Source organism: Myotis myotis, unplaced genomic scaffold (assembly GCF_014108235.1).
Source record: "Myotis myotis isolate mMyoMyo1 unplaced genomic scaffold, mMyoMyo1.p scaffold_m19_p_4, whole genome shotgun sequence".
NCBI lineage: Eukaryota > Metazoa > Chordata > Mammalia > Chiroptera > Vespertilionidae > Myotis > Myotis myotis.
In genome coordinates, this window is record NW_023416346.1 from 12,855,265 (window position 1) to 12,980,899 (window position 125,635).

The 125,635-nt window shown below is 42.0% G+C and overlaps 1 protein-coding gene across 1 annotated transcript; it reads left to right on the top strand.

The window, feature by feature from the left end:
- Positions 1 to 54,836: 54,836 nt before the first annotated feature.
- On the top strand, positions 54,837 to 97,840 carry XKR3 (XK related 3). Its single transcript, XM_036305639.1, has 3 exons — positions 54,837 to 55,168; positions 73,501 to 73,754; positions 97,167 to 97,840. The coding sequence occupies exons 1-3, from the start codon at positions 54,837 to 54,839 to the stop codon at positions 97,838 to 97,840; spliced, it is 1,260 nt and encodes a 419-aa protein (XP_036161532.1).
- The last annotated feature ends 27,795 nt before the right edge of the window (positions 97,841 to 125,635 follow it).

Consider the following 125,635-nt stretch of genomic DNA (forward strand, 5'->3'; position numbering starts at 1 on the left):
GGAAGGGTGCTGAATGAAAACAGTAAATAGTCCTCCTGTCTTATACTTTGGCCCATGGTCCAAACATCTTCCTTTAAGTGTTGGTGCATACTCTTTCATATGAAAAGATGATTTCTTTTCAAATTTTATACTAAGAGGAGTACAACTGTCTCCTCTCCCTTTAAAGATGTGTACAGGGCCCTGACCAGTTTGGCTCAGTGGATGGAGCATCGCCCTGCAGACTGAAGGGTCCGGGTTCGATTCTGGTCAGGGGCATGTACCTTGGTTGCGGGCACATCCCCAGTAGGGGGTGTGCAGGAGGCAGCTGATCGATGTTTCTCTGTCATCGATGTTTCTAACTCTCTATCCCTCTCCTTTCCTCTCTGTAAAAAACCAATAAAATATTTTAAAAAAAGATGTGTACAGGTAGGTGGATAGATCCATGATGGATGGTTGCATGGATAGACAGATAGATGATAAGTAGATAGATGATAGAGAGAATACTATGTAAATATCCTCTTTTGCACACCAGGCACAGTGCGTTAAACCCAGAACATTGAACAACACCAAACTAACATTTCAAATAACCCCAAAGCCTTAGAGGGCTTGGATACGAAAATACTTCCAAAGTGTTAATTTATAATGAAATCAAACTTGCCTGCAGAGAGAGAATACACAGAAGAAAACAGAAGGGGGGCAGGATAAATAGCAACTCCACAATCTCTAACTTCATAGTGAATTTCAGACCATCAGGAAATAAAGTTATGAAATGGACTAGCTTCCATTTTTCAGGTCCTGGTATAACTTTTGTTCCATGTTATCTGCTCTTTGACTGAGCAATCAAAGAAGCGGATGTCATAGAGCTTTCATCTCTCCAATCAGCAGCCATGATTTTCAGGAGAATTACTTAGAAGGTCTAGTCATTCACTCCCTTCCCCAGTGAGGGCTGCAACCACTTGTGAGGGAAAAAGGAAAGAAAACAGTGCTTTGAAGATGTTGTGTCCAAATGAGGGCACTTTTCTTGAGAAGAGCCCAGCACCTCTCCTCAGGCAGAAATTCTCTCATCTTCACCTCAATGCCGCCCTCCCCCCCCCCCCCGCCCCGTTATTAGCTGTTTAGTGGAGCTGCTTTGAAGCTGTAGGGTTTGTGATTCTAATTGTCCCCAAAACATGTATTTCCATAAAAGGATGAGCTGGCAGTTCCCTTACTTATTACAAAGCACACTTTATAAAATACGTTATGAAGAAAACATATTCTTGCCTTTTTTGCACCTCTCCATTGCCAGATGAATTGGCATAAACTTTCATACACATTTCCTTTAAGCTTTTAAGATTTCATGGGACTTGCAGTCATCATACAGATATTGTCATGGGAAACTGAGGTATGACCAAGCAGAAAAAAGGGGTTGAGTTTCAAATCATATTTAAATTTCCAAGGACTCATTAAGCTGCATTGTTTCACTTCTTTAACCATTGTTTATATATACTTTTAATTAAAATTTTATTTTGAGATAAATAAAGATTCACAGTTGGCTGTAAGAAATCATTATAACAGTAATAATAATAATAAAGATTTCATTGGGGCTTGAATTCCAGTTGTAGACTGGTTGGTGAAAATTGATACATTTGAACTGTTTTTCATATGTGGTTCACTAGTTTCATAAATGCCTAGGAGGCACTCCTACCTGGAGATCTGGGCTGGTCTTCTGCATATTTAAATAGCAAATATTACAAACTGAAAAATCATGAACTGTCCTCAGTTTTCTCAAAGGAATAACAAAAATTAGACTTCTTTCTCACCTGCAAATGATCAGCTCTGACTCTAAATACACATACTCCTCCCAATTTCCAAGCTCTGCCTCCCAATTTTTCCTTAACAAACAAGCAGGAACTCACCTCTAGAGCCATCTACTCAGAGAAAGAGGAGCATGAGCATTTGAGCAAAGGACTACACAAAGTTTCCCATCAGCGCCTTATTGTAAGACTGGAGTGAATTCTCTCCCATTCCTTTGGCAAACTCTGGTGGCTCCTCCCATCCAGTGGACCAGCTTACTTTCAAAGATGCTGTTATCCCTCCCGTCCCTATTACCTGCTACGGTGAGACCTCCCGTGTCCTCTATAACTAGTGAACTCGCACACAGCGTTAGGGTAAAGAAGTCAGGGCAGCCTTTACCACAAGTGAGACCTCCATAATTACAAACAGCCGGAGAGTGAATGAGGTGTGTATGTCAGAACCTAATGATTTCCCTGTGTTGTGCATAAGGAGAAAGAGGAGCCCTTGTTCACAGGGTAAGTCATTGCATTGTACTCATCACAACAACATTGAACATAGGCCAGGAGCTTGCTCCCCACGGAGAAAGACTACCGAGTCGAGTCTAGTCAACAAGGGTATGCTATGTATTCAGCACAAAGACTGAGGCAGACCTTCATGTATTGGCATTGAAAAAGTTAAGACCAAACTCTGACTACAGACCAATTCAGTACAAGTTATATGCTTTACATCAATTGCAACTCACATGGGGAGAGATGCTGTCCTCTTTATCTTAGAGAATTGATATACAGGCAAATACAAAAAAAAGTCTCCAATGGTCAATAGAAATGTCACGATGCGGTTCCATCCAAAAGAGAAGAGGAATGAGGATGGAAGTGGGTGCTGAAGGTAGATGTTATTTTTCAAATTGTGTTGCAGAATATTCCAGGAAGGACAGTTTACAAGTAACATATGCACCAAAATTGTACCTTACAGAGAGTCTAAGGGGATAGGAAATGAAATACTGGATGCAAGTGAACCAAAAGAAAGCAAGTGTAGCAAAATGGCAACATACATACCATTGTATAAAATGCAACCAGAATATATTTGAAATGTCTTGAGGTATATTTTATATGATCAAAAGAAATATTCATCATTAAAATTTATGTACCTCTCCACACAGGAGATATTCAACTATAGCAGTCCAATCAGAGAGGGAAGGGTTGCAGAATGTGCCAAGGAATAATAGCCAACAATTTCCCAAGGTAAAGAAATACTTCAAATGGTAAATTTCATGTTCCCAACCACGAGCTTAACTCATTCTCTCTCTCTCTCACTCCCCCCCCCTCTCTCACACACACACACACACACACACACACACACGCACGTCCACACAGAAATACTTGCACACAGCTATGCAAACATTCATAGGCTCTTCATAGTAAAACTTCCAGAAACCAAAGTGAAATGCAAGACCTTAAAAGCAAAGAGAGAAAAACCAAGATTATATTACACTAGAGGCCTGGTGCATGGATTCCTGCACTGGTGGGGTCCCTCAGTATGTCCTGCGGGGATCAGGCCATGGCCAGCAGCAGGGAGGAGCCCAAGCTCGGGCCTGGCGCTGCACTGCTCCCTCCCGCCCATCTTTGCCTCACTTCTACTGCCACAGGCTCGCTCCCAGGCAGTCCTGATAGGGAGAGGCTGGTGCCACTAGTGGCATCAGCTGTGAGCCTGGTGTCTGTCACCAGACCATCAGCTGAGCTGCGCTCCTACTGTGGGAATGCATTGACCAACAGGTGGCAGCTCCTGTGTTGAGCATCTGCCCCCTGGTGGTCAGTGCTCGCTATAGTGACCAGTCGAATGGTTGAATGGTCAGTCGACCGGTCACTTAGGATTTTATATAGAGAGATGATATTAGGCAGGGTCTTCTTATTATTTTCATTAGGGAGAGCTTGAAAGAATACGTTGGAACCCAGGAGAACCAAAGAAAGAGGGGGCAATGAGACACTAAGAAGAGTGCCATGGCAGGAGGAGTGGGCACATGTAGCTCTGGAAAAGCCAGGGGAAGAGGTGGTGGTTCGGAGAACTCATGACCTGAGAGGAAGAGACCTCAGAGCTTGAGCTTGGACCTCTAAGAAAGGGGTGCTGCCCAGCTCTATGCGGTTTCTCAAAGAGGTCACGGGAGGGATGCAGGAAACACCAGACCCATCCTGGTGATGATGGGGAAAAGCGATGAGCTCCAGCCACAGCGCCAGGATCTGAGAGGGGCCACCCTCGCCCTCAACCTGGGACTCCGCTGTCTTAGGAGAGGGTTCACCAGTCTGCTGGTGCTGGTCCCCACTGAAATCAAATGTCCCTGGCCTGTAATATGAAGGGTCATTACTGGGCGTCCCTGAGAGGAGCAGGTAGGTACAGCCAGTTGGTCACATCCAGACCCTCTGTGGCCCTCTGGAGACCCCACTGGCCAAACCTCACAGGCAGTCAGAGGGCAGAGGGGAAATGGAATTGGCACAGCTCGGTTTCAGCACCGTACAGCAGCGTATAAGACTCAGTGGGAAGACAGAGACATCCTTAACCTACAACCTGCGTCTTCTTCTTTTTTTAATTTTATAATCAAAATTTTGCAGATGCAATGTGCAGAGTTGGAGCACAGGTGTGTGTGTGTGTGTGTGAGAGAGAGAGAGAGAGAGAGAAGGGAGGGGGTCCAAGCATTTTGGTTTATGCTGGGGAGTAAGTGATAAGAAATCTAGATGATGGGTTTGGGAAGAGCAAGAGGACTCACTGCTTCTTCTTAAGGCACATCCCTGACAAGGAATACAAGGGCACATCCTACCAATGCTGTGCTTTTCTTTAGAAACGCAAATAAACGTATACAAACTGTTATATCAGCATCATTCACTTTGAAACACACAGCCAAAAAACCCAAAGCCTCCAAGAAGGAACTTGTATTTATGCTTATATAATAAAGAAGGAGCCATTTACAGATTTGAATTCTATTTACCTAACTGCAATTAATGGTGTGATAACAGGAAATTTGACTTATAGAGAACATGCCTCTCAGTTTGTGTGTGTGAGTGACTGAGGGTGAGTACAAGATCATCCCCCAGTTACACAAAGTTATTCAGATCTTCCAATCCTACCCATTTGTCTCATTTGCAGACTTCAGCTCTCCTCTCTCATATCATTCACATAATAGTTTTTTACTATAAGTAGGTGTAAATGAATAAGCTTACATCTTTAAGGGTTCATGTGACAATCATTACACACAGAGGGGTAAAATGAGAAATACTTGGGGATCTCTGCTTTCAAGAACTCAGGTGACAGTACCCTCAGGCATCAGGTGTCACCTAGGACACTGAAGGGGAATGAGGTATGACAGGTTATTCAATCACCTTAGCCCACAACAAGCGGAGCTGCCATTCTCCCGTACAAAACAGGGGGGATTAGAGCACTTAATGCCCCACTAAAGACCATACACTGGCAACACAGACACACACACACACACACACAAACTCACATTGATTGCAGACACCGACTTATCTCGATGTTTCTACAGTTACTCCATCTCTCCAGTCTGTAAATATCCTCGTTAAACGGTTCTGCCGGGAGAAAAGAATGGCTTACCCCAGTTGCCACGGAAACCAGAATGTGATCGTAACCGTTTTCCCGATGTTGGCTTTCTGTGGAAACCAGGAACTACTAATACATCCACAGATGCCGAGCTTTGATCTTGTTCCCAGTCAATTACATCCCAACCAATCCAATGAATGAATGAATAAAGCAGTAAATAAATAAATAAATAAATAAATAAATAAATAAATAAATAAATTAATATAGAGACAATACCTGACGTTCTCGTGGAAGAAGCTTTACGGGACACTGGTGTTTTCACCAATGGGTGTTGGATAAAATAACATAAAAGGATAAAAGCTTCTGGCCTCCCTTGAGACACACAAATACACAAACACACACACACACACGCACTCCCACACGCACTCCCACATACACACACACACACACAAAATCACATACACTACCCCACGCACTGGCACGCACGCACGCACGCACGCACGCACGTACGTACGCCAGCACGCACGCACGCACGCACGTGCGATCGCACGCACTCACGCATGCACGCACGCACGTGCAATCGCACGCATGCGCGCACGCACGTGCGAACGCATGTGCGCACGCGCGCACGCGAGCACGCACGCACGCATGCGCGCACGTGCCCCGTGCACGTGCCCACGTGCACGCAATTAGGTCCCAGGTCCTGTGGACTTCCTTTCAACCTGTCAGGACACAGGCGGCTCTGTGCGTTTGTGCAGGTTAGCGCCAAGGAATCTTGGTCAATTTAAAATGACCCGGGGAAGAGCCAAACGTGAGAGGATCAAGCACCTGGAAGTCAGAGGGAGGCAAACCAGGAACTCGGGCTGTGGCAGGACCAAGGTACCCTGGGTGGACCCTCAGACAGACAGATATTGTCAGCGGTGTCAGGACACCATGGTTCCTGAGGAGCTTTTGACCTAGGACGATAGGGACTTGGGGATGAACCTCTGCCCTTTGCAATCTGTGCTGTGTGTACTGCTGTAACCACACTGCCCATGGATGGATGCTGAAAGGCAGGCTCCTAATGTCAGGGCAGAGGGCACACACTTCCTCTCTCATAGTCCTTTGCAGTAGTCTGTGTTTTGGGCAAATCACTTAATAGCCTTTCTGCTCTCAAAGGGCTGCTTAAATGTCCTCAAAGGGCATTAGACCCCAGCAGTGCCCGTTGGTCATTCTGGGGAGTCTGGGGAGTGGTCCATAAGAACAAGTTGGGGGACCAGTGAGATCTTCCTTTCCCTGCTGTGCATCAGAGAATCAGAACTGCTCCGTTCCCTCCCATGGAAACAACAGGTTGTAAGCGGTGGGAGGAAGAAGCAGGTAAGAACGTCCCGACCTTCCCTATTCAGGCAGACAGTAAATAGATTTGCACAAATGTAAAACCAAGCCACACTTTTGCCAATTAAAAAATGATTACTAAACTTATTGGGGTGATTTTGGTTAATGAAATGATATAGGTTTCAAGTATGCAGTTCTATAATACATCACTATGTGTTGTATTGTGTGTTCACACCCAAACTCATGTCTCCTTCCCTCATCATTTATCTGTCATTTAACCTCTTCTGACTCCCCCACCACACTCCTTTCCCTCTTGTAATCACTATACTGTTTTTTAAAAATATATATTTTATTGATTTTTTACAGAGAGGAAGGGAGAGGGATAGAGAGTTAGAAACATCGATGAGAGAGAAACATTGATCAGCTGCCTCCTGCACACCTCCTACTGGGGATGTGCCCGAAACCAAAGTACATGCCCTTGGCCAGAATTGAACTGGGACCTTTCAGTCTGCAGGCCGACGCTCTATCCACTGAGCCAAACCGGTTAGGGCCACTATACTGTTGTTTGTGTATATGAGGTTGGTTGGTTTTTGTTGTTTTTTTTTTGTTTTGTTTTTTTTGTTTTTTGCTTAATCCCTTCCCCCTTTTCACCCAGCCCCTAAACCCCTTCTCCTCTGACAGCTGTCAGTCTGTTCTCTGCATCTATGAGTCTGTTTCTATTTTGTTTGTTACTTCATTTTGTTAATTAGATTCTACCTATAAGTGAAATCATATGGTAGTTGTCTTTTCTGACTGGCTTATTTCACTTAGCATAACACCCTCTAGGTCCAAAAATGTTATCGTAAAAGGTAAGATTTCCTTCTTTGTTACAGCTGAGTAGTATACATTGTGTAAATGTACAACCACTTTTTTCATTAATCCTCACCTGAGGATATTTTTCCATTGATTTTTTAGAGAGAGCGGGAGGGGGAGAGATACACAGAGAGAAGCATTGATGTGAGAGAGACACATTGATTGGATGCCTCCTGCTAGCGACCGGACTAGGGCCAGATATCTAGCCTATGACCAAGGTACGTGTCCTTGGGACCCTTCAGTCTACACACCAGTGCTCTATCCTCTGAGCCAAATCTGCTAGGGAAACCACAGCTTTTTTTATCCACTTCTCTACTGATGGGCACTTGGTCTGCTTCCAAATCTTGGCTATTGTAAATAAACATAGGGGTGCATATATTCTCTTCAACTAGTGTGGCAGGTTTCTTCAGATATATTCCCAGAAGTGAAATGGCTGGGTCGTAAGGCAATTCCATTTTTAATTTTTTGAAGAAACTCCATACTGTTTTTCCCAGTGGCTGCATCAGTCTGCATCCTCACCAATACTTGTTGTTTGTTGATGACAGCCATTCTGACAGGTGTGAGGTGATATCTCGTGGTTATAATTTGCATCTTTCTGATGATGAGTGCCATTGAGCATTTTTTCATGTTTATTGGGCATCTGTACGTCCTCTTTGGGGATGTGTCTACTCAAGTCCTTTGCCCATTTATTAAAATCAAAACCACACTTGGAATATTTTTTTAAATTTCAAAAATAGAGTGATTTTTTTCATGAAGCTTATTTATATGTAAGCAACAATGGGCTTAATATTTTTAATGAATGCATGAAAATTAAAAGGTTAGTTTTTTCCAAACACTTGACTATTATATTACATTGAAACTCTATATTTATAGAGTTGAAATTGTTCTGAATTGAAGCACACATTGTAAAATTAACCATTGTAAAGTATTCCATTCAGTGGCATTAAGTAAATTCACAGTATTGTGAAACCATCACATCTGTCATCTTACAAAACACTTTGCCACGTCCTGAAGGAAATTTCATAGCCAGTAGGAAGTCAGTCACTCCTCATTCCTCCTGCCCCCAGCCCCTAGGCAACCACTAAACAACTTTCTATCTTTATGGATTGGCTTATTCCAAACACTTCATATATATTGAATCATACATTATGTGACCTTTGGTGTTGGGCTTCTTTTACTTAGAATAATGACTTCAAAGTTCATCTTCATCATAACACTCCTTCTTATGGCTGCATAATATTCCATTGCATGGACAGTCCGTGTTATGTGTACGCACTTGTCAGTCCGTGGGCATTTGGGTTGCTTTCACCTTTGGCTGTTTTGACTTGTGCTACTATGAACATACACTTTCATGTATTTTAAATGCTTGATTTTATTTGGGGGGTATCTCTAGGAGTGGAATTACTGCGTCATATACTTATTATATATTTAAACTTGTGAGGACCGCCAAACCATTTTCAACAGTCACTGTACCATTTAAAAATCCTACCAACAATGTATATTTTTTTTTATTTCCTTGCTTTCCCCAAATACTTGTTATTTTCCTTTTCCTAAGTTTTAGACATCCTAATGGATATTACAGCTATTACTCTAGTTTTGATTTTCTTTTGCTAAGGAATACTGATATATCATCATGTGATTGTTGGTCATTTGTGTATCCTCATTCAGGTCATCTACTGATCTGTATGGTTGGTCTTTTCTCTTTTTTTTGGAGTTGTAAGGGCTTTTCTCTCTTCTGGATACTAGACTCTCACTAGAAGTATAATTCGCCAATGTTCTCTCACATGATGGAGGATATCTTTTTTTCTCTCTTGATAGACGTTTAATGCAAAAAGATGTTCATTTTGATGGAACCATTTATCTATTGTTTTCCTTTGTTGCTTTTGCTTTGGATCTAATATTTAAGAAATCAGTGCCAAATCCAAGATCATGAAGGTTTACTCATATGTTTTCATCCGAGAGTTTTATAATGTTAGCTCTTATATTTGCATGGTGGGTCCATTATGAGTGAGTGACTTTTTGTATATGGCGTACCTTATGTGTCCAACTTTATTTACTTGCATGCAGATACAGTTGTCCTAGGGCAGTGATGACGAACCTATGACACGCGTGTCAGAGGTGACACACAAACTCATTTTTTTGGTTGATTTTTCTTTGTTAAATGGTATTTAAATATATAAAATAAATATCAAAAATATAAATCTTTGTTTTTCTATGGTTGCAAATATCAAAACATTTCTTTATGTGACACGGCACCAGAGTTAAGTTAGGGTTTTTCAAAATGCTGGCATGCCAAGCTCAAAAGGTTCGCCATCACCGCCCTAGGGCCATTTGTTGAAGAGACTATGTGTGCCCCCATTGAATGGTCATCATCAGTTGTCCCTCACCCAATTCACTGCTGTGCTTCCAAGAGCCAGTGAAATGCTGAGCATTACGTATAAGGAAGAGAATTAGAAGTCAAATATAAGCCATTGGCTTAGGGATAACGTCACTTGAGGATGTAGGCAGTATAAAAATGTGATCAGACTTTTAAAAATAATGACGCTTTGCTTCCAAATCTTAGATGAAAGAAGTAAAATCTGTAAACCAAAAAAGATTACAGAGCTGGCCCAATGTTCAGGCAGGTACAAAAAAAGTGAACTATTTTATAAAAAACAATGTAGGTGGAAGAGAGAGAGAGGGAGGGTGAAAGTAAATAAGATCCCCCCACAGCAAAATTGTATAGCAAGTCTACCTAGTGAAATGAAGCGTGGATTCATTCCCTTTATAAATTTTATATTGTTAAAAATTTACAGGGAATACTTATTATTTTTATAAATAGAATAAAAACTTGAAAATGGAATGTACATTAACTAGGAGTGCTCCATATCAAATTATTTTTGGAAAGTGGAGTGCTCTTTATTAGGTAACTTCAGGAAGGATAACCTGAAAATTAATTAAAGTTTCCTTGGCACTACTGTAAGAAATGAGAACATGGTGTAATCCTTTATAGGTTGATGTCATTTGATACCTGTGTTTTCATGTAGTTGGATCAGAAGGAATCCATTTGATTTCCCCTTAAAAGTTCAATACAGACAAGTTTAATGTGGGTATTAGAAAAGTTAAAAGGTGTTATAACTCAGTCTTTGTTATTCATGGAGCAAATACGCCATTAATGTCCTTTGTTCCTATATCTTGTTTTGCAGATGTTGAATAGTTTCAGAACCAGCATGGTTCTGAAACTGCATTTGCAAAACAAAGGCAATGGTGTGAGGAAGCCACCAGATGGCGATGTTGAGCTGCCATTGTTAAGGTCAGCCAGGCCATCCTTGACACAGGCAGTGGGGCTAGAAGCAACCAGGAGGATTTATTGAAAATACAGATTCCAGGGTCCACCGAAGAATCATTTGGGTAGGCCTGGGATAGAGCCAAGGAACCTGGATTTTAACACTCCCTTCCCGTGATTCTGATGTAGAGGGCCCCATGTCCCCCACACTTTGAGAAACTGACATAAATGTTAATTGAAACCATAGGCCTATATGGGAACATTTAGGGACAGGGTATAAATTGAGGCAAGAACTGAGTAAAACCGAGTCCTGAGGAACACCATCACGTGAGGGCTCATTTGAGGAGAAAGAGCTGGCAGTAGCAATGAGAAGTTGTCACAATGGAAGAGGACAGCAGGAGAGAACTCGCAGTTATGAAAGCCCAAGGAAGGTGGAGGGAGTGAAAGAGCAAAGGAGAGAGAGTGCTCAAACAGGCTTCACACAGTGGTTCCCTTTTATTCAAATATCTGTCATCTTTGATTGTTTTCTGGAGAAATATTCCCTCAAAGAATGAGAATGGCCTGTGACATTTGACATAATCTAAATAACTCTTCTTTTGCAATAATTGTTATATTGTCCATCCAAAAGCCACGCTTATTAATTAATGTTATTGCTGGGGTCCAGCCCCAGCGGTCCAGGAGTTCCCAAAGGTGTGGACGGAATCGGCGAAGAATGTTTTACATGGAGATAGCGTTCAGAACTCTCTAGCTCTCTTTAGTCTCCGTGGATCTTCCTGTACCTGGCTGAGGCCACAAAGAAAGATCCCCAGGCAATCTGAGCCTTGATTTGTATAGTCAGAGGTAAACAAGGTAGTGGTTACCAAAGTTACACTGTTCTTGTGAGTTTCACTTGTTTTTGTTCTTGTTGCACTTCCCTCAGCCCATTAGCTTCCCAGGTAAGATCTAGGGAGCGTCATAAGGTCAAGCCTAATTTTGCTAAGAGGACTGTGCCCTCTAAGCTGGGACTTGTTTGTGACTTTGCCAACAGGTCAGTCCGAGGCTTAACCCTATATTGGCTCCCCACATGTTATATTGAATCCTAATGATTTAAATATAAATTCTCTTTCCTTTGAAATATGTAGGAAATAGTTCGCATTCCATGTTTGATACTTAGGAAATTATATACCGGTGGCTCAAAAAGTGGTCATAATAAAAGCAAGACAGAATTATTACAATATAATTATGGTTATCAACAATAATGCAATTACACTATAATTAGTATTTGAGTGCTTGCTTTATACTATTGAGCGCCTATAAGAGATCTTATTATTTCACTTAATCTCATCCAAATTTTATGAGACAAATGCTATTATTATTATGCCTTTAAGAGAGTAACAAAGTCACTGAGGTTTAGAAGAGTCAAGAAATTAGCTCAGCCCTAGCCGGTTTGGCTCAGTGGATAGAGCATCAGCCTGCAGACTGAAGGGTCCCGGGTTCAATTCTAGTCAAGGGCACATGCCAGGGTTGTGGGTTTGGTCCCCAGTAGGGCGTGTGCAGGAGGAAGCCCACCAATGATTCTCTCTCATCATTGATGTTTCTATCTCTCTCTCCCTGTTCCTTCCTCTCTGAAATCAATAAAAATGTATCCTAAAAAAAATAAAAAAAAAGAAGTTAACTCAATGTCTCAGAATTCATAAGGGCCAAAGCATCACCTCATTTCGTGCTGGATTTTTAGTTTATGCTTAGAGCATTTTTGTGAGTTTCTCCTTAAAACAACCCAATATAGTCAAGTTTTTATTAATTTTGGAAAGGTGTAGATGGCAGGGGCTCCTAGCTCTCCACCTAAAATTCTCGTTCTGCTCTTCTTCCTGGATCCCTATTGAGGTTCCATTCCCAGGTTTGCTGGCTGTTAGGTGTGACCATGGGACTGAGATCTGGGCAATGGGATGTCAGTGGAAAGGATGTGTGCCTCTGCTAAGCCGAGCTCATAAGATCCTCGTGGTGGGTGCACATCCCTGTGCTTGACCCCTTTGAGCTAACTGCAAAGGAGGCCACCTACAGGGAAATGGGCAGGAGCCCCACGGTGAAGGTGGCAGAGTTCCCAACAGCCTGAGGCCCTTGTGCAAGTGCATGGAAAAAGCCCACAGGAGGACCTTTTTGATCTCCCAGTAATGTTCCAGGAGAAATAAATGCTTTTCAGTCATTGACAAGTTTGGGTTCAAATGTTACAAGAGTAACTGTTTACCATAACTAAGGCAAGTTGGGTAAAATAAGTTATGCACTGCTCTATCATCATGAACTGCATGTGACTGCACTTTGAATAGTGGCTTAGACAAATGGGGGTTCCTTTATTCCAGGTGCCATGCAGGAAGAACAGACAATTCAGGGCTGTTACTACAGCTCAAGGAGAACCAGGTTCTTCTCTCTCCTTGCCCTCCATCCTACAATGTGGCTTCTGTCTCCAAGGTCAGAAGCACCTGTATTCCTGGCAGGATAAGGGGAAAGGGCAAAGGGAGAAGCCAGCTGCATCTGGACAATTCAAGAAGGCCTCCTGGAAATGCTTCCAGAGTCACCTGGGACATGTGGCATGGCCAGCGAGGGGGGGACCAGGTCATGCTCCCACCTCTAGATGCAATGGGGTCAATGTTCTGGTAGTCAGTACTAAAGGATGAAGGATAGAAGGGTTCTGTAGCATCAGGACCTGCCAAAGCCTTTACCTTACAAATCACCTTTGTAAAGTCTCCAAACCCTTGTGGGAGGGAGCTTGTCACCCTGCTCCCCTGCCAGACTTAAAGAAGCAGACTGCTCCTGAAAATTCGCAGGCACGCGCCTTTACCGTTGGTGAACTGCTGATCTATTCTCTATGGAGGGTGGCCTCTTTGTCTTTTCATCTGGCCTGGTCGGCATGAAGCTTCCATGGGTTTATTGTTTCACAACTATTAGGTGCGTCCCAAAACGTCAAAGACAGTACCTCTTTCAATTAATTTATTTTGAAATTTACATGGAAAATGACAACTTTGTAAAGGACTTCCAGGCCTACAGTCACATTCCACAAAGCATTTTCTGTATATTTGCAGATGCAAACACTACTAGGGACCATGTATCACAGCTGAAGCCTCAGCTTATTTCAGAGGAACAAAGGTAGACAGAACAGTGACAGGTGAGGGTCTGTGGAGAGCAATGGATCAAAATACCAAAGGTCTAGTCCTCGCACTACAGTGAAACTCTGTGGGTGTGGGTAACCAGTTGTACTCTTTGATGCCCAGTCTCTTAAATTATAAAGTGGGGTTATATGAATTACTCTCCCAGAGGGTTATCAAGATAAGTGAATGAATCATGGGTTTGTATACTTTCAAGGGACAAAAATGCTTACAGAAGTGTGCTTTTTATTTATTTACTAGAGGCCCAGTGCACGAAATTCATGCACGGGTAGGGTCCCTAGGCCTGGCTGGTGATCACAGCCAATCTGTGGGGCAACCAGAGGGGCAATCGGGGGGCCCCTGCTGGCACCCGTCTTGGCCAGCCTGGCACCGCCTGCTCACTGGCCCCGCCCCCCACTACCATCACTGGTCACCTCCCTCTGCAGGGCAACCAGCGGGGTGATGGGGGCCCCCACTGACACCTGCTGTGGCTGGCCTGGGGCCTGCAGGATGGGGGAAGCTCCCGCGTTGAGCATCTGTCCCCTGGTGGTCAGTGCGTATCATAGCGACCGGTTCTGGCAGTCATTCCGTCATTTGGTCGATTTGCATATTAGGCTTTTATTATGTAGGATGGGTGAATGGTGATCAATTGAATGATTCATTCTGAAGCTGCTTGGTAGAATTATTCAGATTTCCAGCATGGTAGAAGCAAGGCAAAATATTAGTCTCATTAGCATGCGGAGCAATTGGATGACATTGTAGTGAGAGGAGAAAGGCCACAAAAGTCACAGTGGGAGGCAAAGGAAGAAGTGCCAACCAGGACTAAATAAGAAGTCAGCTGAGCTTGTCCAAAGGCCCAGGGGCACAAAACAGCAATGTTCTGCTTGTGTAAGAAGCTCAGGATGGGGAGGACAAGAGGGGAGGGAAACAAGATAAGAAGCTCAGGGTCCTCGTAGGTAGTGCAGACCCCCTTGTGGAAACTGAGAAATCACTGAAGGACCTTAGGCTAATATCTGAGGATGCAAATGTAGTCAGATGTGACTTGGAATCTTCATTCTATTACAAGCTGTCGTTTAGGCACAGGATAAAGAAACTGACTGATGGGATAAGGTAGAGAAGGAGAATCAGGGACAGACTCCTGGTAGAACTGATAGTGGGGAAAGTGTACACCAAGCATGTCAAGGCCCATGGGCAATGGCTCACAATGAATAGTTTTGTGGCCCAGCCAATATAAAGGTATGTGAGAAACATTTTAATAAATATTTTGTAACTTAATTTTTACAATATCCTGTTATACATAATTAGTAATAACAAATTATAGTGTTCGCTAATGACTATACTATAGTCATGTTGCATTCATTTCCCCTTACGTGCCTTACACACAGGCACACCTTTTGTTTCCACTAATACTAGCAGCGAATATTTTAGCAGCCGATTGCCACATCATTAGTCTTGTACTGACTTGTTTGGTGTGCACAACAGGAAATATTTCGCTTTTGGAGAACAAGAAAAATAGGTTTATTGTGTGACCGTGGTACAATGAATTTTCCACGGGAAAAAAAAAGCAATGGCATCTCTACTGGATAGCAACCACACAAATCCAGTCTATGTGAACAGAGACTTAAAAATTCAAAATGACACCTTAAAACAGGGGAAAACTTTTATGGCCTGAGGGTTAAGGTGATTTTTATTTTTAAGGGCCAAAGAGGCAAGAAATAAAAAATAGATAAGTTGGACTACATCAAAATATAATACTTTGGATATCATAGACCATGATGAGCGTAGAGAATAGGCAACACATGGAATGGAAGAAAATAGTTACAAATAATATATTTGATGAGAAATGGAAATCCTGCACATAGAAAGAGCTCCCACAACTCAACCCCTACCATTGCCACAACCACCACCAGCAACAACAACACAACAACGACAACAGCTGGAAAACCTGATTAAACACTGAATGGCCATTTCTCCAGAGAGAGTATATGTAAGACCAATAAGCACATGAAAAGATGCTCAGGGAAATGCACTTCAAAACCACAGTGAGATGCCGCTTCACATTCATGAGGCACCTGTAATTATTTAAAAACCAGGTGAAAAGGAGTTGGCATGCATGTTGAGAAGGTGGAACTTTGGTGCATTGCCAGTGGATGTGTAACGTGGTGCTGTTGTTATGGAAGACAGCATGCAGTTACTCCAATGTTGAAAAGATAGTTAACCTACGACCCAGCAACTCCACTTTGGGGCATATGCATAGAAGTGAAAGGAGAGTTAAACAGATACTTGTACACCGGTGTACACACAGTGTTATTCAAAACACATAGAAGGTAGAAGCAGCCTAAGTGTCCATCAACAAAGGAATGGGGAAAAAAGTGGTATATACCTACAATGAATTTTTTTCAATTAGAGTTAAAATTAAAAATTATTTTATATTAGTTTCAGGTGTACAGCATAGTGATTAGACGCTTATGTGACATGCCAGACAATCCCCCTCCCCATCATTCTAATACCCACCTGGCACCGTACATAGTTATTACAATGTTATGGACTATGTTCCCTATGCTGTGATTTACATCCCCTTGACTATACTGCAATCACCGATTTGTACTGCTTAATCCCTTCAGCTTTTTCACTCAGTTTTCAACACCCTCCCATCTGGAAACCATCAGTTTGCTCTCTGTTAGATATGAGTCTGTTTCTGTTTTGTTTGTTCATTTTATTTGTTCTTTAGATTCCACATGTAAATGAAATCTTATGGCCTTTGCCTTTCTCTGTCTGACATTTGTCACTTAGCATAATACCCTTACGGTCCATCCATGTTGTCACAAATGATAATATGTCATTCAGATGGATTGTTTTTTGCCCTTAATATGGAACAAAATTCTGACACTGCTACCAGATAGATGAATCCTGAAGATATTATGCTCAGTGAAATATGCTAGTGATGCATAGGCACTCCATCTTGCTGCCATAATCTCTATTCTGTAAAAATAACTGCTGTTTGAAATTTTAACCCTGCTAATTTGGTTTCTGTAAACGCTCACTTGCTTGAATAATAGGGAAAATAAGTTCAACCATTTGACCTTGTAAGCCGCTCTGTTGCCATTTCTAGCTATTCTCATGCCTGGTATTTGTTAGTTATCTGAAATGTACTATGCTCAATGTTACAAGCTGCCTGCAAAAATAACCTACATAGAGCTCTTTGTAAAGTTTGCAAAAGGTCTGGAAAAACCCTTATTTGAGAGACAAAGGGACTGGGGGGTATAAAGGGAAAAGTTCTTCCATGCTGTTTTGCTCAGATTTGGGAGATTACTCTGCTGAGACCACTAGTGTAATAAAGGCTCCTAATTACTACTTAATCTGGCGTATCAAGGCGTCTTACGTCACCTCGCTGATTTACAATATAACATTTGGAGGCCCCAGCAAGATAGTGCTTACCAGCACTCGGTCTCAGACGCCTAGGGCGGATGGCCTCCCCCGGCCTGACTGCCAGTCCCGGAGAATCTCTAGGGCAGCGGTTCTGAACCTGTGGGTCGCGACCCCTTTGGCGGTCGAACGACCCTTTCACAGGGGTTGCCTAAGACCATCCTGCATATCAGATATTTACATTACGATTCATAACAGTAGCAACATTACAGTTATGAAGTAGCAATGAAAATAATTTTATGGTTGGGTCACAACATGAGGAACTGTATTTAAAGGGCCAAAAGGTTGAGAACCACTGCTCTAGGGGATGGCGCCACCTGAAGAAGTTCCAGGGCCCCAGAGATGTTTCTCAGAGGCCTTGACAGCTGGACAGAGACACCTGATATGCCCCTCCATCATTTCAGAGTCATCAAAAAACGCACCAGGGGGTAAGTGAATTTGATTAAATGAATTCGAGTTCACTTCCTTGCTTGTTTGCTTGCTTGTGTGACCGGTCATTTTATTACCAGGGAGAAGGACTGGATGCAGTGTACCTATTCTGGTGGATTCTCACCGAGACATCGTATTCACCCACAGGAAGGTGCTTTTCCCTGCCCCCCCCCCGTCCCCCCTAACGTGTTCCCTTAGGAAGGTGTGTTTCCCTCACATGGAGAAGGATTCCTGCACAGGAAGGTGCGTTTCCCCTACAGAAATGTGCATTTCCTCTACATAATGATGATTTCCCCCATAGGAAGAAGGGTTCCCCCAGAAATAGAAGGGTTCTCCCACAGAAAGGTACATTTCCCCAATAGGAAGATGTGTTCCCCCACAGGAAGGTGTGTTTTCCCCAAAGGAAAAAGTATACCCCCACAGGAAGAAGGATTCCTGCACAGGAAGGTGGGTTTTCCCACAGGAAGAAGTGTTTCCCCATAAGAAGGTGCATTTTCCCCACAGGACAATGCATTTCCTACATGGGAAGATGCGTTACCCCACAGGAAGATGTGTTTCCCCACAGGAAAGTGTGTTTCCCCACAGGAAGATGTGTTTTTCCCACAGGAAGGGTTCCCCCACAGGAAGGTGCATATCCCCCACAAGGAGATGCATTTCCCCCATAGGAAGAAGGGTTCTCCCTCAAGAAGATGCATTCACTCACAGGAAGGTTCTTTTCCCTTTCTCCCTCCCCAAGATGTGTTCCCTTGTAGGAAGGTGCATTTCCCCCACAAGGAGGACTCCTGCACAGGATGGTGCGTTTCCCCCACAGAAATGTGCAGTTCCTCTACAGGAAGATGATTTCCCCCATAGGAAGAAGGGTTCCCCACAAGTAAAAGGGTCCTCCCACAGGAACATGCATTTTCCCCACAGGAAGTTTTATTCCCTGCAGGAAGTTGCCTTTCCCCGCGGGAAGGTTCATTTCCCACACAGAAAGGTGCCTTTCCCTCACATGAAGGTGTGTTTTCCCCAAAGGCAAAAAGTGTACCCCCACAGGCAGAAGGATTCCTGCACAGAAAGGTGGGTTTTCCAAACAAAAAGAAGGATTCCCGCACAGGAAGGTGCATTTCCTGCATTGGAAGATATGTTCCCTCATAGGATCCTGCGTTTCCCCCATAGGAAGGTGGGTTTCCCCAAAGTTTGGTGCGTTTCCTCCACAGGAAGAAGGGTTCCCCCACAGGAAGGTGAATTTCCACCACAGTAAGATGCCTTTCCCCCACAGGAAAGTGTGTTTTCCCCAAAGGAAAAAGTGTACACTCACAGGAAGAAGGATTCTTGCACAGGAAGGTGGGCTTTCCCCACAGAAGAAGTGTTTCCCCACAGGAAGGTGCAATTCTACCACAGGACAGTGAGGGCTATGGGATGTGGTGGGTCACACCTGGTCAGGTGTAGGTGAGGGCTGTGGGCTGGAGTTGGCCACACCTGGACAAGTGCCAGTGAGGGCTCTGGGATGGGGTGGGCCACACCTCTGGTAGGTGTCAGCAAGTACTCTGGGATGGGCCACAATATGACAGATGCCAGCCAGGGCATTGGGATTGGGAGTGCCACACCTGGGAAGGTGCCAATGAGGGCTCTGGGGCGTGGTTGGCCACAAATGGCAGTTGCTGGCGAGGGCTCTGGGATGGGATGGGCCACACCTGGGTAGGTGACAGCGAGGGGTCTAGGATGGGAGTGGAAACACCTGGGTAGGTGCCAGCTAGGGCTCTGGGTTGGGGGTGAGCCACACCTGAGTAAGTGCCAGTGAGGGGTATGGGATGTGGTGAGATACACCTGGGTAGTATGGGTGTGGGCTATGGGATGTGGTGGGCCACACATGGGCAGGTGTAGGGGAGGGCTATGGGCCGGAGTAGGCCACACCTGGACAGGTAACAGTGAGGGCTCTGGGATGGGGTGGGCCACAACTAGGTAGGTGCCAGCTAGGGCATTGGGATGGGATGGGCCACACATGGGAAGGTGTGGGTGAGGGATCTGGGATGAGATGGGCCACAACTGGGTAAGTGCTGGTGAGGGCGCTGTGATGGGTGTGGGCCACACCTGGGTAAGTGCGGGTGAGAGGTATGGGATGTGGTGAGATACACCTGGGTAGGTGTGGGCGAGGGCTATGGGAGGGGGGTGGGCCACTCCTGTGTAAGTGCTGGTGAGGGCTCTGGGTTGGGGGTGGGCCACAGCTGGGTAGGTGCCGCAGAGAGCTCTGGGATGAAATGAACCACACCTGGGTAGGTGCAGCTTAGAGCTCTGGGATGGGATGGGCCACACCTAGGTAGGTGCCAACGAGGGCAATGGAATAAGATGGGCCACACCAGGGAAGGTGCCAGTGAGGGCTCTGGGATGAGATGGGCTACACGTGGGTAGGTGCCAGCGAGGGCTCTGGATGGGGGTGGAAACACTTGGGTAGGTGCCAGCTAGGACTCTGGGATGGGGGTGGGCCATGCCTGAGTAAGTGCCGGTGAGGGCTATGGGATGTGGTGGGTCACACCTGGGCAGGTGTAGGTGAGGGCTATGGGCTGGAGTAGGCCACACCTGGATAGGTAACAGTGAGGGCTCTGGGATGGGGTGGGCCATACCTGAGTAGGTACGGAGTAGGCTCTGAGTTGGGATGGACCACACCTAGGTAGGTGCAAAGAAGGCTCTGGGATGTTATGCGCTACACCTGGGTAGGTGCCAACGAGTGCTCTGGGATGAGATGGGCTACATTAGGGTAGGGTCTGGCAAGGGCTCTGAAATGGGACTGGGCTACACCTGGGTAGGTGCCAGTGAGGGCTATGGAATGGGGGTGGATAAACCTGGGATGGGTGTGGGCCACAAATGAGTAAGTGCCGGTGAGGGGTATAGGATGTGGTGAGAAATATATGGCTGGGTGCAGGTGAGGGCTACGGGATGGGGGTGGGCCAGACCTGGTTGTTGCTGGCAAGGGATCTGGGATAGGATGGGCCACTACTCGTGGGAAGGTGCGGGTGAGGGATATGGGGTGTGGTGTGCCACACCTGAGTAAGTGCCGGTGAGGGGTATGGGATGTGGTGAGATATACCTGAGTAGGTGTGGGTCAGGGCTATTGGATGTGGTGGGTCACACCTGCACAGCTGTATATGAGGGCTATGAGCTGAAGTTGGCCACGCCTGGACAGGTGCCAGTGAGGGCTCTGGGATTGGGGTGGGTCACAGATAGGTAGGTGCTGGTGAGGGCTCTGTGATGGGTGTGGGCCACACCTGAGTCAGTGCCAGTAAAAGGTAAGGGATGTGGTGAGATACACCTGGGTAGGTGCCGGCGAAGACTCTGGGATGAGGGTGGGCACACCTGGGTAGGTGTGTGTAAGGGTTATGGGATGTGGTTGGTCACACCTAGGCAGTTGTAGGTGAGGGTTATGGGCTAGAGTTGGCCACACTTGGGCAGGTGCCAAGTGAAGGCTCTGGCATGGGGTGGGCCACACCTCTGGTAGGTGCCAGCAAATGCTCTGGGATGAGATGGACCACACTGTGTAGGTGCCAGCGAGGGCTCTGGGATGGGGGCTGGCCATACCTGGGTAAGTGCCGGTGATGGGTATGGGATGTGGTAAGCTACACCTGGGCAGGTGCGGGTGAGGGCTATGGGATGTGGTGGGTTACGCCTGGGCAGGTGTAGGGGAGGGTTATTGGCTGGAGCTGGCCACACCTGGACAGCTGCCAGTGAGGGCTCTGGGATTGGGGTGCCACATCTCTGGTAGGTTCCAGCAAGTGCTCTATGATGTGATAGGCCACAACTGGGCAGGTGCCAGTGACAGTATTGGTTTGGGATGGGCCACATCTGGGAAGGTGCTGGTGAGGGCTCTGCAGCATGGTTGGCCACAACTAGGCAGTTGCCAGTGAGGGCTCTGGGATGAGGTGTTCCATACCTCCTAGGTTCTGGTGAGCTCTTTGGGAATGGGGTGGGGCACATCTGGGTAGGTGCTATTGAGGGCTCTCTGATGAGATGGACCACACCTGGGTAGGTGCAGCTGAGGGATCTGGGGTTGGGGTGGGCCACACCTGGGCAGATGCTGGTGAGGGCTTTGGGATGGGGGAGGGCCACACCTGTGTAGGTGCTTGTGAGGACTCTCAGATGAGATGGGCCACACCTGGGTAGGTGCTGGTTAGGGGTATGGGATGTGGTGAGCTACACCTGGGTAGGTGCGAGTGCAAGCTATGGGATGTGGTTGGTCACACCTGGGCAGGTATAGTTGGGGGTATTGGGATGTTGTGGTCCACACTGGGCAGGTGTAGGTGAGGGCTATGAGATGTGGTGGGCCATATCTGGGCAGGTGCTGGTGAGGGATTTGGGATGTGGTGGGCCACACCTGGGCAGGTGTTGGTGAGGGCATAGGGATGTTGTGGGCCACACCTGGGCAGGTGCAGCAAGGGCTTTGGGATGTGTTCGGCCACTCCTGCGTAGGTGCCAGTGATGTCGTGGTTCTTGGGTCTGTGCTCAACGGCTGAGCCACACTAGACTGGTTAAAATGATCAATTTCATCTGTGCATTTTGCCTCATTGCCGAAAAACAAAACAAACAAGAAAACAAACAAACAAAAACACAGGTAAAAACAAAAACATTACAGAGCACCCATGATGATTTCAAAATGTGTCCCCTCAACTGGAATTATAACATCAACTGGGGAGAGGAAGATTCCTGACTCTCACTGTGTTTTTGTTTGTTTTGTTTTGTTTTGCTCTGTTTTAGTTGCAGCAGAGGAGAACGTGTCTCCTATTATAAACATGAAACTAGACCCAAGGAAAAAGATGTTGACCTGGAATTACCCGAGAACTGTGATGAGCAAGAATGCAAGATAGACTCTCCACCCAACTCTTCCACCAGGCAATGCCCACAGGTTCGTGCTCAATGGTTTTGCTCTGTGTAAATCTTTAATTTCTCTGTGAAACGCCGTTTTAGATCCCCACTCTTACTGCTGTTGCTGAATAGAAAAAAAATAACAGCTAGGCCAGTGGTGCTCAGTGGTTGCGCATAGACGTATGAACCAAGAGGTCACTGTTCAATTCCTAGTCAGGGCACATACCTGGGTTGTGACCTCGATCCCCGGGGTAGGGAGGAGGGGTGGGAGGGGTGTGCAGGAGGCAGCCAATTGGTGATTCTCTCTCATCATTGATGTTTCTATCTCTTTCTCCTCTCTGAAATCAATAAAAAATATTTAGAAAAAGAGAAGAAAACATTTCCTCCATCCCCTTAGGTTCAATGATAGGGGCCTGCAAATTAAACTGACAAAAGAGAGGTTAATGGGAAAACAAGTATACCGTTGTGTTCATAGGTTTAATTTTGACACACACAAAGCTTCACAGAGAAGTGAACAAACTAAAGAAGGGACTAGACGAAGGAGAGTATTTAAGTGCCATTTTAAGAAAAGACAAGAAATGGTGGAGAAGGGGGCTAGATGAAGAAAAGGGGGATTTTGACTTTGGGGACTGATAATTTGGTGGATATAACACAGGCACCAAGATGTCACCACATGGCCCTGGCTGGTTTGGCTCAGTGGATAGAGTGTTGGCCTGTGGACTGAAGGGTCCCAGGTTCGTTTCCGGTCAAGGCATGTTGCCTGGGTTGTGGGCTTGATCCCCAGTAGGGGGTGTGCAGGAAGCAGCTGGTCCATGATTCTTTCTCACCATTGATGTTTCTATTTCTCTCTCCCTTTCTCTTCTCTCTGAAATCAATAAAAATATTTTTTTTTTAAAAAGAAGTTGTCACCACATGGACTCCCTCCCACCTGTGGTCAGTTGTGAGTAGGCTAATGAATCAGGTCATTTCTTATATATATCCTATCTAATAAAAGAGAAACATGGTAATTAGCCATACAACCGCTACCCTTCCCATTGGCTAATCAGGGCGATATGCAAATTAACTGCCAACAAAGATGGCGGTTAATTTGCATACGTAGCCACAATGCTGGGAGGCAAAAGGGGAAGGACTGAAGAATGGTGATCGGCAACCCAGGTGGCAGGCAAGAGCTGGGGGGTGGGCAAAGGCCTCCTTCAGCCGGTGATCGCCATCAGAAAGCTGGTTGGGGTTGCTGGCTGGCCTGCACCGAGCGATTGCCATGGCGATCGGAGGGCGGGAGGGCCGGGGCGCAGGCCAGGCCGCAACACCGGACTCCCTCCCAGAGCTGGCGGCTGGCCTGCGGTCTAGAGATTGCCATGGTGATCGGAGGGCGGAGGGCCCAGGAGCAGGCCAGGCAGCAACCCCGGTCCCCCTCGGGGTGGGGTTGTCGGCTGGCCTGCACCCAGCGATCGCCATGGCGATCCGAGGGCGGGAGGGCCTGTGCCCCGTGATTGGAGGGCCAGAGGGCCGGGGTGCAGGCCAGGGGGCAACCCCAGACTCCCGGGACAGGCGGCTGGCCTGTGGCCCCAAGATCGCCATGGTGATCAGAGGGCGGGAGGGCCAGGGAGCAGGCCAGGCGGCAACCCCAACCCCCCAGAAACCGCCTGCCCGCGCCTCTGTGCGGCAGCAGAAGCCGACAGCCCAAGCCCGTGTGCAGCCTCTGAAGCCGTCTGCCCACAGCACGTGCAGCCACAGAAGCCGCCTGCCACCTCCTGTGACCTGATCCGGTCCTGGGTTGCAGGCCCGTGCCCGTGTGCGGCTGCAGAAGCCACCAGCCCGTGCCCGTGTGCAGCCGCAGAAGCTGCCTGCCTGCCGCATCCCACTATCATCCACTGAGTTATGAGGCCAGAGAGCAAGGAGAACTTCCACCCCTGAGTCAAAGTGGGGAGCGGAGGACACGGCCTCCCCTACTAAAGTCGCCAAAGGACAGGACCTAACCTAAGCCACATCCTCTGAGACAGCCGGGCAGGCACCACTGACCCTCTCTGCAGGCCAGGCCCCCCTCCCACTTCCCCTGTCCCTGCACAGCTCCCATAGCTCCGCACTGGCTGAGTCAGGCACAACAGGTTTGCAGCCACAGGGGCGATTTAGCAGCTAATGAAAAATGCGAGAGCGAACAAATGAAGCAGCTACTGCAGTGGGGAAAAGACGTTCATCAAATTCGTTGTCGCTGAGAAACTGAGGCAGCCAGCACAGGCCCCTGCACAGGATGAGGCTTCTGCTTCTAAAGAAACGTCCTGGGGTTAGAGGTGAGGGGGTGCTGCCTTTCCCATCTCAGAGCTCTAGGTGGAGTCTGTGCTCCCCCTTCTGGTATTCTTAACACCCAGAGACCCCTCCCCAGTCCAGGCAGGAATGTTCCACGCTGACCGCCTCCAGAAAGCAGAGAACAAAGAGGCACTTCTTGACTTCAAGCCTCTAAACCAGTGGTTCTCAACCTTGGCTGCACATTAGAATCACCTGGGAATCTTTTTAAAATCCTGATTTCTGGGCCTCATCCTCTGGAAATTCTGTTTCTTTGTTATGGGGTAGAGCCACATTAGTAACAAAGAAACAGAATTTCCAGAGGATGAGGCCAAGAAATCAGGATTTTTAAAAGATTCCCAGGTGATTCTAATGTGCAGCCAAGGTTGAGAACCACTGCTCTAAACAGACTTGACCACTGCGGGCAAAGACCTGCAGCTGAGAGGGGGCAGGTTCTGGGTGTCGAGGTCCAGAGCTTGGAAGACCTCCTGGGGGAGCAGTGGATCTGGAAGCCTGTGTGCTGGGTCAGAGACACGCCTGCCTCCCACCCTCCCCTGCCCTGCACATAGACGTGCCAGGACTGGGGTGAGGAGGAGAAGGAGAACTAGAGGAAAGGAACACTGAGTGTTTGTTGGCGGCCATGTAAAAAGGACTGACCCTCCCCTCCCGCTGACTCACTCCCTAAGGCAGCAGGAGACAGAGGGTCTGAGAGCAGCCACACAGCATTGTGGCTGTGACCAAGGCACCAGGATGGTGTCCATGCAACGGGGCTGAGGAGGTGTCAGAGGACCTCACCCCAGAAAACCCAATAGCTCTTTGTGTGAGAGAGAGAAGGTGGCAAGGAGGGAGGGAGAGAGCAAATTGGACTCAAGAGGCCTCAAGGCCCAGATGAGAATATACCAGGGATCAGCATGGACTTGAGCTCTGAGGTGAGGGTCAAGGGCAGCTGGGTGGGGCCCAGCCCAGACAGAAGACTGAGTGAGGTCCAGATGTTCTTGACCCTGCTCAGTTCTTTGGCACCTCTGCCTGAGATATAAACTGTCTGACATGGAAGTACAACTCCAGAGAAGGGGGTGGGGAACCTAAGTTAAATAATATTTTGTTTTTGTTTTTTCACTTGGCAGAATGGGGGCTGAAGTTGAAGTTAGGTTTGGTTACTAAACAATAAAGAAAGCAACATTTCTTGCACACCCGACTGTGTGGTCTGAGTTTGCTGCTGCCTATAAACTGAGAAAAAGTTGTAAAATGAAGTACTAATCTCTAGGGTTTAGGTCAGACCGAGGAGTAGTGCCACTCAGCCAGAAGCTGGCTCATGGCTGGCCAGTGCAGTGATGGTGGCAGGAGCTTCTCCCACCTCCGTGGCAGCGCTAAGAATGTCCAACTAACAGTTTAGGCCCGACCCTTGGGGACCTAAGCCTTTAGTCGGACATCCCCCGAGGGCTCCCTGGCTGCCAGAAGGATGTCTGACTGCAAGCTTAAGCCTGATCCCTCGGGGAGTGGGCCTAAGTCAACAGGTGGATATCCCCCAAGGGGTCCTGGACTGCAAATGGGCGCAGGCCGGGCTGAGGGACGCACCCTCCCCCCCCTCCCCGAGTACACAAATTTTGTGCACCGGGCCTCTAGTTTTTTTATAATAAGGAAACTTGTTTTATTTTTTAAAATATTTTTATTGATTTTTAGAGCAAGAGAAAGGGAAAGGGAAAGAGAGAGAAACATCAATGAGGAGAGAGGATCATGGGTTGGCTGCCTCCTGCACACCCCCTACTGGAGATTGAGCCCACAACCTGGGCATGTGCCCTGACTGGGAATTAAACCATGACATCCTGGTTCATAGGTCAAAGCTCAACTACTGAGCTCCAGGCCAGGATTGGTGCTAAGCTTCTATCTTTTTCCTGGTCATACAGCCCCCACCCCTGGACAGGAATGCATAGTTCTCATTTCTCAGAAGTGTCTAATTTTAGTTAGATAATGGAAGTTGTGGGAAGGCGTCTTTCGGCATTTGTTGCTTCTCCTTTGCCACCAATTCAAAATAGTCTTCATTGTCTGGCCGGCATGGCACAGTGTTTGAGCATCAACCTATGAACCAGGAGGTCACAATTCGATTCCTGGACAAGGGCACATGCGGGCTTCATCCCCAGTAGGGGGCATGCAGGAGGCAGCCGATCCATGATTCTCTCTCATCATTATGTTTCACTCTCCCTCTTCCTCTCCCTTTCTCTCTCTGAAATCAGTAAAAATATTTTTTTTAAAAGAAAGAGCTCTAGCTGGTGTGGCTCAGTAGATAGAGCGTCAGCCTGTGGACTAAAGGGTCCCGGGTTCAATTCCAGTCAAGGGCACATACCCGGATTGCAGGCTCCATCCCCAGTAGTGGGTGTGCAGGAGGCAGCTGATCCATAATTCTCTCTCACCATTGATGTTTCTCTCTCCCCCTCTCCTTTCGTCTCTGAAATGTATAAAAAATATATATATTAAAAAGAAAAAGAAAGAAACAGGTCCAAGGTAGTTTGAAGCCAAGGTCATATATTTGTCCTTGACTGTGCCTTTTCAAGGTCAAAGAACACAAAACCTACTTTTGCCGGTTTCCCAACGCCGTGCTGCACGGGGTGCCATGCTCACCGTGAACAGGATGGCTGAGGCGTCCCCATTTCAGTCCATCCTGGAGTTTCATAATTCAGGTGAGGACCCCCCCCCCAGGGACCCCAATGTCCCTACAGTGACTGGCATGGACCTCAAGGTCCAGACGGGCTCCGTGTCCAGGAGCTGGAGATGCTGGTGGTGTGGTCGATCAGTAAGCATTTTTAAAAAATGTCTTTATTGGTGGGCCCTAGCTGGTTTGGTTCAGTGGACAGAGCATCAGCCTGTGGACTGAAGGGTCCCAGGTTTGATTCTGGTCAAGGGCACATGCCTGGGTTGCGGGCTCAATCCCCAGTAAGGGGTGTGCAGGAGGCAGCCGATCAATGATTCTCTGTCATCATGGATGTTTCTATCTCTCTATCTCTCTCCTTTCCTCTCTGAAATCAATAAAAATATATTTTAAAAAATAAAATGACAATTTGCAGGTGATTGGAATGTTTGCATTGTTGCTGGTAGCAACTTTTTTTGTTCATATGCTCTAGGGGGAAAACTGATGAAATAATTAAAGAGTATTACAAAAAAAATAAAAGTGAATATGTCTTAAAAATTAAACTGGTGAGATTTCTTCCTATTTTTACAATCTCGTTGATTCCTTGGGACACACATTCCATTGGGGTGTCATGCTTATTCCATGATAAAAATGTGTCCCTTTTTAAAAATATTTTTTTTTCATTGATTTCAGAGGGGAAGGGAGAGAGAGATAGAAGCATCCATGACAAGAGAGAATCACAGATCCGCTGCCTCCTGCACTTCCCCTACTGAGCATGGAAGGCATGTGCCCTTGACCGGGAACTGAACCGTGACTTCCTGGTTCACAGGTTGACGCTCAACCACTGAACCACACTGGCCAGTCTTGCCCCTTTTTAGAGATTTTTCAGTGTTGAGACGGGGTGGGGGGGATGGGGGAAGGAGAGATTGGGGTCTCGAAGATGTACCCTTAACAGGATACACTCTATGGCTTACCCCTTGACCTCCCTTTGCAAATTCCAGGCGTGAGGATGTGGTCGAATGCCCCTGTTACATGGCTGATTCATTGGGGACACGCATGGGCTGTCGTTTTGATGAACTCATGGGGTCCCAGCTCACAGACACCTACTTTTTCTTGGTGAACGGAACTGGCGTGGAAACAGCAATCCAGTTTACAGACTTTGCCCCATTTAAAGGCACCCAAATCAGTGAGACAATATCCCACCTCCTGATTTCTCCCCAAGGAAATGGTCTGAATTTACTGCATTTGGGGTCGTCCCAGGGCCTCATGGGATGGCCTGACCACCATCCAGGATCCAAACTCGAAGTCAGGGAAATAGATATGCAGAAAGGGAATTAGGGAGGTCCTGACCTTGCCTTAAGGTGGGATATAGAAGACGTGTATATGGGTATCACAGGTAAAAGATGTCACACATGAGCCATAGCCGGTTTGGCTCAGTGAATAGAGCATCGGCCTGTGGACTGAAGGGTCCCAAGTTCGATTCCTGGTCAAAGGCACATACCCGGGTTGCGAGCTCTAGTAGAGGATATGCAGGAGGCAGCCAATCTATGATTCTCTCTCATCATTAAGGTTACTATCTCTCCCTCCCTCTCTGAAATCAAACTTTTTTAAGATAGTCGCTTGTAGTCTCCTGAGATGAGCCCTCAAATTTCCAAATCAAAATATTTGACAATGTCCATCGAGATGCTTGGTCACCATTGGGTTGCCTCCCTTTGGCTGGTAGCAAGGATTTGACTGTTGGCCTAGACCAGTGGTCGGCAAACTGCAGCTCGCGAGCCACATGTGGCTCTTTGGCCCCTTGAGTGTGGCTCTTCCACAAAATACCAACTTCTGCGCTTGGGCCACGAAGTTTCAATCGCACTGTATGTTCTCGCCCGCACATGGTATTTTGTGGGAGAGCCACACTCAAGGGGCTAAAGAGCCACAGTTTGCCAACCACTGGCCTAGACCAAGCATGTCAAACTCAAAGACTAACATGGGCTAAATAAACAAGGTTTAAGTGTATGTGGGCCACAAAATAATGAAAGCTTCCATTTTCATAGAAACGTAGGTTTATTTAGATGGAGACATGCTGAATACAAAGGGCTGAAATAAATGAGTTATCATTAACATAAAGTAATAGAACGTTTTAATAAAATTAATATTTTTTTATTGAACATTAACTTATGAGACACTGAATAACACACAAATGAATAAGCATCACGCAGATAAACCTATTTTCTTCATTCTCTGAAAGCAAAATATTTCCAGTTGCACACACCAAACAAGTCAGTCCAAGACTAAGGACGTGGCCATCGGCTGCTAAAATATTCGCTGCTGGTATTAGTGGAGAGAAATGGTGCGCCTGCGCGTAAGGTGCATCAGGGAAATGAATGCCACATGATGATAGTCATCAGTCATTAGCGAACATTGTAGTTCCTTGTTAATAACCAGAGGCCAGGTGCACGAATTCGTGTAACAGTGGGGTCCCTCGGCCTGGCCTGTGGGATCGTGCTGAAACTGGCTCTCCTACATCCCATGAGGGGTTCCGGGTTCCAAGAGGGCGCAGGCCAGGCCGAGGCACCCCACTAGTGCACCATCCGGGCCAGGAAGGGACATGGGAGGTTGGCAAGCAGGGAGAGACCATGTGAGGGCTCCAGGGCATTTCCAGCCCATCTTGCTTAGTCCTGATCTGCGAGACCCCAGCAGCAAGCTAACCTATCGGTTGGAGCATCTGCCCCCTGGTGGTCAGTGCATATCATAGCGAGGGGTTGAGCGGCCTTAGCATATCATTAGCATATTACGCTTTGATTGGTTGAACAGACGACATGACACTTAGCATATTAGGCTTTTATTATATAGGATTATGTATAACAGGATATTGTAAAAACGAAGTGACAAAATTTTTATTAAAACGTTTCTTTCATACCATTATATTGGGTGCAAAAATATTTGTTGTGGGCTGCATGCGGCTTGTGAGCTGTGAGTTTGACATGCTTGGCCTAGATTTATATGTATTCAGATTATAAGGTTCAAATTCAAGTTGGAATTTGTTATACAAACTCTGCTCTCCACAGGGGGTACCTTGCCTGCTCAGGTTCCATGTGCCACAAAAGGGACATCCTGAGATGCTGACCTGAGGTCTGGCTTTCCAAGTTTTTCGCTTTTTTTCTTAATCCTCTCCTGAGCATATTTTCCCATTGATTTTTTGGGAGAGGGAAAGACAGAGAGAAACATCAACGTGAGAGAAACACATTGATGAGTTGCCTCCTGCACGCACCCCGCTCAGGGCTTGACTGGGGAGGAACCTGCAACCAAGGTATGTGTCCTTGATCAGAAATTGAACCTGGGACCCTTTGGTCTGCAGGCTGACGCTCCATCCACTGAGCCAAACTGGCTAGGGCCATTTTTCCCATTTATGCAGGAGAAAATAAAATGGGACAAGTGGCCCTAGCTGGTTTGGCTCAGTGGATAAAGCATCAGCCTGCGGACTGAAGGGTCCCGGGTTTGATTCCAGTCAATGGCACATGCCTTGGTTGCGGGCTTGGTCCCCAGTAGGGGGTGTGCAGGAGGCAGCCAATCCATGATTCTCTCTCATCATGGAGAGCAATAGAAACATCTTTCCCTGGCTGGTTTGGCTCAGTGGATAGAGCATTGGCCTGTGGACTGAAGGGTCCTGGGTTCGATTCCAGTCAAGGGCACGGACCTGAGTTGCAGGCTCGAGCCCTGGCCCTGGTCAGGGGGCATGTGGGAGGCAACCCATCGATGTGTCTCTCTCACAGTTGATGTTTCTCTGTCTCTCCCCTTCCATTCTACTTTCTCTTAAAAAATCAGTAGAGCCCTGGCTGGTGTGGCTCAGTGGATAGAGTGTCGGCTGTGAACTAAAAGGTTGCAGGTTTGACTCCCGGTCAGGGCACATGGCTGGGTTGTGGGCTTGATCCACCGTAGGGGGTATACAGGAGGCAGCTGATCCGTGATTCTCATCATTGATGTTTCTATCTCTCTCTCTCTCTCCCTTCCTCTTTAAAATCAATAAAAACATATATATTTTTTAAAATCAATGAGAAAATATCCTTAGGTGAGGATTAACAAACAAACAAAAAAACAATGTTCACACATAATGTTTTTTGGGGGGTCCATGAGCCCATTGCAGACCCCTCCCGGCATAGGGGACCCAGGCACATCTTGCTGGCTTTTGGCCTAAGCCACCATCTGTCTGTATCCTAGACTGACCCCCTGAACCCCCAGCCATATTTCTGGGTCACCCAATAAGAGGGTCCCTTCTGGACTCAACCACAGGGGCATGAACCCCTCCTTGTCACCTTATTTTCAACCCCATTGGGGTGGGTCGGTACGGCCCCAGCTGCCGGCCGCCCCCAATCTTGGGATGTCACCCCCAGAGGTCAGCCTGCTTGCTCTCACTGCTGTGGGTGTCCATCATGCACTCCTCCTCTGCGACAGTAGGGAGTGCTATCGTCACATGCGCCAGCCCCATAAGCACAGGGCAGTGCAGCTCCCAGCATTCCTTGTGCAACTCCTAATATGCTGGTCCCATAGAACCTGCAAAAACAAAACAAACAAAAACCACAGGTTGGGGATCCTGGTTTGCATGGGCCCAGCGGTCCCTAGGGATCCATATGAACACACAGGCCAGGAGCTCGAAGTTCACACTTAGACATTCATTCCTTTGGCTGTTGTGCACATTTAACACTTAGACATTCATTCCTTTGGCTATGTCTGTGCACATTTCACATTTAGACATTCATTCCTTTGGCTCTTTCTTTGTACATGTCACATTTAGACATTCATTCCTTTGGCTATGTCTGTGCACATTTCACTCTTTGACATTCATTCCCATTGCATATGTTTGTGCACATTTTGCTGGAAGCTGGTCCATCCTTGCTGCTTGACACAGTTGCTGCAGGAAAGAAACATCTGCCCAGCATATGTTTCAAGTGACCTGGTGTATATGGCATACTGTTCTTAATATGTTTGCTACTCTTCTTAGCGCTATGTGTTCTAACCAGGGCCATCTCCCTGAGAAAGGTTGGTTCCCCAGGTGGGGATGTTTCCCTGGAGTTAGGGATTAACGGGACTAAGGAAGGGAATAAATCAGTAAAACCCCCTAGTGTTACAGAAATACCGTGTACTACTTATGAAGAACTTAGACTAAGACTGTTGGCAATAAATTTGGGACTTGCTAAGCCCACATCCCCAGGGGTCTGCCCACCAGAGAAAGTACCAAAGACTATGCCCCTGAAAACCCGCTGCCACAGGGCAGTCCCAAGGAAGACCACCAGCAAGGCTAAAAGGACATAACCTTTACTTGGGCCATAGAATAGGATAATCTTCTTCAGTTACTTCCTTGTAGCTTAACAGTAGAGCAGTAGAGTAGTGACCTTGGAATGGAGATAACAAACTAGCCCTAACCTTTGGAATAGAATGGATAGGATTAAAATCAACAGAGCTAGATAGAGATAAGGTTTTTAGCAAAGGTCAGATAAGAAACTATAAACATAATACAAGGAACTGTAGAAGGTCAAGGGAAGACCCAAAACATACCATGCTATAGAGCAGTGATGGCGAACCTATGACATGCATGTCAGAGGTGACACGTGAACTCATTTTTTTGGTTGATTTTTCTTTGTTAAATGGCATTTAAATATATAAAATAAATATCAAAAATATACATCTTTGTTTTACTATGGTTGCAAATATCAAAAAGTTTCTATATATGTGACACGGCACCAGAGTTAAGTTAGGGTTTTTCAAAATGCTGACACGCTGAGCTCAAAAGGTTTGCCATCACTGCTATAGAGGCATGCTTATAGAATCGAATAGTATAAATACAGCTGTAACAGGAAAATAAAAAAGAACCCAACTATGCTGATGATCTAAACTCTGTCTTCGTGTCCTTCATTCTTCGCCGACGCTGTCCACACCTTTGGGAACCCCTGGACCACTGGGGCTGGGCCCCAGCAACATTTCACACTTAGAAATTCATTCCTTTGGCTATGTCTGTGCACATTTCACACTCAGACATTCATTTCTTTGGCTATGTCTATGCACATTTCACACTTAGACATTCATTCCTTTGGCTATGTCTGTGCACATTTCACACTTTGACATTCATTCCTTTGGCTATGATCAGGCAGGTAGAGTGCTTTGGGGTGATCAGGCAGGCATAGGTGGTTAGCGGCGATCAGGCAGGCAGAGGAGCAGTTAGGGGAATCAGGTAGGCAAATGGAGGTTGTTAGGGGCAATCAGGCAGGTAGGCAGAGGTGGTTTGGGGGATCAGGTAGGCAGAGGCTGATTGGGCGATCAGGCAGGCAGGCAGGCAGGCAGGCAGGCATGTGGTTAGAGGTGATCAGGCAGGCAGAGGGGCTTAGTGTTGATCAGGCAGGCAGAGGCAGTTAGGGGTGATCAGGCAGGCAGAAGCGGATAGGGGCGATCAGGAAGGAAGAGTGTCTAGGGGCGATCAGGCTGGTAGAGGTGATTAGGAGTAATCAGGCAGGCTGAGGTGGTTAGGGGCGATCAGGCAGGCAGGCAGAGTCAGTTAGGGGCAATATGATAGTGAAGCAGAGTGGTTAGTGTTGATTAGACAGGCAAAGGCAGTTATGGGCAATCAGCCTGGTAGAGGTGGTTAGGGATGACCAGGCAGGCTGAGGTGGTTAAGGGCTAACAGGTAGGCAGGTTGGGAAGGTTAGGTGTGATCCGGTAGGCAGAGGCACTTAGGGGCTTTCAGGAAGGCAGAGGCAGTTTGAGTGATCAGGCAGGCAGGCAAGTAGTTAGGGCTGACCAAGCATGCAGGTGAGAGTTAAGGACAATCAAGTAGGCAGAGGCGGTTAGGGGAATCAGGCAAGCAGAGTGTTTGGGGCGATCAGGCAGGCAGAGACTGTTTGGGGCAATCATGAAGCCTGAGGCTGTTTAAGTGATCAGCCAGGCAGGCAAGTGGTTTTGGGGCAATATGGCAGGCAAACTGGTGATAAGTTATCAGGCAGGCAGAGGCGGTTAGGGGCAATCAGGCAGGCAGAGGCAGTTTGGGCAATCAGGCGGGCAGGCAAGTGGTTAGGGGCGATCAAGCAGGCAGAGCGGTTAGGGGTGATCAGGTAGGCAGAGGCAATTAGGGGTGATCAGACAGGCAGAGGTGTTTACTGGTGATCAGGGAGGCAGGCAGAGGCAGTTAGAGGTATCCGACAGGCAGAGTGGTTGGGGCAATCAGGCAGACAGAGGCGTTTAGGGGTGATCAGTCACACAGAGGTGGTTGGGGGAAATCTGACCGGTAAGCAGAGTGCTTAGGGGTGATCAAGCAGGCAGAGGCAGTTAGGGTGATCAGGAAGGCAGAGGGGGTTACAGTGACTCGGCAGGCAGAAGTGGTTAGGGGCGATCAGGCAGGCAAACTGGTGAGGGGTTATCAGGCAGGTAGAGGCAGTTAGTGTTGATCAGGCAGGCAGGCAGAGGAGCTTAGGGGCAATCTGACAGGCATTCAGAGTGGTTAGGGCTAATTAGGCAGGGAGAGGCAGTTAGGGGCGATCAGGCAGGCAGAGGTGATTAGGGTTGTTCAGGCAGGCAGGCAAGTGGTTAGGGGTGATCAGGCAGACAGAGGGTGTTAGGGGTTATCAGGCAGGCAGAGGTTGTTAGCAGCGCTCAGGCAGGTAGGCAGAGCGCTTTTGGTGATAAGACAGGCAGAGGTGGTTAGAGGCGATCAGGCAGGCATAGTGCTTAGGGGTGATAAAGCAGTCAGAGGCGCTGAAACTGGTTTGGCTCAGTGGGTAGAGCGTCAGCCTGCAGACTGAAAGGTCCCAGGTTCGATTCCGGTCAAGGGCATGTACCTGGGTTGCGGGCATATCCCCAGTAGGAGATGTGCAGGAGGCAGCTGATCGATGTTTCTCTCTCATCGATGTTTCTGACTCTCTATCTCTCTCCCTTCCTCTCTGTAAAAAATTAATAAAATATATATTTTTAAAAAAAGCAGTCAGAGGCGGTTAGGTGATCAGGCAGGCAGAGTGATTAGGGGTGGTCAGGCAGGTAGGCAGACCGAGGTAGTTAGGGGTGATCAGGCAGGCATGCAAATGCGGTAGGGGTGTTCAAGCAGGCAGAGTGGTTAGGGGAGATCAGGCAGGCAGGCAGAGGTGCTTAGGGGCTATCACACAGGTAGGTAGAATGGTTAGGGCTGGTCAGGCAGGCAGTGGGGAGGTTAGGGGAGGATCAGGCAGGCAGAGGCCGTTAGGGGGATCAGGCAAGTACAATGGGTGGAGCAGTCATGCAGGCAGAGGCTGTTTGGCCAATCACTGTTATTTTATACACCCCCTATACATTGGACCACCTATAAAAGCCATATAAGTTAATCAATGTCACCCCAATCATTTTAATTAACTGATCGTAAAAAATAAAAAATAAAAAGTAATATAGTAAACTTATTTTTAGGTATGATAAAAATTACACATTTTCTAAAATTTCAAATATTTCATCATTTAAATTGTTTATGATTTTTCAATAATAAATACATGAAAAAGATAAATTGCTGGAGTTGCTGTAATCAAACTAAAATCTTTTGTACTTAGTAACATACATAATACATATATAGCTACAGCATATTTTATTTGACTGAAACTTATGCAAAGTAAACATCTTGAAATTTAACATTCTACAACTTTTAATACATTTTTATATAAATTGCAGCCTTAAATTTCATAAGTGCACATTCCCAACTGGGTTAGAATCTCATTATGTCATCAATTGTTATTACAGGTACATTTGAAATTCTAAATTCTGAAGACGAATGTGTAAGTGAAAATTTCTACTGCTGTCTCGCACAGTAGAACCTATGAACTGAAAAAATAAGGTGAAACATCTATTGTGCTTATATCTTATCTACTAATTCCATTTTGGTATTTATAGTGTAGACTTGAAAAGATTATTGACTCATTGTACCAGTATATTGTCACTATATGTGGTAAACAAATTAATTTGATCTATTTTAGTCGTAGTTTTCATTACTAATAGTCAATATTAATACTTCTAACTGGCTCATGTAATATAACATATAGTTTATATATATATTATTTTTAAATAATCTTATAATCCTATATATTAAAAGGCCAGCGACTGAAACAGTGAAATGACCAGAACGACCAGAGACCAGAACGACCATGGCCCCTCACCCCAGCCAGCTGCCTACCAGCAAGCGGTTAGGGGCTATCAGGCAGGCAAGTGAGCAGTTAGGGGTGATCAGGCAGGCAGAGGTGGTTAGAGATGATCAGGTAGGCAGAGGGGATTAGGGGGATCAGGCAGGCAGATGTGGTTAGGGGGATTAGGCAGGCAAGGGTGTTTATGGGTGATCAGGCAGGCGGCAAGTGGTTAGGGGCAATCAGGCAGTCCAGCAGACTGCTTAGGGGTGATAAGGCAGGAAGGCAGAGTGGTTGGGGGTGATCAAGCAAGCAGGCAGAGTGGTTAGGGGTGATCAGGCAGGCTGAGTGGTTAGGTGCGATCAGGCAGACAGAGGCAATTAGGGGTGATCAGGCAGCCAGGCATAGTGGTTAGGAGTGATCAGGCAGGCAGAGTAGTTAGGGGCAGTCAGGCAGGCAGAAGTGGATAGGGGTGATCAGGCAGATAAATTGCTTAGGGGTGATCAGGCAGTCAGAGGCAGTTAGGTGTGATCAGGCAGGCAGAGGTTGTTAGGGGAATCAAGCAGGCAGAGGTGGTTAGGGGCAATCAGGCAGACAGAGTACTAAGGTGCAATCAGGCAGGCAGAAGCCGTTAGGGGGATCAGGCAGGCAGAGGCAGTTAGGGGTGATCAGGCAGGCAGGCAAATGGTTAGGGGCAATCAGGAAGGCAGAGTGGTTAGTGGTGATCAGGCAGGCAGCCAGGCCAGTGGTTTTGGGTGATCAGGTCGGAAGGCAGACCAGTGGTTAGGGCTAATCAGGCAGGCAGGCAGGCAGGCAGCAGAAAGCTTGGGATGATCACGCAGGAAGGCGAGCAGTTAGGGGCGACCAGGCAGACAGAGGCAGTTAGGGGCAATTAGGCAGGCAGAGGCGGTTAGGGGATCAGGCAGACAGAGTGCTTAGGGGTGATCAGGCAGGCAGGGGCGGTTAGGGGGATCAGGCAAGCAGAAATGGATGGGGGCAATCAGGCAGGTAGATTGCTTAGGGGTGATCAGGCAGTCAGAGGCAGTTAGGAGCGATCAGGCAGGCAGAGACAGTTAAGGGGATCGGGCAGGCAGAGTGCTAAGGGGCGATCAGGCAGGTAGATTGCTTAGTGGTGATCATACAGTTAGAGGCGGTTAGGGGTGATCAGGCAGGCAGAGATGGTTAGGGGGATCAAGCAGGTAGAGGTGATTGGGGGATCTTGCAGTCAGAGTGCTAATGGGTGATCAGGCAGGCAAGGTGTGGTTAGGGGTGATCAGGCAGGCAGAGTACTTAGGGGCAGTCAGGCAGGCAGAGGAGGTTAGGTGCGATCAGGCAGGGAGTCGATAGGAGCGATCAGTTAGGCAGAGGCAGTTAGGGGCAGTCAGGCAGCAGAGTACTTAGGGGCAATCAGGCAGGTAGAGGCAGTTAGGAGCGATCAGGCAGGTAGATTGCTTAGGGGTAATCAGGCAGGCAGAGTGGTTTGGGGCAATCTGGGAGGCAGAATACTTAGGGGCGATAAGGCAGGGAGAGGTGGTTAGAGGGGGCAGGCAGCAGAGTGCTTAGGGGTGATTAGGCAGGCAGAGTGGTTAGGGGCGATCAGGCAGACAGAGTGGTTAGGGGTGATCAGGCAGGCAGGCATAGTGGTTGGGGTGATCAGGCAGGCAGAGCGGTTAGGGTGACAAAGCAGGCAGAGGCAGTTTTGGGTGATTAGGCAGGCATGCAGAGGTGGTTGGCGTTCAGGCAGGCCAGCAGAGTTGTTAGTGCTGATCAGGCAGGCAGACAGAGGCAGTTAGGGGCAATCAGGCAGCCAGAGTGCTTAGGGTAGATAAGACAGTGAGAGGCGGTTATGGGGGATCAGGCAGGCAGAGTGCTAAGGATTGATCAGGCAGGGAAAGGTAGTTAGGAGTGATCAGGCAGGCAGAGGGGGTTAGTGAGATCAAGCAGGTTGAAGCGGTTAGGGGTGATCAGGCAGGCAGAGGTGTTTGAGTGATCAGGCAGGCAGGCAGGCAGGCAAGTGGTTAGATGCGATCAGGCAGGCAGAGGCAGTTAGTGGTGATCAGGCAGGCAGGCATAGTGGTTGGGGTGATCAGGCAGGCAGAGCGGTTACAGTGACAAAGCAAGCAGAGGCAGTTTTGGGTGATCAGGCTGGCAGGCAGAGGTGGTTAGGGCCAATCAGGCAGGCAGAGTGGTTAGGGGTGATCAGGCAGGCCAGTAGAGTAGTTAGGGGTGATCAGGCAGTCAGGCATAGTGGTTAGGGGTTATCAGGCAGACAGGTGCAGTTAGGAGCAATCAAGCAGGTAGAGTGCTGAGGGAAGAGAAGGCAGCAAGAGGCAGTTAGGGGATCAGGCAAGCAGACTGGTTAGGGGTGGTCAAGCAGGCAGAGTGCTTCCGGGTGAACAGGCATGCAGAAGCTGATAGGGGCAATCAGGCAGGTAGATTGCTTAGGGGTGATCAGGCAGGCAGAGTGGTTAGGGCTGATCATGCAGGCATCCAGATGTGGTTAGGGTTGATCAGACAGGCATACAGAGGTGGTTAGGGGCAATCGGGCAGGCAGAGCGCTTAGGGTAGATAAGGCAGTGAGAGGCGGTTAGGGGGATCAGACAGGCAGAGTGGTTAGGGGTGGTCAGGAAGGCAGAGTGCTTTGGGGTGATCAGGCATGCAGAGGTGGTTAAGGGAATCAGGCAGGAAGATGCGGTTAGCGGTGATCAGGCAGGTAGAGATGGTTAGGGGGATCAAGCAGGCAGAGGCGGTTGGAGGATCTGGCAGGCAGAGTCCTTAGGGGCCATAAGGCAGGCAGAGACATTTAGGGGCAACCAGACTGGTAGAGTACTTAGGGGAAATCAGGCAGGCAGAGGTGGTTAGGGGCGATCAGGCAGGCAGAGTGGTAGGGGTGATCAGGCAGGCAGAGGTATTTAGGGGTGATCAGGCAGGCAGAGGTATTTAGGGGTGATCAGGTAGGCAGGCAGAGGTGGTTATGGGTGATCAGGCAGGCAGAGTACTAAGGGGTGATCAGGCAGTCAGAGGCGTTCAGGGGCATTCAGACAGGCAGAGGTGGTTAGGGGCGATCAGGCAGGTAGAGGCTGTTAGTGGTGATCAGGAAGGCAGGCATAGTGGTTGCAGTGATCAGGCAGGCAGTGCGGTTAGGGGCGATCAGGCAGACAGATTGCTTAGTGGTGATCAGGTAGTCAGAGGTGGTTATGGGCAATCAGGCAGGCAGAGTACTTGGGGGTGATAAGGTAGACAGAGGCTGTTAGGGCTATAAGGCTGGCAGAGGTGGTTAGGGGTGATCAGGCAGGCAGATTGCTTAGGGGTAATCATGCAGGTAGAGTGTTAGGGGCGATCAGGGAGGCAGAGTACTTAGGGGCAATAAGGCAGTGAGAGGTGGTTAGAGGGGGTAGGCAGCAGAGTGCTTAGGAGTGATCAGGCAGGCAGAGTGGTTAGGGCTGATCAGGCAGGCATGCAGAGTTGGTTAGGGGCATTCATGCAACCCAGCAAAATGGTTAGTGCGATCAGGCAGGCAGAGTGGTTGGGGCAATAAGGCAGGCAGAGGAGGTTAGGGGGATCTGGTAGGCAGAGTTGTTAGGGGCAATCAGGCAAGCAGAGTACTTAGGGGCAATCAGGCAGACAGATTGCTTAGTGGTGATTAGGCAGGCAGAGGTGGTTAGGGGCGATCAGGCAGGCAGAGGTAATTAGGGGTGATCAGGCAGGTAGGCAGAGGTGGTTATGGCCAATCAGGCAGGCAGAGCGGTTAGGGTGTCCAAGCAGGCACAGGCAGTTTTGGTTGATTAGGCAGGTAGGCAGAGGTGGTTATGGCTACTCAGGCAGGCAGAGTGGTTAGGGGTGTTCAGGCAGGCCCGTAGAGTGGTTAGAGGTGATCAGGCAGTCAGGCGTAGTGGTTAGGGGTTATCAGGCAACAGAGGCAGTTAGGAGCAATCAAGTAGGTAGTGCTTAGGGTAGATAAGGCAGCAAGAGGCGATTAGGGGATCAGACAAGCAGACTGGTTAGGGGTTGTCAGCAGGTAGAGTGCTTAGGGGTGAACAGGCATGCAGAGTGGTTAGGGCTGATCATGTAGGCATTCAGAGGTGGTTAGGAGTAATCAGGCAGGCATGCAGAGGTGGTTAGGGGTAATCAGGCAGGCATGCAGAGGTCGTTAGGGGCGTTCAGGCAGTCCCACAGAGTGGTTAGTGCTGATCACCAGGTAGGTGAGAGGTTATGGGCGATCATGCAGGCAGAGGCAATTAGGGGTGATCAGGGAGGCAGGCAGAGTGGTTAGGGTAGATAAGGCAGTGAGAGGCGGTTAGGGGGATCAGGCAAGCAGAGTGGTTAGGGGTGGTCATGAAGCCAGAGTGCGTAGGGGTGATCAGGCATGCAGAGGTGGTTAAGGGGATAAGGCAGGAAGAGGCGGTTAAGGGTGATCAGGCAGGCAGAGTGGTTAGGGGCAATAAGACAGGCAGAGGCTGTTAGTGGTGATCATGCAGTAAAGGCGGTTAGGGGTGATCAGGCAGGTAGAGATGGTTAGGGGGATCAAGCAGGCAGAGGTGGTTGGAGTATCAGTCAGGCAGAGGCGGTTAGGGGTCATCAGGCAGGCAGAGTACTTAGGGGCAATCAGGCAGGCAGAGGTGGTTAGGGGTGATCAGGCAAGCAGAGGCAGTTTGGTGTGATCAGCCAGGCAGGCATAGTGGTTGGGGTGATCCGGCAGGCAAAGCAGTTATGGGCGATCAGGCAGGCAGAGTTCCTTGGGGTTATCAGGAAGGCAGGCAGTGGTGGTTATGGGCAGTCAGGCAGGCAGAGTACTTAGGGGCAATCAGGCAGGCAGAGTGGTTAGGGGTGATCAGGCAAGCAGAGGCAGTTTGGTGTGATCAGCCAGGCAGGCATAGTGGTTGGGGTGATCCGGCAGGCAAAGCAGTTATGGGCGATCAGGCAGGCAGAGTTCCTTGGGGTTATCAGGAAGGCAGGCAGTGGTGGTTATGGGCAGTCAGGCAGGCAGAGTACTTAGGGGCGATCAGGCAGGCAGAGGCGTTTAGGGGCAATCAGACAGGCAGAGTTGGTTAGGGACAATCAGGCAGGCAGATTGCTTTGGGGTGATCAGACAGGCAGAGTTGGTTAGGGACAATCAGGCAGGCAGATTGCTTTGGGGTGATCAGGCAGGCAGTGTGGTTAGGGGCAATCAGGGAGGCCGAGTACATAGGGGCGATAAGGCAGGTAGAGGTGGTTAGAGGGGGCATGGAGCAGAGTGCTTAGGGGTGATTAGGCTGGCAGAGTGGTTAGGGGTTATCATGCAGGCATTCAGAGTTGGTTAGGGGTGATGAAGCAGGCATGCAGAGGTGGTTAGGAGTGTTCAGGCAGGCCAGCAGAGTGGTTAGTGCTGATCAGGCAGGCAGTCGAAAGGTTAGGGGCGATCAGGCAGGCAGAGGCGATTAGGGGTTATCAGGGAGACAGGCTTAGTGGTTAGGGGTTATCAGGCAGGCAGAGGCAGTTAGGGGCAATCAGGCAGGCAGAGTGCTTAGGGTATATAAGGCAGTGAGTGGCAGTTAGGGGAATCAGGCATGCAGAGTGGTCAGGGGTGGTTAGGAAGGCAGAGTGCTTAGGCGTGATCAGGCAAACAGAGGTGGTTAGGGGGATCACGCAGGCAGAGTGGTTAGGGGTGGTCAGGCAGGCAGAGTGTTTAGGGATGATCAGGCAGGCAGAGGAGGTTAGGGGTGATCAGGCAGGCAGAGGCAGTTAGGAGTGATAAGGCAGGCAAATTGGTTAGGGCCAATCCAGCAGGTAGGCTAGTGGGTAGGGATGATCAGGCAGGCAGAGGCCGTTAGGGGCGATCAGGCAGGCAGGCTAGTTGTTAGGGGTGATCAGGCAGGCAGGCAGAGGTGGTTAGGGGTAATCTGACAGGCAAGCAGAGTGGTAGGGGTGATCAGGCAGAGGCAGTTAGGGGGATTAGGCCGGCAGAGGATGTTTGTGGCGATTAGGTAGGCAGAGGCTATTAGGGCCGGTCAGGCTGGCAGAGGTGGTTAAGGGCGATCAGGCATGCAGGCAAGTGGTTAGGGGTGATCAGGCAGGCAGTGGTGGTTAGGCAGATCAGGCAGGCAGAGTGCTTAGGGATGATCCTGCAGGCAGAGGTTTGTTACAGTCTATCAGGCAGGCAGGCAAGTGCTTGTGACAGGCAAACAGAGTGGTTAGGGGTGATCAGGCAGGCAGGAGACTAGTTAGGGGCCAGCTTCCCGTATCGTGAGAGGGATGTTCGATTGCCGGTTTAGGTCCGATCTGCAGCGGGATCTGGCCTAAACCAGCAGTCGAACATCCCTCGATGGATCCTGGATTTCGAGAGGGCGCAGGCTGGGCTGAGGGCCCCCTCCCTCCCGTAAATGAATATCATGCACTAGGCCTGTAGTATCCTATCTAATGATAGACAAACATGGTAATTGACCATACCTTTGCTATGCCTCCCATTGGCTAATCAGCGCGATATGCAAATTAACTGCCAACAAAGATGGTGGCTAATTTGCATACTGCAGGCAGGGCGGGACAGCGCCATCCCACCTGCCCCGCCACCATCCAGACCTGCTATCTGTGACCCGGGGCGGTGGGCGTCCGTGTGCGACCCGACCTGGGGCGGCCGGGCGGTGCAGCAGCGATTGGTGAGCCCGCCCGGCCTCTATCCGGGCATCCTGTGTGCGACCCAACCCAGGGCGGTGCCCCAACCCCTGGATCGGCCCTGCTGTGTGCGCAACCCGGGGAGGCAGGGCAGGCACCGAGGCCTAAGCCAGCAGGTGGTTATCTCCCGAGGGATCCCAGACTCTGAGAGGGCGCACCCAACCCCACCCCCCTCCCCTGCCAGTGCACAAATTTTTGTGCACTGGGCCTCTAGTCTATATAATAAAAGCCTAAGTGACCTTTACAGCAGAATGCCCAGAATGACCAGTTGCTATGATGCGCACTGACCACCAGGGGGCAGACATTGAAAGCAAGAGCTCCACCCTGGTGGTCAGTGCACTCTTAAATGGGGAGCGCCGCTCAGCCAGAAGCCAGGCTCACAGTTGGCAAGCACAGCAGTGGTGGTGGGAGCCTCTCCGCCTTCACGGCAGTGCTAAGGAGCAGCAAGCTGAGCAGTAAGGAGCAGCAAGCAGTTGGGCAGTAAGGAGCAAGGGTTCCTGGACTGCGAAAAGGATGTCCGACTGCTGGCTTGGGCCCGATCCCTGTAGGGAGCAGGCCTAAGCCTGCAGGCGGACATCCCCCAAGGGGTCCTGGACTGAGGGCGCAGGCCAGGCTGAGGACCCCTCAACTCAGTGCATGGAGTTCGTACACCGGGCCTTAAGTTTAAATATATTTCTTCTATTTATATTTTTTCTTAAATTTATGTACTTTTATATGTTTGGGTGTTTAGGAGGGAAAGAAGTAAGGTTTATAGGGCCTTCTCCATATTAAACCAATGATACTATGGAGAACATATTATCTGCTAATATTCATATATACAAATTTTAGCTCATAAGACTAATCTGTGACATAAAATATTTTTATAGCACTTAGTTATACAATTCTTGAACTATGACAGTTTTTATATGTTAAGTTTTAGAAATGCACTTCTTTCACATATTTTATTGACTCGCTTTTGTTTTAATTATTTTATAGTGTATATACTTTTCCATTTTATGAATATTTTTCTATAAAACATAGGAATATTTATTTGTAATAACTATGATACAATGAGAAAGCACCATTTAATTTTTAATATTTGATTAGTTTGTTTTCTAATTTTTACCTGTGAATGACATTTTAGCTATTAAAACTTCAACAATCATCAGTATGTTTACATACTACCATAGCTATCTTCTCACAATCAGTTATTTCCTGGGCACTATTTGTTCTGAAATAATCATAGGAAGTGATTGGTTGAATGTGCTGAAAAGTGATGTTAGCAAACTGGTGTACTAGGTAGATATAGACCTTAGTTCCTCCATACATTGTGAGTTAACAACAATATATGGACCAGAATTCCTTCCTGAGAACTTTAAAGATCATCTAAGAAGAAGCTACAGTATCCAAGCCCCTGTAAACTCAGAAACAGAGTTCAGCTAAAAGATGAGAAAATGAGTTTACTTTTGTGTACTAGCTTGTACTCATCCCATGGTGCTCTTTATAAGAAGGGAAACAACAGGGTGGGCTATGTGTTCAACATTCTGCTTTGTCTGGGGGCTTCCTAGAAATTGGTTTCTGGCTTGCCTGACTGGGATCAGTGACAGTCCAATAGGCTATGTGGAAGTTGTCGTTGAAAATAGAGGCAAGCACCACCTTATGTCAGAGCTGGAGTTTTATAGGCAGAAAGATAAGGAACAAAAATAAGAATAGGTTTGAGAAATCCTAAGACTGCTAGTGGGGTGATTAGTGAAAGTTTTTTTCAGAAATCCCATATAAGTGGTTGGACTTTAAAATGCCCAGATCTCAGAAACGATTACAATGTATACAAGGAAACATACAAAATATGCCCCAATCAGTGTAACAATATGAAACTCTAGAAACCAACCCTAAAAAAATTCAGATCCCCTCTAGGTCCATTCGTACTGTCATAAAGGTAAGATATTCTTATTTTTTTTATAGCAGAGTAGTTTTTAGACTTGTAAATGTAGCACAACTTTTTAATCTACTGACCTGATACAGGTTTATCAAAAACATATACATCAATTAAAGATTCATATATACAGGCAACAATATGGTGACTACCACAGTGAAAGGAAGGTGAGGGCATGTAAAGCAGATACATTGTGGATAAATGATGGCTGGAGAAGACTAGAATTTGGAGGTAAACACACAATATAATATACAGAAGATGTATTATAGAATGCTACACTTGAAAGATATATAATTTTAACCAATATAATTCCAATAATTTAATTTAAAAATGAAATTCAGATCTGAAGTTACCTCATAAAGAATTTAAAACAACTTTTTGAAAATAATCAATGATGGATCACAAACAAAATTAGAAAGAATAATAATAAAAAATTAACATAGAAAGGATAATAATAAAAAATTGTGGAGCTAAGAAATATAATAATCCAGGAAAAATATTACTGGATGGGTTCAGTTTTTATAAGATGGCAGAATCAGTGAAATTGAATTAGATCATTTTGAATAATTGTCAGAGGTACAGTACAAAAAAAATAATAAAAAATGAAGAGATCCCAAAGCTGATGGGCTCCATAGAAAACCTGAGTGGATTATTCAAAACAACAAAAAACAACAACCTCATAGACACAGACTGTATGGTGATTACCAGAGGGAAGGAGGGATTACAAAAGTTAGAAGAAGGTAAAAGAGATATAAGTGGTGATGGAAGGAGACTTGACTGGGGGTAATGAACACACAATCCAATATTCAGTTGAGGTATTATAGAATTGTGCACTTGAAGTCTATATAACTTTATTAACAAATATCACCCCAATAAATTCAATTAAAATAAAACAAAGGTTTATTAATCAAGGAAATGGTGCCAGAGCTGCAGGTCAGTTCATGCTCAATGAATTGGCTTTCCAATAGCTTTGAGGGCATGCATTAATAGGGGAAAGTCATTAATTATGATGAAATTAGGGTTCTGGTTTCCAATAACTGTTGAGTGCATCTGGTCCTATTGTCTACCATGGTTTTGCTCAGTCTGGTTTTTAAAAGCATTTTCTTTGAGGTTGTTGTACTTATCTGGGTCTGGATTTGAGAGCATTATGCAAAGTGAAATAAGCCAGTCAGAGAAAGATAAGTATCACATGATTTCACTCATTTGTGGGATATAATGAACAACATAAAATTGATGAACCAAAATAGATCCAGAGATATAGAAGCATCAAACAGACTGTCAAACCTCAGGGGGGAAGCAGGGGAGGGTGGGCGGGGGGTGAGGGTGAGGGCTAGAGATCAACCAATGAACTTGCATGCATATAAGCATAACCAATGGACATAGACAATAGAAAGGTGAAGGCCTGGGCTGGGGAATGGGGGTGGGCTGGGAGAGGTCAATGGCAGAAAAGGGGGACATTTGTAATACTTTCAACAATAAAGATATATTTACAAAAAAAGAAAAGAAAAAGGGAGAAAATAGAAGATGAAAAAAAAAAGGCTATTTGGAAGCCAGGAGGAAGCTAAAAGAACTAATATAGGAGGAAAAAAGAAAGGAAAATGGAAAATAAATGAAATAATAGTAATGAATCTAAAATATAGTAATAATGTATATATTAAGATATACATAGGAAAAGTAAAATGAAAAAATGAGAAAAACAAAAAATAATAAGAAAAATTGCCAAAACCGGTTTGGCTCAGTGGATAGAGCGTCGGCTTGCGGACTGAAAGGTCCCAGGTTCGATTCCGGTCAAGGGCATGTACGTGGGTTGCGGGCACATCCCCAGTAGGGGGCGTGCTGGAGGCAGCTGATCGATGTTTCTCTCTCATCGATGTTTCTAACTCTCTATCCCTCTCCCTTCCTCTCTGTAAAAAATCAATAAAATATGTTTAAAAAAAAAAAGAAAAATTGATAAGAATATGTAGAATAGAATCAAAAGAAAGAAATTAACAATATGCAAGAAAAAAAAAGAGAAGATAAAAGAGGAAAAAAAAACCAAACAAAAAATCCACACAGGCACACACACACACACACACACACACACATACATACACACACACACCACTAAACAAAACCACTCTCACTCAAAAACCTTTGGGTCCACTGTTTTTAGAGCCAGCTGGATTTTGCTCTGTTGTTGAATCTGCTCTCTTGGTATGTCTATCCTGGACCTCCTTGGAGCTTCTCTGGTGCAACATCACAGGGAGACATCATTGGGATATAGCCCTCAGAATTCCTTGAGCAAAATATGGAGAACAGTATCCAGAAAGTGCTGGTGAGTCACTAGGCAACCTGATTGAGGTCGGAGAGGTAAAGCCCCTAGTAGTCCAGTGGGCAGGGACTCTTTAGCCCAGAGGCTGGGTCTCACCCCTTGTTTGTCCCTGTTTTGAGCTGTACCCCCTTCCCTCACAGAACTGGTCCCACAGGTGTCAGCTGCAGTTGCTTGGGATCACACTGGCTTTTGCCTGGCTACGCGGTCCAGGGTGGTGTCTGTAGCAGGATCACACATGAGGTCCACTGAAGTTAGCCTCCCTATGCCATCTAGCCTTAGCAATAGTAAACTTCACCAGTTCCGGAAATGGGTCTGTGCTCCATTAAGCTTCACCAAATCCCCCATTACTGCTGCCACTGCCTCTGTGTTACTCAGACATACCATTTTACATCATCATCAGTGAGTGACTTGGTTTTCCCACGATGTGACCTCACCAGCACTTTCTGGATATTCTTCCCCATATTTTACTCAAGGAATTCTGGGGGCTGTATTCCAATGATGTCTCCCTGTGATGTTCATTGGCATCCCCTGGAAACCACTGGCTCACGTCTTCTCGAGTGGATGGCCTATTGGCCATCCATCAGTCTCTCCTCCTCTCTGGTGAGATGCCTACTGTGTCTTTGGTCTATTTTATATTTCATTTCATTTTACTATTTCATTTGATTTGTTTGTTAATTCTCACCCAAAGTTATTTTTTCACATTGCTTTTTAAAAAGAAAGAATAGAAAGGAGGAAGGGTGGGAGGGAAAGAGAGAGAGATGAAGTTGTTCCACTTGTTTATGTATTTATCCATTGTTTTTTAAAAAATATATGGTTTTATTGATCTGAGAGAGAGAGAGAGAGAGAGAGAGAGAGAGAGAGAGAGAGAGAGAGAGGGCATGGTGCCCAGCCATAGTTCCTGAGGGAGGGCCTTACTTGGGGGCATGGGAAAATCTCTTAGGAATAGAGACGAAGGTAGCCTAGACCCAGCCCTTTTCTGGCATCTGGGGGGCAAAAGAGCCTACAGCACCAAGTATTCCCAGGTGGTATCTCATCCAAATACTAACCAGGCCCAACCCTGCTTAGCTTCCTAGATCAGACCTGGTACATTACTTCTGTTGCAAAAGGCAAGTGAGCCTTCTTTTATATGGCTGAGTTGTATTCCATTCTATGAATGTACCACAACTTTTTTTTATCCACCTATCTACTTATAAGCACTTGGTCTGATCCAAATCTTAGCTATTGCAAATAATGCTGCAATGAACACATAGGTGTCTATATTATTTTGAATTTGATCTTCCGGTTTATTTGGGTATACTCCCAGAAGTGAAATCACTGGTTATAGGCAATTCCATTTTTATTTATGTCTTTTCTCATCTGAGGCTATGTTTATTGATTTTTGATACAGAGGAAAGCATAAAGAGTGAGATAGGGACACAGAGAGAGAAAGAAACATTGATGTGCTGGAGAAACTGATTGATTGCCTCCCATATGTGCCTCCACCAGGAATCAAACACACAACCTAAGTATGTGCCTTGACTTGGAATTTTACCTATAACCTTTTGGTGTTCAGGCTGATGCTACATCTGAATGAGCCACCCAGCCAGGTCCATTTTGTTTTGTTGTTTGTTTTGTTAACCCTCACCCAAGGATATTTTTCTATTGATTTTTAAGGAGAGTGGAAAGAAGGGGGAGAAACACACACACAGAGAAACATCAGTGTGAAATACATTGATTGATTGCCTCTGGCACACTGCAACTAGGGCTGGGATGGAGCTTGCAATCGAGGTATGTGCCCTTGACAGGAATCGAACAGGCGGTCCACAGGCAGAGGCTCTATCCACTGAGTCAAACCAGCTAGGGTGCCAGGTCCATTTTTAATTTTTTGAGGTAATTTAATGCTGTATTCCACAGAGGCTTCACCAGTCTACATTTCCAGCAGCAATGTACGAGGGTTCCCTTTTCTCCACATCCTTGCCAGCACTTGTTTTTGTTCATTTATTTATGATAGCCATTCTGACAGGTGTGGATGACAGATCATTGTGGGCTTTTAAGAGATGTTTTTAGTGACATTTAGAGAGAGAGGATGGGAAAGGAATAGAGAGACAGAAACATCTAGGAGAGAGAAATATCATGAATCAGCTGTGTACTGCATGCCCCTACTGGGGATGGAGCAGCAAGTCATGCATGTGCTCTGACCAGGAATAAACCAGCAACCTCTTGGTTCCTTTGTCTATCTTCAACCACTGAGAACACCTGCTGGGCTCATTGTGTTTTTCCCCCCATTTATTTGTTGTTTTTTTTTAATATATATTTTTTATTGTTGATAGTATTACAGATGTGTCCCATTTTCCACTCTTACATCCTTCCTCCCAGCTCCTATCCAGCTCCCCAAGTTTTCACTACCCTATTGCCAATGTCCATGGGCTATGCCTATCCTATATAATAAAAGAATAATATGCAAATTGACCCTAACAGTGGAATGACCAAAAATGACTGGTCGCTATGATGCGCACTGACCACTAGGGGACAGACGCTCAACACAGAAGCTGCCCCCTGGTGGTCAGTGCATTTTCACAAGGGGAGCACACCACTCAGCCAGAAGCCGACTCATGGCTGGCCAGCACAGTGGCGGTGGTGGGAGCCTCTCCTACCTCTGCAGCAGCACTAAGGATGTCTGACTAGTTAGACATCCTAAGCTGTTAGTCAGACATTCCCCAAGGGCTCCTGGGCTGCCAGAGGGATGTCTGACTGCAAGCCTAGGCCCAATCCCCTGGGGACCAAGCCTAAGCTGGCTGATGGACATTCCCCAAGGGCTCCTGTACTGCAAGAGGGTGCAGGCCAGGCTGAAGGACTCCCCCACCCCCGAGTGCACAAATTTTCATGCACCGGACCTTTAGTAAGTATATAAGTTAGTTTATCTTTTCTTGTCCGCCTAACCCCACATTGAATTATGTCAGTCGGTTTCATGCCTCCAAGCTTCAGGTCTTATTTTTTTTTTTAATTAAAGCTTTATTGTTCAGATTATTACATTAGTTCCTCTTTTTTCCCCCATAACTCCCCTCCTCCCAGTTCAGGCCCCACCCTCCGCCCTCACTCCCCACCCACTGTCCTCATCCATAGGTGCACGATTTTTGTCCAGTCTCTTCCCGCATCTCCCACACCCCTTTCCCCCACAAGAATAGTCAGTCCATTCCCTTTCTATGTCCCTGATTCTATTATAATCACCAGATTATTTATTCACTTGATTCTTAGATTCACTAGTTGATAGATACATATTTGTTGTTCATAATTTGTATCTTTACCTTTTTCTTCTTCTTCCTCTTCTTAAAGGATACCTTTCAGCATTTCATATAATACTGGTTTGGTGGTGATGAACTCCTTTAGCTTTTCCTTATCTGTGAAGCTCTTTATCTGACCTTCAGTTCTGAATGATAGCTTTGCTGGATAAAGTAATCTTGGTTGTAGGTTCTTGGTATTCATCACTTTGAATATTTCTTGCCACTCCCTCCTGGCCTGCAACGTTTCTGTTGAGAAATCAGCTGACAGTCGTATGGGTATTCCCTTGTAGGTAACTGGGTTTCTTTCTCTTGCTGCTTTTAAGATTCTCTCTTTGTCTTTTGCTCTTGGCATTTTAATGATGATGTGTCTTGGTGTGGTCCTCTTTGGATTCCTTTTGTTTGGGGTTCTCTGCGCTTCCTGGACCTGTAAGTCTATTTCTTTCACCAGGTGGGGGAAGTTTTCTGTCATTATTTCTTCAAATAGGTTTTCAATATCTTGCTCTCTCTCATCTTCTGGCACCCCTATAATTCTGATGTTGGTACGCTTGAAGCTGTCCCAGAGGCTCCTTACACTATCTTCGTATTTTCGGATTCTTTTTTCATTTTGCTTTTCCAGTTGGGTGTTTTTTGCTTCTTCACGTTTCGAATCTTTGACTTGATTCTTGCGCTCCTCTGGTCTGCTGTTGGGTGTCTGTATAATATTCTTTATTTCAGTCAGTGTATGCTTAATTTCTAGTTGGTTCTTTATCACAACATCGAGGGTCTCATTAGATTTCTTGAGGATCTCACTACATTTATCGATGGTCTCACCAGTCTTTTCGAGGGCCTTACTAAGTTTATCGGCGGCTTCTAGACAGTTCTTGAGAGACCTTAAAAGTGTGGTTTTGAGCTCTATATCTTCCATTTCTGATATTTGCTTCCTGTTTCTTTGTCTCCGCATTTTTTTATCTTTTCTTGGTGCACCCCCTAGTGGTCTTTGTGCGCAGTCTTGTTGTAAGTAAGCCTTGATTGTTGTCGGCAATACCAGGGGTGATTTGACCTCCAGGCTAACTCAGGTCTTATTTTGTTGGTCAATTAATTTTGTTCATTAGATTCCACAAATAAGTGAGATCATGTGACATTTGTCTTTCTCAGATTGGCTTATTTCACTTAGCATAATATTCTCCATCGTTGTGGTTTAATTCGAATTTATCTGATGGTTAGTAATGTTGAGCAACCTTTCATATATCACTTGGCCATCTGTGTGTCCTCCTTGGAGAAGTGTCTATTTAGGTCCTTTGCCCATTACTTAATTGTAGAACTGTATACCTGATTATTATAAAATGTTATTATCCATTATAACCCAATAATTAAAAAAAGAGAAATATCACCATGATATTGTCATAAAAACATGTCAATGGTATAGAATTGAGAGCCTGAAAATAAGCACATATGTATATGGGAAAATAATTTTCAACAAAAAAGCCAAAGAATTAAAATTTAAAAAAGACATCCTCTTCAATAAGTAGCCTTGAGAAAGTTGGAAACTCTCATGCAAAAGAATAAAACTAGACTACACTTTGTCCCTATGTACAAAAATTAACTTAAGGTGGATTAAATATGAATGGTATTTAAATGCCCATTGAAATGTTATATGTTGATTCCCTTATTTTTTCAGTCATATTTCTCTTCACTGTCTCCTTAAAGGTTTAATTTAATGACTTACTTAAATTTTTTGTTTACATAATTTATTTCTAGTTTGTTTTATCAGAAAAGATTCAATAGCTATATGATAGAAAACAGACTTTAGTGATAGAACATTAGTCTAGAAGGGGATTTTGGAAAAAAGGTGAAAACAATTAAGAATTCTTTTTTTGCCCTAACTGGTTTGGCTCAGTGGATAGAGCATTGGCCTGTGAACTGAAGGGTCCCAGGTTTGATTCCAGTCAGGAGCATGTACCTTGGTTGCGGGCACATCCCCGGTGGGGGGTGTGCAGGAGGCAGCTGATCGATGTTTCTTTCTCATTGATGTTTCTGACTCTCTATCCCTCTCCCTTCCTCTCTGTAAAAAGTCAATAAAATATATTTTTTAAAAAAGAATTCTTTTTTGTTGTTTAATTGAAAGTTTGTAATTCTCTAAAGGAATAGTAATAAGGCTAATTTGCTAATTGGATGAAATAATTATCTATATTTATATAATGCATTACTTGACATTTAATTTTCATGGGACTGGATCAAAAGTGCAGATGGAATAATTATGAAAGTAAGAATTCAACAGGTAGAAGAATTTCAGTTGATATCAACCACTGTGAAGAATATTACAGTTTAGGAAAGACAATGACGTTCATGCTTGTATGAAGAGCAACAGGGTAGGGTGTGTAGTTGGATCTGGGTTGATGCTGCATGTGCAGTATTTTGTATTATTTTTGTAATTCTACACTTTGTAAACCCTGGTCTTTCAAAAGGAGCTAAGAGCTATCCTCTTGCCCAGAAAGAGATACTATATCTACCTTTGTGGCTGTTTGTTATACCAACCTTATTGAATATATTCCAGAATTGAGGCTATCAGTTAGAAGATGCTAAATATTCTATCATTTCACTTATATAAAATGTCTAGAATGTTCAAATCTTGTATAGAGAAAACATATTAGTAATTGCCTAGGACTAGGAAAGGAGGGAAATAGAATTGATTGCTAATTGGTATAGTTTCTTTTTTAGGGTGATGAAATGTTTTATCTTTAGAATAGAGGCCCGTTGCATGAAATTCATGCACTCAGGGGGGTCCCTCAGCCCGGCCTGCGCCCTCTCGTAGTTCAGGAGCCCTCGGGGGATGTCCGACTGCTGTGGAGGTGGGAGAGGCTCCAGCCACTGCCGCTGCACTCACCAGCCGTGAGCCTGACTTCTGGCTGAGCAGCGCTTCCCCTGTGGGAGTGCACTGACCACCAGGGGGCAGCTCCTCTGTTGAGTGTCTGCCCCCTGGTGGTCAATGTGCTTCATAGCTACTGGTTGTTCCCCCATTCAGTCAATTTGCATATTAGCCTTTTATTATATAGGATAGTGGTATTGTTTGTAAAACTCTGTAATTATCCTGAAAAATCACCAAACGTGTACTTTAAAAGGATGTTTTATGGGTGTGAATTATATATCAATAAACAACAAAATCTTGGTTCGTGTTTGAGACCTATGTTTGTAAGAGACTGTGTTTGCAGGTTAAACACAGAGATAAAATAGAATGGGTTACACTTACTAAAGTAGCAGGGCTTTGAACAGCTGAAAAAGCATATGAGCTAAATTAAAGTTGTCATTAATTATGAAGAAGTATTTTTCAGGTTAAATAGGAAAAATTGGGGAGATAATATTATGATTGGGAAATTTACCACTTATAACAAATGCATATAAATATTCTTCCAAATATTATGCCATTAATAATATAGTACAAACAGATAATATGGACAAAAGTATTTTTTTCTGCTTCAGCATCCTCAGCTTAATTTTAGGACAGAATATGGAGTGTTACAGAAAGAAGTGAATTCACTTATGTCTCATATGCTTTTAGAATAAACAAAGTTCAGAGTAGACTTTATAAAATTGGGAGTGTTTTCTTGTGGGAAGACAAGCTGAGGGGAGGAGTTTTCTCAAAAAGGTAACTTTCCATCCTTTTAAAAAATTTTTCCTTAATTTATTCAGCACATAATTATTAAGACATTGCAAGATATCAGGTACTGTTTGGGACAATTCTGAGAACAAAACAGACATAAATCCATATATGTATGGGGTTTGTATTTTAGGTTTAGTGTAGTATATTGCCAATTGTTAGTGAACGTTTTCTTTTTGAAGGATAACAATTATAAGTTGGAGTACATGTAGGTGCTTAGTGTAAGCTTATGTATATTAGAGCAAACACTTTTAAAGTAAAAGGACATTCTGACTTAATGAAGTCTACTCTGATCATTAAATTTTCTAAAGAATAGGTAGAATTAGATATTGTATTTCAATATTCTCTAAACCAGATGTGGAATTATGTCATAATCCGTGGTCTATATTTAGATGCTTATATTTACATTTTCAATGAATGTTAAATTTTACAGGATCTTGTTTACTACTATTTGGTTTGGATATTAACCTTTACTGTACTTATTATTTAAGAGAAGGAGGTTGGATTGCTGCCACTCCAAGAATGGAGACAGCAGTGGAAGTGCCTCATGAAGAAAACAGAGATGGAGGTTCAGCTTTTCCAGACGAAATCCTTCCTGACTACAAAGACTATATACAATTTCCAATAAGCATTTTATTCTTAACTCTTCTCTATTGTGGTGAAGCTGCCTCTGCTTTGTATCTATTTGATGTTTATCGAAAGAATAATGATATATTCTGGATGTCATTCACCATTGGCTTTCTTCTTGTGGGAGTAGTTTTGGATCAAGCTGTCCTTTTGCTTTTCCAGAAAGACTTGATCAGACATAAATTTTTGTTTGTTGGGCACATTTTGCTTCTAGGTCCTGTGGTGAGGTAAGTGATATTAAATATATTTCATTCATTTACTGTTTCTAAAAGATCCAAAGTAAAATGTAGACTAATATGCATGTGGATGCACTAATTGATTCTTTAACAAAATTGCTTATATTTTAGTTTTGTTTAGTTTTCTTAACTTGAAACTATTGGTATAAGGTGGTCATCAATTTTAAGACAATGAGAGTTTTGAATAATACAAAATGAAATATAAATTGTTTCTTCTGTTCTTCTAATGAATGTATCACATTCAGTTTTATTATTTACCTCCTTAAGCCAATTATGAATGTTATTTTAAGTAATTATGAGAAATAGAGATATAACATTATGTTGCAGGGTGAGAACAGAATGAGAAAGACAGATACACTTTAAGAAACAATGTCATATATTTTCCTTGTAAATTTATTAGTTGCAGATTATCAAGACACTCTATAAATTGAATCTGAAACTTGGATTACTTATATGCATTTAAACAATTCATTTCCATTGTCACTCCTACTTTATCATGCCGATTTGCATGAGAACTATGTGTTTTATAGGAATTAATTTCTCTAGTTCTGCACTTAGGGTTTTAGGTAGAAAAACCCATAGAAAGATAATTTAAGTTATACTGAAATATCCTTCATACCATAATTTTTTCCCCCCCGTGGGAACCGTTTTATTCTTTAAACTATGGGCATATATAACTTTGATACAAGAATAGAAACAAAAACTAAAAGTGTGAAAAGAAAGAGTGGGACTGGCTTTTAGAGCTCTGCATATTTGGAATCCCACTTTAGCACTTACCATACTAAAATTAGCTTCCTTGACCTCTCTGAGCCCATATGTTTTCATCTGTAAAATCAGAAAAATCCATACCATAAATTTAATCCTAGGAACAGCAAATTAAATTATTTGGATTTGTTCCCTTGAGCTAATTTAAGTTTTATTCACTGTATTTCTTGAAGAAAAAGGACTTATTCATATACTACAGAAAAGGAAAAACATGTTAACTACAAAATTTATAAATACAGAAAACCCAGATAATGTTGGCAGCAAAAACCTTTTGAAAAATATAGTTTTCAAACAATATTATATTAGTTTCAGGTGCATAATATAATATATATATCTTATGAGGTGATTACCCTGATAACTCGAGTGCCCATATGACATGATAAAGTTATTATAGTATTACTAACTTCATTCCCTAAACAATACATTCATATAGCATATAAAAATGTTTTGCACAAATTCATGAAGTGAAATCGGTTAATGTTTATATAGGTTTTATTTATTTTTATTTTTTGCAGTTTTTTGGCAGTATTAATTTTATTTTTTAAAATCTTTATTGTTGAAAGTATTACATATGTACCTTTTTCTCCCCCATTGACCCCCTCTAGCCTCCCCTACTACCCGCCCCAGGCCTTCACCATTATTTATGCATATGTGCATACAAGTTCTTTAGTTGATCACCTTCCACTCACCCACCCTCCTTTACCTTCCTCCCCAGATTCTACACTCTGTTCCATTCTTCCATGTCTCTGGATTCACTCCCTTCATTAGTTTATTTTGTTAATTAGATTCCACATAAGATTGAGATCATCTGATACTTATCTTTCTCTGACTGGCTATTTGACTTAGCATAATACTTTCTAGGTCCCTCCATGCTGTCTCAAAGGGTAAGAGGTCCTTATGTTTTACTGCTGCATAGTATTCCATGGTATGAATATACCACAGCTTTTTTATTCAATGGTCTACTGATGGGCACTTGGGCTGTTTCCAGATCTTAGCTATGGTAAATTGTGCTGTTATTAACATAGGGGTGCATGCATGCTTTCTGATCGGTGTTTCGGGTTTCTTAGGATATATTCCTAGAAGTGGGATCACTAGATCAAATGGGAGTTCCATTTTTAATTTTTTGAGGAAACTTCATACTGTTTTCCACAGTGGTTGCATCAGTCTGCATTCCCACCAGCAGTGTACAAGAGTTCCCTTTTCTCCACATCCTTGCCAGCACTTGTCGTTTGTTCATTTGTTGATGATAGCCAGTCTGACAGGTGTGAGATGGTACCTTATTGTTGTTTTGATTTGCTTTTTTCTGATGGTCAGTGACTTTGAGCATTTTTTATATGTCTCTTGGCTTTCTGTATGTCCAGTTTGGAGAAATGTCTATTTATGTCTTTTTGTCCATTTCCTAATTGGATTGTTTGTCTTCCTTTTGTTAAATTGTATGTGTTCCTTATACATTTTGGATATTAACCCTCTATCAGCTGTATCATTGCCAAATAAGTTCTCCCATACAGTGGGCTCTCTTTTGGTTTTGTTGATGATTTCTTTTGCTGTACAGCAGCTTTTTATTTTGAGGTAGCCTCATTTGTTTATTTTCTCCTTAGTTTCCTTTGCCCTAGGAGATGTATCTGAACATATTGCTAAATGAGATGTCTGAGATTATACTTCCTTTTACTCCTCTAAGATTTTTATGGTTTCCCATCTTACATTTAAGTCCTTTATCCATTTTGAGTTTATTCTGTGTATGGTGTAAGTCGGTATTCTAGTTTCATTTTTCTGCATGTATTTGTCCAATTTTTCCAACACAGTTTATTGAAGAGACTGTCTTTACTCTGTTGTTTGTCAAATATTAACTGAGTTAATGGCTTGGGGCAATTTCTGGGGTCTCTGTTCTGTTCCATTGATCTATATGCCTGTACTTGTGCCTGTACTAGGCTGTTTTGAGAACAGTGGCTTTGTAATACAGCTTGATATCTGGTTTTGTGATTGCTCCAACTTTATTTTTATTTCTCAAGATTGCTTTGCTGCATCTATTCAGTCTTTTTAAATTTTATATGAGTTTTTGGATTATTCTAGATCTGTGAAATATGCTGGTGGTATTTTAATAGGGATTGCATTGAATCTGTAGATTGACTTGGATAGTATGGACATTTTAATGATGTTAATTCTACCAATCCATGAATATAGTATATTCTTTCACTTGTTTATATCTTCCTCTATCTCTGTTTAAATGTTCATAGTTTTCTGAGTAAAGGTCTTTTACTGCCTTGGTTAAGTTTATTCCTAAGTATCTCAAGTTTTTTGTTGTTATGGTAAATGGGATTATTTGTTTAGTTTCTCTTTCTGAGAGTTCATTATTGGTGTATAAAAATTTCTTAGATTTCTGGGTGTTAACTTTGTATCCTGCTACATTGCTGAATTTGTTTATTAAGTCTAGTAGTTCTTTGGTGGAGTTCTTAGGGTTTTTCATGTACAATATCATGTCATCTGTTAATGACAGTTTTACTTCCTCCTTTCCAACTTGGATGCCTTTTATTTCTTCCCTTTGTCTAATCGCTGTGGCTAGGACTTCCAGTACTATGTTGAATAAGAGTGGTGAAAGCAGACATCCCTGTCTTGTTCCTGTTCTTAGAGAAAATGATTTTAAATTTTGCCTATTGAGTATGATGCTCCTTGTAGATTTGTCATATATGGCCTTTATCACGTTGAGATATGTTCCCTCTATTCTCATTTTGCTGAGAGATTTTATAAAAAATGGGTGTTGGATATTGTTGAATGCTTTTTCCGAATGTATTTTTATTATAATTTGATATTTGTCTTTCAATTTTTTAATGTGATGTACCATGTTTATTGATTTACCAACATTGTACCAGCCTTGCATCCCTGGAATAAATCCCGTTTGGTCTTGGAATATGATCTTTTTAATATATTGCTGGACCCAATTTGCTAATATTTTATTAAGGATTTTAACATCTATGTACATCGGGGATATTGGCCTGTAATTTTCTATCTTTGTAGTGTCTTTATCTGGTTTTGGGATTAGGGTAATGTAGGCCTCATAAAAAGAGCTTGGACATGTTCCTTCCTCTTTGATTTTTGCAATAGTTTGCAGAGTGTAAGAGTTAGTTATTCTTTGAATGTTTGGTGAAACTCTCCTGTGAAGCTATCTGGATCAGAGCTTTTGATTGCTGGGAGTTTTGTTGTTGTTGTTGTTTACTGCTTCAATTTCATCAGTTGGTATTGACCAATTCAGGTTTTCTGATTCTTCTTGATATAATTTTGGGAGATTGTATTTTTTTCTAGGAATTTGTCCATTTCATCGATATTGTCTAGCTTGTTGACATAAAAATAGTTCATAGTATTTTCTTACAATCTTTGTATTTTTGTGGTGTCAGTGGTTACTTCACCTCTTTCATTTCTGATTTTGTTTTTTTGGGTCCTATGTCTTTGTTTCTTGATGAGTCTGGCTAACAGTTCATAATCTTGCATATCTTTTCAAATAACTAGCTCTTGGTTTCATTGATTTTTAAAAAAATCTTTATATCATTTATTTCTGCTCCAATCTTTATTATTTCCTTCCTCCTTTCTCTGGGATTATCTTATGGTTCTGTTTCTAATTTTTTAAGTTGTAGTGTTAAATTTTTTTAAATTAATTTTTCTTGCTTTGTGAGGTATGCGTGTGGTGCTATGAACTTTCCTCTCAGGATTGCTTTTGGGAATTGTATTGTGTTTATTTTCATTTGTTTCCAGGAAGTTTTTTTTTTCTTCTTCTTTTTTTTGTGTTTTGTTTTCTTCTTTTTAAAAAAATTTTGTTTTAATTTTTTTTATTTATTATTTATTTTTATTTTTTTGTCCCCCCCCCCCCAGGAAGTTTTTTTTATTTATTTCTTGATATCATTGACAACTCATTCATTGTTTAATAACATGATATATAGCCCCCATGTGTTTGAATGTTTGGGGGTGTTTTTACTGTAGTTGATTTGTAATTTTATTCCACTGTGATCTGAGAAGATGTTTGATATGATTTCAGTCTTTTTGACTTGTAGAGACTTGTTTTGTGTCCTAACATGTGGTCTATTTTTATGAGTGACCCATGTGCACTTGAGAAGACTGTGTATTTAGCAGCTTTGGGATGAAATGTCTATAATATCAATGAAATCCATCTAATCCAGTATGTCTTTTAGAGTCACCTTTTACTTGTTAGATTTTTTTGCCTGAAAGATTCATCCAGTGAAGTCAGTGGGGTGTTAAAGTCCCCCACTATGACTATATTGCTGTCTATCTCTCCCTTAAAGTGCTGTAGGGATTTTTTAAAAAATGTATTTCAGTGCTATCCAATTTTTATATATTGGGTGCATGTATGTTTGCGAGGGTTATTTTCTCTTGTTGGATCAATGCCTTCAGTATTACGTAGTGACCTTTTGTTGTCTCTTGTGATGGTCTTCATTTTGAAGTCTATTTTTGTCAGATATGAGTATTGCTACCCCAGCTTTTTTCATTTCCATTTGCATGGAATATATTTCTTTTATGTCTTCACTCTCATCCTGTGTGAGTCTTTTGTTATGAGGTTGGTCTCTTGTAGACCGCATATAGTTGGGTCATGTTTTTGTATCCATTCAGCTACCCTGTGTCTTTTTATTGGAGCATTTAGTCCATTTACATTTAAGGTTAGTATTGATAGGTACTGTTTATTGGCATTTTAATTCTGTATACCTAGGTTTCACTCACTATTTTTTCTTCTCATTACAGTAGTCTCTTGAGCACTTCTTGTATGTTGGCTTGGTCATGTTGAACTCCTTTAGTTTTTTATTTTTCTTTTCTGGGAAGCTCTTTATTTTACCATCTATTTTAAATGATAGCCTTGTTGTATAAAGAAATCTTGGTTTCAGATCCTTGCTTCCCATTACTTGAGTACTTCATGCCATTCCCTTCTGGCCTGTAGAGTTTCTGAATAGGAATCAGCTGACAGCCTTTTGGGAGTTCTTTATCATTTTCTCTTGCTGCCTTCAAGATTCTCTCTTTGTCTTTATTTTATTTTCTCTCTCTCTTTGTCTTTAATTTTTGGAATTTTAATTATAATGTGTCTGGACGTGGGCCTATTCGGGTTCTTCTTGCTTAGGACTCTCTGTGCCTCCTGGACTTGAGTAACTTTTTCCTTCACCATGTTAGGAAAGTTTTCTGCCATTATTTTTTCAAGCATGTTCTCTATCCCTCACTCCCTTTTTCCCCTTCTGGCACACCTATTATGCCTATATGTGTTCTTTATATAGTTTGAATGTTAACCCGTTTTTTGAAACATTTGTTGGCAAATATCTCCCATTTGTTTGGCTTTATTTTGGTTTTGTTGGCAGTTATCTTTGCTATGAAGAAGATCTTTAGTTTGATACAGTGCCATTTATTTATTTTGCCATCACTTGTCTTTGCCTTTGGCTCAAATTAATAAAATGTACTCTAAGGCCAAAACCCAAACGTTTAGTACCTTTGTTTTTTTTTATGTAACTTGTTTTTCCAGAATTTATATTTAGGTTTATAACCCATTTTGAATTAATTTTTGTACAAGGGGACAAACAGTAATCTAGTTGTTTTATTTTGTGTGTGGCTTTCCAATTTTCCCAGCAGCATTAATAGAAGAGGCTTTCTTTACTCCATTTGTTATTTTGGGCTTTTAAAATAAAAAATATTTGACTATATACATACATTTGGTTTTATTTCTGGGCCCTCAATTCTGTTCCATTTGTTTGTGTGTCTGTTTATCAGCCAATATCATGCTGCTTTTATTATCATAGCTCTGTAGTTTTATTTGAAGTCATTTAGAGTGATACTTCAGGTTTTATTCTTTGTCTCTACATTGCTATGTCTATTCAGGTGTTTTTGTGGTTCAATAAAATTTTGATGATTATTTTGGTTCTACATTTTTTAAAAAATGACATTGAAATTATGATGGGGATTGCATTAAACTATATATTGCTTTTGGTTATATGGCCATTTAAACTATGTTTACCCTTTCAGTTCATGAACATGGAATATATATCTATTTCTTTTGTACTTTTCAATATTATTTAAGAATGCTTTGCAGTTTTTTACATACAGGTTCTTTAGACTCTTTTTAAAGTATATTCCTAAATATTTAGTATTTTTGTTACAATTCCAAAAATAATTTTCTTATTTCCATTTCTGAAGCTTAATTATTTTGTATATAGAATAGCAGTGTATATCTGCATACACATTTAAAATTTTTAACCTCACTGTGTTTGTTTATTGCTCCTAATTATTTTTGGTGGAGTCTTTTGTGTCTTCCATATGCAGAATCATTTAATCTGCAGAAAGTAACACTTTTACTTCTTCAGTCCCAATTTAGATGAACTATATCTATTTATTTTTCCTGGTTTCTCTTGCTAGGACTTCCAGAAATATGTTGAATAAAAGTGATTAAAATGGGAATTTTTGTTTTCTTCCTAATTTTAAAGAAAAAGCCTTCCATTTTTCAACATTGACTCTGATATTGGCTGAGGATTTGTCATAATTAAATTCTAATATTTTGAGGTATTTTATGTCCATTTTATTGAGTATTTTAATCATAAATGGATGTTGTTTCTAAATAAAATCAGAAATGAAAGAAAAGTAACAAGTGACATCACAGAAATACAACAAATTGTAAGAAAATACTATGAAAATAATATATGCCAGCAACCTGGTAAAAATGGATAAATTTCTAGAAATATTGTCTTCTAAAACTGAATCAGATATTGATAGATCAATTTCAACTAATGTTATTGAAGCAGTAAGCATAAAACTCCCAGCAAACAGGGTCCTGGACCAGATGGCTTCATAGGAGAATTTTATCAAACATTCAAAGAAGAACTAGCGGCTATTCTCAAACTATTCCAAAAAATTGAAGTGGAGGGAAGACTTCCAAGCTTTATTTTATCAGGGCAGCATTATCCCAATCCCCAAACCGTAAAGATTTATTTTTTAAAAATAAATTTAAAGGCCAATATCTCTGGTGAACATAGATGCTAAACTCCTTAATGAGTATTAAAAAAATAGATTCAGCAATACATTAAAAATATTATCCACTATGATCAAGAAGCATTTGTTTTGAATTTGCAAGGTTGGTATAATATTTGAAAGTCATTAAGTGAGACACATCACATTAACGAAATGAAAGATAATATTTACATGATTATATCACTAGATGCAAAAAGAAAACCTTTTTATAAAATCCAGCACCCATGCTATATAATAAAAGGTTAACATGCAAATTGACCAAATGGCAGAATGACCAGTTGCTATGATGCACACTGACCACCAGGGGGCAGACGCTCAACACAGGAGCTGCCCCTTGGTGGTCAGTGCGCTCCCACAGAGGGAGCACTGCTCAGCCAGAAGCTGGGCTCACAGCTGGCAAGCACAGCAGCAGTGGTGGGAGCCCCTGCAGCAGAACAAAGGATGTCCGACTGCCAGCAGTTGGACATCCCCTGAGGGCTCCCAGACTGGGAGAGGGTGCAGGCCGGGCTGAGAGACTCCCCCCCCCCCCCGCCGCCCCCCATGCATGAATTTCATGACCAGGCCTCTAGTTTATGATAAAAACTCTCAGTAGAGTAACAATAAAATTATACCTCAACATAATAAGACCATGTATGACAAATCCACAGCCAACATCATCCTCAATGAGCAAAACTAAAATATGTCCCCTAATATCATGAACAAGACAGGGATATCCACTTTCACCACTTTTATTCAACATAATCCTGAATGTCCTAGCCACAACAATAATACAAGAAGAAACAATAAAAGGCATCCAAAATAGAAACAAATAATTAATACTACTATTGTTCATAGAAGATATGAGATTGTACATAGAAAACCCGGAAGACTCCACTGTAAAAACTACTAGAACTGATAAATAAATTTGACAAAGCAGCAGGATACAAAGTTAATATTAAAAAAATAAGTGGCATTTTAATATACCAATAAAGAACTATCAGAAAAAGAAACTAACAAAAATAATTCCATTTACTATTACAACAAAAAACAAGATACCTAGGAATAAATTTAAACAAAATAGTAAAAGAGCAGTACTCTGAACACTATACGACACTGAAGATAGAAATTGAGGAAGATACAAATAGGTGGTAGAATAACCCAGGTTGATGGATTGGAAGAATTGACATCATTAAAATGTCTATACTACCCAAAGCAATTTGTATATTTAACATAATTCCTATTAAAATACCAATGGCATACTTCATAAATCTATAACAAAAACTTATATGGAACCAAAAAAGATACCAAATAGCTTCAGCAATCTTGAGAAATAAGATCAAAGTTATAGGTATCACAATATCTGATATCACATTGTACTACAAAGCCACTGTAATCAAAACATTCTGCATTCTGTGGTGTCCGGCCAGCATGGCTCCTATGAACCAGGAGGTCATGGTTTGATTTCCTGTCAAGCACATGCCCAAGTTGTAGGCTTCATCCAAACAAGTCAGTACAATTTAGAAATTAACCCCTTATTGGATATATCATTGATGTATATGTTCTTCCATATAGTGGTTCTCTTTTAATTTTGGTGGTTTCTTTTGCTGTGCAGCTTTTCTACTTTTTGTAGTCCCATTTGTTTATCTCCTCTTGGGGTTCCCTTGCCCTCATAGACATATTGGCAAAAATATTTCTATGAAAGATGTCTGAGATTTTACTGCCTGTGCTTTCTTCTAGGATTTTTATGGTTTCAAAACTTACTTTTGCCTTTTATCAATTTTGTGTTTATTCTTGTGTATGGTGTAAGTTGGTGGGCTAGCTTCACTTTTTTTGCATGTATCTATCTAATTTCCCCAACAGAGTTTATTGAAGAGAATGTTTTTCCTCCTATGCTCTTATCTCTTTTGTCAAATATTCATTGATTATAGAAACATAGATTGAATTCTTGGCTCTCTGTTCTGTTCCATTGATCTAAATGCCTGTTCTTATTCCAGTACAAGGCTGTTTTGATTACAGTGGCTTTGTAGTATAACTTGATATCTGGTATCGTGATCCCTCCAACTTCGTTCTTCTTTCTCAGGATGACTGGAGCTACTTGGCATCTTTTTAGATTCTATATAAATTTTTATTTTATTTTAATTTATTTGTAATTCTTTATTGAAAGTATTACATATGTCTTCTTTTCCCCCCATTGAACTCTCCGAGCCCATTCTCTCCCCCCCCCGCCCCCCACTCCAGCACAGGCCCTCACTCCTCTGTGGTCTGTGTCCATTGGCTATTCTTATATGCATGCATACATGTCCTTTGGTTTATCTCTTTTGTTTTTTAATAAATCTTTATTGTTGAAAGTATTACATATGTCCCTTTCTTCCCCCTGTTGCCCTCTCCTGCCCCCTTAACCCCCAAGCCTTCACCACTCACTGTCTGTGTACTTGGGTTATGCATATAAACATATGAGTTCTTTAGTTGATCTCTTCCCCCTCTCCACCCACCCCTGCTTTCCCTCTAAGGTTTCACAGTCTGTTCGATGTTTCTATGATTCTGGATCTATTTTTGTTCATCAGTTTATATTGTTCATTAGATTCCACATATGAGTGAGATTATGTGATACTTAACTTTCTCCAACTGGCTTATTTTGCTTAGCATAATGCTCTCCAGGTCTATCCATGCTGTTGCAAATGGTAAGAGTTCCTTCTTTTTTACAGCAGCGTAGTATTCCATTGTGTAGATGTACCACAGTTTTCTAATCCACTCATCTGCTCGCTGATGGGAACTTAGGCTGTTTCCAAATCTTAGCTATGGTGAATTGTGCTACTATGAACATTGGGGTGCATATATTCTTTTGGTTGGTGTTTCTAATTTCTTGGGATATATTCCTAGAAGTGGGATTACTGGGTCAAATGGGAGTTCCATTTTTAATTTTTTGAGGAAACTCCACACTGTTTTCCACAGAGGATGCATCAGTCTGCATTCCCACCAGCAGTGTATGAGGGTTCCCTTTTCTCCACACCCTTGCCAGCACTTGTCATCTGTTGATTTGTTGATGTTAGTCATTCTTACAGATGTGAGGTAGTACCTCATTGTTGTTTTGATTTCCATCTCTTGGATGACTAGTGATGTTGAGCATTTTTTCATATGTCTCTTGGCCTGAAGTGTCAGTGGCCCTACAGAAGGCCAAGAGATATATATGAAAAAATGCTCAATGTCACTAATCATCCAAGAGATGGAAATCAAAACAACAATGGGACAGGACATGAATGTACACAAACACCTATAACCCCAATAAAAGTAACCACCAGATAAAAAATTAGTAGAGCAAAAGGAGAACAAAAGTGATAGCAAGAAAAGAAAAAAAAAGAATATTGAGAGAAAACAACAAAACAAACAAACCAAAAAACACAAACAAAAAGCACCCAGAAAAAAAGGGAAGCAGAATCTGTAGGTGTAGAGCTTAAATACAGAAAAACAGAAATTAAGGTTAAGGAATTTGATAAATAGGGGAAGGACCATGGTTTATTATAGAGGTGGGAGAATGAAAATGAGTGAATAAGAAGAAAATTTTTTTAAACATTATTTATTTATTTATTTTTAAAAGGAGAATAGAGGGAAGAGCAGATAGGCCTGAATTTAGGAAATGAAACTAATTTAATAATTCAAGGAAGAAAAGAGCAAGAGAGGAGAGAAAAATATATATTTAAAAAAATATGACTAGCAAAGAAAGAGAAAAGAGAAGGGGGCATGGAGTAGTAGCAGGGAAGAGGAAATTAGATATATGAATAAGTCAAGAGTGACTACAATTATAGTTACACATCAGCAAAGCAGATAAAGAAGATCATTTTTTAAAAAGGAAAAAAGAAAGAAAAACTAAAATGGGGAAAGGAGAAGAAAAACAGGATGAAAAAGGGAGAAGCAAGGAAGAAAGAGGTGAAAAAAAGAAAGAAAATAGCAAGAAAATAAAAAAATATTAATTCTAAAAATGTTTTTTAATTTAAAAATAAAAAATAAAAAAGTGAAGCATTGTTTGCTTCAGCCACATTTTAATGCTTCTGTTCTATCTACTAATTCTGGGCTCCCTGTTAGGTAGTTAGTTGTTGACTACTGTTAGGCATAGTTTTGGTGTTTAGCACCGTGTTGAAGCTCCAAGCAATCCACCATCCTGTTTGTGTCTGTCTGCACAGGCCTTGGCTGCAAGCAGGCGGGACCAATCTGCCTGCCTGTCTGCCAGCTGTCAATCTTAATCACTCAAGCCTGTTTCTGACAGGGCTTTAGGTGGGGGGTGGGTGTGGGTGCTGTTTCGCTTACTCGCAGTGGTTCTCAACCTTCTGGCCCTTTAAATACAGTTCCTCATGTTGTGACCCAACCATAAAATTATTTTCGTTGCTACTTCATGACTGTAATGTTGCTACTGTTATGAATCGTAATGTAAATATCTGATATGCAGGATGGTCTTAGGCGACCCCTGTGAAAGGGTCGTTTGATCGCCAAAGGGGTCGCGACCCACAGGTTGAGAACCGCTGGACTGGGAATCTGATGGATGTTTTTTTCCCTGATCTAGACCTACTCCTCGTTGGTGCAAAATATTACTCTGTCTTTAGTTGGTCAGAGATCCTTGTATAGACACCAGGGAGGTTGGCTGGCAACCTGGAGTTTTTATCAGTCTGGTTCCCAGAATAGTTGGGCGGGACTGGGCCCTCTTCCAAACCAGTCACTGAGGGCTCTTTGGAGCTATTCAGAGCCTTTGTTTCCTTTCTATAGCTCAAAATGCAGGCAGGGTGTGGCAGGCCGTATAACCTCCCTTGAGGCTGCTGGAGGGGTTTGCTCTTCAGGAGAGAAATGGTCCCTTAGGTTTGGAAGGTTGCTGGAGCCCTGAGTACATCTCCCTTCCCTGCCTCCCTCCCCAGCCTCTCCTCAGGCACCTCAAGTCTGTGCCTTTCTCAGCGCAGCAGCCTTGGGTGAGTGTTTGCAATTGAAAAGTCTAATGATCTGTATTTAATAAATAAAAGCAAAGACAAATCAAAAGCAAAACAACCACAAAACTGGGTTTATCCCCTCCTAGCACAACACTGCTTGAATTGCTTTTCAGGCTGCCTTCAGGGGTGCAGCCCCCCTACCCCTCAGTTGGGGTCTCAGGTCTAGATTCCCCAGCTGCCAGCAGCCCTGTGGCTTTTCCTTTTCTCAGTTGGGTATTATGCCTGTCACCAAGAGACAAGGCTTTGGTGCAATGCAGCTTTCACCTTTCTTCTCACCCTCTTGACCCTGTGGAAGGGTGTCCCTCTCCAACCTAGATCACCGTTCCTACCTTTCTCCAGGCATCCTCTGTCCTTCCTTTTTTGTAAATTATCTCCTCAGCTGTGTTTAATTTGTTGAATCTGGGTGGATGTTCTCTGATTTAGTTGCTTTTCCAGTCTCGCCCAGGATGAGGTGCATGACACATCTGCTATTCGGTCGCCATTTTCTTCCTCCATATAAATTGTTAGAATATTTCTCTAGTTCTGTGAAATATGCCTTTTATGTTTTCATCAAAATTGCATTAAATTTATAGGTTGTTTTAGGTAGCCTGCAGGTATGGTACACCATAAAGTCATCTCATCTAGTGTGTCACTTAAGGTCACTGTTTTCTTTTTCATTTTCTTTCTGGAGGAGCTATCCACTGATGTTAATGGGGTGTTACAATTTTTTTTATATAATTGTATTACTATTTATTTCACCCTTTATTGGCATCAACATTTTTTATATTTTTATGTGCTCTTATATTAGGTGAATAAATATTTACAAGAGTTATATCTTCTTGTTGGAATGCTTTTTTATTCATTATGTAGTATCCTACTTTGTCTCTTATTATAGCCTTTGTTTAAAAGTCTTTTTTTTATCCACATGCTGTTTTCCATAATGTCTGCACCAGTCTGCATTCCCACCAGCAGTGTATGAGGGTTCCCTTTTCTCCACGTCCTCACCAACAATTGTCGTTTATTGATTTATTGTTGATAGCCATCCTGATAGGTGTGAGGTGATACCTCATTGTCATTTTAATTTGTTTCTCTCTGATGATTAGTGAATTTGAGCATGTTTTTTATGTCTCTTAGTAATTTATATGTCCACTTTGGAGAAGTGTCTATTTAGGTCCTTTGACCATTTTTTAATTGGATTGTTTGTCTTCTTTTTGTTAAGTTGTATAAGTTCCTTATATATTTTGGATAGTAATCATTTATCAGATGTGTCACTGCCAAATATGTTCTTTCATACAGTGACTCCCTTTTCATTTTGTTGACGGTTTCTTTTGCTGTGTAGAAGCTTTTTATTTTGAGGTAGCCCCACTTGTTTATTTTCTCCTTAGTTTCCTTTGGCCTAGGACAGTGATGGCGAACCTGTGACACGCGTGTCAGAGGTGACACACGAACTCATTTTTTTGGTTGGTTTTTCTTTGTTAAATGGCATTTAAATATATAAAATAAATATCAAAAATATACATCTTTGTTTTACTGTGGTTGCAAATATCAAAAAATTTCTATATGTGACATGGCACCAGAGTTAAGTTAGGGTTTTTCAAAATGCTGACACGCCGAGCTCAAAAGGTTCGCCTTACTGCCCTAGGAGATGTTTTCAGAAACATATTGCTACAAGATATGTCTGAGATTTTTCTGCCTATGGTTTCATCTAAGATATTTATGGTTTCATAACTGACATTTGTCTTTTATCCAGTTTGAGTTTATTCTTGTGTATGGTGTAAGTTGGTGGTCTAGTTTCATTTTTTACATATATCTGTGCAATTTTCCCAACATCACTCATTGAAGAGACTGTCTTGACTCCATTGTATGCTCTTGCCTCTTTTATCAAATACTAGAGGCCTGGTACACAAAATTCATGCACGGGTAGGGTCCCTGGGCCTGGCCAGCAATCAGGGCCAATCAGGGCCTTCCTGCTGCCGGCCAGGGCCTCCCTTTGTTCCGCACTGCCCCCTGGTGGTCAGTGCATGTCATAGTGAGCAGTTGAACTCCCAGTCTCCCAGTCAAACTCCTGAGGGGACATTTTGCATGTTAGGCTTTTATATATATACTAGAGACCTGTTGCACAAAATTTGTGCACTTCGGGGGAGGGGTCCCTCAGCCTGGCCTGTGCCCTCTCGCAGTCCAGGAGCCCTTGGGGGATGTCCAACTGATGGCTTAGGCCCGCTCCCTGGGGGATTGGGCCTAAGTTGGCAGTCAGATATCCCTTGGCAGCCTGGGAGCCCTCAGGGGATGCCCATTTGCCAGCAGGGAGCAGGCCTAAGCTGCAGTCGGACATCCTTAGTGCTGCAGAGGAGGCAGGAGAGGCTCCCACCACCACTGCTCTACTGGCAGCCACCAGTCTGGCTTGTGGCTGAGCAGAGCTTCCCCTGTGGGAGCGCACTGACCACCAGGGGGCAGCTCCTGCATTGAGTGTCTGCCCCCTGGTGGTCAGTGTGTGTCATAGTGACCAGTCATTCCCAGTCGTTCTGCTGTTAGGGTCAGTTTGCATATTACCCTTTTATTATATAGGATAGAGGCCTGGTGCATGGGTGGGGGCCAGCTGGTTTGCCCTGAAGGGTGTCCCGGATCAGGGTGGGGGCCCTGCTGGGGTGCCTGGCCAGCCTAGGTGAGGGGAAGATGACTGTTTGCAGGCTGGCCAAGCCCCCTAGTGGGGACCCTTACCCCATGAGTGTGTGGCCAGCCTGGGTAAGGGGCTGAGGGCCTTTTTCAGGCTGGCCACAGCCCCTTCAGGGTGGAGGTCCCCGCTGGGGTACCTGGCCAGCCTGGGTGAGGGGCTGATGGCTATTTGCATGCTGGCCACAGCACCTTCAGGGTGGGGGTCCCCACTGGGATGCCTGGCCAGCCTGGGTGAGGGGCTGAGGGCCGTTTTCAGCCTGGACACATCCCCTTCAGGGTGGGGGTTCCTGCTTGGGTGCCTGGCCAGTATGGGTGAGTGGCTGATGGCTGTTCGCAGGCTGGCCAAGTCCCCCAGCAGAGACCCTCACCCCACGAGGGTGTGGCCATCTTAGGTGAGGGGCTGATGGCTGATTGCAGGCTGGCTACGGCCCCCAGGCCCCCAAGCTCCTAGTGGAGGCTGGCTGGAAGCAGGTATCTGGGATTTATTTATCTTCTAGAACTGAAACTTTGTTGCCTTGAGTGGAGGCCACAGCCGGCCAGGGCAGGTGGGAAGCTTGGCTTACTCCATCGCCAGGGCAACCAAGCCTCCTGCTTGCTCCAGCTCCATGGCTGCCGGCCGCCATCTTGGTTGAGTTAATTTGCATATAGTCGCTCTGATTGGCTGGTGGGTGTGGCTTGGGCATAGCGGAGGTGTGGTCAATTTGCATGTTTCTCTTTTATTAGATTAGATAGATTAATTGAGCATAATGTGTTGGGTTGATTTATGGGGTCTCTATTCTGTTCCATTCATCTATATGTCTGTTCTTATGCCAATACCAGGATGTTTTGATTACAGTGGCTTTGTAGTATAACTTGATATCTGGTATTATGATCCCTCCAACTTCGTTCTTCTTTCTCAGGATTGCTGCAGCTATTCATGGTCCATTTTTAGATCCATATAAATTTTTGGAGAGTTTGTTCTGGATCTGTGAAGTATACTCTTGGTAATTTAATAGGGATTGCTTTGAATCTACAGACTGGGTATTATGGACAGTTCATGTAAATTCTATCAATCAATGAACACGATATATTCTTCCCCTTGTTTATATCTTCCTCTATTTCTTTTTTCAGTGTCCTATAGTTTTCTGAGTACTAGTCTTTTACCTCCTTGGTTAAGCTTATTTCTAAATATTTCATAATTTTTGTTGCTATGATAAATGGGACTATTTAGTTTCTCTTTCTGAGAATCCATTATTGGTGTATAAAAATGCCATCAATTTCTGGGTGTTAATTTTGTATTCTGCTACATTGCTGAGTTCCTTCATTAAATCTAGTAGTTCTTTGGTGGAGTCTTTAGGCTTTTTTATGTATAATATCATGTCATCTGAGAAAAATGATAGTTTTACTTCCTCCTTTCAGTTTGAAAGCCATTTATTTGTTGTTCTTGTCTTATGGCTGTGGCTAGGACTTCTAGTACTGCATTGAATGAGAGTGGTGAAAGTGGACATCATGGTCTTATTCCTGTTCCTAATTTTTTCCTATTGAGTATTATGTTGGCTGTATTTCCACTTTGCTGAGAGTTTTTATCAAAAATGGGTGTTGAGTTTTGTCAAATGCTTTTTCTGCATTGATATGATCATGTCGTTTCTGTCTTTCAATTTGTTAATGCGCTATATCATGTTTATTGACTTGTGAATATTGTACCAGCCTTGCATCCCTAAAATAAATCCCACTTGGATATGGTGTGTGATTTTTTAAATGTATTGCTCGATCCAATTTGCTAATATTTTGTTGAATATTTTAGCATAGTGATTATTCAGAGGTACATATTTATTGCCATTTTATATTTTATAAATATATTTATTTTCTTCTTTTCCTCCACCTCCTCCTTCTTTTTCTTCAAGAAGGACTTTTAATATTTCTTGTAATACTTGTTCAGTGGTAATGAACTCTTTTAACTTTTTAAATTCTGGAACCTAGTGGCAAACTCTCCCTGATCATCTCAACTAAATGCTTCTGAAATATATTTTGTGTCAGTTATGTAAGCCCTTCCTTTGTAACTGAGTCTTGATTTTTATTGGTTTATTTGGGTGCAGGGTCAACCCTTACAAGTGATAACTGAGATCCTGGAGGTATATATGGAAAGGGTGGTATCAACTCATGCAAAGCTCCCCAACAAAAAGTCCCTCCTTTATACATTTCTCATTATAAGACTTCTTCTATTCAGCAAGTATTTAATGAGGTATTTGGGTTGATGGGTTTATATTTTACTTCTAATTCCAATTTGGTCCTGTGGAAAGGGGACTATTACATCTACCTACTTTGGCAACATCTTGAATTTAAAACTACTTTGTGTTAATTGAATTTTTAAAGTTCATTAATTTTTAATGTTAGAATGGATGCTAAATGAGCTAACTCCCATCAATAGAAAAATAATAAATAAAAATAGTGTGCACTCTTTGTATTGAGTCCTTGAAAGCAATTAAAACTATGACAGATTCGTTTTCTGGAACAAACATATAAAAAAATATCAAAAATTTTTTAAATTATCAAACAAAGTATGAGCACCCTTTTATTTTAGAAAAATAACTTAAATATCTTTTAAGATAAGAATATAAAGAATTAGGTTCATAAAGTAAATGCATTGGGATAAGATTGGAATATTATGTCCCAAACTACAAATAGTAACTTACTTTGTGGAGGCAAATTCAATTGTATGTTAACAAAGAGATATTTAGCTTATTGTTTGATTTTTTATAAGAATGTATTTATATATTAATTTTAGATTAAATCATAGATACAGAATTAAAATAAATGTTAATATTAGAAACTGTATTACATGATTAATTTAGTTTTTATTATATTTAATAATAGAATTTTAAAAATTAGACATTCATCTAATAATGTCATTTCAAATATTTTTAACACATCTATCACTGACAAATATTAATCTTGAGTGTTACTTCATTCTAACAGGTGTCTGTATGCCATGTTTAGTCACTACAGAGTGTTGAAAAGGCTTGATATGCTTAGAAAAGCGACTCCACTTAGCAACAAAAAAAGAAGGATGTTGATGGAGAGGGAGATTATTCATGCAATTCATGGTGTTTACATGCAATGCAAGGCTTTCAACTATATGTCAGTCGTCCAGGCCTTTCTTAGTTCCATTCCACAATTAACATTGCAACTATATGTCACTCTCACTATAAGAGAATGGCCTTTGGAAAGAGGTAAGTTTGGGTGTTTTAAGCTAAAAGACCATCCTAAAAGGGAAGGTAGGGCATAGTGAAGTTTTAAAAAGACATTAAAAATTTATTTCTAAATCATGATTGTATTAAATTTTGTAAAGTTGATTTTCTGTGAATATTTTCAGAAACAAAATTATAAATAGATACATCTAAAATCTAGAGAAAATTGGTATGAATAAATCGGCATCCATTTTATTAAGGAATATAATATCTAAGATTATATGGGAAAGGGGACTGTTACATCTAGTGGGAAAATAATTTTGTACCTGAAACTTATTACAGAATTATTTTAAAAATATAACATGTCTTCTTCTAACAAAAGTAAAAACTGCAAAGAATTAAACATTTGGAAAGGATACACATTTATAAAATTTTCCAAAATTCTCCAGGAATATGACTGTGTTTTGATTATAGTAGTTGTTACATTAATCTGCATGCTGATGGGATGGAATACACCTATACAAGCTGATTGGCCTGTGTAAATTTCACATTAATGATATTCTACGTACTATAATTATATAAGATGCAACAACTGGAGGAACTGTGTAAAGTGTACAAGTGTCCAGTCTCTACTATGATTATTGAAAAATAGAAAAGTTTCTTTTTGTCTTTTTTAATTAAATGCATTGGGGTGACATTAGTTAATAAGTATGTTTAGATTTCAGCTGTACATTCTTATGATATGTGACCTGTATAGTGCCTTGTGTGTATACTCTACTTTACCCTTTCATAACTCCTACCCATCTTCACTTTGGTCACCACCACACTGTGGTCTCTGTCTATCAGTTTTGTTTTGTTAGTTTTTTTTATTCAATTTTATATTCCACATATAAATGAAATCATATAGTTATTTACTTTATTTGTATGGCTTGTTTAGCATGATATTCTCAAGGTCCATTAAAAAAACCTAGGCACCAAATTTATGAACCTAAATCTTAGAGAAGATTATATTAATTTTCCCCCAAAGGCAAGGGAAGTAAAGGCAAAAATAAATGAATAAGACTGTATAAAATTAAACTTTTGCACAAGAAAGGAAACTTCGAATTAAACAAAAACACAGTAAACTGAATGAAATAAGATATTTGCAAACAACAGCTCCAAGAAGGGTTTATTGAAAAGTATATAAAGATTCATAAAACTCAACACCAATTAACAATCCAATTTTAAAATAGTCAGAAGACCTAAACAGACACTTCTTTCAAGATGACATACAGATAGCCAACACATATATGAAAATATGCTTAACTTCACTAGATGTTAAAGAAATGCAAGTCAAACTACAATGAGATAACACTTCAAACCAGTTAGGATGTCTAGATTTTATTTTTTTTAATTGTGAGGGATGTATATCAGTATATTTCAGCAGCAGCTAAATGAAAAGGAAGAACAAGTGAACAAGAGAGTGACTGGGTAAAGGGGTAGATGTCTCCTTTTTCTCCTTCCCACTCCCAGCCCTCCCCAAGCTTTCACTGCAATATTATCTGTGTTCATGCATATAACAAAACTTGAATAAAACATAATTAATGATAAATGTAAAATTATAATCCGTTACTACAAAAATATCATTTGACATTATCAGATGTCATTTGCAAATACATGTAAATATATAGGATATGTATATTTATAAATCAAAATATTAACTAATTATTGTTTTGGAACAAGAAATGATTATTTAATATTTATTTGGGCAACAAAGTCAGAAGAAACAGTTTTAAAACTTGTAATAAAAATGAGATTATAAATTTATTATTATAATACCTATCATATATTAAACCCATCTTTAGACTGAAAAATGTTTCTCAGAAAAATAGGTATTAAGTGGACATAAAAACTGAAATTAAAAGGAATTCTGGAAAACTGACTCAAAGATGGCGGCCAACAGGACAGCAGTGAGGGAGAGAGTGTGAGTGAGTGGGGAAGTGAAAGGTGAGTATATAGATGTGTGTGGTATGTGTGAGTGAGTGAAGGACAGTTATATTCTGCAGGAGTCTCAGGGGGCTGGCAACTGGGCTTTCCTGGACTGAGAGCCCCTGCTACTGATGCAAGCACTCCTGAGCAGCCCTCTCTGGCACAGAAACCATGCCATCTTGAAGAGGAGAGCTGTGTGACCAGATCCCAGCCTCACCACCACCCAGACTGGCCTCAGACACCATCCTGGATGCTGCATCCACTCTGATCAAAGACATGTTACTTCATTTGCAGATTTGCAGACTCTGGGACTCCTGTGAGTTCAGAAGTATGTGCCTCTCTGGCCAAGCCCATAGCTTCAGCTGCAGACTCCTTGACTTCTGCCTCCCAGACACCAGCTCCTAGATCCCTTTGGTGAGATGATGAGTGTGCACCTCTCTGACAAAGACATGCTGATTCAGCTGCAGATCCCATGACCTTTACATACCCAGCCACTGGCTCACAGACCTCCTCATAATTCACAGAGTGAAACCAACCAGGCCAGAGTCCCCTTGACTCACCGGTAGACTCCAGGATGCCTACCTCCCTGCACACGGGTTCTGGGATCTCCACAGGGATTCACAGAGTGATACCATTTAGGTAACAGTCACACCACACTGGCCAGAGTCACACTATCTCAGCTGTGGCCCCAGGATCCCCACCACCCTGTTGTGGGCCACACAGTGAGCCACATGCCAGTGAGATCCCAGGCAACCCCTGACACAAGAGCTGGAACAACAGTCACATCCACAACCGCTTGCACGACAAGGTCGGGGGTGAGTCACACTGATAAACATCCTGTGAGGAGACTACATTCACAAATGAGAAACTAACATTTAAGACCCAACTATATCAGGAGAACCAAAATAACTCAAGTAGGGGGCTCCATTAGAACACCCAGCTCAGGAGATCTGAGAGACAACACCACTGGGTCACACTATCATCAAATACATAAAATCATCCCCCCCCCTACCCGGCAAAGAAAACAAAACAAAGAAACAAAAAAACTGGGTGGAATAGCAGTTGGATCTAAGACAGAAACAATTACAACAGGACAGCAAAAATTGGAGACAAAGAAACAATCCGCAAAGGAAAGCAAAGGAATAGCCAAAAAAGGAACTAAATGAAATGGAGGCAAGTGATTTATCAGAGAGAGAATTCAGATTAATGGTTACAAGCATGCTCAAACATCTGGATGACACACACAACTCAATGAGAATCAAAAGGAGCTGAATGAGAATTTCACTATGAATAAGAATCAAGAGGATATGAAGAATGACATAGATGCAATAAAGAACAAAATGGAAAGTTTCAACAGTACACCAGAAGAAGCTGAGGACCGAATCAGTGAGTTAGAAGACAAAGTAGAAAACACCCAAGCAGAGCAGCACTGAAAAAAAATATTTTTTAAAAATAGGAGGAGAGTTTAAGGGAGCTTTGGGACAAATGAAAATGAAACAACATCTGCATAATAGGGATGCCAGAAGGAAGGAATTTGAGCAAGGAATAGAAAACCTGTTTGAAGAAATAATGACAGAAAACTTCCCAGATGGTGGGGGGGGGGGGGGAAAGTCACACAAATCCAAGAAGCTCAAAAAGTCCCAAGCAATATGAACCCAAAAATACCCACACCAAGATACATCATAATTACATTAGCAAACATCAATGACAAAGTAAAAATCTAAAGGTTGCAAGAGGAATACAGAATGATACCTATAAGGGTTCTCCCATTCTACTATTAACTGATTTCTCAACAGAAACATGTCTGGCCAGAAGGGAATGGAATGAAATATACAAAGTGATGCAAAAGAAGGGACTAAATACAAGATGACTCTGTCCAGCAAGACTATCATTCAAAATTGAAGGAGAAATCAGGAGCTTCACAGACAAAAAAAAGTTTAAGGGAGTTTGTTACCAACAAGCTATCATTACAAGAAATGCTAAAGGGACAGTTGTAAAAAGAAGAAATAGAAAGGGAAGAAGGAACACAGGCATAAAGAATAAAAATTGCTACAAACAAGCAGTTATCAATAGTAACCTTAAACTAAAATGGATTAAATGCTCCAATCAAAAGACATAGGTTGGCTGAATGGATAAGAAAACATGACCATATATATGCTGTCTACAAGAGATGCACCTCAGAACAAGGGACTCACACAAACTGAAAGTAAAGGGATGGAAAAAAATTCTTCAGGAAAATGGAAATGAAAAAAAAAAAACAACCAACAAAAACCTGGGGTAGAAATACTTATATCTGACAAAATAGACCTCAAAGTGAAGGCCATAATAAGAGATAAGAAGACCATTTCATAATACTAAAAGGATCATTTCAACAAGAGGATATAACTCTGATAAACATCTATGCACCCAATACAGGAGCATCCAAATACATAAAAATACTTCTGGAAGGTATCTAGGGAGAGATGGACAGCAACACAATCATAGTAGGGGACTTTAATACTCCATTGACACCACTGAATAAATCCCCAGGACAAAAAATTCAGCAAAGAAACAGAAATCCTAAATAACTCAGTAGATCAGATGGAAGTAATTGAAATCTTCAGAACATTTCACCTCAAAACTACAGAACACACATTCTTCTTAAGTGCACATGGGACATTTTCAAAGATAGACCACATGTTAGGACACAGGCTAAGTCTTTACAAATTCAAGAAGACTGAAATCATATCAAGCATCTCAGATCACAATGGCATAAAATTAGAAATAAACTAAAAACAATTATAAACAATCAAACATATAGAGACTAAATAGCATACTATTAAACAACAAATGGGTTAACAAAGAGATTAAAGAAGAAATAAAAAAGCATCCTGGAAACAAATGACAATGAAAACACAACAATCTAAAATCTATGGAACAGGGGAACCAAGATGGCGGCGTAAGGTACAGACCTGTGCGTGCTGCCTCCCACAACAACATAGAGACTACCAACTATAAGACAAACAGCTATCATTCAGAACCATGGGAAAGCTGGCCCAGTGGAAGCTCTACAACTGGAAGGAAAGAAAGAAGAGCATTGAGACTGAGTAGGTTGTGCAGAGGCTCCAAGAACAGAGGTGCCGAGTCGCGCGCCAGGCGGGCTGCAACTGGATGCGTGGTTTTTTTCAATTGGAAGGGGATGCTGACTCTTGTATCCACTGAGCTTGTTTGGGGTGGGATCCTGAGGTCCCAGACCCCTATGGGGAGAGGCAGGACGGCCTTGCAACAGGCCGGAGAGCAAGAGTGGCTGTCTCGCGGAGCTGCCCGCCGGCGCTCGGGGACACGAGGACAGGGAGTCACGGAGAGGCGAGGAGTCACAGAGAAACCATTGCCCCTTGCTCTGCCCTGTGTGATTCCCGGGGACCCCGCCCTACTCAATTTACATCCCCACCCAAGCTGTGCCAGTGGCACAAAGGGAACTACCTGCACCTTTGCAGCCCAGCCCAGAGGACTGCAGATTTCAACTCCTTGCATACATAAGGGACACACTCAAGAAGCAGAATCAGGTTCAGAGGAAGCCGGAGCTGGACTCGGCTGGGCCGGTGACGTGGAACTGCTGTACCAGCAAATGCACAGGCAGGTCCACCAGATCCAGTCTCACATGGGACACTGGGAGACAGAAGACAGGCAGTCTGTGAACTTGGTAGAAAACAAAATCCAAGCAAGCATACCAGATATTCAGCCACCAGGAATGCCTGGAGATTTTGTCCTGCAAGGAGCCGCCCAACAAAGGACAGAATGCCAAACTTCGATTTGCTGAGACAGCCCCTGTAGGGCCGAGGCAGCCCCCATGAGGCTGGGACGGCCCCCGTGAGGCCGGGACGGCCCCGGTGAGGCTGAGATGGCCCCGGTGAGGCTGAGACGGCCCCGGTGAGGCTGAATTGGCCCCGGTGAGGTTGAGACAGCCCCGGTGAGGTTGAGTCGGCCCCGGTGAGGTTGCAACGGCCCCAGTGAGGTTGAGACGACCCCTGTGAGGCTGAGACGGCCCCGGTGAGGTTGAGACGACCCCTGTGAGGCTGAGACGGCCCCGGTGAGGTCGAATCGGCCCCAGTGAGGCTGAGACGGCCCCGGTGAGGCTGAGGCGGCCCTGGTGAGGCTGAATCGGCCCCGGTGAGGCTGAATAGGCCCCGGTGAGGTTGAGACGGCCCCGGTGAGGTTGCTATGGCCCCGGTGAGGTTGCGACGGCCCCTGTGAGGCTGAGACGGCCCCTGTGAGGCTGAGACGGCCCCTGTGAGACTGGGACAGGCCCTGTGAGGCTGAGATCACCCCTGTGAGACTGAGATGGCCCTTGGGAAGCTGAGAAAAATACCACATGATCTCACTCATTTACGGAGAATAAGGACCATTGTAGACTGATGAACAAAAATGGATACAGAGGCAGAACAGCATTGAGCAGACTGTCAAACTACAGTGGGAAGCCTGGGGAGGGCGGGGGGGGGGGAGATCAACCAAAGGACTTGTATGCATGCATATGAGAATAACCTATGGACACAAGACACTGGGGAGTGGGGGAGGCCAGGGGAATGTCAAGGGGGGGGGGAAAGGAGACATGTGTAATACTCTTTGTAATACTTAAGAAATAAAACAAAAAAACCACACAGAACAAACAAACAAAAAATCTATGGAACACAGTGAAAGGAGTCCTGAGAGGGAATTTCATTGCAGTACAGGCCTACCTCAAAAAAAACCAAACCAAAACAAAACATGAAAAATTGGTAATAAATTATTTAACCTACAACTTAAAGAATTCAGAAGAGCACAACAAGAAAAACCAAGAGTAACTAGAAGGAAGGAAATAATAAATATCAGAGCAGAAATAAATGACATAGAGACCAAATAAAATAAAATAAAATAAAAATACAAAAAATCAATAGAACCAAGGGCTGGTTCTTTGAAAGGCTAAACAAGATTGATAAACCCCAGGCTCACCAAGCAGCAAAGAGAGAGGACCCAAATAAACAAAATCAGAAATGTAAGAGGTGAAGTAACAACCAACCCCACAGACATACAAAGGATTGTAAAAAAAAAAAAATACTGTGAACAACTCTACTCCAATAAACTGGACAACCTTGACCAAATGGACATATAGCTAGAAAAATACAATCTTCCAAAACTCAAACAGCAAGAATTAGAAAACCTGAATAGACTGATAACTACTGATGAAATTGAAGCAGTAATTTAAAAACTCCCAGCAAACCAAGACCCTAGTCTGGATAACTTCACAGGGAGTTTTACCAAACATTCAAAGAAGAACTAGCACCTATCCTCCTCAAACTATTCAGAAAAATTCAGAAAGAAGGAACATTTCCAAGCTCTTTCTATGAGGCCAGCATTACCCTAATTCTAAAATGAGATAAACTATAAAGAAAGAGAACTACAGGCCAATATTCCTGATGAACATAGATGATAAAATCATCAACAAAATCCTAACAAATTGGATCCAACAATACATTAAAGATCATACACCATGACCAAGTGGGATTTGTTACAGGGATGCAAGGCTGGTATGATATCCATAAATCAATAGATGTGATACATCATACAAACAAACTGAAAGATAAAAACTATATAATCATATTAACACATTGCGTACCGCATAGAAATCTCTAAGACATACTCCAGGGACCACACATTTTTGGGCAAACTGCATGTTATTTAAATCGTCATAATGCACTTTAGGTGTTGTTTTTCAATAATTATAACATTTTTATTTACAAAAACAATTAAACAATTAAAGTTCTTACTATTTTTTTTAACATATAGTACTGCGTAAAACATTTTCCTCTATGAAGAGGGACCAAACAAAATTTACATAAGTATCTAGATTCGCTCCTTTTTCCATGGGTGTGAAAAATGAGAACACTCGTGAGCGGTCCTTAACAGATGGTGCGTGAAACACGAGAAAACTCCTGAGCGGTATGAAATGTGTTAATAGATGCATGAAAAACATTCAACAAAATCCAACACCCTTTTTTGATAAAAACTATCAGCAAAGTGGGAATAGAGGGATCATACCTCAACATAATAAAAGCCTTATATGACAAACCTACAGCAAACATCATACTCAATGGGCAAAAACTAAAATTATCTATCTACATAAAAGGCTAATATGCTAAATGTCCTTCCCTCCATCTGGGTAATGACATCATATAGCAGGGGTCCTCAAACTTTTTAAACAGAGGGCCAGTTCACTGTCCCTCAGACTGTTGGAGGGCCAGACTATAGTTTAAAAAAACTATGAAAAAATTCCTATGCACACTGCACATATCTTATTTTGAAGTAAAAAAACAAAACGGGAACAAATACAATATTTGTATTTGCATGTGGCCCGCGGGCCATAGTTTGAGGACCCCTGTCATATAGCAACACCTGGTTTCCTCTCCCTAGCGACTAGCTTCGTTGCAGTTTCTTCAGCCCAGGAACATGACTTGCTTTATACCCAGGTGGAAACACTTTACATTGTAACCAACTGTCTGTGAAGCGTTTTCCCGTGCCTCATCTCATTTGATCCTCACAGAAGTCCTGGAGTAGGTAGATAGGCGACTCAGTGCAATCCTAGTTTATTTTCATTAGCTGAAAAATGGAGATTTAGAAAACTTAGAAACTTGACCTAACTGAAAAGAAATAAGAAATGGTGGACCTTGAAAATGACTTCAGGTTTTCTTATTGCGCAGAATATAGTCAAGCACTGCTGCAGTTAAATATTTTACCCTTTGTTGTCCCTGCATGGCCTACAAAAATAATGTGCTTTGTGTTGATATTTACTGCTGTGTTGCTGACAAATACCTGAAAGAGAAGTTGGGGTGCTTCACGGGGCTGGAAAAAGTTTAGCTAAATCAGAAAGCAGGTCTAATTAAGCAATTTTGTTCTATATCTATAAAAGGCTAAGTTGATTCGCATATGCGTGATACATATAAAGCTCTCGCTGGTGCCAATCACACGCATGTGTTTCCATCTGTCATTGTTGATCATGAATTTGGTTGACACTTCTATTGTAGAGAAAGGGCGGATAGTGATATTAAAATTAAGTGAAATTCTAATTAATTTATTAAAATTAAGTGAAATTCTAATTAATTTCCTTTCAATGTGCGCAAATTTGTGCACCAGGCCATTAGTTCCCTATAAGAACAGGAACAAGGGAAGGATGCCCACTTTAACCACTCCTATTCAACGTATTACTAGAATTTCTACCTGTAGCAATCAGACACGAAGAAGAAATAAAAGGCATCCAAATTGGAAATGCAGTAAAACTGTCACTCTTTGCAAACAACATGATACTGTACATAGAAAACCCTAAAGATGCCATCAAAAGACTACTAGATTTAATAAGTGAATTTGGCAACATAGCAGGACATAAAATTAATACCCAGAAAATTATGGCATTTTTATACACCAATAATGAATGCTCAGAAAGGAAAACCAGCCAAACAACCCTATTTACTATTGCAACAAAAATTTTAGATATTTAGGAATAAATCTAACCAATGAGGTAATAGACTTGTACTCAGAAAACTACAGTATGTTGAAAAAGAGATAGAGGAAGATATAAAGAAGTGGAAGAATATACCGTGTTCTTGTAAAACCAACATCATTAAAATGGCCATATCCAAAGTAAATGCAATGTCTATCAAAATACCACTGGCTTATTTCACAGACCTAGAACAAATATTCCAAAAATGTATATGGAATTTAAAAAGACCCTGACTAACTACAGTAATCCTGAGAAAGAAACACAAAGTTAGAGGGACCACAATACCAGATTTCAAGCTATATTACAAAGACACTGTACTCAAAACAGCATGTCACTGGCATAAGAACAGGCATATAGACAAATGGAACAGAACAGAGAACCCAGAAATCAATCCAAGACATTATGCTCAATTAATATTTTACAAAGGAGGCAAGAGCATACAATGGAGTCAAGATAGTCTCTTTTAATAAATCATGTTGGGAAAATTGGACAGATACATGCAAAAAAATCCCCATGAAATTAGACCACCAACTTACACCATACACAAAAATAAACTCAAAATGGATAAAATGCTTAAATGTAAGACGTGAAACTGTAAAAATCCTAGAAGAAGCCATTGGTAGCAAAATCTCAGACATCTCTTGTAGCAATATCTTTATGGATACATCTCCTCTAGGGCAATGTAAACTAAAGAGAAAATAAACAAATGGGGCTACCTCAAAATAAAAAACTTCGCACAGCAAAAGAAACCACCAAGAAAATAATAAGAGAGTCCACTGCCTGGGAGAACATATTTGCCAATGATACATCCCATAAGGGATTAACTTCCAAAATTTACAGGGAACTCGTACAACTTAACAAAAGGAATACAAACAACCCAATTTAAAAATGGGCAAAGGGCCCTGGCCAGTTTAGCTCAGTGGATAGAGTGTCAGCCTGTGGACTGAAAGGTCCCAGGTTCGATTCTGATCAAAAGCATGTACCTCGGTTGCGGGCACATCCCCATTGAGGGGTGTGCAGGAGGCAGCTGATCAATGTTTCTAGCTCTCTATCTTTCTTCCTTCCTCTCTGTAAAAAAAAAAATCAATAAAAAATATATATTTTAAAATGGACAAAGGACCTACTAGTAAATAGACACTTCTCCAAAATGGACTTTCAGAAGGCCAATAGACATATGAAAAAATGCTCAAAGTCACTTGTGCCAAGCCAGCTCATCCAAGGGTTCCACAAGCTGAGTGAGGGCGGTGAAGGATGGAGAAATGAAAGACAGAGAGAATAAGCTGGGTCTAGGTGGATCTTCCTGTGCCTGGCTAAGGCCACAGAGAGAGATCCAGAGACAAGCTGATCCTTTATTTTATAGCCAGAGGTAAACAAGGTAGTGGTCACCATAGTTACAATGTTCTTGTGAGTTTCACTTGTTTTGGCAGCATTTGCTGCACCTCCCACAGCCCATTAGCTACCTAGGAAGAATCTAGGGAGCGTCATAATGTCAAGCCTAATTATGCTAAGAGGACTATGCCCTCTAAGCTGGTACTTGTTTGTGGCTTTGCCAACAGGTCAGTCTGAGGCTTATCCCTATAGCTGTGCCCTACAGTCACTAATCATCCAAGAGATGCAAATCAACAACAAATGAGGTACACCTCACACCTGTCAGAATGGCTATCATTAAATCAAGAAATGACAAATGTTGGTGAGGATGTGGAGAAAAGGGAACCCTCATACACTGCTGTTGGGAATGCAGACTGGTGTAGACTCTGTGGAAAACAATTTTGAGTTTCCTCAAAAAATTAAAAATGGAAATTGCATTTGACCCAGTGATTCCACTCTAGGGAAATATCCCAAGAATTCAGAAACGCCCATCAGAAAGAATATATGCACCCCTATGTTCATAGCAGTGTAATTTACAATAGCTAAGATTTGGAAACAGCCTAAGTGCCCATCAGCAGATGAATAGATTAAAAAACTGTGGTACATCTACACAATTGAATACTACAGTGCTGTAAAAAAGAAAGAACTCTTACCATTTGCAACAGCATGGATGGAACTAGAAAGCATTATGCTAAGTGAAATAAGCCAGTCAGAGAAAGATAAGTATCACATGATCTCACTCATATGTGGAATCTAATTAACAGCATAAACTAATGACAAAAATAGACCCAGAGGCATGGAGACATCAATCAGACTGTCAACCCTCAGAGGGAAGGCAGGGAAAGGTCGAGTGGAGGTGAGAGATCAACCAATGAACTCATGTGTGTATGTGCATAATCCATGGACACTGACAGTAAGGTGGTAAGGGCTTGGGAGGAAGTGGGGTTGGAGAGGGCAATGGGGGAAAAGAGGAATATATGTAATACTTTCAACAATATTTATTTTAAAAAATAAAATCAATTTTGTTTTTTTATGTATCCTAAATCATTTTAATGTATCTTAAATCATTATATTTAACTTTGAATGCTAAAACCAATGATGGATAAATAAAACTACTATGCAGTGACTACACACTGTAAGATGAATGTTTATGTTTTTTAAATTTATTTTTATTGTGCAAAATAAATGATCTCTTGTGGTATCCAGTGAGAAAATGTTTTCGAAAATATTTAATATATGCAAAGTAAGTGTATATAAACTATGTATATATTTGTCAACTCTATATGTGTACTTTACCTTTTCCCTTTCTTTTTTTATGTTAGTCTTGGTAATTCCACTTCAAAATTATACTAACATCATAGCAGTAAAAATTATACAAACAGGATCTGTAATCATTGTGTGTAGATTTGTGTACTCATTCTTTCTCTTGCCTGCTGAATACTTATTGGCTATTTTTTTCTCAATTAAAGTTGACATCCAATATTATATTAGTGCCAGGTGTACAGCATAATGATTAGGTATTTATATAACTTACAAAGTGGTACCCACCTAGCACCATGCATATTTATTAGCATATTATTGACTACATTCCCTATGCTGTACTTTACATCCCTGTGACTATTTTGTAACCACCAATCTGAAATTCTCAAATATTTTACTTTTTGACAAGTTTCTTAATTTCTATATTTCTAAAATAGGTGATGTGTAGATTTGTGTACTACAAATCTTAATAGACATGAAAATTATGAGTTAAAAATCTTTTAATAGACAATCAATCCTCAGTTCTCTAATGTCTCCCAACTCAAACAATTTGGTTCTTGATCAAGTTGTTTATTAAAAAAATCTTTGTTTCTGAAAGAAACTTTAGTTTTGGATTTGACAATCCTTTCATGCTGATACATCAGCATGACAAAAATCATCTGCCAGGCCACAAACAAAGGAGAAAATGTGAATCATTTTGCTATGCTGTGAATATTTTCCTGTTTTTTTGTTTTTTGTTTTTTGTTTGTTTGTGTGTGTGTGTGTGTGTGTGTGTGTGTGTGTGTGTGTGTATTTTGCTTTTTTTTGCTGGTGATGTGGATGATTCGCATATTTTTAAAACACAGAGAGGCCATCAAATGTGTTTATATTGCTAAGGCTCTGAAAGTGCTCATAAAACAAAGATTGGAAAACTGTTGTTCATTTGGATAAAGGAAAAGCAGTTAGCTGGTGACAGCATCTTGGAGGCTGAGAGACCTGAAGAAATGCAAAGGTTGCATCCTGGAACTAATGCTGAAAGTGATTCATTTAAGGCTATTATGTGGTGGTTGGGTAAATTTAAGAAAATAAGTATTTGTTTATATATTAAACTAGAGGCCCAATGCATGAAATTCGTGCAAGGAGCTCGGCCCTCGCAGTCAAGGCGGCTTGCCTCAGCCCTCCCAGCCGCAGCAGCGTCCGGAAGGTCTTCCAGAAGGACGTCAGGAAGGTCATTTGGCTGTCCAGTCTATTCAGCATATTATGCTTTTGTTATTATAGATAGTACATTGGACATGTATGGTATATAGGATAGGTTAAAACAGGGAATCCCTTAGGGGTCTGGAATGCATTAATTCAATTTACATTATTTCTAATGGAAAAAAAAAGATTTTGTTTTTTTTAACAAATCACTTCTTAACCTTCCAGAATGAAGTAAGTTCCAGAACAGAGGTTCCACTGTACTGAGAATTACATTTTCCAACCACAGTGGAAGCGAGGCCCATGTGCCCAATGCACAATGTTGGTCTCCCTGACTACCTAACCATCTGTGCCTATAGAGGCCAGTAGATCCCAGGGATGAGGTTCTGAGGTTCTCCCTCTGGGGCATAGTGGACTCTGGTGTGACTTAGCTCCAGTCAGAGCCATGATCTGGCAGGAGCTCTCCACATCTTACCAGGATCTCATGGAGGAGTTGGATCAGATTGTTTAGAACTCAGAGCAGGCAGAGGAACACAAGAGAGACAGTTCAAAGTTCAGAAATTTTACCAGCCCTTGACAGTGACTGTGCTTCCAGCAGCATCCTCTTCAGCAAGGCCTCCCTGTAGAATGTCTTCTGGGTCCTGCTCATCTTCATCTACTTGCTACTCAGGGTTGTGGCCATCTTCTGGCTTTCTGAAGATTTAATGCTAAGTCCTTTCTCCAAAAACACCCTAAAATCTGTCATGATGGAGCGGGGCCACGGAAAATGAAGAAGGGGGAGCAAGTCTTCCTCCAGTTCTGCCCGTAGGAGTGTAGCAGAACTGGAGGGAGACTTGCTCCCCCTTAATCTCCATCAATTACCTCCTGTTGTTCTCTTTCCAAGAGTTTCCTGCACAACCCAGAGAGTGTGGGATTTGAGCAGGCCTGTGTGAGCACCTATTCCAGCTGCAAGTTTTTAGGGGGCTTCAAAACTGGGTCAAGATATACTTGGTAGAAACCAAGAAGGAAGTTGGGTAGGAATCAATGGAATTCCTGTAGGAGGCCAGTCACAGCCAGTCCTTGGAACACACTCACTCTTTTCTGTGGGTCCTTCTTGGCATTATATAGAGCAGCAGTTTGTCAAACTGAGAGTGAAATAGATGATCAAAATTGGAAAGAGATCCATTAAAAAGGTGGTCAGGCAAAGAACCGTTAAGTTTAAGTCACCTTGTTCAGAGAATTGCCCATGTTAATGGAAGTTTTCATCATTTCACTTTCTTAAATTGAACTACTAGCACTTCTGTACTTACTTGAAGAAATGGGCCCTGCTGGGAAGAACAGTGTAATGGAACAAATCCAATGGATAACCTAAAAGTTATTTAAGTGCTTCAATTATTAATGAACTTCTTTTTACTATGACATATGAATAGGGTTTGTAGAAGATGGAATTAGAAATATATATGGAATCTGAAGGTTTGTTGAAGGTTTCTTATTTAGTTCAGTTATAACAGGATATTGAGGCTCTGTTATTTACCTTGGTTTTTCCCCCTGGTATGACTCTCCAGATGTGCAGTTCATGCTTTGAAACCTGTGCATTTTACACAAAGACAAACATTCTATGTCTCTTGTATCATCTGCCATTTATATCACCTAATCTCTGACAACCTTTCTCATTTGTTAAATGAGAATTTCAAAGTTAATATAATAATTGGGTTTCCTATGGAGTGACTAATCACGTATCTATCTGGTTATAGTTTTTGTTGATGTAGGTATAAAAGTTTGGAGTGCTTAACACACAAAGGCGCTAGTATAAATGTGCATAGTATGTGCCTATTTAATGTACTTTGATGATTTCATTTACAGGTAAATAAAAATTAGGTTACTACAAAAATATATATATAGCGCTAGCTGGTTTGGCTCAGTGGATAGAGCGTCGGCCTGCGGATTGAAGGGTCCTGGGTTCGATTCTGGTCAAGGGCACGTACCTCGGTTGCATGCTGGATCCCCAGTTGGGGGCATGCAAGAGGCAGCCAGTCGGTGATTCCCTCTCATCATTGATGTTTCTATCTCTCCCTCTCCCTTCCTCTCTGAAATCAATAAAAATATTTTTAAAAATATATATATTAAATACTTAAAACATGATCAAATGCAGGAAACAATATATATTCGATATATTTATTATTTTCATATGGTTAATTAATTTAGAAAAGTATATTCTTATTTGGTAGTCATTCCAATTGATCTGAATTTTTATAAATGATTGTTTAAACAACTATTTTAAAATTTTTTGTTGAGATCATTGACTAATTGGTTGAATCAACTTTAGTATTTACATATATTTTAAAAATAAAACATTCAGCTTGATATTATACATATATAAAATTATACTTAATATTTCAAATATTCTTGAATATTTCCTGTTGATCTTTAGTTGGTTTGTTATTTTTAAAGTTGTATATTAGCAATATATATCTATTTTGCTTAGTATTGTTTTGAAATATATATCTAAATTTTAGAATTATTTGTTCTTCAATAATATGTTGGTTTGTTCTAAGTAGAGTTTCAAAATTTCTTTAACCACATTTTAAAAATCACATTCATAGGGTAACATTGCTTAATAAAATTATATAGATTTAGATTGTACAATTCTATGATACATCATCTGTATGTTGCATTGTGTGTCCAATTCTCAAAGTCAATTTTAATTCCTAACATTGAATTTTTGTAAGAAGATAGGTAGGTTCTTTGTTTTATTTTGGTGTCTGAGCATATGGAAATGAACAGGGTGCGTGTGTCCTCATTCAGGCAGGGGGTGGGGAATTAAAGTATTTAATGATGCAGAGCTTTGGATGATAACTGAGAGAAAACTCAATCCCCCACCAACAGGATCCCCAGTTAGCCAGTTGGTTATCAGCGTCCATGTACAGCAATGCACCAGGTGCTGTGGAGAGAAACAAAAGAAATAATCCACAGCCCCTGACCTTGAAGATCATTTCCATTGAACAGAATGCAGTAGTTCGGGATGTGGAAGCATGCCAGGATGCTGAAATCCCTTGAGCGCTTTTTTTTTTTTTAATGGTTTTATTGCTTAAAGTATTACAAAGAGTATTACATATGTCTCCTTTATTTCCCGCCCTTAACAATCCCCCAGCCTCCCCTACCCCCCAGTGTCTTATGTCCATTGGTTATGCTTATATGCATGCATACAAGTCCTTCGGTTGATCTCTTACCCCCTACCCCCCCCCACCCCGCCTCCCGCCCCTCAACGCTCCCCGGCTTGCCTGCTGTACTTTGACAGTCTGTTCGAGGCAGCTCTGCCTCTGTATCTATTTTTGTTCATAAGTTTATAATGGTCTCTATTATCCATGACTAAGTGAGATCATGTGGTGTTTTTCCTTCATTAACTGGCTTATTTCACTTAGCATAAGGCTCTCCAGTTCCATCCATGCCGTTGCAAATGGTGAGTTCCTTCTTTTTTACAGCAGCATAGTATTCCATCATATAGATGTACCACAGTTTTCAAACCATTCATCTACTGATGGGCACTTAGGCTGTTTCCAGGTCTTAGCTATGGTGAATTGTGCTGCTATGAACATATGGGTGCATATATCCTTTCTGATTGGTGTTTCTGGTTTCTTGGTATATATTCCTAGAAGTGAGATTACAGGGTCAAATGGGAGTTCCAATTTTAGTTTTTTGAGGAAACTCCATACTGTCTTCCATAGTGGCTGCACCAGTCTGCATTCCCACCAGCAGTGAACGAGTATTTCTTTTTCTCCACATCCACTCCAGCACTTGTCGTTTGTTGATTTGTTGATGCTAGCCAGTCTGACAGGTGTGAAATGGTACCTCATTGTTGTTTTGATTTGCATCTCTCCGATGATTAGTGACTTTGAGCAAGTTTTCATATGTCTCTTGGCTTTCTAAATGTCCTCTTTTGAAAGGTGTCTATTTAGGTCCTTTGCCCGTTTTTTGATTGGATTGTTTATCTTCCTTTTGTTAAGTTGTATGAGTTCCCTATAAATTTTGGAGATTTGGCCCTTATCAGATATAACATTGGCAAATACGTTTTCCCACGCAGTGGGTTTTCTTGTTGTTTTGTTGATGGTTTCTTTTGCTGTGCAGAAGCTTTTTATTTTGATGTAGTCCCATTTGTTTATTTTCTCTTTAGTTTCCAATGCCCTAGGAGCTGTATCGGTGAAGAAATTGCTTCGGCATATGTCTGAGGTTTTGTTGCCTTTGGATTCTTCTAGTATTTTTATGGTTTCCCATCGTACATTTAAGTCCTTTATCCATTTTGAGTTTATTTTTGTGTATGGTGTAAGTTGGTGGTCTAGTTTCATTTTCTTGCATATATCTGTCCAATTTTCCCAACACCATTTATTGAAGAGACTATGTTGACTCCATTGTATGTTCTTGCCTCCTTTGTCAAATATTAATTGAGCATATTGGTTTGGGCCTATTTCTGGGCTCTCTATTGTATTCCATTGATCTATATGTCTGTTCTTGGGCCAGGACCAGGCAGTTTTGAGAACAGTGGCTTTGTAATACAGCTTTATATCTGGTATTGAGATCCCACCTACTTTGTTCTTTCTCAGGATTGCTGCAGCTATTCGGGTTTTTTTTTTTTTTTTTTTTTTTTAATTCCAGATGAATTTTTAGAGAGTTCATTCTAGGCCTGTGAAATATGCCATTGGTATTTTAATGGGAAGTGCATTGAATTTATAGATTGCTTTGGCTAGTATGGACATTTTAACTATGCTGATTCTACCAATCGAAGAACATGGTATGTTCTTCCATCTGTTTATGTCTTCCTCTATCTCTTATTTCAACGTCCTTTAGTTTTCTGAGTAGAGGACTTTTACCTCCTTAGTTAAGTTTATTCCTAGGTAGCTTAATTTTTTTTGGTGCGATGGTAAGTGGGATTGTCTTTTTAGTCTCTCTTTCTGTAAGTTCACTATTGGTATAGAGAAATGCCATAGATTACTTGGCATTAATTTTGTATCCTGCTACATAGCCAAATTCATTTATTAAGTCTAATAGTTTTTTGATGGAGTCTTTAGGGTTTTTTATGTATAATTTCATGTCATCTGCAAATAAGGACAGTTTTACTTCTTTTCCAATTTGGATGCCTTTTATTTCTTCTTCTTCTCTAATTGCAATGGCTAATACTTCCAGTACTATATCGAACAGGAGTGGTGAGAGTGCTCATCTCTGTCTTGTTCCTGTTCTTAGGGGAAATGGTGTTAGTTTTTTTCCATTGAGTATGATGTTGGCTGTGGGCCTGTCATATATGGCTTTTATTATGTTGAGGTATGATCCTTCTATTCCTACCTTGCTGAGAGTTTTTATCAAAAATGGGTGTTGGATTTTGTCAAATGCTTTTTCTGCATCAATTGATATGACTATGTGGTTTTTTTCTTTCAATTTGTTTATGTGATGTATCACGTTTATTGATTTGTGGATATTGTACCAACCTTGCATCCCTGGGATAAATCCTACTTGGTCATGCTGTATGATCTTTCTTATGTACTGCTGGATCCGATTTGCTAAGATTTTGTTGAAGATTTTGGCCATCTATGTTCATGGGGGATATTGGCCTGTAATTCTCTTTCATTGTGTTGTCTTTACCTGGTTTTGGTATTAGGGTGATGCTGGCTTCATAGAATGAGCTTGGAAGTGTTCCTTCCTCTTGAATTTTTTGTAGTAGTCTGAGGAGGATAGGTTTTAGTTCTTCCTTGAATGTTTGGTAAAACTCCCCTGTGAAGCCGTCTGGTCCTGGGCTTTTGTTTGCTGGAAGCTTTTTGATGACTGCTTCAATTTCTTCCATAGTTATTGGCCTGTTGAGATTTTTAGATTCTTCCTGATTGAGTTTTGGAAGGTTGTGTTTTTCTAGGAATATGTCCATTTCCTCCAGGTTGTCTAATTTGTTGGAGTAGAGTTGTCCATAGTATTGCTTAACAATCATTTGTATTTCTGTGGGGCCTGTTGTTATTTCGCCTCTATCATTTCTGATTTTGTTTATTTGGGTCCTCTCTCTTTGCTTCTTGGTGAGCCTGGCTAGAGGTTCATCAATCTTGTTTATCCTTTCAAAGAGCCAGCTCTTTGTTTCATTGATTTTCTGTATTGTTTTTTTTGGTCTCTATGTCATTTATCTGCTCTAATCTTTATTATCTCTTTCCTTCTGCTCACTCTGGGGTTTTCTTGTTGCTCTCTTTCTAATTCTTTGAGTTGTAGAGTTAGATGATTTACTATTATTTTTTCTTGTTTTTTGAGATAGGCCTGTAGAGCTATAAACTTCCCTCTCATGATTGCTTTCATTGTGTCCCATAGGTTTTGGATTGTTGTGTTTTAATTGTCATTAGTTTCCAGGATGTTTTTAATTTCTTCTTTGATCTCATTGGTAACCCAATCAATATTTAATACCATGCTATTCAGCTTCCAAGTGTTTGAGTATTTTGGGTTGTTTTTATTGTAATTTCTAATATTTTGCCATCGTGGTCTGAGAAGATGCTTGGTATGATTTCAATCTTCTTGAATTTAGGGAGACTTCGTTTGTGACCCAATATGTGGTCTATTTTTTAATCTGTCCAATGAGCCCTTGAGAAGAATATATATTCCGTGGCTTTGGGGTGAAGTGTTCTGAAGATGTCAATTAAGTCCATCTGATTTAGTGAGTCATTTAGGATTGCTGTTTCTTTGCTGATTGTTTGTCTAGAGGATTTATCCAGTGATGTCAGTGGTGTATTAAAGTCCCCTACTATGATTGTACTGTTGTTGATCTCTCCTTTGATATCTTCTAGGAGTTTTTTATGTATTTGGGTGCTCCTGCATTGGGTGCATATATGTTTACCAGGGTTATATCTTCTTGTTGTATTGATCCCTTTAGTATTATGAAGTGGCTTTCCTAATCTCTTGTTATGGCCTTCACTTTGAGGTCTATTTTGTCCGATATAGTATTACTACCCCAGCTTTTTTTTTTCATTTCCATTTGCCTGAAAAACATTTTTCCATCCCTTCACTTTCAGTCTGTGTGAGTCCCTTCTTCTGAGGTGGGTCTCTTGTAGACAGCAAATGTATGGGTCATGTTTTTTTTATCCATTCAGCCACTCGATGTGTTTTGGTTGGAGCATTTAGTCTGTTTATGTTTAAAGTTATTATTGAAAGGTACTTGTTTGTAGCCATTTCTTTTTTGTGTGGCTGTTTTCTTTCTGAGCTTTTTATTTCTTCTTTTTACACCAGTCCCTTTAGCATTTCTTGCATTGCTGGCTTGGTGGTGATAAACTCCCTTAGCCTTTTTTTGTCTGTGTAGCTTGTTATTTCCCCTTCAATTTTGAATGATAGCCTTGCTGGATAGAGTATTCTTGGATTCAGTCCTTTGCTTTGCATCACTTTGTAAATTTCTGTCCATTCTTCTCTGGCCTGTTGTGTTTCTGTTGAGAAATCATTTGATAATCTAATTGAGATCCATTGAATGTAACTTTCCATCTCTCTCATGCAGCCTGTAAGATTCTCTCTTTTTCCTGAACATTTGCCATGGTAATTATGATGTGTCTTGGTGTGGGTCTTTTCGGGTTCACCTTGTTTGGGACTCTCTGTGCTTGTGTGACTTTTTTTTTCCCCACCTTGGGAAGTTGTCTGATATTATTTCTTCGAATAGGTTTTCTAATCCTCGTTCCTCTTCCTGTTGTTCTGGCACCCCTATTATTCGTATGCTGTTTTGTTTCATGTTGTCCCATAGCTCCCTTAGGCTCTTCTCCTGTCTTTTAATTTTTTTCTCCAATTGCTGTTCAGTTTGGGTGTGTTTTGTTTCCCTGTCTTCTAATTCGCTAATTCGGTCCTCTGCTTCTCCTAGTCTACTGTTGAAACTTTCAATGGTGTTTTTTATTGCAGCTATATCACCCTTCATTTCTTCTTGGTTCTTACATAATTTATTGATTTTTTTCATCTGTTTCTTCTTGCTTCTTGCATAAGTTGTTGATTTTTTCCTCCACCCGGTTTATGCACTCTAGGACCCTTAATCTGAATTCTTTTTCTGTCATGTTGCATGCCTCTGTATCACTTAGCTACTTTTCTGGCACGTTCTCCTTTTCTTTCCTTTGGGGGTTTCTTTGTCTATCCATGTTTGATCATACTGCCATATCTAGATGTTGAGTTGTTCAGTGGCTGCTCTTTGGGTGGCAGTGGCTCCTCAGGCTGCAGTTGCTCCTCAGGCAGCTGTGGTAGGAGCTGCTCCTCAGTTTGTAGCAGCTCCTCTGGTGGGTGCTGTTCACAGTTGTGGTGGATCCTCTGGCTGGTAGGGGGGAGGCTTCACACACTGCTGCTGTTCCTCAGACAGAGGGTGTGGTGATCAGGAGGCTGCTGTTCCTTGGATGGGGGTGGGCTACACAAGCAGCTGCTACTCCTTGGAATTTTTACTTTTAATCTCTTAAGTGGCCTCAGGGCAAGGTGTTTTCCAATAGGGTGTGTCAACTGTCTTTCCCCCAGGCAAGGCAGATGTCTATACCCCCAGGCAAGGCAGATGTCTATCCCCTGAGGCAAGGCAGATGTCTATGTGGCTGTGTGAGGGAATGACTGAGCCAAGGAGACTTGGGGTGTCTGCCTTCTGAGCTCTGTCCCCTGAGCCCCCAGTGCTGGCTTCTGCTCTCACAGCTCCAGTCCACTTCACCCTCCCTCTTCCAGAGCACAAGGTGGATGGCTCCACAGGGAATGTTTGTGCCTTGGCCCTTTAAGAGGGTGCCTGAACTTTCAGCTGCCACTCCCTGGCAGATAGCACCCCACTGCTTTTCACAGCTTGATGTTATGTGGATACCTTCCTCAGTTTGGTGCTCTCTGCTGGGGAGCCCAGTTACGGGATTAGATCCCAGAATTCTCAGTGGCACCTCCCCCCCCCCCACCAGCTGAGATGTCTCTCTGGGACTTCAGTTCCCCTCTGTGGGTCACATCTCTGCCCCTCCTACCAGTCTCTATGCCCGCTCCACCTTCAGTCCTTGGGTATCAGGGTTCTCTCCTGTGAGTTTTCCGTTGATTACTCAGGAAGCCTTCTCGTGTTTCAGTTGTAATTCCAGCTTGTTCCTGGGAGCATGGCCATGCAGCATCCTCTTACTCTGCCGCCATTTTTAATCTCCTAACATTGAATTTTAAATTATTTTCTTTTCAATCTTGTTTCCTCATAAATGAAGTTAAGGTCCTCAATATCTTCAGAGTTTCATTTTGACCATTCCTCAAAGTATCAGGGCAATGTTCGTGTTTTATTTTCTAACTGGTGTATAATTTGAATTCTGATTTTCTAATTTAATTTACATTTTGAATTACTACTTGATTTTATTTCCCTTCTAATTAAATTATGTTTGTAGAATGTTTTCAGAGAAACTAGTGTGAATTATTTTGTACATGACATATATATATTTAAAAAGATTTTTCACCTTTACTTTCAACAAAATTTATTTTAATATTATTTAAACAGTATTTGATTTCTCTATAAAATTATTTTGTATGTGCTCATTTGTCTAATTTTTTGAAAGATTGGTGTTAAAATTAATTTTTCTTTTTAAAAATTTTATTTCTCATAATATTCTTTAACACTTATATATCTAAATACCTGAATTATTGACTTCTAATTTCATACATCTGATCCGTTGAGTCAGCAAAGCCTATCAGCTCAATTTTCAGATTTTCTTTTTACCTTTTAACCTTGCAACATATTTTTGAAGGGTCTAAAGCACCTATCATATGTTAGCCTTCTGCTTTGTATCCTTGCTTTCTACCAAGCTTTCCATAAAGCACAATTATATTTTTGTTGAATCAGGTGATGTAACTCTCCTTTTTAAAGATTCCTAATAGCTTTTCAATTTGAATAAAATTTAAACAGCCTTCTATCACATAGAGGGTAGGATGAAATCTATCTTCCTAATCTCATCTGTATCATTATTTATAGGGAATTTGTGTATATGTTTGTAAACATATTAGCTCATTATTTTTTGAGGAGAGGACATATGTATTGTATTAACATATTTGCTCTATTTCTGATTATTGAAAATGACTAAGTATCTATTCCTTGAAAAAGTAAATACATTCCCAACCTATAAAAAAGTGGTAGAGAGGTACTTATCTTAAAATACCCAGTTTAGAATAGAATATTGTCATCATTTATTAAGGAAATTCTCTAACATTTCAATGTTTATTTTTAACAGAAATGCTGATGGTATTTTCCCTAATATCAGTTACTTATGGCGCTATTCACTGCAATATACTGGCCATGCAGCTCAAGTATGATAATACTGATATTAAGCTACATCTTGTGGAATTAATCTGCGTCATGATCTGGCGTTCTTTGGAGATTACCTCACGTGTAGTGATTCTGGTACTTTTTATTGGATCTCTGAAACTGAAGAGCATGCCCTTTATAATTGTCTCGTTTTCAATATCACTGCTTATACCATGGGTGGAGTTTTTGATAAATGGAGCTCATCTTCCTAAAAACATTAACCAAATTGTCAGTCAAACGGGTAGAATACTGATACTTATTATGATCACTGTACTAAATGCTGCAATCAACTTATTTTGCTGGTCAGGAGTGAATCTGCAATTGTCAAGTGAGGGATTAATTGATAAGAAACACACGGCGAGTCATAGAATCCTTCACTACGGCATTCGGCTAATAGAAAATGTAATGATGGTATTGATATTTAAGTTTACTGGCGAGAGATCTTTATTGAATTGCTGTGACTCATTAATTGCCACGCACCTCATTACAGCTTACTTATTATCAATGGGTTTTATGCTTCTCTTCTACCATTATTTGTATCCAGGGTGGTCAGGTGATTCATCACCAGAAGAAATAGAAATGCGACCTGAACCAACATGATGTTACATAAACTAAAGAGACAAGTCAATTCAAATAATAAAAATTATTAACTGAAAATTAACTATTAGTTCTGAGTTGATTTTTACTAGAAAATGGATTTCCATGGAAAAATGAACATTTTCATTTTGCTTTACTCAAATGCTTCTAATGGTAAAATGTACTAAATTTTCTTTCATTTAAAGCAAAAGATCGTAATCAGTTGCTAATAAAATTGATTTTTCTTCTGTGAGTCAACAGTACTTTGAACTGTTATTACTGCCAATCAAAAGGAATGTTTGTTTTCTCAAATATAATTATAGACTTAGCAAAAACAGACAAACCTGTATATTTTTTCAAACACTGACTAGGACAAATAAGCATAATCCGTTTTTGCCTACCACATCTTTAGAACCTTTATTTTTAATTAGACAAATAGGGTTTGCTGTTAAGCACATAAGTTATCTGTAAACATTAACCATTCAAAAAAAATACAACCGTATTATTACAGGTTTTATTATGCATTTTTAAAAAACAACAAGTAGCAGTCTTATGAGGATAACATTTATATTTACTTAAGGTAGCAAAAGTTACTCCTAATTAAACTTTGATTTTTTAAAAAGCAATACCATGTTAATACATATTTTGAAGAACCAGAGTGCATTTATTGAGCAACTATAATGTTTAAGACACTGATAAATACTGAAAATTTATCAGTGACAAATTAGAGATTTCCAGACGAGAAAATAGAGTAGATTATAACGAGAAAAATAAACCATAATACCATATAGAAAAAGAAATACAAGGATTCCGCAATGAGATGTATAAATTGAATTCGTTCTGGGAAGACAGAAAATTGGATAGAAGAAATGGGACTTAAAAGAGAATATGACCCTTTTTCAGGAGGCTCAGTTGGTTGGAGCACCCTCTGATATAGAAAAGTTTGCAGGGTTGATTACTGGTCAGAGCACAGAGCTAGGTTGCAGGTTTAATCTCTGGTCAGGGCACATATGAGAGCAACCAATTAAGGTTTCTCACACTGATGTTTTTCTCTTTCTCTCTCTTTACCTTCCCACTCCCTAAAATCATTAAAACATAGCCATGAATAAGAATTAAAGAAGAAAGAATATGATATTTTATAAAATTAAAATATATTTATGGATTTGTTGATAAATGCATATAAACAATGTCATGTTCTATTTCATATACTATATGTATACAGCTGGAAAATAGATTTGAAGGGACAAAGTAGTGAGAGCTGATAACAAACAGATAGGTGAGTCTATAGAGGGAAACAATATATTATGACCACATTTTCAGCTCTTATAGATACAGAAAAAATGCCTCAGAATTATAGGTACCATAGTAATACATTGTAAAACACAAGGCCTTTGGCATTAAAAAGAAATGGTTATGATTTGCATGCCAGCAGGACCTTGCAGGGGACATTCACCCCTGGTGCTAGTGCCTCCGCTGACCCAGAGCACTTGCAGCTGACACCTGTGGGACCAGATTCATTAGGGAAGGGAGTACAACTCAGAACAGGGAGAATCAAGATATGACCCAGCCTCTGGGCTAAGGAGTCCCTGACCACTGGACTACTGGGGCTTCAACCTCTCAGTTCTCAATCAGATTGCCAGAGGCAGAAAGAGACAGTGACTCACATTGACCTGCATTAGAGATTCTCCCAGGAGGCCCAGGATAGACACACCAAGGGACCAGATTCAATAACATCAGAGCAAAATCCAGTTAACCCCAACCTCATTGTCAGCCGGTTGAAGGGTATATCCTCCCCACAAATAGAACATCAATAATCAAGCCCCAATTACAACAGGAGAGCCAAATAAAGAGCACAGGGGGCATTCCTAGAGCATCCAACTCAGGTGAACAAAGACACTGCATCACTGGGCCCCTCCAGACACTTTCTACATTAGGCATCCCACAAAGACTGGGAGGTATAGCAGTTTTATCTAATACATAGAAGCAAATACAAAGAGACAGCTAAAATGGGGAGACAAAGAAGCAGCCCCCAAATGAGACAAAAGAAGGAATCTCCAGAAAAAGAACTAAATGAAATGGAGGCAAACAACCTGTCAGACATAGAGTTCAAAGTTATGGTTATAAAGATTCTTAAAGAACTTAGTGAAAATTACAAGAGCATAAAAATGGCAATAGAAGGCATGAAAAAGAACCAGACAAATGAAGAATGATATATATGACATCAAGAACACACTGGAAGGTATTAAAAATAGATTGGATAGAAGCAGGGGATTGAATCAGTGATCTGGAAGACAAGATAGAAATAAATACCCAATTAGAGCAGCAAATGGAAAAAATAATTAAAAAGTAGGAAGATAGCATAAGGGAACTCTTGGACAACATGAAATGTAACAACATACACATTATAGGAATACCAGAAGGAGAAGAGGTAAAGCAAGGAACACAGAACCTGTTCAAAGAAATCATGACAGAAAACTTCCCCATCCTGGTGAAGGAAAATGTCACACAAATTCAGGAGGCACACAGAATTCCAATCAAGATGAACCCAAAGAGACCCACACCTAGACACATCATAATTAACATGGAAAACATTAAAAGCAAAGAAATAATCTTAAAGACAGCAAGAGAGAGAGAGAAAAATTACCTACAAAGAAATTTCCATCAGAATGTCAACTGACTTCTCAACAGAAACACTTCAGGCAAGAATGGAGTGGCATGAAATACTCAAAGTAATGAAAGGCAAGGACCTAATTACAAGGATACTATATTTATCAAGGCAATCATTTAAAATTGAAGGAGAAAAAAAGTGCTTTCCAGACAAAAGAATCATTAAAGAAGCTTAAAAAGTACGTTACCACTAAACCAGCAATGCAAGAGATGTTAAAGGGATTGCTTTAAGATGAAGAATAAAAGGAGAGAGAGATGATCATAGGCATATAAAGAAAATAGCAATGGCAATACCATATAATAAAAGGGTAATATGCAAATTGACCCTAATGGCAGAATGACTGGTTGCTATGATGCGCACTGACCAGCTGGGGGAAGACGCTCAATGCAGGAGCTGCCCCTTGGTGGTCAGTGCGCTCCCACAGCGGGTATTCCACTCAGCCACAGCTGGGCTGATGGCTGTGAGCACAGTGGTGGTGGCGGGAGCCTCTCACACCTCCTCAGCAGTGTTAAGGATGTCTGACTGCAGGGAGTGGGCCTAAGCCATCATTGGACATCCCCCGAGGGCTCCTGGGCTGCCAAAGGGATGTCTGACTACCAGCTTAGGCCCAATCCTCCGGGGGGCAGGCCTAAGCTGGCAGGTGGACATCCCCTGAGGGGCCCTGAATTGTGAGAGGGCTCAGGCCGGGCTGAGGACCCCTCTGAGTGCATGAATTTTCATGCATCAGGCCTCTAGTAAATAAATACATGTCAATAATAACCTTAAATGTAAATGGATTAAATGCTCAACAAAAGACATAGTGAATGATAAGAAAACATAACCCATATATATGCTGTCTACAATAGACCCACCTCAGATCAAAAGATACCCACAGACTGAGAGTGAAGGAATGAAAAATATATTCCATGCAAATGGAAAGAGAAAAAAAAGCTGGGGTAGCAATACTCATATCTGACAAAATAGACTTCAAACAAAGGCTATACCAAGAGACAAATAAGACCACTACATAATACTAAAAGGAATTATTCAACAAGAAAATGTAACCCTTGTAAACATACATGCACACAATATAAGAGCACTATAAAAAAAAACAACAACTCTTAATGGACTTTAAGGGAGAGATTGACAGCAATACAGTCATAGTAGGACTTTAACACCCCACTGACATCACTGGATAGAACTTCCAGACAAAAAATTAACAAGGAAACAGAGGCCTTGAATGACACACTAGATCAGATGGATCTAACTGGTATTTACAGAACATTTCTCCCCAAAGCATTCTTCTCAATTGCACATGGAACATCCTCAAAGATAGACTACATATTAGGGTAAAAAACAAGTTTATACAAATTCAAGAAGATTTATATAATACCAAGCATCTTCCAGGATCACAATGGCATGATGTTAGAAATCACCTACAATAAAACAAAAACACTCAAATACATGGAGACTAAATAGAATGTTAGTAAACCATGAATGATTTACCAATGAGGTCAAGCAAGAAGTTAAAAACTTCCTGGAAACAAATAGAATTGAACACGCAACCACCCTAAACATGTCAATACGGCAAAAGCAGCCCTGAAAGTGAAGTTCATAGCATTACACGCCTACCTCAAGAAACAAGAAAAAAGACTAATGACCTATCTAACCCTAAAACTAAATGAATTAGAAAGAGAACAGCCAGAAAGCCAAGAGGAAGTAGAAGGAATGAAATAATAAATATCAGAGTAGAAATAAATGACATAGAGATTAAAAAGAGAAAAACAAAACAAAACAGGACAAAGATCAATAAATCCAATAGCTGGTTCTTTATAAATATAAACAAGATTGATGAACCTTAACTAGACTCATCAAGAAAGAAAGACAGAGGACCCAAATAAATAAAATCAGAAATGAAAGAGGCAATATAACAATGGACACCAAAGAAATACCAAGAATTGTAATCAAATACTATGAGAAACTATATGCCTACAAACTGGACAACCTGGGCAAAATGGACCAATTCCTAGACACATACAACCTTCCAAAACTCAACCAGGAAAAATCAGAAAACCTGAGTGGGCCAATAACAACCAATAAAATTGAAGCAATAATTTAAAAACTTCCAGCTAATAGAAGTCCTGGGCATGATGGAATTACAGGAGAATTTTACCAAACATACAAAAAAGAACTAATACCCATCCTCTTCAAATTATTCCAAAAGAATTTAAAAGGAAGGAAAATTTCCAAGCTCTTTTTATGAAACCAACATTATGCTAATTCCAAAACCAGATAAAGACACTACAAAGAATAAAAATTACAAACCAATCACCTTGATGAACATAGCTCCTAAAATCCTCAACAAAATCTTAGCAAACTAGAGGCCCGGTGCACAAAAATTTTTGCACTTGGTGGGGGGGTCCCTCAGCCTGGCCTGTGCCCTCTCGCAGTCTGAGACCCCTTGGGGAATGACCACCTGCTTGTTTAGGCCCGATCCCTGGGGAATTGGGCCTAAGCTAGCAGTCAGACATGACTCTGGCAGCCCGGGATCCTTCGGAGGATGTCCAGTTGCCAGCGGGGAGTAGGCCTAAGCTGCAGTCAGACATCCTTAGTGCTGCTGAGTGCATGAATTTTCCTACCACCACCGCTGTACTGGCAGCCGTCAGCCTGGCTTGTGGCTGAACAGAGCTCCCCCTGTGGGAGTGCACTGACCACCAGGGGGCAGCTCCTGCATTGAGTGTCTGCCCCCTGGTGGTCAGTGTGTGTCATAGTGACCAGTCATTTCCAGTCTTTCTGCTGTTAGGGTCAGTTTGCGTATTACCCTTTTATTATATAGGATAGAGGCTTGGTGCACAGGTGGGGACCTGCTGGTTTGCCCTGAAGGGTGGCCTGTATCAGGGTGGGGGCCTCGCTGGGGTGCCTGGCCAGCCTGGGTAAGGGGCTGATGGGTGTTTGCAGCTGGTCACACCCCCTTTAGGGTGGGGGGTCCCCACTGGGGTGCCTGGCCAGTCTGGGTGAGGGGCTGAGGGCCGTTTTCAGGCTGGCCAAACCCCCCGGTGACAGAAGCTCCCAGCCGCTCCTTTTTTTTTATTCTGGGATTTATTTACCTTCTACAATTGAAACTTTGTTGCCTTCAGTGGAGATCAGAGCCGGCCACGAAGCTTGGCTTCCTCCATCACTGGAGCAACCAAGCCTCCTGCTTACTCCAGCTCCGTGGCTTCTGGCTGCTATCTTGGTTGGGTTAAATTGCATATAGTCGCTCTGATTGGCTGGTGGGCGTGGCTTAAGGCAGAGCGAAGTTATGGTCAATTTGCATGTTGGTATTTTATTAGATTTGATTGCATCCGGCAATATATTAAAAAGATCATACACTATGATCAAGTGGGATTTATCTGGGGACACAGGCTAGTACAATATTTGCATATCAATAAAGGTGATACATCACATAAACAAATTAAAAGCTAAAAACCACATGATCATAATAATAGATGCAGAAAAGCTTTTGACAAAATCCAGCACCCTTTTTTGATAAAAACTCTCACCAAAGTGGGAAGAGAACGATCTATACTTCAACATAATATAGGTCATATATAACAAATCTACAGCCAACATAATACTCAATGAGCCAAAACTAAAACTGTCTTCCCTAAGAACAGGAACAAGACAAATATGTCCACTTTCACCACTCTTATTTAACACTAGTGGCCCGGGGCATGAAATTTGTGCACATTAAAAGGGGATTAATTAGAGGAAATATTTTAATAATGCTATTTGCCCTTTCTCTATAATAGAAGTGTCAGTGATGAAAGAAAATTAGTAAAATGTATATGAAAATCTTCCTCCTGTCAGAGTCTGGAGCGCATCACGAGACCCGGAGTCAAGTCTCCGCCCACCCACATGCACCTCAAAATTGTGCGAGACCTAGATTCAGTTGACCCCCTCTCATTGGGCTAGATCCAGTCCTGGCCGGTCCCACCTTTGTCAAGTCCCGCTCGACAGGGGGCACAGCCTCAGGTCCCCTGGCCCAGCTCCAGGGCTGGGGGTGCGGCCTGAGGTCCCTGTTGATTTCTCATTAAGGCTCCTTATGGGAATTCGGCCTCTGCTGTGGGTGCAGCCTCCTTGTGTTATGGAAACCCCTGCCTTCACTGTGGGCACTGCCATCTTTGTGGCAGAGTGATGGTCAATTTGCATATTCCCTCTCCATTATATAGGTTAGTACCAGAAGTCCTAGCCACAGCAATCAGACAAGAAGAGGAGATAAAAGACAACCAAAATGGGAAAGGAGAAAATAAAACTGTCATTATTTGCAGATAGAAAACCCTAAATACTCCATCAGGAAACTTCTAGATGTAATAAATGAATTTGACAGGGTATCAGGATACAAAATCAATGTCCAGAAATGGATGACATTTTTATACACCAACAATTAACTCTCCAAAAGAGAAAATAAAAAAGCAACCCCATTTACCATTGCGACAAAAAAGTTAAGATACCTAGGAATAAACTTAACCAGAGAGGTAAAAGACCTGTACATGGAAAACTATAGGACATTGAAAAAGGAAATAGAGAGGGATACAAACAAATGTAAATGTAAACAATGTTCATGGATTGGTAGAATCAACATCATTAAAATGTCCATGCTACCAAAAGCAATCTATATATTCAATGCAATCCCTATTAAAATACCAAAGGCATACCTCACAGAATTAAAGCAAATACTCCAAATATTTATATTGGATCATAAAAACCCTCAATAGCTGCAGCAATCTTGAGACAGAAGAATGAAGTAGAAGGGATCATAATACCAGATATTAAACCATACTACAAAGCCACTATAAGCAAAACGTCCTGGTACTGGCACCAAAACAGTCATATAGACCAATGAATCAGAACAGAGACTCCAGAAATTGACCCACACCATTACAGTCAATTAATCTTTGAAAAGGAGGCAAGAGAATACAATGGAGTAAAGAAAGTCTCTTCAACACATGGTGTTGAGAAAACTGGAGAGATTCATGCAAAAAGATTTAACTAGATCACCAACTTATACCATACAAGAGAGTAAACTCAAGGTTAATAAAAGACAAATGAAACCATAAAAATCATAGAAGAAAACATAGGAAGTAAAATCTCAGACATCTCACATAGCAATATGTTTACAGATACATCTTCTAGGACAAGAATGTCAAACGTGTGGCCCATGGGCCACATGCTGCCTACAATGAATATTTTTGTGGCCCAGCCAATTTAACGGTATGTAAGAAACATTTTAATAAAATTTTTTAACTTAATTTTTATAATATCCTTTATACATAACTAGAGGCCCGGTGCACAAAAATTTGTGCACTCGGGGGGAAGGCAGGGTCCCTCAGCCCGGCCTGTGTCCTCTCGCAGTCTGGGACCCCTCGGGAGATAACGACCTGCTAGCTTAGGCCTGCTCCCGGGTGGCAGAGGGCAGGCCCAATCCCCAGGTGCAGCCTCTGGTCGGGCTCAGAGCAGGGCCGATTGGGGAGTTGGGGCGCCGCCCCGTCATGCACAGAGCAGGGCAGATTGGGAGGTTGTGATGCCACCCTCAGTCACGCTCAGGGTAGGGCCAATTGGGGGGTTGGGGCATTTCCCCCTGTCACTCACAGAGCAGGGCCCATCAGGGGGGTTGGGGCACTGCCCCCGTCACACACAGAACAGGGCCCATCAGGGGGTTGGGGCACCACCCTCTATCACCCACAGAGCAGGGCCGATCAGGGGGTTTGGGGCGCCGCCACTCTCACACTCAGGGCAGGGCCAATGGGGAGGTTATGGATCTACCCCATCACACACAGAGCAGGGCCCATGTGTGTGTGTGTGGGGGGGTTGGGGAGCTCCCCCCTATCAGGCACAGAGCAGGGCTGCTCAGGGGGTTGGGGCCCTGCCCCCTGTCACACACAGAGCCGCAGGGTGATCAGGGGGTTTGGGCGCTGCCCCCTGTCAGGCTGATCCCGGTGCCGGGAGGCATATTACCCTTTTACTATATAGGATAGAGGCCTGGTGCATGGGTGGGGCCAGCTGTTTTGCCCTGAAGAGTGTCCTGGATCAGGGTGGAGGTTCCCACTGGGGTGCCTGGCCAGTCTGGGTGAGGGGCTGAGGGCTGTTTTCAGGCTGGGAGTGACTGAAGTTCCCAACTGCTCCTTTTTTTCTTTTTTTTTTTTTATTCTGGGCCAGCTTTACCTTGAGGCTTGGCTCCAGCTCTTAGGCCTCCGCGGCTGAAAGTAGGTTTCTGGCCTTTGCTTACAATGTTGCGAATCTGCTGGTTGAAGTCCGGAGGTATTTGTTACAATGTTTCTTAAACTGCCCGCTCAGAGGCCTGCAGCCGCAGGCGGGGAACGTTGGTTTCCTCCGTCACTGAAGCAAGCAAGCCTCATGTTAGTTTCAAGCTGCCTGGCTGCCGGCCGCCATCTTGGCTGACAGTTAATTTGCATATCTCGCTGATTAGCCAATGAAAAGGGTAGCGGTCGTACGCCAATTACCATGTTTCTCTTTTATTAGTGTAGATTATTAAAAACAAACGACAACATTCGCTAATGACTGATTACTATAATCATATTGCAGTCATTTCCCTTATGCATAGGCACACCATTTCTTTCCACTAATACTAGCAGCGAATATTTTAGCAGCCGATTGCCGTGTCATTAGTCTTATACTGACTTGTTTAGTGTGTGCAACAGGAAATATTTCACTTTCGGAAAACAAGAAAAGTAGGTTTATTTGCATTATGCTTATTAATTTATGCAGTTATTCAGTGTCTGGTAAGTTAATGTTCAAGAAAAAATATTAATTTTTATTAAAATATTCTATTATTTTATGTTAATAATGACTCATTTATTTCAGCCCTTTGTATTCAGCATAGTCTCTATCAAAATAAACCTACGTTTCTGTAAAAATTGAAGCTTTTGTTTTTTTTGTGGCCCACATACACTTAAATCTTGTTTATTTGGCCCATGTTAGCCTTTGAGGTTTTTTTTTAAAATATATTTTATTGATTTTTTACAGAGAGGAAGGGAGAGGGATAGAGAGTTAGAAACATCGATGAGAGAGAAACATGGATCAGCTGCCTCCTGCACACTCCCCACCAGGGATGTGCCCACAACCAAGGTACATGCCCTTGACCGGAATCGAACCTGGGACCCTTGAGTCCGCAGGCCGACGCTCTATCCTCTGAGCCAAACCAGTTAGGGCATAGCCTTTGAGTTTCACATGCTTGTTCTAGGACAATGGAAACTAAGGAGAAAATAAACAAATGGGACTACATAAAAATAAAAAGCTTCTGCACAGCAAAATAAACCATCAACAAAATGAAAAGGGAGCCCACTGTATGGGAGAACATATTTGCCAATTTTATAGCTGATAAAGAGTTAATCTCCACAATATATAAAATATTTATACAACTCAACAAAAAGAAGACAAATAACCCAATTATAAAATGAACAGACAACCTGAAGAGCATTTCTCTAAAGAGAACATAAATGGCCAAGAGACATGGGAAAAAAAGTGTTCAGTTACTAATCATCAGAGAGATGCAAATTAAAAAGAAAATGAGATATCGCCTCACACCTGTCTGAAAGGCTATCATTAAAAATAAATCAACAAATAATAAACGCTGCCAAGGATGAGGAAAAAAGGGAACCCAGTATACTGCTGGTGGGAATGCAGACTGGTGCAGCCAATATGGAAAACAGTGTGGAGTTTCCTCAAAAAATGAAGAATGGAACTTCTGTTTAACTCAGTGATCATTACAGATAATGACCTGGGAATATAAAACCCCCAAAACTCCAGTCAGAAAGAATATATGCACCACTATGGTTGTTGCAAAGTCATTTACAACTAGAGGCCTGGTGCACAAAATTTGTGCAAGGTTAGGGTCCCTAGGCCTGGGTGGTGGTCAGGGCTGATTGGGGCCTTCCAGCTGCTAGCCAGGGCCTTCCTTCATTCCACGTCACCCCCTGGTGGTCAGCACATGTCAGAGTGAGCAATCAAACTCCTGGTCTCTTGGTCGAGCTCCCGAGGGGACATTTTGCATATTAGCCATATATATATAATAGCTAAGATTTGGAACCAGGCCAAGAGCCCATCAGTGGATGAATGGATAAAAAAGGCATGGGCCATTTACACAATGGAATACTGTGCAGCTGTAAAAAAAGAGGGATCTCTTACCATTTGGGGCAGCATGGATGCACCTGCAAAATTCTATGCTAAGTAAAATAAGTCAGTCTGAGAAAGTCACTTGTGGACTCTGATTAGCAGAATGAATTGACCAACAAAATAAGACCTGAAGCTTGGAGGCATGGAACAGACTGACATACCTCAAACTTGGGTTGGGTGTATGAGAATAAATAAACCAAAGAGCTTATATACTTATAGGCATAGATCATGGACACAGGAAATAGGGTAGTGAAGACCTGGGTGGGGGCTAGGGGCAGAGAAGATAAGGGTCAAGGGGTGGGAAGGGGAGATATCTTTAATGTTATCAACAATAAAGAGTTTATTTTAAAAAACAGAAAAAAATAGTCATGTCAGAGTTATTTAAAATACAATGGTCTTGAGAAGATCTGCCTGAGGGAGAAGGACTGGATATAGAGTTCAATAACCAATGAAAATCAATTATACCTATGCAGTGAGGCCTCCATAAAAGCCCAAAAGGAGGGTTTTGGAGAGCTTCTGGGTTGGTGAAAAAGTGGAGGTGCTGGAAAGGCATGGAGCCTCTGTGACATTTCCCTTTACTTTGTCCTGGCATCTCTTCTACCTGGATATTCATCTGTATCCCTTCATGATAAACTGGAAACAGCACCCCCCCCTCCACCATCCAAGGGGCAGCAGCCTCATGAGCAGCCTGCCCCCATCCAAGGAGCAGCAGCCTCATGAGCAACCTGCCTCTGTCCAAGGAGTGGCAGCCCTGTGAGCAGTCCACCCTCATCTCAGAAGCAGCAACTCCGTGAGCAGCCTGCCCCTGTCCATGGAGCAGGAGCCACACAAGCAGCCTGCCCCTTCCGAGGAGCAGCATCTATGCAAGCAGTGTGCAACCACCAGCCAGAGGAGCCACCACTGCTGCAAATAGCACCCACAACAGGTGGCACCAAAAAATGAGGAGCAGCCGCTGCCACGAATGCCCAAAGAGCAGCTGCTGTCCAAGGAGCCACTGCCACCCAAGGAGCATCCCCTACACAACTTGACACCTAGATCCTTCATGAGAGCAAAAATGGGTAGACAAAGAAACGCCCAAAGAAAAGGAAAGCAGAAAAGCAGCTAAGTGAAATGGAGGCATACAATATGTCAGAAAAAGAATTCAGCATAAGAGTCATACAGTTGATAAACCGAATGGATAAAAAAATCAACAACTTATGTAAGAATCAAGAAGAAATAGTGATATTGTTGCAGTAAAAAACACCATGGAAAGTTTCAACAGTAGACTAGGAGAAGCAGAGGACCAAATTAGTGAATTAGAAGACAGGGAAGCAAAACACACCCAAACTGAACGGCAATTGGAGAAAAAAAATAAAAGACAGGAGGAGGGCCTAAGAGAGCTTTAGGACAACATGAAACGAAGCAACATATGAATAGTAGGGGAGCCAGATGTCAGGAAGAGGAACAAGGGTTAGAAATCCTATCTGAAGAAATATTGTCAGAAAACTACCCTGATGTGGGGAAGAAAAAAGTCACATAAGCTCAGAGAGTCCCAAACAAGATGAACCCAAAAAGTCCTACACCAAGACACATCATAATTATGATGGCAAATGATCAGGACAAAGAGAGAATCTTAAAGGCTGCAAGAGAGAGACAGAAAGTTACATACAAGGGATCTCCCATTAGATTATCAAATGATTTCTCAACAGAAACACATCAAGCCAGAAAATTTACAAAGTGATGCAAAGCAAGGGACTGAATCCAAGAATACTCTATCCAGCAAGGGTATCATTCAAAATTGAAGGGGATATAAGGAGCTTCACAGACAAAAAAAAAGGCAAAGGTAGTTTATCACCACCAAACCAGCAATGCAAGAAGGGACTGGTGTAAAAAGAAGAAATAAAAAGGGAAGAAGGAACACAGGTACAAAAAACAAAAATGGCTACAAACAAGTACCTATCAATAATAACTTTAAAAGTGAATGGACTAAATGCTTCAATCAAAAGACATCAAGTGACTGAATGGATAAATAAACATGATCCATATAGATGCTGTCTACAAGTGACCCACCTCAGAACAAGGGACTAACACAGACTGAAAGTAAAGGAATGGAAAAATATCCTTCAGGCAAATGGAAATGAAAAAAAAAGCTGGGGTAGCAATACTTATCTCTGACAAAATAGATCTCAAAGTGAAGGCCATAAGAGTTAAGGAAGGCCACTTCATAATACTAAAGGGATTGATACAACAAGAGGCTATAACCCTGATAAACATATATGCACCCAATGCAGGAGCACCCAAATACATAAAAATACTCTGAAAGATATAAAGGAAGAGATGGACAACAATGCAATCATAGTAGGGTACTTTAATACCCCACTGACATCACTGGATAAATCCTCTAGACAAAACAATCAGCAAAGAAACAGCAATCCTAAATGACTCACTAGATCAGGTGGACTTAATTGACATCTTTAGACCATTTCACCCCAAAGCAATGGGATATACGTTCTTCTCAAGTGCACATGGGACATTTTCAAAGATAGAACACATATTGGGTCACAGGCAAAGTGTCTCCAAATACAAGAAGATTGAAATCATATCGAGCATCTTATCATACTGCAATGTCATAATATTAGAAATGAACTACAATAAAAACAATAAAGAAATTCAAACACTTGGAAGCTGAACAGCATGCTATTAAACAATGATTGGGTTACCAAAGAGACCAAAGAAGAAATTAAAAACATCCTGGAAACTAATGACAATGAAAACATAACAATCCAAAATCTATGGGAAACAATGAAAGCAGGCCTGAGAGGGAAGTTTATAGCTCTACAAGCTTACCTCAGAAAATAAGAAAAAATGGTAGTAAATCATCTAACTCTACAACTCAAAGAATTAGAAAGAGAGCAACAAGAAAAGCCCAGAGTGAGCAGAAGGAAAGAGATAATAAAGCTCAGAGCAGAAATAAATGACATAGAGACCAAAAAAATCAATACAAAAGATCAATGAAACCAAGAGTTTGTTCTTTGAATGGATAAACAGGATTGATGAACCTCTATCCAGGCTCACCAAGAAGCAAAGAGAGAGGACCCAAATAAACAAAATCAGAAAGGAAAGAGGCAAAATAACAACAGACCCCACAGGAATAGAAAAGATTGTTAAAAAATTCTATGAACAACTCTATTCCAACAAACTAGACAACCTGGAGAAAATGAACATATTCCTAGAAAAATACAACCTTCCAAATCTCAATCAGGAAGAGTCTAAAAATCTCAATAGGCCAATAACTATGGAAGAAATTGAAGCAGTCATCAAAAAACTTCCAGCAAACAAAAGCCCAGGGCCAGGTGGCTTCATCAGGGAGTTTTACCAAACATTCAAGGAAGAACTAAAGTCTATGTTCCTCAGACTATTCCAAAACTTTCAAGAGGAAGGAACACTTCCAAGCTCATTCTATAAATCCAGCATTACCCTAATACAGGGGTGGGCAAACTTTTTGACTCGAGTTTGCCACAATGGGTTCTTATACTGGACCGGAGGGCCGGAACAAAAGCATGGATGGAGTGTTTGTGTGAACTAATATAAATTCAAAGTAAACATCATTACATAAAAGGGTATGGTCTTTTTTTTTTTTTTTTTTTTTAGTTTTATTCATTTCAAATGGGCCGGATCTGGCCCGCGGGCCGTAGTTTGCCCACGGCTGCCCTAATACCAAAACCAGATAAAGACAACACAATGAAGGAATTATAGTCCAATATCCCTCAGGAACATAGATGCCGAAATCCTCAACAAAATTCTAGCAAATCAGATCCGGCATTATATCAGAAAGATCATACACCATGACCAAGTAAGAGTTTTCCCCGGCGGGGATGCAAGGATGGTGCAATATGCACAAATCAATAAACGTGATACATCACAAATTGAGAGATAAAAATTACATAGTCATATCAACTGATGCAGAGAAAGCATTTGACAAAATCCAACACCCTTTCTTTTTTTTAAAAAAAATATATTTTATTGATTTTTTACAGAGAGGAAGGGAGAGGGACAGAGAGCTAGAAACATCGATGAGAGAGAAACATCGATCAGCTGCCTCCTGCACATCTCCCACCGGGGATGTGCCCGCAACCCAGGTACATGCCCTTGACCAGAATCGAACCTGGGACCCTTGAGTCCGCAGGCCGACGCTCTATCCACTGAGCCAAACCGGTTTTGGCACACCCTTTCTTGATAAAAACTCTCAACGAAGTGGGAATAGAAGGATCATACCTTAATATAATAAAAGCCTTATATGACAAACTTACAGCCAACATCATACTCAATGGGCAAAAATTAAAACCATTTCACCTAAGAACAGGAATGAGACAGGGATGCCCACTATCATACTCCTGTTTGACATAGTTAAGGAAGTGCTAGCCATAGAAATTAGATAAGAAGAAAAAATAAAAGGTATCCAAATTGGAAAAGAAGATGTAAAACTGTCATTCACAGATGACATGATACTGTACGTAGAAAACCCTAAAGATTCCATCAAAAGATTATTAGACTTAATAACTGAATTCAGCAATGTAGCAGGATACAAATTAATGCCATGATATCTATGGCACTTCTGTACACCAATAGTGAACTTACAGAAAGAGAGACTAAAAAATCCCATTTACCATTGCACCAAAAAATTAAGATTCCTAGAAATAAACTTAACTAAGGAGTTAAGTTTAAACATGGAGACATTTACTTCCTTTTTATTTACTTACTCTCTCGCAGCTTTAAGGAGGTAAAAGACCTGTACTCAGAAAACTACAGGATACTGAAAAAAGAGATAGAGAAAGACATAAACAGATGGAACAACATATCGTGTTCATGGATTGGTAGAATCAACATCATTAAAATGTCCATACTACCCAGAACAATCTATAGATTCAGTGTACTCCCCATTAAAATGCCAATGGCATATTTCGCAGACCTAGAACAAACTCTCCAAAAATTCATCTGGAATAGAAAAAGACCCCGAATAGCTGCAGTAATCCTGAGAAAAAAGAACAAAGTAGGAGGGATCTGAATACCAGATATCAAGCTGTATTACAAAGCCACTGTTCTCAAAACTGCCTGGTACTGGCACAAGACATATAGGTCAATGAAATAGAATAGAAAACCCAGAAATTGACCCAAACCACTATGCTAATTTTAATATTTGACAAAGGAGGTAAGAACATACAATGGATTCAAGACAGTCTCTTCAATAAATGGTGTTGGGAAAATTGGACAGATACATGCAAAAAAAAAAAAATGAAACTAGACCACCAACTTACACCATACACAAAAACAAACTCATAATTGATAAAGTAGTTAATCATAAGATGGGAAACCATAAAAATCTTAGAGGAATCCACAGGCAGCAAAATCTCAGACATATGCCGAAGCAATTTCTTCACTGATATAGCTCCTAGGGCAATGGAAACAAGACAGAAAATAAACAAATGGGACTACATCAAAATAAAAAGCTTTTACACAGCAAAAGAAACTACCAACAAAACAAAAAGAAAGCCCACAGCATGGGGGAACATATTTGCCAATGTTATTACCGATGAAGGTTTAATCTCCAACATTTATAGGGAACTCATACAACTTAACAAAAAGAAGATAAACAACCCAATTAAAAATATGGCCGAAACCGGTTTGGCTCAGTGGATAGAGCGTCAGCCTGCGGACTGAAAGGTTCCCGGTTCGATTCTGGTCAAGGGCATGTACCTGGGTTGCGGTTGCAGGCACATACCCAGTAGGAGATGTGCAGGAGGCAGCTGATCGATGTTTCTCTCTCATTGATGTTTCTAACTCTCTATCTCTCTCCCTTCCTCTCTGTAAAAAATCAATAAAATATATTTTAAAAAAAAAACTACTTAAAAAAAAATGGGCAATGGACCTAAATAGATACTTTTGGAAAGAAGACATAAGGAAGGCCAAGAGACATATGAAAACATGCTTAAAGTCACTAATCTTCTGAGAAATGCAAATCAAAATGACAATGCGGTACCATCTCACACCTGTCAGAATGGCTATCATCAACAAATTAACAAATGAAAAGTGCCTGCGAAGATGTGGAGAAAAAGGAACCCTCGTGCACTGCTGGTGGGAATGCAGACTGGTGCAACCACTGTGGAGAACAGTATGGAGTTTCCTCAAAAAACTAAAAATAGAACTTCCATTTGACCCAGTGTTCCCACTTCTAGGAATATATCCCAAGAAACTAGAAAAACCAATCAGAAAGGATGTATGCATCCCTATGTTCATAGTGGCACAAGTTACCATAGCTAAAATTTGGAAACAGTCTAAGTGCCCATCAGCTGATGAGTGGATTAAAAAACTGTGGAACATCTATACAATGGAATACTATGCTGCGGTGAAAAAGAAGGAATTCTTACCATTGGCAACAACATGGATGGAGAGTATTATGCTAAGTGAAATAAGCCAGTCAGAGAAAGATAAATATCATATGATCTCACTTATTTATGGAATATAATGAGCAACATAAACTGATGAACAAAAACAGATCCAGAGACAGAAGCATTGATCAGATCATCAAACCTCAGAGGGAAGGTAGGGGAGGGTGGGGTTAATGATTAGAGATCAACCAAAGGACTTGTATGCATGCATATAATCCTAACCAATGGACACAGACACCAGGGCGGTGAGGACATGAGTGGAGGGGTGGGAAGGCAATGGCGGAATAAGGACACATATATAATACCTTAATCAATAAAAGAATATATATATATATATATATATATATATATATATATATATATATATGATGTGGGAAACTGTTTATTGCCTTCACTATCTGATAAGCATAGACAGAGAACCCCCTGAAGGCTGGGTGCCTTTGAAGCCCTCCCAAAGGTCGGAGCTAGGCGCCACCTCTGTTTGTCCAGACAGTGGTAGCTGAAACTACTCCCCCATTTATTATTATGTAAATCCTTGCTGATGGGCTAGTCTGCCTGTTGCAGGGGGTCACCTGCCTAGGGCTATGCTATGGGTGCATCCCAGATGAATAAAAGCTTGGTGAGGCCTGAGCACAGATAAGTCCTTCGGGACTTTCCGCCTGGTCCCCCAATATTGCAAAATTATCTCGTGTCTTTTTCTCTCATTTGCTGTGCGGCTCCTCTTTCAGATACCGAACCCTACTCCACGCGAGTCGTGGAAGGAAACACTCAACATCTGGCGCCCGACGGGTAATCTGGAAGTGCAGGTCTCGCTGGAGCGAGAAAAGGAAGTTTTCACCGAAAAGGTGTGGAAAACTCACCGAAAAAAGGTGAGGGGAAGTCTACCGCACGCAATGCCCAGGATCAACTACAGAAGCCCGGGTCTGTAACTACACTGGGAACGTTTTCTTAACCAGGCTAACAAACGGGCCAGGATTTGGCTTTAAGAAAGTAGATTCGGCTTTAAAAAGGTATATTTGGCTTTTAGAAAAGTAAGAAACTTTATTATAGACTTTTGATTTGCATGCTTAAGGAGTTAAAATTTTAGAAGGTAATCTCTTACAGTTTTTGCATGTTATTATAGAACATAACCCTTGGTTTCTTGAAAAAGGTACATTAGATCTTAAAAGTTTGCCAAAAAGTTAATCAGAACTTGCCAAAAATTGTTTCCCTTTGTGGAACACGGCATTTCATTTCCTAGAGGCTTTAGGAGAGGTCAAGGAGGATAAATCTCCTCCCCTTGCACCCTCCGCTCCTTAAGAGGAACAGAAAGAAAAGAAAAAATGGGAGGAATGGCCTTCATGGCTCCCTCCACCTCCATGTCCTAATCCTTAAATGTTTAATTCTCCATGAATAGAATCACCTGTGCAAAAAGGCCAAATTATAAAGAAATTGGAATATTAAAAGGTACTCCTTAAAATCAGGCTGAAAAAAGAGTGCCATGGTCATCTTAATGTGGTTTCTTGTCCAAATTAAAATCTTAATTTGTATTTTGAATCTAAAATCTGTAATAAGAAATGAAACTCTGCTGCCAAATCCGCCTCTGGTGTGGAGAGATTCGAAGGTGTCAGGAAAAGGCAGAGTTATAAGCTCTCCCACAATGAGATTACTTAATGTTTTATTTAAAAATTACCGGAGAACATCTTATGACAACCAAACTTTGGCTAAGATAACCTTGGGTGCTAGCCATTGCTTTAGAAAGCGAAATAGGGAAAAACTTAAAATGTCTTTTTCAATTAAGCATGACTTTGGGAAAAATACGCCATCTGAGTCATTTGCTGAAACTTCCCCCAAAGCAGAATGTGGTGGAAAGGAAAAGGGAGCACGTAGCAATCCAATGTGGACGCCCCCTCCCCAAGTATTCTAAAATTAAAGTCCTTCTAGTAATTGAAAAGCTTTTACAAATTTATAAATGCATCCGGGATTTCTGTGCACATGTAAAGGGAAAAGTCCAGTTTAAAAACAAGTGCGCATAGTTTTGAGCTGAATTTGACCTTTTGCTGTGTACAGAATAAAAACCCAAGATTGTTTTGGTCTTAAAAATGGCAAAGTTGAACCTAAGAAAGAAATACAGGCTGGTTTCCCAAGGCGAATTAAAGTAGCTCTTTTGAAATTTCCTGCCCTGAGGCAAGCACCACCAGGAAGTTGATAGTCCAGTTTACATGTGAATAGCTATGGTTTTGTTTCTTGACTTCCCCAACAGGAAAATTGTGACCATTTTAGCAGCTATGCCAGGCTTATTGGCTGGAAACTTAAAGCTTTTAAGTTCAAATCATCTAAAAGTATTGAAATTTATAATACTGAAATATTGATCTGAGTATGCCTAGTATGAAGTCTAGATGATAGAAGTTAATCTATTAATTGAAAATGCCTTATATTTTATTTGAAATGTATCCTTAAATGTAAAAGTATTGATTTGAAAAATGCTAAGTATTTAATTTGCTACCTAAGATTTAAAGCTCTGAAAGTTTAAAGTGCAAATTGAATCAGGAAAAATTAATTAAATATCTAATGTATAACTTGTTTTTGAAAAAATAAAATGTGTTTTTTCTTAAATGATTAGGAATTCAAAATATATTACTTCTTGTTCTGATTTTTTAAAAAAAGGATTAATTTTATGATCTCAACTGAAATTTTTAATACAAAACCCAGTTTACACTTAATTGATGTTCTTTAAAATAATTATAAAAGGTATAAACAGCTAATAAGATTTCTGCTTGTCTGAATATAATGTTGGCCATCTATCTTTGAGGGATTTTGGTTTGCTCTTCCCTTGTTTATTGTGAGAATAAGGAAATCATCTTTTCTGTCAGAGAACAGTTTAGATAGCCACAATGTTGAGCTGCCTGACTTGGCAGCCGCCATGTTGGCCGCATGGCCTGCCGCTCCCCTGGGGGCTGCCATCTTGGAACAGCCCCTCCCTCTGACTTAGCCAATCACAAAAGGAATGTCTGCTCACTGAGGCAGGATGGGATTTCAGGGGTGGAGTTTTAAGGCGGAGTTTTACTGCAGAAATGCGGATGGGGCAAAAAGTGTGCTTGCCTTGCGGATTTATTTAATACTATTTTTAAGAAGATATTTTTAATACTTAATAAATTAGCAATCATGGTCTTAATATAATTTCAGTGGTATGATAGACCAATGTTTTAAGCAGTTGGCTTTATAAGGGCCGACAATAGAGCTCATATTTCTTAAAAGGCTTGTAGATACATTTTTAAAGGATATCTTAAATTCTCAGTAGAACCACAGTTATGCATATATCATAAATAAATTAAGAGTAATTGATTCCATGGTCAAGACTAGATCCTATTATGTTGAAAACTGTTTTTAAGTGTTAAAAATTTTTTAATTAGATATGTATTTGACAGTTTTTCCAGAGTGCAATATTTCAAAATATAATATACTTGGTTGCATAAGGAATTTCTGCCAAATAAAAGAAAAAATTTATTAGTAGCAATGTCTTTACTTAAACTAACAAAAGCTCCCCGCTGCTGTATTTTAAATTAGGCTGGAAGTGAAGCAGCGTTTGCACCTTGTGTATCAGACATAAAACTTTACTAAATTTACTAATCTTTGTAAGCAATTGAATCCTAGTAAAGTAAAATTCTTCTAAAAAGTTACTGAAGGCTTCCCATGATCCCTCTGTATATGCAAATAAGCCAAAAGGGAATGCTGTTTAAAAACATTATTTTAAATTTAATAAAAAGGAGAAAGTTTAATATTTTGAAATATCTTCCACTAATATTTACAGGATAATCTAATGATTTGCTGTTAAAATACCAAATCTGAAAATAAGTACAGTCACCATAAATGTTTAATGACTTGGAATACACGGCCTTGCGGCACTATCAGTCAACATCCAAGAAGTAACCCTATAACTTACTTCGTGTAAAAAAGAAAGATTTTTCTTTTTTAAGTTAAAGTTCTCCAAGTGTAATCCAACAGGAAGAAGACAAACCAGACAACCAACAGCCCAGAGACCACCTGGGGCATGGTAAAGTGAAATATGGTAACAATTAATTCAGGTAAAAACTGTAAGTTTCATATGTCTTAGAAGGCACATTTTTCCTTTACCTGGGAAGGACAGCATAGCTATTCCAAAGTCATAAGGATCCAGATAGTGTGTCAACTCAGTGCTCTGGAGACCCAGAACTGTAATTTAGATAGCATACTGTCTCTGCTTCTGTAAATTTCTTCTTTTTTGAAAACTAGGTTCCTCATTCCAAACCTTGAGTTTAAAATTAAGTTGTCATGACCTAGAGCAAAGAATATTCTTACATGGTATTATTCTACAAGTTTTATTAATAATTTTTGATGCTTTACAACAGTATATTGTGCATTTATCCCAAAAAAATTTACAAATGAATTTGAATGTTTTACATGAAGGGATTTATTCCTTTCCACTGTGTGGAGGGCCTCCTGGGGAAGGCACTTAAGCATTCTGTATTGACCTATCTTGACTTTTTTTGCCAAGCGGAATCCAATTGCCTACAGCTGTTACCTGAGCTCTCTGTTCAAGCTGTGATCATGAAAAGCTGGTACCATGGATCTGTCTCTTGCCCAATGGCGTAAGCTGGGCCCTCTCTGGAGAAGAAACCTGGGTTCCCTATGATCAATGCTGGGGCCCCGCCAGCAGGCGAGGGGACCCAAAGGCAGTTGCTGGGCATGGAGGCCAGAGGGACATAGGCTATCAAGGAGACAGAACTGAACCTCACATCACCCTACTTGGCCCAGAGATAGCTGGTAGTCAATGACGGGTAAGATCCCACAGGGTGGGACGACCTAAGACAGGCACAGCTGGGGGCCAGTAGGAGAAAACTTGGGGTGCAACAAAGGTGGGGCACAGATCCTCACCCCTCCCCCAATGGTGCACGGGCTTGAACGGTGCACGGGCTTGAACACTCGGCCCTTCTGAGGAAGGTCTCCTGTCCCCATGGCTGCTTCTTGCTTCCCATGCCCAGCCCAGATCAGGAACCAAATAGAAGAGATTTGGTCCAGATGAAATCAGAACCCAGAAAAACGGAGGCTTGGCTAACAGACCCTATGTCTAAATCTAGCCTAACAACAGGAATGCTCAGAGCCTTCACAAGGATGGAAAGTGATCCTTTTCATTAATATTTACAGTGTAAATTAAGATCATTGTTAGAATATTAAATTTGACAGTAAAATAGTTGTCAAGTTTTCAAATTAATTAAATTTGGCTATTTGAGATAAGTAATTATTCAAAAAGTATTAACAAAAATGTTCATGGTAAACATGCTATGAACCTAAAGCATGTTCAGGTTCATTTTTTTGCATGCAAAAAATTAATATTTAAAGCTATCTAGACTGCATTATAAAATTTCCAAGAAGTCTCCTAAAAAAAAAAAAAAGGGAGGGGGATAGTGGAAAAATATAGTGGAAGAATACCATGTAAGAAAATAGATCCTGTAACTAAATTACATTTAGAGAAAAAATTTTTTCGTTTATAATGCTAATATTGAGACACCCAGAAAAACCACACATTATGCCACGGTAAGCCAGGGAAAGATCATGTGAAAGAAAAGACCCCAAGTAAGGTGTTTTGTTTTTTCCTTTAACCTTTGGTCGAGAATATGTTTGTATACTTTCAGAGAACAGCTACAAGACCATGTGGATTCCTGTAACAACGGATCACAGAAAGCCAGCCACAAAGACAGAAGAGACAGTTCAGAGATGGAGATGGTGGAAGACGCCTTGCCATGCTAGCAGTCAGCAGCTGTGCGTCGCTGCAGGTTGCCCAGGACCAGACCAGAAAGGACCGGACCTGCATTTTCCACCATCCAGAACCAACATTTCATTGCTGGCATGTACACATGAACTTTTGGACATTGAAACATGGACTCAGAACTTTTGGATATTGAAATTGGGACTTGATTATTTTTTAAAGAAAAAATAAGGGGGAGATGTGGGAAACTGTTTATTGCCTTCACTATCTGATAAGCATAGACAGAGAACCCCCGAAGGCTGGGTGCCTTTGAAGCCCTCCCAAAGGTCGGAACAAGGAGCAACCTCTGTTTGTCCAGACAGTGGTAGCTGAAACTTCTCTCCCATTTATTATTATGTAAATCCTTGCTGATGGGCTAGTCTGCCTGTTGCAGGGGGTCACCTGCCTAGGGCTATGCTATGGGTGCATCCCAGATGAATAAAAGCTTGGTGAGGCCTGAGCACAGATAAGTCCTTCGGGACTTTCCGCCTGGTCCCCCAATATTGCAAAATTATCTCGTGTCTTTTTCTCTCATTTGCTGTGCGGCTCCTCTTTCAGATACTGAACCCTACTCCACGCGAGTCGTGGAAGGAAACACTCAACAATATATATATATATATATATATATGAAATAAATAAAATGGTGAGTTTTGTAAAAAGAAAATACAATGGTATTGCCATCTATTTATACAAATGGCTAACATGCAAAGTTTCCCCTTGGTAGTTTGACGAGGAGACCAAGAGTTAGATCGCTTGCTATGACATGTGCTGTCCACCAGGGGGTGGCACAGAACAAAGGAAGGCCCCAGCCAGCAGCCAGCAGCCAGCAGCCGGGAAAGGGCAGCCCTGGCTGGCAGCTGGAATGCCCTGATGAGCCCTGATCGCCAGCCAGGCCTAGGGACCCTACCCATGCACAAATTTCATGCACTGGACCTCTAGTCCTATCTAGTAATAGACAAACATGGTAATTAACCATACCTCCACTATGCTTCCCATTGGCTAATCAGCAGGATATGCAAATTAACTGCCAACAAAGATGGCGGCCGGCAGCCACGCAGATGAAGCGAGCAGGAGGTTTGCTTGCTCCAGTGATGGAGGAAGCCAAGGTTCCCCACCTGCCGCAGCCCAGCTCTGAGCTCCGGATGCAACAATGTTGCAATTATAGAAGCTAAACAAACCCCAGGTACCTGCTTTCAGCTGGCAGCAGGCTCAGAGCTTAGAGATCCAGTGATGGCAACAGAGTTTCAATTATAGAAGCTAAACAAACCCAGATACTTGCTTTCAGCCAGCCACAGCCTCAGAGCTAGAGAGCCAGCTCTCAGCTCCAGTGACAGCTATAGAAAGTAAATAATTCCCAGAATGAAAAAAAAAGAAAAAAAAAAGAGGCTGGGAGCTTCAGTTGCCTGCCAGCCTGAAAACGGCCCTCAGCCCCTCACCCAGTGTGGCCAGGCACCCCAGCGGGTCCCCACCCTGATCCTTCGGAGCAAACTAGCCGGCCCCCTCCCGTGCACCAGGCCTCTATCCTATATAGTAAAAGGGTAATATACAAACTGACCCTAACAACAGAAAGACTGGGTATGACTGGTCACTATGACACACACTAACCACTAGGGGGCAGATGTTTAATGCAGGAGCTGCCCTCTGGTGGACAGTGCGCTCTCACAGCGGGGAGCTCTGCTCAGCCACAAGCCAGGCTGATGGCTGGCAGCACAGCGGTGGTGGTGGGGGCCTCTCCTGCCTCCTCAGCAGCGCTAAGGATTTCTGACTGAAGCTTAGGTCTGCTCCCCACTGGCAAGTGGACATTCCCCGAGGGCTGCCGGGCTGCCAGAGAGATTTCTGATTGCCAACTTAGGCCAAATACCCCGGGAACCAGGCCTAAGCCAGCAAGTGGTCACCCCCAAGGGGTCCCAGATAACGAAAGGGCACAGGCCGGGCTGAGGGAACCCCTACCCCCAAGTGCACAAATTTTTGTGCACCGGGCCTCTAGTAATATATATAAGAGAGTATAAAAACATATATATATTTTTTTATTGCTTAAAGTAGTACAAAGGGTATTATATATGTGTCCATTTTTCCCCCCCGCCCTTGACAATCCCCTGGCCTCCCCTACCCCCCAGTGTCTTATGTCCATTGGTTATGCTTATATGCATGCATACAAGTCCTTCGGTTGACCTCTTACCCCCCTCCCTCCTGCCGCCAAACTCTCCCAGGCCTTCCCGCTGCAGTTTGACAATCTGTTTGAGGCAGCTCTGCCTCTGTATCTATTATTGTTCAAAAGTTTATAATGATCTCTATTATCCATGAATGAGTGAGATCATGTGGTATATTTCCTTCATTGACTGGCTTATTTCACTTAGCATAATGCTCTCCAGTTCCATCCATGCCGTTGCAAATGGTAAGAGTTCCTTCTTTTTTACAGCAGCATAGTATTCCATAGTGTAGATGTACCACAGTTTTCTAATCCATTCATCTACTGATGGGCACTTAGGCTGTTTCCAGATCTTAGCTATGGTGAATTGTGCTGCTATGAACATATGGGTGCATATATACTTTCTGATTGGTGTTTCTGGTTTCTTGGGATATATTCCTAGAAGTGGGATCACAGGGTCAAATGGGAGTTCCAATTTTAGTTTTTTGAGGAAACTCCATACTGTCTTCTATAGTGGCTGCACCAGTCTGCATTCCCACCAGCAGTGCACGAGTGTTCCTTTTTCTCCACATCCTCTCCAGCACTTGTCGTTTGTGGATTGGTTGATGATAGCCATTCTGACAGGTGTGAGATGGAACCTCATTGTTGTTTTGATTTGCATCTCTCCGATGATTAGTGACTTTGAGCATGTTTTAATATGTCTCTTAGCTTTCTGAATGTCCTCTTTTGAAAGGTGTCTATTTAGGTCTTTTGCCCATTTTTTGATTGGATTGTTTATCTTCCTTTTGTTAACTTGTATGAGTTCCCTATGAATTTTGGAGATTAGGCCCTTATCAGATATGACATTGGCAAATATGTTTTCCCACGCATTGGGTTTTCTTGTTTTGTTAATGGTTTCTTTTGCTGTGCAGAAGCTTTTTATTTTGATGTAGTCCCATTTGTTTATTTTCTCTTTAGTTTTCATTGCCCTAGGAGCTGTATCAGTGAAGAAATTGCTTCAGCATATGTCTGAGATTTTGTTGCCTTTGGATTCTTCTAGAATTTTTATGGTTTCGCGTCGTACATTTAAGTCCTTTATCTATTTTGAGTTTATTTTTGTGTATGGTGTGAGTTGGTGGCCTAGTTTCATTTTCTTGCATATATCTATCCAATTTTCCCAACACCATTTATTGAAGAGACTATGTTGACTCCATTGTATGTTCTTGCCTCCTTTGTCAAATATTAATTGAGCATATTGGTTTGGGCCTATTTCTGGGCTCTCTATTCTATTTCATTGATCTATATGCCTGTTCTTGCGCGAGTACAAGGCAGTTTTGAGAACAGTGGCTTTGTAATACAGCTTTATATCTGGTATTGAGATCCCACCTACTTTGTTCTTTCTCATGATCGCTGCAGCTATTTGGGGTCTTTTTTTATTCCAGGTGAATTTTTGGAGTGTTCGTTCTAGATCTGTGAAGTATGCCGTTGGTATTTTAATGGGAAGTGCATTGAATTTATAGATTGCTTTGGGTAGTATGGACATTTTAATGATGTTTATTCTACCAATCCATGAACACCGTATGTTCTTCCATCTGTTTATGTCTTCCTCCATCTCTTTTTTTCAACGTCCTGTAATTTTCTGAGTAGAGGTCTTTTACCTCTTTAGTTAAGTTTATTCATAGGTAGCTTAATTTTTTTTGGTGCGATTGTAAATGGGATTATTTTTATAATCTCTCTTTCTGTAAGTTCACTATTGGTGTATAGAAATGACTCAGATTTCTTGGGGTTAATTTTGTATCCTGCTACATTGCCAAATTTATGTATTAAGTATAGTAGTTTTTTGATGGAGTCTCTAGGGTTTTGTACGTATAATATCATGTCGTCTGCAAATAAGGACAGTTTTACTTCCTCTTTTCCAATTCGGATGCCTTTTATTTCTTCTTCTTGTCTAATTGCAATGGCTAATACTTCCAGTACTATGTTGAACAGGAGTGGTGAGAGTGGGCATCCCTGTCTTGTTCCTGTTCTTAGGGGAAATGGTGTTAGTTTTTGTCCATTGAGTATGATGTTGGCTGTGGGCCTGTCATATATGACTTTTATTATGTTGAAGTATGATCCTTCTACTCCCACCTTGCTGAGAGTTTTTATCAAAAATGGGTGTTGGATTTTGTCAAATGCTTTTTCTGCATCAATTGATATGACCATGTGGTTTTTTTCTTTCAATTTGTTTATGTGATATATCATGTTTATTAATTTGCGGATATTGTACCATCCTTGCATCCCTGGGGTAAATCCTACTTGGTCATGGTGTATGATCTTCCTGATGTACTGCTGGATCCGATTTGCTAAGATTTTGTTGAGGATTTTGGCATCTATGTTCATGAGGGATATTGACCTGTAATTCTCTTTCATTGTGTTGTCTTTACCTGGTTTTGGTATTAGGGTGATGCTCTATTCATAGGATGAACTTGGAAGTGTTCCTTCCTCTTGAATTTTTTGTAGTAGTCTGAGGAGGATAGGTTTTAGTTCTTCCTTGAATGTTTGGTAAAACTCCCCTGTGAAGCCATCTGGTCCTGGGCTTTTGTTTGCTGGAAGCTTTTTGATGACTGCTTCAATTTCTTCCATAGTTATTGGCCTGTTGAGATTTTTAGATTCTTCCTGATTGAGTTTTGGAATGTTG

Excerpts from the sequence above, each read along its gene's own strand:
- XKR3 (XM_036305639.1), top strand. The coding sequence starts at position 54,837 with ATGGAGACAGCAGTGGAAGTGCCTCATGAAGAAAACAGAGATGGAGGT. Across the intron at positions 55,169-73,500 it reads CTTCTAGGTCCTGTGGTGAG|GTGTCTGTATGCCATGTTTA; the intron begins GTAAGTGATATT and ends TCATTCTAACAG. Across the intron at positions 73,755-97,166 it reads AGAATGGCCTTTGGAAAGAG|AAATGCTGATGGTATTTTCC; the intron begins GTAAGTTTGGGT and ends TATTTTTAACAG.